Below are 138,994 nucleotides of genomic sequence, written 5' to 3' on the forward strand. Positions count from 1 at the left end.
CTGCAGCGCGGCCTGGACTTAGCGGGGCCGGGGCTTCCGAGGCTCATCTGATGATGCATGAAGGCAGAATGGTATCGGGACGGAGTGTGGGAACGTGCGGCTCTGAAGGGCTGAGGTCTGGGCCCAGCCCCCTCCTTGCTGCGTCCTGCCCCAGCTGACAGAGGCCCCTCGGCAGGGCCGTCCTGCGCCTGTTGGGCTGATCAGAAAGGCATGAACAGTGTCTGAGCACCTGCCCTTCAGGTATTTCTCAAACTGGCCGGAGAAGAACCTGCTGGGAGCTGATCAAGGCCGATTCCCAGGCCCTGGCCTGTTCAGCCTGTCTGGGGCCCCTGGAATATGTATTCTCCACTGGGGCTCGCGTGATGCGACGTGGCTGCCCCGGAGAAGAGTGCTCTCAGGAACGGGGACTAATCGTGTCCCAGAGAACCGCTCTCCTAAGTCGTCCCCCGCGGCGGTGGGGAGGCTGTCCCCACACGGAGGCGCCGAGGCCGGCCTGGGCCGCGCAGTGGGGGGGCCCGGCCTCAGCTGCTCCGAGCTTCTACCCGTGAGAGGCAGGCGAGGGCAGGTCTGCGAGCAAGGCTGCGCCGGAGCCTCGGAAGGGAGGCGGCCACGGCAGCCGTGTGCGCGCTCAGCCGTGATGCTCCCAGCACCGGCTCGAGTGATGGCCGGTCGCGCCCCCTCCCGGAGCCCACGTCCTCCTGTGAGGACGGCGATGGGGGAGGAGGGTAGAGGCTGTACCTCCAGGGCTGCTGCACGGGCAGCTGTATGACCCGCCTGGTGCCTGCCGGGACTCTGCCTGGGCCCCCCGCCTTCTCCCGTGCGCCCCCACACCCAGGGCCCGGCCCTCGGGGCTCCTCCTGCGCTCGCCGGTCATCCCTGTTGCGCCTTCGCCTTCTGTGGAGACCACGCGGCTCCAGACTCTGCAGGTCCTCGGGCTGCACGCTGCCCTCCTCCACGTTCTCCTGTTCCCTTTGCATCTGGGACCCGCCTCCGCCTCCCACCCTTCCTTCTGCGTCCTCGGGAGACAGAGGGCGGGTGCCCCGGCCAGCCGAGAGCTCTTGGCACCTGGCCTGCTGGCCCACGTAAACGAGTCACTGCTGACCCCTGGCGCCAGGAACGTCCACCTGCAGTGATTCCTAGTGCCAGGGTTTCCCCAGGGGTGGCCCAGGGTGCGCGGGGCTGCGGAGACCTGGACGAGGTTTGCACACGGGACTCTGGGGGGGCGACCCAATTAGGAGGAGATGGGGTTGGACGGTGGCCTTGAACGTGGACCGAGTGCTGTGCATGCCGTGTGTACAGTGTCACCTGATCAGAGCTGGCTTGGGGAGGTGCAATTGGCACAGCGTTGGGGGGGCGGCCGAAGGCAGGAGCCCAGCAGAGAATGGGATGGAGGAGGGAACCCAGGAGGTGGGCAGGCGGGGCTGGCTTTGCAGAGGGCTGTGACGACTGGAGCGTGGTGGGGGGCCTGACTGACCACGTGCCCCTCCCCGGGGCCGGGCCGTGGGCCAGGTGCCCAGGAGGCAGTGGTCAAGGCCGGCGAGGCCCGTGGGGCAGGGAGAAGGGGGTAAGAAAATGAAACCAGGTGACCCTGAGAGTGACCACCATGACGGGGAAATGAGCAGGGTGTTAGGATGGAGGGTCAGGGGAGGTCTCTAAACCGCGTGACGAGGGCAGCCCCTTGCGGGGAGCAGGTGGTGCCGAGACGCTGGAGCAGCATGAACAGGCCACGGGGCGACGACCAGGGCCTGGCGGCCACCTCTGTGCAGCAGGAGCCGCCGAAGGCCTGAAGCAGGGTGTGACACCACCTGGTCTCCCAGCCACCCGACCTGGCAGTGAAGAGTCGTGTTGGCAGGGGACAGTGCAGTCCATCGGGGGCGGCCGTCCCGGAGGCAGTGAGACGCGCTGAGAGGTTTGGAATTGGCGGCTGAGAGAGAAGCGAGGCGATCTTGTGGACCTGGGGGCCAGGATGGGCAGAGGCGGGTTTTGCGGAGTCACAGCTGCTCTGACACTGAGGTGTGAGGAGGTCAGGGTGCTGCTGTCACCAGCTCCGGGGGCAGAGGGTTGATGGCCACGTCTGCGCAGGTGTGGGGAGAAGACGCAGCAGGGAGAGCTCAGTCTTGGACGTGTCAGGGCCCTTGAGGGACATGTAGTGGGTGCACTGGTCTGGGCGGGGCGCATGGCCGGGCTAGAGAGATGTAGGGGCCCGGGAACCTGCGTGCCCGCCCAGGAGCGTAAGTGGAGTGAGCTTCGGGGATGGGGGCGGTGGCTCAGAGCCGTGATCCCCCACGGGCGGGGGGCTGGTCTGGGAGCATCAGGGCTCCCAGAGAGGTGGGGAGGAGGCCGAGCGCTGTCCCTGGGCTGCAGCTGGGACGGTGGCGGCAGGTTCTTGGGGAGAACGTGACGTGGCTTGAGAAGGAGGCAGGGTGTGGGAAACGGGGGTCCGAGGAGGGTGAAGGCGGGCTCTGGGCTGTGGGTGGAGAGCCTAGCACTGGGGACCTTAAGTGGGGCAAGCGCTGCAGGGTGCTGCCATGTGCCGGGGGGAGAGCAGGGGGCATGCGACCCAGGACCCAGCTGCAGGGCCCAGGACCTCCCTGGCACAAGGCTTGGCCTGGCCAGCAGTTCAGGCCTGGGGTGGGGGTCAGGGGTCGGGTGGGCGTGGACACTGAGGCCCTTTTCTGTGTGGCGCTGTCCTCCACTCACGCGGTGCAGGGGTGCGGGTGAGCACAGATGCTTCGCCTGCCTCCCCCATCCTTCCCCTTTGAGCATCTGTGCTCATCAGCACACAGGGACGTTCACCCTGTCTTAGGGTTAACGACACCTGCTTCATTTGGTGGCGGGACTCAGAGGCGGAGCCTCAGACTCTCCGGGGCGGAGCAATGAGGAGTAGAGTTGAGGGGTCTGGGAGCCTCCCTGCCCGAGTCCAGGAGGGCAGAGCCAGGAAGGCCTTCACAAGGCTGGGCATTTACCAGGAAAGCAGCTTGGCTCCCGGACCCCCGACTGTCCAGCAGCCCTGGTCACACCCTGGTACTCAGGGCCAGCTGGGGGCAAGCGGGAGGGGGCCGTGTCCCATGGACCTGTGGGCGAGGTGTGGGGACTGTTCTTGTCCGAACACAAACTCCTTAGCCTGTCACCCCTGAGGGCTGGGCGGGAGGAAAGCTGCCTCCAGCGAGCAGGAGAGTGAGTCTGGGTGGGTGGCAGGAAGCACATCTGATGTTTGGAGGCAGAGAAAGATGAGAGATCAGGTTTCACTTTCATCTGCAGTAGGCGGCCAGGTATATTGGAAAAGACATTGTGTACTGCAAACAGGGCCACCAGGCTTGAGGGTGCCCACAGCCCCCCAGATGCCAAGTGCCAAGACCACAGTTGGACTCCTCTTGCTTGGGTTTGGCCCAGGTCATGGTCAGCAGCAGCAGGGCAGACTGGGGGTGGTGTGGCCCCAGCCTCGTGCCCACCGCAGCCCCCAGGTCCCAGGGGTCGCTCGCTGTGGGCCCCAGTGCCTGTCAGCGGCTCACTTCCTTCTCCCCCCTCCATCAGCCTCGGCAGCCGCAGGGCTTCATCCTTCCCAACAGGCTCCCCTCCCTGGGTTCCTTGGTGGCCCGTGGCTGGACAGGTGACATCCAGGCCTCAGGACTGAGCAGGTGGAAGAGCTGTCCGCTGGCCAGGATTAAGCTCTTCCCTTTGGTGTCTGGTGACCAAACCAGAGCTTCTGGCTGGCTCCTGGAGGGCAGCAGCAGTGGACCTAGAAGGGCAGTGCCTGCTCTCCCCGTGCCCCAAGGGGGCCCAGAGCAGTGCCATCAGCCCCGGGTGCGGGGCGAGATGCAGCTGTTAAGGCCACTGTGTGACTCCGGCCTGCAGTGTCCTGCGTGTACTCGCAGGTGGTGCTGGCCCTGCCTGTGCCCTCCCCGCGGGGCCCCGCTGCTCAGAGAACTAGACTGCTCCACCACCGTGCTCAGCAAACTCAACTTCTTTATTAAGTGCCAAGGTCCAGGCGGGCGCTGCCCCCTGCAGCCTCTGACGAGGTCTGTGCCCGGAGCGTCCGGGTCCCCCTGCAGGGCAGCAGCGCCGGGCGCTCACTTCACGTGCTCGGCCGCGTGCGAGGAGCAGTAATACTTCTTGTGGGCGATGAACGTGGACAGGCTGCTGAACCTGATGTTGCAGAGACGGCAGTACCTGTGGTTGCCGTTGGCCACGGAGGCCGGCGTCCCCTGGCTGGGGGTCTGCACGCCCTTGTCCGAGTGGGAGGGGGGCGCCGGCACGGCCTCGGGGGACGTGGCCGGGGGCGGGCCGGGCCGGGGGCTGCCGGCGGGCGGCTCCCAGGGGTCCTGGCCGTTGAGGCCGTCGCGGGGGGCGGCGGGCGAGGGCGTCCGGGCCTCGGCGCCAGGGCCGGAGCCGGCCGGGGGCTTGCCCAGCAGCAGGCCGTGCGCCAGGCGGAAGTGCTCGATGAGGTCGCCGCGCACCACGCCGTTCGGGGGGCAGTAGGGGCAGACAACGGCGGGCGGGTCCTCGGGGGCGGCGCGCAGGCGGCGCGGGGCGGAGGGGCAGGAGAACTTCTTGTGCGCCAGGTACGCCTCGAGGCTATGGAAGCTCACGCGGCAGCCTGTGCACTCGTGGTAGTCGGCCAGGGCCGGCAGGCCAGGCGCAGGGCCAGGGGCGGCGGCGGGAGCCTGGCGCCGCGGCTTTTTGCTCAGGTCGATAGGGCCTTCCGCCGGGTCTGGGCCGCTTCCGCCTCCGCCTCCATTTCCGCTTCCGGGCCGCGGCGCCGGCGACGCAGGCGGCGTAGGGGCGTGGCCTGGCGCGACGGGCTGGGCAGGTCCGACCGGGGACGGGGCGGGTCCGACCGGGGACGAGGCGGGTCCGGCCACGTGCAGCTCATAGAGCTTGCGGCGCCTGCGCGTGCGCAAGGGCGGCGCAGCGGGCGCGGGGGTCCCGGAGGTCCCGGCGGTTGGGGGCCGGCGCGGCGGCGGGTCGTGGCGAGAGGCGCAGTAGTACCGCTTGTGCACCGTATAGGTCTCGTGGCGGCTGAAGCGGATGTTGCAGGCCTCGCACAGCGTCCGGCGGGGGTCGTCGTCCTCGTCTGCCCCGCTGCCCGGGCTCGGGCTGCCTTCACTGCCCCGGCCGCCCGCCTCGGTCTCGGCCTCCGCCTCGGGCGTAGCCGCGCCCCCCGCCTCGTCCTCGCGCACCCTGGGTCCCGGCGGCGAGCGCGGCTCGTCGGCCTCGGCGGGCGGCGGGGCGGGGGGCGCGCGCGGCGGGGCGGGGGCCGCCTTGGGCCGGCGGGCGGGGGGCGTGTCGTCGGGCGGGCGGCGGCCGGAGCAGTAGAGGCGCTTGTGCACATAGAAGTTGTTGACGTTGTTGAAGGTGATGTCGCAGTCGAAGCACGTGGCGCCCTTGGGGGCCCCCGTGAAGAGGCCAGCTGGCGCGCCCACCCCCGCGCCCGCCTGCAGCCGGCTGTGCACCAGCTCGGACATCTTGGCCAGGATCTCGGAGGCCGGCGGCGCCGCGGGCAGCTGCGGCAGGAAGAGCGCGCCGGGCCCTGGGCTGGAGCCGGGCGTGGGGCTGGACAGCTCCGCCTTCACGCGCACGGGGCTGGGGCCGGCGCTGGGCGGTGACGGCGTTCGCGACAGGACCGGGGGCCCTGGCTCCGCCTCGGGCTCCTCAGCCGCCTCCACCTTGATGCTCCTGGGGGTCGCCGGGGGCTCGCCGCCGCCCCCGTTCTGGGGGCCCGCTCTGGTCTCTCCGTTGGTGGCCTCTGCCAGGGCCTTCCTGTCCAGTCCTGGTGATGGGGCGGGCACCAGGCCCAGGTCTGAAGAGGCCAGAGGGCCGTGCAGCGCCGTGTGCTGCTGGAAGCCGGCCAGACTGTCTGCGGGGAGACCCCAGGGGCCACACTTAAGGGCTGGAGCAGGACCTGCCTGGGCCAGACCTGAAGCCGGGGAGGGCGGGAAGGGAGAGCTGGGCTGGGCGCAGAGGTGGCGGAGGGTCGAGGCCGAAACCGACACCCCCCCACCCCTCGTGGCCGGGCCTACCTCCCCCTTCCCAGTTCTCAGGGCCCCCAGGGGCTCACCTGCGGGGAGCTTGGCAGTGGGGTGCCCAGCCCCTGGTGAGTAGATCTCAACCTTAGAGCCCGGCTGGCAGACCATGTGGTTGGTCACCAGGTGGCTGTAGAGGATGTCCCTTGTGGTGGAGATGAAGCCGCAGCTGTGGCAGACACCTGCAGGTGGGCTGTGGTGTCAGAGCCCTGCCGGTGACTGCGCCCCACATACCCCGCCGCCCCCTTCCTGGCCCCGCTTACCCGTCAGCGTGTCTGTGTGCACCTTGAGGTGCCGCTCGCAGTTGGCCTTGGTGGTGAAGGCGGACAGGCAGATGAGACACACGAAGGGGCGCTCTCCTGGAACACGGGGCCCGGTAAGGGAGCCTGGCCGGCCGAGGACTATGGCATGGGCATGTGTGGAGGGCCCCTAAGCTCTGCCTCCTAGGACCCCAGCGGGGGCCCAGCCCCCAGCCGACCACCCAGCCGGTCGCAGGCGGGCCGCGTGGCCTGCGGCCCTGTGGGAGGCTGCTCGGCGTGGTGGGAGGACCACTCGGGCACGTCCATGGCAGCTGTGCAACCCCAGGATAAGTGCAGTGAGCATGCATGGCTTGGGTGGAGAGACACGCTGTTGGGGGCGGGGCTCACCGCTGTGGCTGCGCATGTGGATCTCCAGGGAGCTGGCGCTGGGGCAGCTTTTGCGGCACTGGGGGAAGGGGCAGACCCGCTCGTTGGGGTAAGTCTCCTTGGGCTTCTCGTCGGGGGCGGCCACGGCGGGGGAGCTGGTGCCCTGGCGGCTGGCGCAGTAGTAGAGCAGGTGGGCTTGTAGGTTCCGCTCGCTGCGGTACCAGATGCCGCAGTCCTTGCAGGGAAAGACGTCTTCTGCAGGTGGGAGAGGCGGGCGCAGCCTGAGCGGTGCCCCGGCAGCAGCGCCGGCCGCCTACCACCCGGGGCAGGCCGTGGGCCCTCTGCAACACGAGGGCTGTGCCCCGGCGTCCTCCAGCGTGGGGGGGGGGGTTTGTGACCTGGGCTGTCCCTCTTCATTGCTTTGCTTTCTCAGGTGTCCCTTGATAACTCTGTGTCCCCTCTCTACGGATCTCCAGGATGCCATGGGGACTTGCGGATGGGGTGTGAGTGATCCCCAGGATGGCCCCTTGGCTGCGTCCCGACAGTGAGCCCCATAAGGAGACACTGTGGTCTCTTGGGGGTGCCCACGGAAGGAGCGAGGCTGGGGTCCGTGACCTGATTGTGACTTGGCGGGGGCCGTGGGAGTTGTGGGCTGGTGTGGAGCTGGGTGCCCGTGGAGGAGGAGGAGACAGGTGTGTGCGTGTGAGCGGGTGCGTGGGCGGCTGGGTGCCTGAGCCCCAGGCACTGGGGCAGGAGGGCGAGAGGTGAGGGTGGCTCTGGGTGGGCAGGGGGCTGAGGCCAGGAGCTGTAGAGGACGAGGAGCCTCCTGGTGCACCGCCCTTCCCCCCACCCCCCAAACACCTGATGGCTCTTTGTGTTACTGGTCAGAACTTGCTGAATTCACCACATTGAACCCAAGTGGGTTGCCTCTACCTTTGCGGTTTATGGGGGTTTGGATGGCGGGGGTGGATTTGCCAGCTGGTGAGGATTCTCTGGTGGGTGCTTCAGCAGCCCTCTGGTTCTCAGCAGAATGATAAGGAATGTTCTGTTGTTTCTGTCCCTGCTCCTTGGCCGGCCACCCCTTGGCTGAACCGAGGGCAGGGGGGAGACATTGTTCTGGGTCTCGACCTTGACCTTCACATGGAATGGAGGGGCCTGGGACACCTTTTGGGGGTTTTAACTTCTGCAGGTTAGGATGTGTTTCTCAGCCCGTTGGTTGGCAGTTACTGAACAGGTGGTCTGCCTGCCCCCCCCCCCGGGGGCTGCCAGGTTTCCACCTTGTGCCTCTTTTAAGGAATTTAGTACCTGTCTGTCAAGTGAGGCGGGCACTCCTCATGCCCCTATGCCTGACGGTGTTTCCGGCTCAACTCTCCCTACTGTGTTGTTTATTTCTGGTTTTCAAGTTCCCTTTTATTTGGGGGTCTCAAGGCAGCTCTGTTCTCTATCAGCTGAGGCCTTGAGCTGGGATCTGGGTCTGAGGGGCCAGCGGTGGGCTTCTGTTGGTATCTGCAGGGCCAGTGCTGGGGACTGTCCCGCTGCTTGTGGCATAGGGAAGGGACAGGCAGCCTCGGAGGCCGGCGTGGGCCACAGCCGCAGCCCCACCAACCCAGGGCTGACCTCGGGCCAAGTCCCGGGTGGATGCAGCCCAGGCAACCTGCACAGACACCTCAAGACCAGCATTACCTTTACTGCTTCCACACATGAGAAAACTTTCTGAGGCCCAGAGTGATGGAGTCTCAAGAATTAAACCAGGTCTGATTGACTTTGGAGCTCGGGTTCTGAAAGCCCTTCTAGACCACCAGTAGGAGAGGCCCATGTGGGGTTGATACAAACGACGTCTAGCCCACCATGTCCTCACAGACGAAGTATCAGACCCAAGGGGAGGGAAACCGAGGCCCAGAGAGGCTGCTCCTGGGTGGGCTTGAGAGGAAGCCCTCCAGCACCCGGGGCTCCCTGCAGCCCCCCCACTCCCAAAAGAGACAGAGGCAGCCCCCCCGGGCGCCAGATGCCATTCCCTGCCCTGGTTGGGTGGCCGTCCTGGCCTCTGAGAGACCCTTCCATCCAGCACCCTTCTTTCCTGAAACCTCAACGTTCAGACAAGACCCCCGTTTGCTCACCACCACCCTCTCAGCCCCCCTGCAGGACCCCATTCTCCCTGGGACAGTGGCCTTGCCCTGTCCGGCCCAGTCCCTCCATGCAGGCTCTGGGGACGGGCCGCCCGCCTGTGCTTGTCCCCACCCCCTCTGGTGTCACCCTCCTCACTTGGCTGCCAGTGTTTGGGTCACGGTGACCTCCATGCTGCCTGCCCTTGGTCTCAACACAGCCGGGACACGGCGGACCATTGGCAGACGCCTCCCCTCACCCCTGGCTCTGGTGTCTGCAGGTCCTGTCTCCCCCTGGGGCCTCGTCCTGCCCAGAGCTCCCCAACTTTGACCGCACCCTGAGCCCCAGCACGTGTCCCCCAGTCGCCGCCTGGGCTCCACTTGGTGCCCAACAGGCGTCTCAGGTCAGGCTGCTCAGAACGGGCCCTCCACCCTGACTGCGATGGGACAGACAGTGTCCACCCCGCGGCCATGCTGAAGCCCCGGCCTCGCGCTGCCGCCTCCCCCCCGCCTCCCCCCCCCCCCCCCCGGCAGGCCCTGTTCACTCCAGTGCCCCTCTGGCCTCTGCCATGGTGCCTCCACCTGCTTAAAGCTGTCATCACGTTTGACCTGCTTAAAAAGGTCACTTTTCTCCCAATTTTACAACCCTACAGTCTCCCTCTAGCAGCCATGCAATTTTAGAAGTAAATGGGGTCATACCCTTTGCTGCCTGAAAGCCCCCTGCCGCGGTCGTTTCTCTGAGAAGGAACCCCAGCCCTGGTCCGGGGCCACCCTCGGAGTCTGGCTCTGGCCATGGTGGCCGTCTCGCTGGGCCCGGGCCGTCCGCTCAGCTGCCCTCCCCGGCACGCGGGTCTCCCGAGCACCCCAGCCACTGCCCCCGTCACCACTTGCCCTCCTTCGTGGATGTGCCTGTGGCCGCCTGACCCCCCTAGTAAGGCTGCCCCCGCCCCTGGAGTGGTGGCGCCCTCAGGGCGGGCAGCTGTCCCCACCTCGGTGACCCCAGTGCCTTGACCGCTTGGTTTGGTGTGGATGTTGAACAAGGATTTGAGAAACGAGCGAATCTCGTCGGTTCTCAGACCCTGATTCTCAGACCCTCCGCTGCTTGTGGGGAGGAGTGAGTGACAAACGTGGTCCCTCCACTCCAGCTCTCCTCACTGGCGGCTCTGCCCCAGGGGACACTTGGCCACGTCCTTCACAACTGGGAGGTGGGGATGGTACCAGCGTCTAGTGGGCGAGGGCAGGGCTGCTGCTGGGCACCCCACGGTGCATGTATCCAAGACTCCACCCCCCGCCCCGCGTGGCCTCTCCAGCTGGTGGTCTAGAAGGGCCCTTGGCACCCCGCGGAGCGTGTGCCAGAGGCGCCGTGGTGAGAAGCCCGCTCTGCTGCAGAGCCTCCGGGAAGGCCGTGGGCCCGCCTCCCCGTCAGCATCTGTGAGCTCAGCACGTGGCCCGCTGCACGCTGGAGCCCCTCCTGGAACCCCACTGCCAGGCCGCCGTGCACACCCCCGGGGCGCATGCCCTCCTCCGCTCAGGTGGCAGTGGTGGCGGGTCTTTGCAGATCCTGAGCTGGGCACCGCCTGCAGCCCTGAGCCTGGGGTGGGGGGCGGGCAGGCAGCGGGTTACTCACTGTTGACAACTGCGGTCGCGAGGATGGACGCCATGCCCGCCTGCTGGGGCAGGAGCTGGATGTCGGCGGCGGGGGAGGGGGCCAGGCCCTCGGGCTCGGCGGGCTCCTCCTTCGCAGGCTGGCGGGGGGCGCTGTGGGGCTCGGCCGCCAGGAGCACGCTGAGCCGCCCGCCCGCGGCCACCGGCCTGGTGAGCCTGCACCAGAGGGCGCCATCTGCGGGGGAGGGGCGTCTGTGACGGGGCGCCGGCAGCCCCAGGCCCCCACGGCCGCGCCTCCGCGCCGCCCCAGCTTAGGCACGGGGGTTCCGAAGCCGGCGTGGTGGCCGGGGAGAGGCCACACCCGGGTTCGCAGCTGTGGCCGGCTGGTTTCCGTGGCGCGCCTGCCTCCTCCGGGCGACTAGGTGTTGCCCCAGGTCTGCCTGCTCTTTGGGCCTCCCTGCCTGTGCCCGTCTGAGCGGGAGGGCCCTCTTCCGGGAGGGGGGAGCAGAGCGGCCGGGAGGGCCTGGGAGCCGCTCTCCCGCACCCTGGAAAGGCCTCCCAGCTCCTCGCGACTCAGCCAGCGCGGCTGTTGCCACGGTGGCCTGCGGGGGGCAGCCTTGGCCAACAGGACCCGGGCTGAGCTGCCCGCAGGTCCGGCCACCTCCAGCGTCCAGCGCAGAGGCGCAGGCCCCACGGGACCAGGCCACCTGGCTGGCATCAGCACCGCAGGGACCCTTGTGCTGCCTGCCTGGGCAGATGAACCCTGTTGACCAGGCGAGCAGGGGGGGCAGGCCAGGCACTGCCAACCGGGCCACGGCCCCGCCAGGTGTACGAACCCCCAGCTGGTCACCTGCTGCCAACCGGGGCCCGCCCGTGCTTCCCAGCTGCTCCCTGGGTCTTTAGAGCACCCCAAAGCGGGGAGGGTGGGCCGGGGTCCTCTCCCTCTACAGAGGGGGAAACAGGCACACGGGTGCTGTGCTAGCCAGGTCCTCGGGGTCAACGGCAGGGCAGATGGAACGCTCAGGTCCCCGGATGCTGACCTCAGCACCTGCTCTGACCCCTGCTGTGCCCTGGAGGCCCCCAGGTGGGGAGGGGCTGGGGGGGTGTTGGAGCAGCAGCCCAGCTTGCCCCTGCCCACCTCCAGTGGCCTTTGGCTCTGTTCTGAAACGAGGCTGCCCACAGGACATTTAGTCCAGTGTGCTCAGGAGGCGATGGTGAGGGCGACACCCCCAGAACATTCTACCAAAGCGGAGTCCCCCCCCCCCCAGAGGAAGGAGGTGGATTTCCCGTGGCCACGCTGTGGTGGATGGCTCTTGCTTGGCTGTAGAAGTTGTCACATGTCTATCCCCACATCCTCCCTGGGACCTGAGCTGCCTCATCTGTAATGGAGGGGGGGCGTCCCCCGCCCTCCCAGGGCCACTCCTGGAAGGTGCAGGGATGCAGGAGGGACGTGGGGCGCGGAGCTTTCCTCGGCTTCACAAAACAGAGGCCCCAGAAGGCGAGGGGACCTGTCCCAGGCCCCCCAGCTGGGTTTGGACATGGCCCTCCTGACCACTCCTGGAGGGAGCCAGGCTGCACAGGGCCCTGGTCCAGCGGGCACCCCCAGGTGCCCCTGTGGTCTCCCAGAGGCCCCGAGGGCAGTCCTGGCCTGGGCCCGCTCTCCCCAACCCCCGGGGCCGACACCTGTTCAGCCCTAGGCGAGCATTAACGGGGGAGCTGGGCGTGTGGTGGCAGCGGTGGCCAGCCCCTCGGCCCAGCCCAAGCAGGCTGGTTTCCCTTTAAGGGCCGGCCCAGGGGGAGCCGTGACCCCCACCCTCCGGAAGGCAGTGAGGGAAGCGCCAGGATACCAACCCTTCCTGTAGATCTCCGAGTTGGCTTCGGCCTCGGTCAGGGCCCGGGGCAGCGTCCTCAGCCAGCAGGCCTCGTCCTCCAGCAGCAGGGTCAGGGCCGGGCTCTGGGGGCGGGGAGGGGGGTCAGCAAGGACTCAGTCATGCCCTCGGACACAGTCAGCAGGAGAGAGGCTGGCCGGGGCGGCGGGGGGCTCCCTGTCCAGGCTGCGGGTCCTCGCCAAGCACTGTGCTGGCGACTGCCCTGGGTCAGGCGCTGGTTCCCCTTGGAAACTGAGGCCCAGAGAGGTGGAGCAACTTGCCTAAGGTCACACAGCCAGTGAGTGGCAGAGTGGGGAGGCACACCCGGACCTCCGTTCTTGCTGCCCCCTCCCTGGTGGGGCACTGGGCTGGGCGCAGGCTCCTCCCACACAGGCCCCCAGAGACCTGCAGAGTGCGCTGTGGGAGTGGCTGCACAGCACGCGGGCCCACCTCTGTCCCGTCCATCCCGGGGCCAGCAGACGTCTCGTCCCACCTGCCTGGGCCCAGCAGCCCCCTCAGGTCCCGGGCAGCAAGACGTCCCCCCCCCACCGAGGCTGGCTCAGCACCTGGCCTCCCTGCGGCTCGCAGACCGTGGTCAGCCCCTCGCCCAGCCACGCGCTCTCCGGCGGCCTGGTCTGCGAGCCGGGCCTCTGCAGCGCCCAGAGCGGAAGAGCACTCTGAGCTCGGTTCTCACGCGGGGCTGCCCGCGGCCCCCAGGGGGGTGGCCTGATTTCCGGCGCCCTCCCCCACCCTCCCCAGGCAGCCCTGCAAACATACGTCCCCTGTCCCAACATGGCCTGGTGCTGGGAGGGGGCTGGCCCTTGCCACACGGAGGCGATGAGGTATAGACCCTGGCCCTGCCTGGCCGCAGAAAGTTAGGGTGATGACCGCTGCCGCCCCACAGGCCCCAGCCCCAGGGCTGGATGGGTTCTGGACGGCTCCTCTCCTGGGAGGGGGGGGTCCCCAAGCTCCGCCACTGGGCGCTGTGTGGAAAGGCACAGCACATTCGTGTCGGGAGTATTTTCTTTGTTTTATGCAAATAAAAGCTTTTAAGTCAAACTGTGTATCAGAACCTCTAACTGAAGGACCAGTGTCACTTGCCGTCACCTGGATGGGGGCACCTGGCCAGGAAGCTACCGTGATGGGATGGCTGGAGCAAGTGACACATGGGAGGTCCCCTGACGTGTTCTGGGCACCTCCCCACCTGGTCCAAGCCCACGGCTTTACTGGGCTTTGCCTGCAGGGACCATGTGGGCTCCAGAGCTGGGCATCGGGTCCAGTCCAGACTCCCTGACTGTTCCCAATAGCCAGCACCGTGCCCGCCCTCCCTGGGCCCAGCACCTCTGCAAACGGCAATGCCCCAAGCCCGCGGGCTCCCTCGACCGTCCTTGTGCTGCCACCTGCTCTGGGGGTGGGTCACATCCCTCTTTGACTCAGTCTCCCCGGGGCCCTGGGAAGTCGAAGCCTGTGTGAAGCCCTCCTTTCAGACAGACAGTGCCCTCCTGGCACGTGACAAACACAGGACAAACAGGAGTCCCGCCACCCTTCCTTCTCCATTCCCTTTGGCCAGCAGGACACAGTGGGCAGAGGCTGTGCCTTCGGGCCTAGGAGGCTGATGTCCACTGGGGCAGCAGGCCAGCAACCGCCAGGTTATCAACTGGGGGCGAGTGTCTCCACCAAGGAGCATGCTTTAACGGACAGCTAGCTGCAGAGCTGGGGGTCCCCGTCACCCACAGCTGGGGGGCCAAAGCGGAACTGGCGGGCGGGGCTGGCACAGCAGCGACTGACCGGCGGCTCCCACGTCCCAGCTATCCTGGCCTGGGCCAGCAGAGAGGCGGAGGCCAGGGTCTCCCTCAGTCTCTAATGAATATTAATGAGTGGAGGAGGGAGAAAAAAATTAATCTGCCTGATCCTCCGATGGGTGCTGCGGTAACGATATGAAATCTAATTATTCGTCCCAATATTTCTAAACCCTCAAACTGAGACTGACAGCCTCCCGGTCGGTTTAATGCTTATCACTCCCGGGAGCGGCGTGTTCGCGGCATGATAAAAGCGCCCGCGCGCAGCTCTGCTGACGCTGCAGAACCCCTGAATTTTCCGCGTCGGTCCGAGTGGAGGGGAGACGGCAGCGCTGTGTTCCCGGCTCTGTGCCTCCTGCTGGGAGCGGCCCCTCGCCTGGTGGCTGCCCTGGGCGGGCTGGGTGCCTGTGAGGATGGGTGAGGGGCAGGGGACGGGGACGTGGGGAGGTGGGGACCTGGAGGGGGCTTGCATCCTGCGCCACGCGCCCGACTTGCAGGAGGAGAGGGGCCAGGAGATCCAGGCCGTACGACCACCAGGCCCTTCACCCTCGTTCCCTCAGCCCTTAACACTCTGGGGGGCCCTGGCCCCCATTTAAATGGGGCAGGCTGAGTCCACCATCTCCAGCCTCCCTGCCTGCGCATGCACCCCAGGGGTGCAGGAGCCGGGGCCCCACGGCTCCGGGGAGAGGAGCACGGCCCTGCCCAGTCTGCCCCTGTCCCCGTCCCTGCGGGGCGGCAACGTGCACTGTCCCGGGCAGTTGGACCCTGCCGTGCGCTAGGGCTACAGCTCGCCCCCCTGCCCCATTATTTATTTTCTCCCCCCAACTCCAAGCAGCCCTGGAACAGAAGCCCTTTTCTCTGGTGGTTGAAGGTACCGGGCCGAGGCAGGCTCCCTTCCTGGCCCTGCCCGTGGGCAGCGGGGTGCGAGCCTAAAACGATCAGAGATGTGTGTGCTGCCGGCCACCTCCCCTCCACCGGCGCCCCAGGCTCACTGCTGGGTCTGGGTCTGGGTCCAGCTCGCCCCAGACAGGCCGGGTGCGGTGCCTGCAAGAAGCTTAGCCCCCACCCTGCCTTAGCCCTGGGGGTCGCCCTGTCCCTCCCTCCTGACTCCAGGCCGCCCCACCCAGCCCCGGGACAGCGGGCAGCCACTTTAAATTCTCCGGGTGCATCTGAGAACCCTCCTTGTTCCCCCAACAAAGAGGTCAGTGTCTGGGTTCTGTGTCCGCTGATAACCATCAGAAACCCTATCTCTACCGCATCCGCTGTGACAGCTGTAATACCTGAGGCTGTTCCCAAACTCGCCGTGCAGCGCATGAAGTAGCGTCGAGGGGAGGTGAGGGCCTGCAGAAAGCCTCCCCAGGGCACTGCGGGCAGGTTCGCGGGAGGTCGGGGCTGGGGCAGGCCTGGGGTGGGCTCTGATTGGGGCCTGCACCCGTCTCTCTCTTTCAGCGCGTCCTGAGAAGCCCCCACCTGCGTCCCACTCACCATCGCCAGAGGCAATGGCTTTCCGCCCTTGGCACCAGACGTTTCACGAGGCAAGAGAAGCGCGACACGGGCGGCTCAAGGCATGGCCCCATCTGGCAAAGAAAGACCCATAATGCACCATGCCTGGGCTGAGCGCCTTCCCTTGGGAATTACTCCCTATCACAGCCAGAGGGAGAGGGGCCTCGCCAGGAGGGCACCGGGCTCGTGCACTGCAGCCCCATCACCCCCTGGCCCGGGATCGTCCTGCTGTGAGTTTGGCTCTGCCAGGCAATGACCGCTGACAACAGCCTTTGCAGGGAGGAGGGCCATGTGGAGGGCCGCTCAGAGCCCATCTGCGTGGGGTCAGCTGGCGGCTGGGCCTGGATGGTCCCACGTCAGCCTCACAGGCAGGGGCTTTCTGCTCAGACCCGCTGCCCTGCTTGCCATCCAGGGGGTACCTCCCAGCTCTCAGTGATGTCACAGTGGCCTCGTGGCTAAAGTGGGTGAGCCATGGGAGGACAACTGGACAGATGGATGGGCCGAGTGAGTGCGGGCCCATTTGTTCATTCATCCATCCATCCACCCATCCTTCCAACATCTATCCGTCCATTCACCATCTACTCCTCCATCTACCTTCTACCCATTCATCCACCATCCATTAATCCATCAACACATCCACTGACTCACCCATCTATCCACCATCCACCCGTCCGTCCACCTTCGACCCATCAATCCACTGTACACCCGTTCATTCACCTTTCACCTGTCCATCCATCCATCCAACCACCTATCCACCATCCACCCACCATCCACCATTCTTTATCCATGCACACATCCTCTCACCCATCTGTCCATCCCCCTGTCCACCCGCCATCCAGCCATCCATCCACCTTCTGACCATCCATCTAGCATTCAACCTTCCATCTACCATCTACCTGTCCATCCATCCATCCACCCAACTATCCACCTGCTACTCGGCCATCTACTGTCCACCCGTCCGCCCACCATCCACCTGTCCCTCTATCACCTATGTATCTACTATCTACCTGTCGATCTATCATCCATTTATCCATCCACACATCCATTCACCCACCCCTCCATCCACCATCCACCCGTCCATCCTCCTCCTACTGGTCCATCCACCATCCACCCGGCCATCCTCCATCTACCATCCACACGGCAATCCACTCTCCATTTATCCATCCACATCTCCACTCACCCATCCATCCACATCCACCCATCCATCCACCATCCATCCGTTTATTCATCCACACATCCACTAACCCACCCATCCGCCCATCCATCCATCTCTGCCCATCGTTCTACCTTCCACCCATCAGTATACCATCTACCTGTCCGTCCATCCACCATCTACCCATCCATCCATCCATGCATCCATCCAGCCTCCCATTCATCCACTCACCCACCCATGTATCCACCTTCTACCTGTCCATCCACCATTCACTACCTGCTACTCGTCCATCTACCATTGACCCATCCATCCACCATCTATGTGTCCATCCATCCATCCATCCATCCACCCACCCATCTATCCACCAACCTCCCGTCCATCCACCATCTACTCGTCCCTCCGCCATTCATGTATCTACCTACCCACCCATCCACCCACCCACCATCCACCTGCTACTTGTCCATCTATCATCCACCCATCCATCCACCATCAACATATCCACCCATCTATCCACCATCCATCCATCCATCCATCCATCCATCCACGTGTCTATCTACCATCCATGTGTCCATCCACCTTCTACCTGTCCATCCACCATCCCCCCTCCATCCACCAACTATCCATCCATCCACCATCAATTTATCCATCCAGTATCCACTCACCCTCCCATCCATCCACCATCCACCCGTCCATCCACCATCCATTATCCATTCAATATCCACTCAACCAATCCTCCACAACCATCCATCTGTCCATCTACCATCCCCTGCAATCCACCTTCCACCCGTCCATTTACCATCCATCCATCCACCTTCTAATTGTCCATTCACCATCCACACTTCCATCAACCATCCACCTAACCATCCACCTTCTACTCATCCATCCATCTACCTGTCCACACATCCATCTACCATCTACCTGTCCATCTCTCCATCCACCCATCTCTCCTCCATCTACATGTCCATCTACCATTCACCCATCCATCCATCTTCCACTGGTCCATCCACCTTCTACCCATCTATCCACCATCTACCTGTCCACACATCCACCATCCATCTTCCATGGTCCATCCACCATTTACCCTCTGTCCATCCACCATCACTCATGTATCCACTATCTTCCCGTCCATCCACCATCCATTTAACCAGCCACACACCCACTAACCAACCTATCCATCCACCATCCACTCGTCCATTCACCTCCATTTATCCATCCACACATCCACGCACCCACCATCCATCCACCATCCATTTATCCATCCATACCTCCACACACCCACCATCCATTCACCAATCCATCCACCATCCACCCACCTTTACCTATCCATCTACCATCACCCATCCACCTTCCATCTACCTGTCTATCCATCCATCCCTCCCTCCACCATCTACCCCTCCACACACAATCCATTTATCCATCTACACATCCACCCACCACCCATCCAGCCATCCTGAACATTTCTTCTGCATCTGAGTACAAGTTTTAGAACTGCTGCGCCTCCAAGCCCTGGGTTTCTGTGGTGGAACCACAGCTGGATCCTAGGGGACCTTGAGGTCCCACAGCAAGTTGGTGCCAGAACCAATTCTCGACTCCTGGCAGGCTCTGCGTGCTGTGTCCTTTCTGGGGTACCACCCCCGATGCCCAATGTGTGTGGGGACTCCTTGCCTCCCCTCCGGCCTGCAAGCAGCCTGGGCCTGAGGAGACCAGTGGGAAAGGGTTGCCACACCCCAGCGTCGCCCCTCTCCCACTTCCCTCTCCAAACAGCGACGACAAACTGCCTGGCGGGTGACAGGACGATCAGGGGCGGGAGGTACACGGGGGAGAGAACCGGGGCCCATCAGCTGAGCTCGATAAGGGGCCTGCTGAAATGTTAGCGAAAATATTTAGACAATAAATGAAGTATCGGAAAGGCACGCATATCTTTAAGAAATCAATCATCTTGTACGTGTGTCTGGACACTCGGCGCCAAGGCGGAGATAGCGCCTGCTGGGGAGATAAGGGTTAATCAAGGATTTAATTCTGCAGGAGATAAAGCTGCAGGGAAGAGCAGGCGGCTCCTTCCTCCCTGGGCCCCTCTGCACGAGCCTCAGAGGCCGGCTTCTCTGGCGCGCTCCCTGGATTATCTCTCCGCCTGGAGAGGGTTTCCAACCTCACGCCAAGTCTCCCCAGGCTGACCTGCGCCCTGGGCCCAAGGAGGACACAACCCCCGGAGAGGAGGCTGCAGGCGGGAGGGGAGGGCCTGGGGGTGGGGGTGCGGTGGGGATCCCAGGGCTGGTGTGGACATCTCCAGCCCCCCCATCCCCGTCCTGCAGGGGTCTCTGTGGTTAGAAAAATAGTGATTTCCCCTCTGCTATTTGGTCCTGGTGACTTTGGCAAGTTACCTAACCTCTTGGAGCCTCAGTTTCCTCATCTGGGAAATGGGAACAGCAGTACCCGCCTCATGGGGGGTGGAGAAAACGAGGGGCCGAGTATAAGGATGGGCGCACAGCAGTGTGTCTGGAACACGCACCTGTCCATCTTGGAAGGGGTTGACTGTCCCCAAGGAGGGAGCGGAGGAGAGGGGTGCAGGCCCTGCTCAGGACACACTGAGCTTCCCAGTCCTCAGCCGTCCCGCCTTTGTCCCATCACTGCTTACGGCTATTCTCTGAGAGTTCAGACACGAGAGTCACGGAGCTCCTATTAACTCCCCCCAGCGGCCTACCCTCCCTCGCAAGAGTCAACTGCTGCTTGTACACCTCCAGTGACGGGGAGCTCACTGCCTACAGGGACTCCTGTAAATACCACAGCCTTGGTCACACAGTGGAGCCAAAATGTGGCTCCTTCCAAGGAGCTGAAATCCATACTGGAGCTCCCACTGCTTCCTCCCCGCTTGGGGCCACGGGGCAAGAGGGTCATCCCTCCCGCAGGGCTGCTGGCCGTGCTGCCTGCCGAGCCACGCCCTGTGGTAGGCACCACGTGTGGATCACTGCGTTTAACCCGCCCGGCTGCCCCGGGAGGCCGCCACGTCACAGAGGAGCTGCTGCTCTGCCCACCCTCTCCTCTGCGGGGAGGTTGCAGGGTCCGCAGGCTCGGGCCTCAAGGACCCTTCAGGGCTCCCCTGTGTCCCCCCTGAGGTCCCAAAGGCTGAGGAGACAGAAGCTCAGAGAGGTGGGGGCCTGCCTGGGGGCACACGGCAAAATGGCCACAGGGTAGGAGACCCCAGGACCTGGACCCTGTGCCATGGGGATGGCCTGGCCTTAAAAGTGGGGGCCCTTGGTCCTGGGCCGCCTCCCACCCCCTCGCTGAGTGGCCTGGGTGAGCACCGCCCCTCTGAACCTGGCCACTCAGCTGGGACAGGCGGCGTGGGCAGCCCAGGGGCCTCAGCTGAGACGTCTCCAATCTCCCGAGGCCCGGGCCCCAGCTCTGAAGTTCTGAGGCAGCGTGACCCACAGCCCAGGCTTCACTGCACACGGGAGTGGGTGGGGGCTGTGAGCGGCAGTCCGAGGGTTGCAGCTGGGGATCCTGCCCACGGCTCTCTACCAGCCCTGCTGCAGGCCAAGTTCCTGGGGCCCTGGTTTCCTTGGCAGAGAGACGGGGGCTCTGCCGGGTTGGAGCTGGTCAGAGCTGTTAAGGCAGCATTTGGCCTCCAGGCGCAGGGCTAGGGGGAAGCCCCACACACACAGCCCCGCCACTGCCACTGAAGGCCCATCAGAGGCCCACGAGGCCCAGCATCACAGGGCACCTGCCAGCAGTGTGTACCCTGGATCCAGCCACACCTGAATGCCACATTAGGAATCAGAAGGGCCCAGGCCATGGCTGTGCCTGCACATTTGGGGCACCTGAGCCTGGGCCTGAGGGGACCAACCCGGGTGCTGCCCGGCCTCCCAGGCAAGCGTCACCATGGCTAGGAGATGCTTCCTGAACTCTCATCAAGCACGGGCCCCTCCCGGTTCCCACCACAACGTATGTGCCCATTCCACTGCCCCACACTTACTTGCTTCCCATACATCAACGCCCTTTCTTAACCGAAACGTATTTTAAAATGAGCATTTGCACCCTTTGCAAGAGAACGCCACACCGACTTGCCATAAACTGAAGGCAGCTCAGCAGTAGCCCTGAGACAAATGACAGCCCAGTGGTCATTAGCACGCGCTAGAGACACTCAGGCAGCGCCCTCTCCCTGTCACCTGGGGGCCCACAGGCACAGAAACGCAACGAATATCTCACCCTTGGTTGCAGCTGCCCCCAAGTATCCAGAAAACCACCTCGCTTACCACGAGGGGTGGCCCCACCCGTGAAGCCCAGTGCCGGAGCGCAGTCCCTGCCTGCTTCCCCAGCCACAGGCCACAGGCCAGGTCCAGTCCCACCACTTGGTTCCTTATTGCTTCCTTCCCTTGAACGCCCTTCTCTTTCTCTGCCTCGCCAACTTCTACTCATTCATTAAGGGCCTGCTGAAAGAACCCCTCCTCCAGGCAGCCCTCCCTGTGTCACCCCGAGGTCCCATAGGCCCTGCATCACCTCTTCCAGGCAGCCCTCCCTGTGTCACCCCAAGGTCCCTAGGCCCCGCATCACCTCCTCCAGGCAGCCCTCCCCGTGCTCCCAGGCAGTTAACTCCTCCCTGCTCCCAACACCTCATGGCTGCATCTCCTGACACGTTTCACGTGGAGTGGCAGTTGCTCCTGCACGAGAGTCTAGCCCGGGCCTGGCTCAGGGGGCTGAAGGGGGCTGTGCCCTGGGCCAGACACTGTCCTGGCCACTGCGGCCGGGGTCAGGGCTCCTTACCAGTTCCGCCTGCCCGGGGGATGAGGTTCTGGTCTGGATGCTACCGCGGAATGGGCCCCAGGACAGGCCCTCGGCGAGGCTGCACCGAGCCCGCACGCACCTCTGTCCGTCCTGCAGCAGCAGCTCCAGCTCATCTGCAGGGAGAGATGTCAGAGGTGTGAGGAGGTCCAGGTCGCAAGTCCAGTCCGTCCTGCGGCACCCGCCCCCCCAGGAGCAGTTGGGGGGCTGAGGGCAGAGGAGGGAGGGTGGCCCTGGCCCAGGTTAGGGGGATGGCGGCTGGTGCCGGGTCCTGGGGGCCAGGCCAGCCCCTGCAGTGAGACCTGTTCTGGGGGATGGCAGGCTGCAGAGACAGGACAGCGGGGGCGCCTGCAGCTGCACCTGAGCAGGCGGGCGCACCGCTCGGCGGGACCCTGGCTGCTGCGTTGGGACGCGTGTGCCTTGCACAGCCTAGGACGCACACACGGAGCCGGGTCACCCCTACTGCCTCACATGGGGGCAGGCACAGAGTGGCGGATGATGACGCCCATGAGACCACCTCCCGTCCCCTCCACATGGTCCTCCCAGCCCCTTCCCATCAGCTTGAGCCCCAGAATCCGCAGAGCACGCCTGTGTGGGCAGCTGTGAAACGCTGGGCCTTGGCTCCCGTCTCTGAGACAGGGACCCCGCACCTCCCACCCCCTGTGGCTGGGGTGAGGACTGAGCAAGTCAATCCTCTCAGCATCTCAGCACAGGGCCTGGCGGGGGAGCCAGGCCTGGAGCCAAGTGTTCCTCCCCTCCCCCACCCACTGCCGGCCGAGGCCCTCGGCACAGCCGGACCGCGCTCGGGTAGCGCCAGCATCACTCCCTGCAGGACCCCCGCCTGCTCTCTGGAAAGGTCTGGACCCAACTCCTGCCGAGGCCCTTGGTCGGCGGCTGCCTGTCCGAGCGGCCTGTCACCCGGCTGAGGGCCTAAGGCTCTCAGGCCGCGGCCACCTGTGCTGTGATCAGGGCCAAGCTCCCGGACTCTGCCAGCTTGCGTGGCCCGGGCTGTGGCTCCTGTGGCTCAGCTAGGGGAGCGGCATCTGTGGCCGGCCACCGGCAGGATTCGGTTCCATTGACGTGGACAGACCGGCCTCTGCCAGGAGCCCCGCCACAGACCTTCTCACGGGGAGGGACCTTGGGGTCGCACAGGGTCTGCAGGTGGGCTCCCAGGTTCAGTCCAGCCTCAGCGCACGACCCACGTGACCTTGTGGGGTGGGCTGGATGGCGGCCCCCGAAAGATACCTCCGCCCGCAACCTGGGAATGTTCCCTTATTCGGAAAAAGGGTCTTTGCAGATGTGACTGAGATCGGATCTCAAGGTGAGACCATCGGATTATCCGGTAGGCCCTACAGCCAATGACAAATGTCCTCATAAGAGACACACAGAAAAAAAAAGGCACAGGAAGAAGTCCACTTGAAGACAGGGCGGGCACTGGTGGGATACAGCTGGGGGGACACTGCATCTGGAGCCCCTGAGGGAACGCGGCCCTGCCCACGCCTTGATTTGGGACTTCTGGCTCCAGAGCTGTGAGAGAGTAGATCTCTGATGTTTCAAGGCACCAAGGTTGTGTGAATTTGCCCGGGCCGCCCTGGGAGATGCACACCTGGCACGTTACCTGCCATCTTGAGCCTTAGCGTCCCCACAGCCGAGGGGATGATGGTGGCCGTGCCCTCAGAGGGCGGTCCCTCCCCAGGCCACACGCCCTCTGCCCAGGAAGGCGGGGCCGCCTTGTGCCTCGGGTGCCACCTGGGCTGCCTGGGCCCACAGAGGCCTCACGTGGCCTGGCCTGGGCCCCGAGCAAGCGCTGCTGCGTTGGCCCTGCTTCCTGGATCCCCGATCGGGCGGGCTGTGGCCTTAATGGGCCCGATTATCAGATAACTGCCGGCCTAATGGCACAGATAACGTGTAAATACACCAGGAGGCCCGGCTACAATGTTCTAACTGGGTCCTTGTCTTCCCCAGGGCAGATAAGATGGCAGGGGACCAGGACGGGGCCAGGAGGCGGCGCCCTTTATCGGCCCCGCGGTGAGGGGGACAGAGGCCGGCCGTGTCACTCTGCAGCCCTCCCACGAGGGGCCGTGTCCTCTACCCGTGCACCCAGGATGCCAGGGTCCCAGCCAGGGCTCTGCCCATGGCGCCCCCCCTCCCCTGGGCCTGCAGGGTGCCAGCCGGCATGCGGTCACCCGTTCCTGCCCAAATGGCCCTATGACGTCGGCCCTCTCCTGGTCCCCACCACCCCCCAATACAGATGAGGAAACTGAGGCCCCGAGAGGCCACATAGCTGGCAGTGGGATGCCAGGATCTGAGCCCGGGCCGCTGCTGTCCTGGGTATATCTGGGTCTCTGGTCCCCCGCCCAGCTGGCCCCAGGGCCTGGGTGTGTGGGGAGAGGCTGTCTAAAGGCAGGTTTGCTGGGCACTCACTTGGCCATCCAAATGGTCTGGCCAGCCATCCGACGGGTCTACGCTCTCCTTCTGAGGCTGGCGGGGAGCCCACCGTGGGCTGAGCCGTGTACCACCTGCCCCCTCCCATCCCCCCCCCTCAGGACGGTGGGGTCAAGGCAGAATCATCCCGCTTCCCAACACCATGGCCGGTGCCCGTCCAGACAGCCAGACCTGCGCTAAGCCTCATGGGGTCGGCCCACACTTGGCCCTCCAGAGCGGGGAGGCCCACTCCCTCTCTGGACTTCAGTTCTGCCGCTGGGGCCACAGACGACAGTGACAGTGACAGTGACAGTGACCACGACTCCCTCTGTTGCCGTCACATATTTTCCTTTCAGTGTCCAGGGCCTGTTCCTGGCTTGTCAGGCCTGGGCCCCCAGTAGCAGACAATGCCGTCCATCTGAGGCCGGCACCCACCTTCCTGGGGGGAGGAGGAGCAGGGAATTCAGTTCAGTCTTCCCCAGTGTGGGCCAAGTCCCACACAGACTCAAGGACACGGCAGGGTCGGAGGTGGCTGGCCCAGGTCACCCCGTGGGCGAGAGGGGGCGGGGTGCAGCCCCAGGCCCCCAGTCTGCCCCTGGCTCGCTGCACCTGTGGGGTCCTGAGGCCCCTTTCTCAGAGCCCTGGCCCTAGCTCATCCCCAGTCCTGGTAGCCCCCCAGAGGAAGGGGCAGAGCCAGTGAGCCCCTGCACCCGCCCACGCTGCACCACAGACAAACTGCCGTGGCCCCTAATCGCGCCCCAGGGCTGGCGGCCCCAGCTCCCAGATAACAGCGTGGCTGGTGCTTCCCGTGGCAGCCACTCCATCTCCTGGGTATCACGCACCACCAGAGGGAGGACGGCTCCTGATAAAGGCGGCCGTTCTGCACGACGGGGCAGAACCCACCACTCAGGGCTTGCTGGGGGATGGTCGAGGCCTGGGAAAGGCTGGCAGGCCAGGGATCTGAGGGATGTGGGCTGAGGATCGGGCAGTGGTCGCCATTGGAAGCCCCCTCCCTGGTCCAGGGGAGGCCGTCCCTGAGAGGCTGGGCATTAGAAAGGGTACCCCATGTGGGTGGATGCAGGGCCATAGCAGATGCCTGGCTCCACGACGGGAACATGGCTGGATCTCAGCCCCAGCTCATTCAGTGCCCTTGTGCAGTGCACAACCTGTGCAACTGTCCATGGTGGCCCTGGTGATGTTCAACATCCATCCACTCAGATAACCTATTTCCAGCTCCCAGTTCCTGCCCAACCCCTTGCACAGTCAAGCAGGTGTTAAAGCCCAGTTAGCACCTATCAGAGACCCTCTCCCAACCAGAAATAAAACTGTATCCCAAAGAACGGGGGTCAGGAGAGGCAAGGCCACCTACTCCTCGCAGACTGGGTACCTGGTGAGGGCTCAGTTCAAGGCTGAGAATGAATGAAAGTATGAATGAGTGAGGAAGGGGCTGGGGGCAGGAGATGCTGAGCTCGGGAGAGGAGCTGGCTGGGAGAGTGACAGACAGGAAGACTCAGCTATTTTTAAACAGCCTCTGAAAGAGCTGGAGGATCTAGACAGTGGTGGCCATGGAAATGGTCAGCTCCCAACCATACTGACAGGAAACTTGGGGCCCAGGGAGGCCTAGGGGTGCTCAAGCCACACTGCGAGCCCGGGCCAGAGGTGGGGCCAGAACCCAGTCTCTGGACTCACAAAACCCCACGTGGGTACCTGGGGCAGAGCTGAGGGAGGCATGGCCTCTGCCCTCAGGGCTCCCAGGAAACATGGGCGGCAGCATCTCCAATGGTGGGCCAGTCAGGGTGGACTTTCAGGTGGAGGTGTCCTCTGCCCTGGTAGCCTCCTGTGACCCATGTCTCTGTTTCCTCCTCCCAGCTCCAGAGCGGGGCACAGAGGACTCCAACTCCGGTGAGGTCCTGGCCGAGTCCTCCCTGACCTCTGTACCATGGCCTCCGTCCCCACAGCTGGACAGCAGGGGTGATGCCATTTGCCCTGGGAACTCCCAGTCCTAACACAATTCCTGGCTTCTGTTTATCGAGCCTTAGTCAAGCGCTTGGCATAATTCACAGGGACTCCTCCCAGCCATGCCGAAGTTATTCCCCCCGGTGTACAGAGGGAGAGACTGAGGTTCAGAGAGGTTAAGCAACTGGCCCAAGGTACACAGCTGGCAGGTAGGATTTGAACCAGAGCCCCAGCAGGCTCATGGCCAGGGCCTTGACACCCTTTTCTGGGTCTTTCTGGTCATAGGCAGGAAGCAACAGAGAAGAGGGCGGGGAGAGGCTGCTGGAGGGGAGGGGAGGGGTGGCAGGCGAGCCCCCACTCTCCCGTTGCGGGGCTGACTCTCCCTGCTCTGCCCTCACTTTCCCCATCCGCAGCCTGGTCTCCTCTGGAAGAGGGGGCAGGCCCTGCACTGCCTGGGTGGACCTCCCCACGGGGGTCGGGCCGTCACTACAGGCACAGCGTTGGGACAAAGACTAATTTATTCTGTCATACAACCCCACACACATTATTTCCAGAGCAAATATGCCGCGCTGGGATTCAATTTCACCCCCAAGCATTTGTGAGGATCCAGACGAGAAAATTCAGCCTTTGCATATTTATGTGATTTAAACACCTGTTTAGGTCTTAAAACCCTTCGATGGCGTCCCGAGGGGTCAGGGAAAGGAGGCAGGACTGGGCATCGCCGCCCCAGGCCAGGCTTAGGACCCCATCCTGGGAGCCCAGCAGATGGGGTGGCAGCTGGGAGAAATGGGGTCTGCAGTCAACAAGCGGGCTGAGTCCTGCCTCTGCCCGGCTCTCGCTGAGCCTCAGTTCACCTGCTGGGCTGGCGGCTGCAAGAGTCGAGACAGCCTGTCGGTCGGCGCGGCTGGCCCCGCGCTTCCTCTCCCCCGGCGCCCGGGTGTCCCGAGGCCTACGGCCCCCGCCAGGGCTGCATGGAGCTGCCCTCAGACTTGGCTCTGCCCCACGCCCTGGAGCCCTCCTTCAATAACATGCAAAACGAGCCGTGAGGAGGTTCCGATCTGCCCGTCCCCTCCCACAGGGGCGGCCCAGAGAGCTTGCGAGACCTGCTCCAGGCTGCGCAGCAAGGGCTGCACTCACCCCACCGGCCCCGAGCTCCTTTCTGACAGAATCTAGGGCTCCAACCCGGACCACGTGGCTCTGAGGCCCACCAAGCCCAGCCACCCTAGGCCCCAGGCCCACTGAGCCATGGCCCCGCAGGCGGGCTGGCAGCGCTGACCGGGTAGCCCTGCTGTTTGCAGGAGTGTTGGTGAGCTCAGGGAGGCCTCCTGCGCCCTGCCGGCTGGCCCCTCCTTCCAGGGGCCAGGCTCTGTGCTAATGGCCATTGGCCTCCAGGGTACAAAGGCCAGCCGCCTGGCAGCCCCCGCCCCCGGACAGTGGGCTCTGGGATCGGCGTGTGGGCGCCCACCCTGGGGTCACTACCAGCACCCACTTATCTAATCGGCCTCATCAATCCCGCCCGGCCCCACCCTGCAGCTCCCGGGGGCCAGCTGGCCCTGGCTTTGTCGGGAGTGGCCCTATCTCAGGATCACGCTGTTTGCCTTTGATAAAAGTCACAAAAAAGGGAGAGAAAAAGGAGAGAGGGAAAGAAAACCCCAGGGGTGAGCAGGCCCCGCCCCGGCAGGGTTCTAGAAGTCTCCAAGGGCCTGGGCCCAGAGCAGGGTGGGCTGGGAGGCTGTGGGCCCCGAGGGGTTCCGCCAACTTGGAACCAGGCCCAGAGAGGGCGAGCGCCTCACTCAAGGTCACGCAGCAGACCAGGCAGCGGGGTCAGTGGGGGTCTGCGGGGTGGGGCGAGCCACCCCCCTGTCCCCTTGGCCTGCTTACTCATATGCTGGCTCAGCCCCTCCCACTGCAGACGCAGCTCACCGGGCCCCCCACGGTCCGGAACCGAGGGTGGTGGGACCTGCCCATGGTCACCAGCTCTCAAGTCCAGTCGTTTTCCTGCCCCCAACTTGACCCTCCTGACTGGGTGGTAGCTGAGGCCCTAGGAAGACAGAGAGATAAGGGGACAGGGGGTGGAGGTGGTGTCTGTCCTGCAGCTCTCAGCAACAGGACTGTCCCTGCCCTCTGGGACTGAGATGCCTGGCGGGGGGAGGGAGCTCCTAGTAACCCAGCTGCCAGGGGATGAGGCCTGACCCCCGTCATCCCCGAGGCTCCAGGACCTGGGTCAGTACCAGGGCATGTCCCTTCCTGCCCGTGGCTTCCTCTTGTGTGAAGTGAAGTGGGGGATGAGGGTGCCCACCTCCCAGGCCGTTGCAAGGTCACATGACACAACAGGTGCAGGGCCGAAGGGCAGGGCCCGGCAGGGTGGATGCTCAGTGAGCACGGGAAGCTGGCAGGGGTCCGGCTGGGCTGGGCTGCAGTCCCTGCACGACCCTGACCAGGCTCTCAGCCCCTCTGGGCCTGGGGGGACCCATCCCCCAAACAGACGACACCAGTGCCTGCTCTCAGCGGTGACGGGGCTTCCTGCAGCCCAGGTGCGGTGCCGCGTGACCACCGTCCTCGCCTCCACGGCAAGTGCCGCGGCAGCGGGACACAGCTGCAGCCACCAGCAGCCGCCCGCCTGGGTGTCCCGGCCCCGGTACGCTGTGGGGTTCGCTGCCCATGGCGGGGCAGAGCCCTAATCACGTGGATACACCGAACAGGGCTCCCGGGCAGGCACAGGAGACCACCTCCTGGGTGGTATGAGAGGCGAGAGCCCGACCATGTGGGGTGGGCACCACCGAGGCTGTGGGGGCCCGTCTGGACACTCAAGGCCCGGGGCTGCCCACCCTCCCTTCTGCTCTGTGGTCATGGAACCTCTGGGCTGGGAGGGGAGGGTTCGTCTGCGTGGATGCCGAGGCCCTGCTCGCGTGTGACCCTCCCGTGATCTGGCGGGAGGGGGCAAATGGGGCCTGGAGAGAAACGGCCAGCAGACAGCAAATTCCCATCAGCTCCCCGGAACACCCCCACTTCTGGGCCCCACCCTATTGGCCCGTTTCTGATTCCTGTTTACAGATGGGGCAACAAGGCCCCGAGGAGGGGGGACTGGGGACAGGCGAGGAGGGAGACCTGGGCCCTGGGGCATGGGGAGGGCTGTGGGACTGTGCACGGTGGGCAGCCAGATGCTCTGCAGGAGGCCCACACATCCGCTGTAGCTGTGCAGCTTCTCCCATCTGGGCTGGTTTCCCAGGCCCAGGCCATGGCGAGACTCCCACCCTGGCTGCTGACAGGCTTTTCTCTGAGCTGTCCCGCCTTTCAGGGCAGGAAGAAGGCAGACAGGCCCACGCAGCCTGGGGCTCCAGGACCAGGAGACCCAGGGCCATGGGGCACCGGCCTGTCCCCTGGATCAGGCCACACCTGAATGCCACATCAGGAAACAAAAAGGGGCGGAGCTTGATCCTAACCCTCGGTGTCACCAGTGACCACGGCGCCTTTGGAAAGACTCAGGCTCCCATCTGTGACTCATGGGGACAAAGTGTCAAGGGGACATGGTTAAAAAAGCTTGGGGTAAAAATGGGTGTGGTCCGTTTCCTCTGCTCTCTTCCAGTTGAGGAAAGCAATTGGAGAGGTCAAGGGATTGTCTGAGGTCACACGGCCAGCAAGTAGCACAGGAGAGTGAAGCCCAGATCCCTCTGACCCCAAAGCCACGACCCCAGTGCAGGCGGTGTGCCCTCACTCACAGCAAATCTGGCACATCAAGGGGCCGGACGCTCCGGACCCCAAGCACAATCCTGTCCCCATTTCACAGGTGGCAGCAACGGAGCTAAGCGGGGCAGGAAACACTCCCGACGCCAGCCCTGCACACAGGCCCGGCCCCAGGACCCCGGCCCCAAGGCAGGCAGTACAGCCTAGATGGAAGGAACAAGCTGACGTGCGCCCTCCAGGGAAGACGGGCCGAGGGAGCCTAGGGCGCACATGAGCGCTGGCTCAGGAGCAAAGCCACTTGAGCTGCTAATCCTCCAAGTGCTCTCCGGGGCTGGGTGAGGGTTTCCACCAGCCTGGGCGTCCCCACAGAGCCCCTCGGAGGGCCTGGACCCTGGCAGGAGGGACCGGAATTGGGAGAGGAAGCTGGAGGGGCCGGGGAGCTATGAGCTGAGGGCACACATGAAAATGGGGACTGGCCGTTGCAGGTTAAATACCAGATGTCACGTATGGCCTGGGATCTCTGGCCTCGTGGGGGGGAAGCGGACACCATGGCCGAGCCAGGCTCTGGTTCCCGCAGAGCCACGACCTGCTGGAGCCCAGCGCCGGCTGCCGCCCTCGGACAGTGAACGCCTCTCCCAGCCTCCCAGCCCCATCTCCCGGCTGAGATGCCGCCCCAGCCCGCGCCCGTCCTGCGGCCAAGCTCCCCGCATCACTGCTGTGTTGTTTATGTTACTGAGGGCCCGGCTCTGGAGCTGTGACCGTGACCAAGATGGATGGATGCCCATTTCCCTGACAGTGAACATTAGAGGAGAGGACGCTCCTGGGAGCTGCCCCCAGCGGCCCCTGGACGTCCCCGGTCCTACCGCCGCCTGGGGAAGTCTGACGCCTCTCCGCTGGCCCTGGTGCCCTCTGCCGGCACCCAGCCCCCCGAGTTCCGGGCCGGGCAGACTGTGCAGAGCCTGAGCCTCCCTGGACGGGGCGGCCTTCTCTTTCCAGGCCAGAGGTTTTCAAAGGGCTTCGAGCCCAGAACGTCCTTCCTAAGAAGTTGCCCACAGACCCTGCACTCACAGTGGCCGGTGGCAGGGGCTGGCCTGGAGAGGGTTCCAGAGCTCAGACCCGAGAGAGCCTCTCAAGGCCCTCCCGCGGGGTGGGACACACCTGCCCCCAACACCTGCTGCCTGTCAGCCTCCCCTCTCCTGCCAGGCTCTGCCCGGTGGCTGCGTCACACGGGGCAGCCCGAGCGTGGGGTGGAGCCGGCAGGCAGGCGAGGTTCCTGGAGCTGACGGCAGAGGGGGCTGGCAGGGCGGCACTGCAGCCGGTCCAACGTGGGCCAATGGGCGCCAGGCACGGTGCCTGTCACAGGGCCCGGGCTGGGAAGGGCCCTCCGGGGGCACGCGCTGGCTGGGGACATGTGTTCCCGAGTCCCCTCACGTGTGCACTGGGGGCGACGCCATCGGCTGCCGGCCCATCCCCACCTCTGCTGGCTTGCTGTGCCCTGAGCTGCTACCACGTCCAGCACCATGGCGTCTACGTGTGTATTTTACTGACTCCCAGTCTCTCCGCTAGAATGTCAGCCCCTTGGGCCAGGGTCACTGTCAGCTGGCTGTGTCCTAAAAGCGCCTGGGCCCAGTGGACCCCCGCGAGCACCTGAGTCTGGAGGACAGCGGCCAGAGGCGGCACTGGGGCTGGACGCCCGGGCCCTGCTGACGAGCCACAGGCCTGGGAGAAGGGGCATCTGGTCCTGCTGGGCCGGGCGGGGGGGCGGGCGGGGGCAGTCCTCCTCCTCTCTGCTCTCACCTCCCCTGACCCCGGGATGCACAGAGGCCCAGAGCCTCACCTTGGGCTCCAGCTTCCCATCTGCAAAGAGGTGGCATGGGGGGTGGGCGAGGAGGAGGACATGCCGCCCCCTGGGCCTGGAGTCCACTGTGGATCGGCCCCACCAGACAGCTGGGTAATGGCCGGGCAGGGCGGGTGGCCCCCAGGTTCTGGAGCCCTGGCCCTGCCCACCCCCCCTCCGCCCCCGCCAGCTGGTGCTGTGAACTTCTCCTCCTATCGCTGGGACATCGCTGGGGATTATTGATTTTTTGACACAGAACAACAGCCTGTCTTTATCGGGCTGAACCCTGGCCCCAGCTAATGGTGGAGCTGGGACTGCCTGGGGATAGCCAGCAGCGCAGCATGGGGCCCAGCCCCACACCAGGTTTCTGACGGCCCCTTCACCATCCCCACCTGGGTCAGAGCCTTGCCCCCCGTCCCACGGAGCCTGAGCCCCACGGCTCCCCGGGCGCCTCAAAATGGGAGGTCTCGAGATCTCTCCAGCCTTCTCAAAAAGCTTAAAAAACAAAAAGCGCCCTGGGTCTCTGGGCCTTAGCCTTCCCACCTGTGAAGCGGGCGGAGGGCCCCACCAGCCCCTGGCCCTGGCCCTGGCCCTTTGGGTCTTGGGAGACCCTTCGGACTGAGAACAGGGATGGGTGGGGGCCCCTGGCTCTCCCCAGCCCAGCCTGGTCCTGGAGGGTGGGCTGGAAGCAGGACCGGTGAGATAAGGTAAAGAAAACACCTCCTGTGCAAGTAGCTTATCAGGCTCCTATCAGCCTGGGCCTCCCGGACCCTGCCCTGTTTTTCCAGGAGCCAACGCCACCGAGGGCCCTTCCTTCCGGTCAGCCTCCAGCTCACCGCCTCTCAGCGGGCCGGCAGGCCCACCCTGCTCCCTGTGTCCCCAGGCCCCACCCTCCCGTCCCTCGGAGCCCTGTCTCTCTGCTGCGAATGGGCAGGAGGGGTGGGCATGTGGGCAAGCGAGGGTCTGGGCAGAGGCTGGGTGGTCAAGGGGGTAAAGAGAGGGTGCCCCGCCCTGCCACTGCCAGGACCTCGGCGCTGCCCCCAGCCTCGGGCCAGTCTCGTCCTACCCCAGCCTGACAGGCGCCCACCCCCGCCCGAGGGGCAGCGGCGGGCACTGAGGTTGGCCAACACCATCGAGAATGTCCTGACACTGCACCACCCCGCAGGACCAGCCCTTTAGGGAATAAGAAGCTCCTTCCAGAGATGGTGACGGGCCCTGAACTCCTGTGGATCCTTTATGAGCACCCTGGCTGCTCCGCCCACAAAGGAGGCTGAGCCCGGGGAGGGCTATGTCTTGCCCAAGGTGCCATGGCTCTAACTGGCGCACTGGGCCCCAGGGTCCCTGAGGATGACCAGCGTGAGGCCAGTCCCCGGGAACTGCTAAAGCCCCTCTCATAAGCTGTGCGCGCTCACTGCACCGTGTGGAACCAGCAGACACCTGCTGTCAGGGCACTGATGACTCCGTCCTCAAATCACCACGTGCCCTAAGGGGTGGTTGTTCTCCCCCTTCACAGACGAGGAGACCGAGGGTCAGAGGGGACCTGGCCACACAGTGCGACGGGGTGACTGAGTTCAAGCCCAGGCCCCCGACCCCTGTCCAGTGCTCTGTCCTTCTCCCTGCCCCTTCAGGGGCAGACAGGGAGGAATAATGCTTGGGCAGGGGCAGGGGCCTGGAAACAGGAGGCTTGGAGGACAGAGCGGGCCCAGGCTGGTCCCCACCCCAGACACAGCTCCCTCCCGCCCAGGAACCCCAGGGCTCCCCAACTGGGCCCTCGACCGAGCACTGTGCCGCCACAGCCGGGCTCCACCGGGGTCTCTGCCTCGGGAGCCGGTGCTCTCTCTCACCCGCCAAGGTGACTGCTCCTGCCCTCTGAGACCCAGCAAGGTCCCAGGCCTTCAGGGGCCGGGGCGGCAGAATTTTGGCTGAATTAGCAAGGGCCCAGGAACCAGGGAAGGTGGTGGGCGGCGGTGGGGCTGCACCAACGTCAGCCCCAGATCTGGGTGTTTGTGGGAAGACGCACGCACGGGCAAAGCAGCACGGGTATCTGCGTGCAATTTGCTTCTTTGAGAATCATTTCTCCCCTTTCTTGGAGAAATTGTGCCGACCAGAGCAGAAATGAAAAAATAAATGGCTTGCTATCTTCCACATGGCTGCGATGACTATCCTCCCCAGCCTATGCCTGTCCACGCTGAGATTATTTTTCGGGGGTAAATTCCTAGAAGCTGAACTGCTGAGTCAAGGCAGGGGCATCTCGGCACCCTGAGGGGCTCGGGCAGCCTGGGGCGGGGGCAGCTCCAGCCTGAGCACCTGGACGTGTGTGAGCGCTCGCGGGGCTGGGGGTGGACGGCCTGGTGCCCCCTGCACCCAGCAGCCCCCAGCCCCACAGAGACCACGGGTGGACCTGGGACAGCCGGATGGATGCCAGGGCCATCTGCCCGAGGGATGGGGGCTGGGGCGTGCTGTGGGGGGACGGGGCCGAGGACGGGTGGCCACAGAGGCTCTGCCTGCAGGGGGAGGGGGTGGCCAAGGAGGCAGGACCCCTCCCCATCAACACACAATAAGCCCCCGATAGCATCGCTCATTTCAGGCCCCGCTCGGCCCTTTCGGGCAGGATATGACCAGCCCTCAAGCCGATGGCGGCCCCTTTGTCCCATCTCCAGGGACCGATCTTATCGGCTGCATCCACCGCCGCCGTAATGGAAACATGCGGTGAGGAAATAAGAAGTTACGTGCGGAGATAGAGGCCTAATAACAAATAAATAAATAAATGAGGAGCCCAGCGCCGCATGGGGTGGGGGCTCAGGGGACAGCGTCAGATCAGGGGCCGGCCCGGGCGGCTCCCATCCTGGGTCTGGGAGACACTCTCAGCTCGCCCAGCCTCAGTCTCCTCACCTGTCAGGTGGGCCCGGCAGAGCCGCCCGCGCCCTGGGCTGCGGGGAGATCCCGTGACAGACGGAGCCCAACACCCGGGCGGTGGGCCCCGGACCCCAATACGCCCCAGCTGGGGCTGCGGGACCCCGCGCGTGCTTGGAGGGGGCCACCGCGTCGCACGTGCTGCCACCCCCTCCCCCCCCGCTGCCCTGCCCATCCGCCCTCGCGGTTCCTCCAGACAGCCTGAATGTCCTGTCCCCGTCCCACAGAAGAGCAGCCCGAGCCCAGAGAGGGGCGCCGTGGCCCCTAGGACCCCAGAGGCAGAGGTGACAGCTAGAAGCCAGGTCTGCCCTGGCGCCAGTGGCGGGGGCCCTGCCAGCCCGGAGAAGCGGGACGGTAACAGTGCTGGTGACGGTAACAGGGGCAAGGGTGACCGTACTGGCCCCAGTAACCGTGACCGCACAAGCCCTGCGGACAGCACCAGCAGCAGTGCTGCCCTGGTCCTGGGAAGAGAACCCGCCCGCACTAGCAACGGCACCGACAAAGGCGACAGAGCAGAGTGGCCGTGACCACCTGCCGTGAAGGCCAGCCTGTCATCCCAGGTCCCCCCCACGTGTGCGTCCGTGGGCTCTCTACCAGGGAGGCAACGGTAGGGAGGGCAGCTGACGTGCCCCAGGCCGCACGGCTGGGCCACGGTGAGTCTGAGCTTGGGCCCAGGAGGACGACTGGGAAGGAAACTTCCAGAAGGGGCGGCCATCTCCAGAGGCTCCCAGGTGGGGCTGGGCAGACCTGCACACCCTGATGTCTGGGAGGCCCTGGTGGGGCAAAGGCGGACGCTCAGACGCCCAGCCTGGGCGGGGCGGGGGGGGGGGCGGCCGGGGCAGGAAGCCGGTGGAGGGCGGAGGAGGAAGCCGGCTCGATTAGCGCCCACGGCCGCAGATAGCCACTCCCGGAAGGCGGTGAGGTCAGCGGGCAGCGCGGGGCAGGAGGCCAGGCATCGGCCCCCAGCCACCGCCAGGACAGTGGGGACCCGGGCCGCGCTCTCCGCAGGGCAGCCCGCTCCCGCTCAGCCTCGGCCGGCGCAGACTCCAGGCCCGCCGAGGGGGGCCCGGGAGAACCCCATGGGGCTGGGCTGGGAGGCGGGACTGTGGGCTCCAGCCCTGCTCACTCGCCCCGAACCTCTCTGGGCCTCAGTGTTCACATCCGAAATGCGGTGAGCACAGCACCGGCTGCCACATTTCCGTCTCAGCCTTTTCACGGGTCCCGTGTCCACCCTTGAGCCCCTACAGTCCACTCACCATGTAGCCAGCAGCCCTCCCGCTGCCCCCAGGTCACCCCCCATGGTCTCACCACCGGGCCTTTGCGCTGGCCGTGCAGGCAGTTTTCGTAGGTGTCCGCAGGGCTGGCACCCCCGCCCGCTGAGCTCTCGGTGCAAATCCCCGAGGGTGAGGGGCTCGCCACCCCCTGCACTTCTCAGTGCTTAGCCTCTGTGCCCCTGCTGATCGTTCTCTGCTTGGGCCGCGGCTCCAGGAGGGCAGCGGCTGGCTGCATCCCCAGGGTCTATGACAGGGACCGGCACACAGTAGGTGCTCAATAAATGAAAACGCAAGTGAACGAGCAGACAGGCTCCACGGCAGGGGAGTCTGGTGGGATGGCGGGTGAGTCTCGCTAAAGGGCGGCCCACTGACACCTGCCCCTCTCATGGGTTCCGGCCCCCACCTGACCCCGAGGCCCAGGCCTTTGTCAGGGATGGAGGCTGAAGTCAGAACTGGGCCAAAGGGTGGCTGCCCGCTGGCCAGGCTGATGGTGCCGGGCGGTCAGCACCTCCAGGGTGAAGAACTGCTAACCACAGCGAGGGGACTGCCCAGGGCTGAGGGGTCAGCAGCCCGACCACGGGGGAGGCCATGGCCTCAGCAACCCCTCAGGGTAGAGGGAGCGGAGGCCCCTCTGCTCAGGGCCTTTTTGGGGTGCCGTGTGTGGCCTGGTGCCCGGGCCCCTGGTGCCCACTGGGCAGCGGAGGACATGGCATCTGTGCAGGCCAGGCCAGCCGCGAAGGAGAGGCCGCGGGCTCTCGGTCCCCACCTCGGCCCCGGCATGGGAGCTCTGCCCCAAAGGGCCCTGCTCGGAGAGGTGGGCAGCTCTGAGCTTTGGTGGTGGATGCTGGCCAGGGGTTTGGGCCCCTACCCTGGCCTGGGGACTGATGCTCTGGGGAGGGGCTGGAGAGGGTGTCATGGAAGAGCTCAGGGCCCGGGGGACAGCGGGCAGCCGAGGTATCCGTCGGTCACCCTCGGCCACGCTGGCCAAAGCCTGTAACCCCCGAACCCACTTCCAAGACAACCACCTACAGAATGGGATCCTCCCCTCTCTGAGCCCACCTCCTCCCTCCTCACCCCTGCATGCGTCCAGACCCAGCTGGGGCCACCCTGGCCTCAGGGCTCTCGCCTTTGCTGTGCCCTCCGCCTGGTACACTGTCCCCAGGCGGCAGCTGGCTCCCCTCCCTCTTCTGGTCTTTGCCCAAATGTGGCTCAGGACACCCTACTCAGAACTGCCCCTTCCTTTATTCCGAGCCTCACCTCCTCGGACATGGGACATGTTTACTTCTTTATTATTTAGTCTCCGTCTCCCTGATGAGAACAACATCTCTCTGGAGGCCTGGACTCTGCTGGCACCGAGCAGGCACTTAAAACACAAGTGTTTATTGAGTGAATAAACGACCTCCTTCTCTTGCCCGCTCCTGGGCTGTACATCCCACACTCCTTTGTTTCAACGGCCCGTGTCACCACACAACACACCTGCCACTTCTGCCAGCACCTGGTAGGTGCTCAGTAAACACCTGGGAAGGAAGGCCGACTGCGGGCACACACGACCCCTCCTTAGGGCCCCCTCAGCTCCTGGAGTCTTGGTCTGCTCAGCTGTCGGGGTGGGGTGTCAGGACGGGCGGAGGGCCCACTGCGGGTTTTCAGGGAACATGGCCCTCGGGGGGGCCCCCGAGGAAGGGCTGGACCCCCTTCCCTGGGATACCGAGAAGAGGTGGCTCCTGACACAGCTGCTGGGTCTGGCCTCTGGAGCTGACCCCAGGCTGAACCCTGCCATCCACCATCGCCCCCTCCTGTGCCCCTCACCGCCCCCGCCCGCTAATCTAAGATAAATAGGCCTATCGGGCCGCAATGCCAGGCCCGGTGATAACACAAAATAGCTGAAATGATTTTTCCCACCCACACATGCTGAGCTGGCGGGAGGGGACGTGCGGCCAAGCCATATCGGCCCATCTCCCCAGCTGTCCATCAGGACAGGCCGTCCTGCCTCAGCTGCCCGCCCACCGCCCGATAACAAACCTTGAGGTTTGCATAGAAACTCCAGGCGGTGAGATTAGTCAACCGAGTGCAGCCCAGATAGCCAGCCCATCGCCCTTGCTCACGTTCCCGGCGTGAGGATTCCCAGCCTCCAGCAGGCCCTCGGAACCCCGGCGCGGGGGTGGGAGTGGGGGGTGGGGGGTGGAGCGGGCTCCAGTCCCCAGGCAGGAAACGGCACAGATGCATCCTCTGGCCCCTCCCACCAGCTGCCCCCCTCCCCGTGCTCCTGGAGGTGCTCGCCCACTAACTCTCTCTCCGCACGGCAGCTGACCGAACGTCCCACTTAACACCCCACCCCCCATTTTACAGCCAAGAAAACGGAGGCGTCTCCCTATGGTCTATGGCATTGAGCCCAAACCCTGACCCATTTGTGCCCTGTCCCATCTCTCCTCAACCCTGTTCCAGCCTCTAATGCTCCAGCCACGCCCATGCCGTCCAAACCTCAGGGTCTTTGCACGTGCCAGCTCCTTGCCTGAACACCCTCTGCCCACTCCAATTTATCCTTGGGGATGGGGAGGCCCACCTATGGTGCTGTCCTGGCCCGACCACCTGGCTGTCCCCTCTGCTGACGTGCAGTGAGTGGGGACATGGCCAGCCTTCCCATCTCTGCCTCTAGGGCCTGGGATGAAGCTGAGGGCAAAAAAAGGTGACACCTAGGGCTTCCCTGGTGGTGCACTGGTTAAGAATCCGCCGGCCAATGCGGGGGACACGGGTTCGAGCCCTGGTCTGGGAAGATCCCACATGCTGTGGAGCAACTAAGCCCGTGCGCCGCAACTACTGAGCCTGCGCTCTAGAGCCCGTGAGCCACAACTACTGAGACCGCGTGCTACAACTACTGAAGCCCACGTGCCTAGAGCCCGTGCTCAACAAGAGAAGCCACCGCAATGAGAAGCCCACACACCGCAACGAAGAGTAGCCCCCGCTTGCCGCAACTAGAGAAAGCCCGCGTGCAGCAACGAAGACCCAACACAGCCAAAAATAAATAAATAAAATTAATAAATAAAATTTAAAAAAAAAAAGGTGACACCTGATGTTCAGTCAGTTGTTCTGTAAACAGTGGTCACCAGGAAAGAGTTCCAGGCCCTGAGACACTTACAGGTGAAGGGGACCCCGGTCCTGGGGCTCTGATCACACAGCCAGGTCACAGGACTGGCCACCCCCTTCTTTCTTGGACCCGTGGAGCCCAGGCCACTTGACTAGCCCCCAGAGCTGGTGGGGAGCCCCTGTGGGCCCCCTGGGTTCATCACCTTGCTCCCCAGCTACGCTCGGCACCCCCAGTGGACAGCCCTGAACTCAGGATGTCTGAACCAGGTTGCCTCCCAGACAAGCTGTCAGAGAACTGGGTGGACATGTGCTCGCTCTCACCTCCCCTGTGCGGGACACAGTGTGGGGGGTGGGGAGGGCAGAGGAGTGACACCTGCTTGGTCCACCCCAGGCAAGTCCCTGGGTGGAGGGGACCCCCCACGAGGTCTGGCTGCAGAGGAGGCTCCCGGACCCCTGGGGCCCCAAACCCAGGCCCAGCGCCCACTCACTGCCCTCCCTCCGTTTTCTCATGACCTGGCCAGGAGCCTGAGGTCATGGTGACTGCCACTGGACAGAGGCTCCGAAGGGGGTCATGAGGTAGGTGACAGGCTCAGGACCCCACAGTTGCAAGGGACCCTCAGGGCTCTCAGCCCTTGTGGGGGCTGCCTGTCTGCCCGACCCTCTGCTTTTTCTGGATGTTAAGTGTGGAGACAGAGGGGGCAGCGGGTCACTGGGGGCCGTGCGCCCTGATGGGCAGAGGGCACCAGGGACCACAGAGCTAAGGCAGTGGCAGCTACCCTCCCAGATGCGCTTTGGGGATTTCAGATTATAGCTCTCAGCCATCTGCATATCAGAATTTTAAACAGCCAGCCCCTCGAGCGAACAAGGTCATTTCAAAGATAAAAATACCCAGCTCTCCGGGTCCCTGCTGCCCAACCCCTCTCCCTTCACACTCCAGCCAGCGGCTCAAGGGAAGATGAGGGCAGGGCCGGGTAGGGCCGGGCAGGGCCAGGCAGGGCCAGGCAGGGCAGCCCCCTGCCCACGGCGGGCTGTAACTGTCCCCCACAGACCCTCAGCCGGGGGTGGGTCCCCTGCTCTTCTCTCATCCACTTTCCCTGAGGCAACCCCAAGGGACCCCCATCTCCCTTGGGACCAGACCCCCCGCCCACCTGGCACCTTGCTCAGTCCCCCAGGAGCCTGGTGTGGGCTGTGCCTCTGCCTGGCACTCTCCGCTCCCACGTCCACACGGACCTCCTGACCTCAGCGCCTTCGTGCCCTCAGGCCCCTCAGGGTCACCTTTCTGTCTAGGACCCCTGCCTTCCCACCCAGACCACGGTTGGCTCGCTGGTGGCGTTTGGGCTCCATGAGGACGCAGGACGCCCCGGCCTCTCACGAGTCAGCGGGCGTTTACCCTGCACCACGCAGCGTGGCCTCTGCTCCAGCCTCACGACGGCTGCTGCCCCCCCTGCTCAGAGGAGGGAGGTGACATCTCCGAGGCCAAGCGGTCTCAGACCCAGCCTGGATTCTGGGTTCCTGACGGTCAGTGGGGACCCCTGGGCCGAGGTGCCCATCACCAGTAGGGGCACGAGAGGCGGCTCCCCCCTTCCCTGCTCCATGGCCACGTGCTCGGCTGGCCGAGGGGTTGCGGTGCCTTTCTGCGCGACCGTGGAATTCTGGTCTCAGAGAGCAGCTTCTCCCTGGAACCTGCCTACACGTCCCCTCCCCTACCCAGAGGCACCCGGGCCACCAGGGCGAGATGACGGCATTGAGTGGGGAGCTGCTCTGCTCTGCGTCCCATTTGTACAGATGAGGAAACTGAGGCCCAGAGAGATCGAGTAACCAGCCCACAGTCGCTCAGCAAAGCTGGACCCCGGCCCAGGCAGGCAGGCTCCGGCCTCTCAGCACTGCGGGGGTGGGGGTGGTCCCCACTTGAAGCAGCCACACTTGAGAACTAGCTGCCGGCAGCTAGTGACCTGATGACGGTCACAACATCCGAAAGTGAACACGACACTCTGACCACATCCCAGCCTGGGTCTGGAGCTCTGGGGTCGCCGGGTCACAGGTGGGAGGAGGGAGCTAGCGTGGGGACACTAACAAGGCCAGGAGAGAACAGGCCCCTTGCACACCTGCACTCTCGTGTTTACAAAGCTCTCAAGGGTCCAGGACCTCGCTGTGTCTGCAGCGCGTGTCGAGAGCCCCCTGGGAGGACGGGGCTGGGAGGCCTCCCTCCTGCCTGGTGCCGTGTGGTATCTCCTGGGGGTCTCTGTGGCCACCTGCTCGGGGCCTTGACTGCTGCAGGCAGGGCGGCCGCGCTGCACCCACCATGCAGCTGGAGAGAGGCACTGAGACCCAGCCTCTCTGCCAGGCTGATGTCACCTGCCTTGGGACACTGCAGTCTCAGCGCCCTCCCTGGGCGATGGGTCTGACCCACAAGCCAAGTCTTGGCCAGCAGACAGTGGCCAGAAAGGCGAGATGGCGGCGACCACCTGCATGGGCCGCACCAGGTGTGTGCGAGCCCCAGCCTCCAGGGCCCACCCTCACGCAGCTTACATGGGAAACCGAGGCTTGGGGCCCGGTCACTCCTCAAAGCCAGACAGCACAGGGTGCGCTGCGGTCCAGACCAGCTCGCCATCCCAGAGGGAAAGGCGGGGGTGCCCCCAGGCACAAGCCGGGTCCCCAGGGCTGCACTTTTCCCCACGGGGGACGGGGCAGGAGGGGCAACTGGAGATCTAAAGACAGACTCAGATGGCGGGGTGGGGGGAGACACGAAGGGGCGGGGCTCAGAGGGACAGCGAGGGGAGAGGGGCCGGGGAACCTCGCAGGGCACCGGGACCTGCAGCGAAGGCCCCGCTGGACACCCCTGTCCCCCGGCCGGTCCCTGGGCTGGGCACTGCCCTTGGGGACAGCGACCCAGGCAAGCCTGCCACCCCATCGCCAGCACGGCGGCCCCTGTGAGATAAGAGCCCACGGGGCCTCTCTGGCTTCCCGGCCGGGCGATAAGCGTGGCCTGTTCGGGGTCTGATAGGGGGCGGCCACCACGGCGGTTGGCCGGAGGCCGCTTATCGGCCCATCGCTGCCCACTGCACAGAAATTCCTATCTGTGGGGGCCGATAGGGAGCCCCCCAGCCCCCGAGGATGCAAATAGCGCAGGAAGCTCCCGGGTGCACCCACCCAAGCCACGGCCCCCACGGCCACCCCGGGACCAGGTTCCAATCTCCAGGGGCCTCTGCCTTCCCGTCTGTAAAACGGGGATGGTGATACTAAGTCCGCAGGGTGGGCGGGGACCGACCGGAGGACAGCTGAGGCTGGCGTCTACACACTTGCTGCCCGAGCTCCGGACCCAGGCGGTGGGTCTGCATCCTGGCTGTGCCACCTCCCCGGTGGTGACGTGGACAGGCCCCTTAGTTGCTCTGTGCCTGGATCTCTCCGTAAAGGGGAGGGTCGCCTCACCCCTGCCTCGAGGGGCTGGTGTGAGGACCGCCTCGCACATTCCGCCCCACGGTCACCCTGTCCAGCAGCTGCTCTCTCAGCCCCCCGCCTGCCCAGTGGCCGATCAGGGCCCACAGGCACCCAGGCGGTCCCTAGAATGTGCGAGCCATGGGCCGAGGCAGTGCTGAGCCAGCGTCTCTGGGTGCTTCGTTGTTACCCTGTCCTAGAGCTGGGGAAACTGAGGCGGCAGAGTGGTCTGACCGCGGGCCCCAGCCCCACAGCACTGTCCCCTGTGCGTGCCAACGGCCCAGCCCTGGCAGGTGGGTATCTGGTTCAGCTGTGCCCGACCGGGCTGTGAGGGCCTCGTACACACATGACCTGTCCCTGGCCAGGTGCTCCTTGTGAGGAGAGGACATCCCTGCCAGGGCCCTTGGGGCCCCTCCCCTGCCTGTCACTGAGTCACTGAAGTAGGGTGGGGGGGCGGCCGAGTCCATCCGGAAGGGCAGCGGTGTCCCTGTGCTAAGCCCCATTCCCATCCTGGGGCAGCAGAGGGGACCCCCCAGCCTGTCTGACCCAGGATGCTCCACTCCCAGGCAGCACCATGGCCCATCCAGGTGGGAGACGCTGGCAGTAGATTGTTTCCCTGTGGTCCGGGGTCACCATCTCAGTTGTGCCCACCAGGCCCATCCCTCCCTCTCTGGGCCTCAGACACCTACCTACTGTAGGAAGAGGTGTGTTAAATCAGCAGGGGAACCAGAAGGCACACGTGCCACCTCGTCTACTTGGTGCCATGCAGACATCACTAATCGATCCCAGCACTCTTTCCTTGACACCTTGGGATCCCGATGAAGGGTCCACATGGCCACTCGAATTGAACCTGGCAGACCATCTCTGACACCCCTGGGAGACCATGGGGGTCCTCTCTGCCCTGGTGAGGTCTCCCTGACCCCCACAAGATGAGGCCCTTACCATGTGCCTCCTCTCCACTGGCCACTGACTGCACTTGTGTCATCCCAGCTCTCTGAGGACCCTGTTTGCTCAGAGCTGTACGTCGGGTATACAGCAGGTGCTCGATATGTGCTTGCTACGTGCACGTGCGCCTGGCCCGAGTGTGCAACCTCCGTTCTCTCCCTCTGTTCCCGAGGACCAGGCCCTCCCTCCTTCACCCAGCAGCTCCCAGGACCCCTCCGAGCTGCCCCGGTTCCCCTGAGCCGCGTCAGTTGCACTTAGGAATCACGGCAACAGCCGACACGCCCAGCCTGCCCTATACTCATACATCGGTGGAAGTGGGGAGCCACGGGCGGAACACATCTGGTGGGCCCTCCGAGGTCAGAATTCCAGCTACAAGTGGGGGTGGGGCAGTGCTGGGAGCACGAAACCGCCTTCAAAGACACTTCTGATCCAGGACCCGGAGGCTTGGAACGGCCTCCTGCCCCCTGCTGCAGCCACCCCAGGGGTGGGTCCTCTCCACCCACACAGACCTGAGCCCCTAGCTGGGCTGGGAAGGCCCAGGCACTCGGGCCGCTCCAGACTCGCATTTCCACCTCCAGGGAAGCCTCAGAGGCTGATCTGCTGCTAGGGGCCTGGGGTTTAGCCCTGAGCGTCGGCAGAGCCTGGCGCCCACCTCCAGGGAAGCCGCTGGCCCACAGGCTGACTGGACTTTGCAACAGGACAGACCTGGGCCTGGTGCTTCACCACCCATCTCCTTGGCCAGTGGGCCGGGCCTGTCGCACCCGTGCTGTCAGGGTGGCCAGCTCCCAGGACCCCCAGAAGGCTGGGCCCCAGGGCTGCCCTGGAGAGACAATGCCGCCAGACCTCGGTCACAGGCGCGCTTACCTGGCCCGCTCCAGGGGCTGCTGGCCTCCTCCTCCTCCAGCCTCGTCTCTGGCTCCGGACCCTCCATCTCCTCGGAGCCTCCTGGGGACGTGGGGGGTGGTGGTAGCGGTGGGGGTGGAGGAGTAGCATCTGCAGGAAGGAAAACACCAGAAGGTTCTACTGAGCCTCAGGGCACCGAGTTGCCTGTCCACCCCAGCCTGTGGCCGGTAGGGATACTGAGGCCCAGGTGGGTGAGCACGTGCACAGTTCCCGCCACCACCCTCCCCCCACCAGCTTGTTCTCAGGGGGCGCCGTCAGACATCTCAGTTTCTCCCCCTTCATTTTTGGCCTTTAAAACCCCTCAGCCCCTTATTAATTGCGGCAGCAACAGCTGCCCTCCCAGCTGCTGTTAATGATTAGAGCGTGGATGGCCTACCAGCACGCCCAGGCCAGCGGGCACACGCGTGGCCCGGCTCCCTGGTCTCCTCGGCCGGCAGCTGGGGGCTCCTCCGCCAGGCCCCGCACCCAATTCCAGCCCAAAGGGCATATTTGCCTTCCCTGCTGGGCCCGATAACCACCGCGGCCCCCAATCGATGAGCGCCCATAAAAGCCCCCCCTTGGTGACGTCACGCGCCCGGCAGATTATTAATACCCGCGATAAGGGCCGTGATTAACATCGAATAAATCAATCACACGGTATAAAAGTCCTATTATTTTTGGCTATAAATCAACACGGCTGGCATCCGAGCTCCAGCCACTGCGCGGGAGCCGCACTGGGCCTGCCCGACAGGCAGACATTGCTCCTGCTGTCTTATCGCGCCCATCAGCACGTTATCACTGAGGCCTGTGCCAGGTGCAACCCCGGCTGTTTTTTTCCAGCTCCTCCCCAGTCCCGCCCCCGCCCCCGCCCCCACCCCCACCCCGTGCAGCCCGGCTCCCAGATCAGATAAGGGGCCCGGCTCCCCGGGGCAAAGTCCACCAGTAACCAGCCGCTAGCCCTTTGGAGAGCGTGGCCCCCATTAGCACGCAGCACCTGATGGTGATGGGGGGCCCCTTGCCACTCCCTGGGCCCTCGGAGGGGCTGGCGCCCAGTTACAGATGCAGAAACCAAGGCTCAGAAAGGGCAGGAGCCCGGGCCGGGATAGGCTGGGGTGAGCGCTGGCCGCAGCACTAAACAACTGATGGTGATGGTGAAGGCAGAGACAGTAACAGCCGTGAACGAGAGCGCCAGAGCCCAGGCCCTGAGCCTCCACCCCGCCCGCTGCCCCAGGGGAGCCGCGGGTGACGGGAGCCCCTGCCCTGGTTTCAAGTCCTGCTGGCCTAGCCTCCTTCTCACTGCACAGCCCCAGTGACCCCAATGGGTTGCCGCTGGGGAAAGGGACACAGGCCGGCAGGTCTCAGAGGATGAGGCTTATTGGGGGCTTGTGGTCATCCGGGGGAGACTCTGACACTGGCACATTCTGGGGATGGGGGTCCACAGTGAGAAGGAGACCCCACTGTCTGTCTAGGATCTCCACCCCCCAGTCCCAGCCCTGCAGGGCTCTCCTCCTGTCCCCTCTCTGTCCCACCACAGGGCCTTTGCACGTGCAGGTGTGTGTAACACGGGCAACTCCACGCGTCCTGCAGGTTTCTGCTCACTGCCACACCCACCCCATCTCGCCTTCCTTCCCAGTCACAACACCCACTTACCACCCTCTAAAATGGCCCAATTTATGGCTATGTCTCTCCCATGGGACTATGGTCTGGGGGTAACTCAGCCTCTGTGCACAGGGCTTCGTGGTACGGAACGTGGATGTGAGTGAGATTGCTGTCCACAGCCGGCAGGGTGGAGGGGGGCGCGGGGAGCGGGGCTCAGAGCAGGGGACAGGGCAGAGCCCACCCCCCAATCCTCTCTCCGCTAACCCCCAGCCTCAGCTCCCTCTTCTGGAAAATAGGGGTGAGGGCACTGACCTCCCCCAGGGCCTCCACTGCAGTGAGGCCCATCCTCTTGGGGGTCTTTGGGGGTCTCTGAGGGCACAGCTGGCCTGAGAGGATGGCCCGGCTTTGAGGCCCCTCCAGGGACCCGGACAGAGGAGGCCTCCTAGTGTCAGTGTCACCCCTGGGTGTGTGTGTGTCCGAGTCTCTCCTTCCGAGTCCTGTTCTCAGCTTCAGAAAAGTGGCCCCCAAACCCTGGGGAAACTGCCAGGAGGGCCCCAGGAGAGGTTCCAGGTGCCCAGGGTGGGGCGGGGTGGGGTGCAGGCAGAGGGGACAGGGAGAACCAACCTGAATCCAGACTGAGGGTCGGATCCTGCTCAGGTGCTCACAGGCTGTGGGACCCTGGGCAAGTCACTTAACCTCTCTGGGCCTCATTCCCCCGTCTGTAAAATGGGGTGATTTGCCTGAACAGGAGAACCTGCTCGGTACCGATCCCCACGTGTGCTGAGGCAGGCAACCCCGTTTCATCGAGGGTACACGGAGGCCGGGAGGGGGTGTGGCTTTCCCCAGGTCACTCAGTGCCCATATGACCCCCTGCCTCACCCTGGACTAGACCTTCCCCACTGGGGCCTTGCTCTGCCCATCTCTGCCACGAGGGCTGGGCTTTCCAGACCCTCTGCAGGTGTGTGCATCTCCTCTCCCCGGGCCAGCCCCTCCACACCTGCCTCTCCCAGCCCCAGCGGGCACGGGCAGCCCACAGACACCGCTCGGTGCAACGCCCATTTCCCAGGTGTGAGAACTTGAGTCCTCAGTGGGAACTGGCTCCTGTGAATTCGCAGCGAGGATGGGGACGTGGGGAAGGGCGCGAGGATGCCAGGGCCCAGCCTGCCACGTCCACCGCCCGACTCACCTGGGCTGGAAGGGCTCGGGGGCTCGGGCTCCAGTGCTGTGGCCTCCTGCTCCGGGAGGCTGGTGTCCGCGGCCTGGGCCTCTTCTCTGGCCTCCATGTCTCTGAGGGAACCTGCAGACACACCCCCAGGGGAGTCATGAGGCGCTGCCCCCCACGGTGCCCACAACCGGCGTCCTGACCCCCCCAGCAGAGGCACAGCCCCAGGGCCGGGCGCAGCGGGGTCCGAGCAGGGTCTCGGCCCCCCAGGCGGTCAGAGGCCTCGAGGGAGCGACCGTCAGCACGGGGGCTCCCCCAGGCCCCCATGATTGGATGTGCGAACCCCACCCTTGTACCCACCCCAAGCCTGGCACCAATGCCTGGGGGCCACCTGGCCTCCTCACCTCGCCTGCGCTGCAGCCTCTGCCGACCCCACAGGCCACTCTTGCCGGGACGCTGGCCCCAGGCAGCCCGACCCCTCCCCTCCCCTCTGCTCCAGGCGTGAGCGAGCCGGCGCAGCGCAGCGCTGGCGTCTTCTGGGCGGGGCCTCTGGGGGCTGCCGAAATGCAGGCGCATGAAATGCAGGCGCATGAAATGCAGGTGCACGCTCTGCGGCGTCCCAGGGTCCTGGTGCACATCCACAACCCCCGAAGGTAAACATCTCCTGGGGCTCTGCGCACCTGCCCCCTGTGCCTGGGACCCCTCCTCCAGGAAGCCCCCACACTCAGGTTCTGAGGTCTGGGAATGTGCAGAGGGCGGGCCCCAGTGCCTGGCACACAGGAAGTGTTCGTCAACCTGATTAAGGGGGTAAATGGCTGATGGGACACAGGTGGGTGCACAGGCGTCTGCAGTCCAGCCTCCGGGGCCCACCAATCCTCCCTCAAGCCTCACGCAGGGGGTGCCCCACGGAGCCCTCCGTACAGGTGGGAAGGCAGACTGAGTCCCCAGACCACCTACGAGGGTGGCGAAGCCAGACCCACCAGCATGTCCCCGAGTGCAGGCCAGGGTGGCAACCTGTGCCCCCGAGGTCAAAGGAGTAGTGCCAGTGCAGTGGGCAGAGAGAACAGCGGAGAACAGCTGTCCCTCTTCACCCTGCTCTGTGAATCTCCCACAGGCCCCCTCCAGCCCGTCTCAGCTGGGCCCTGGGGCGAGACCGGTGCCCGGGCAGCGCTGCCCCCTGCCCCATCACCTTCCCCAGCTCCTCCTCTGCAGACACCTGCCCGCCCCGCCCCCCCCCCCACTGCCCAGCTGCACCCTCTGGATTCTAGCTCCGGCCCCACAGACCCACAGGCCCCGGGCTCCCCGGGACCCCTCAGAGCTGTAACGATAGCAGGCGGGCAGGCGCTCACCTCCCATCGCTTCCCGTGGCCAAGGCCGGGCTCAGACCACACAGAACCAGCCCTGGGCTAAGCCTCACGGTCTCTCATCAACGCACCCACACGGTGGGCTCCGTGGCGGGCTGGGCACACCCCAGACTCGTGCCTCTGGGACAGGTGGGAGGCCTGACCCCCCGTGACCTCCCCTGGCAGACGCCGGGGCAGAAAAGCAGAGGCTCCCCGGCCCGTGGGGTTGGCCCCCAGGCTGCACTGCTGGTTGCCCTAGCGGGCAGCTCGCAGGCCTGCTTGCCTAACTCTTTCTAGAAGCCCAGGTGCTTCTGCAGCTCATTCAGAGCTGGAGATGGTGCCCCAGAGCTGTGGTCCCTCCTTCCGACGCTGTGGGACTTCAGGGCCTCAGTGGCCAGCTCTGGAGAATGGGTGTGAAGCCCCTGCTTTCAGGGACTGCAGGGACCAGAGCCCTGCGGCCGGGCGATGCCGGGCACACGCCTCTCCCCATGACTCTCCCGCCCAGGTGGGCCTCAGCCACCCAGGGAGGCCCTGAGCTCCTGGCGGCTCCATTTATGGGAGAACAAAGGCACCCGCTCCGCACAAAGCGTGACAGGAGCGTGAAGAAAGAGGCTGCCGGCTGCAGCAATTTATCCTAATGCCGCTAATTCATTCCAGCACAATTAACACTCTGATAACACAGGAGAAAATCGCCAACCAGCAAATGGCTCCAGGCCCACGGTGGGATGTGACGGCATGTGATGCTGCGAATCCTGCCCCAGTCCTGCCCCACGTCTGCCTCGGAGCCACTGCTGGAACCCCCCGACACCCCCGGGGCCACCTGTGCACCTGGGTCCCCACTCCACCTGGGAGGAAGCTTTCTCCACTGGCTGGGGTGAGACGCTGCTGCTTCCCGGGGTGCCCTGGGCTAGGAAGGACCCTGCTCGACCCCTGTAGGGCCCTTTATGGTCAGACACCCCAACTGCTGAGCCAGGCCGACCCGCGGCCAGGCAGGCGGTGTCCTTGCTGTGTGACTTCAGGCAAGTCACTCCACCTCCCTGTGCTCGGAAAGCACAACAGCTCTGGCCCCGCAGGACGAAACTCGGTCTCACCTGTGTGGAGCCTTGGTCAGCGCCTGGCACGTAGTAAGCGTGCAGGAAACGCCACCCGTCACCAGCATCAGTTGCTTCCACCCAGCACCCAGCAGGGCGCTGCTATTATTAAGCACCGCCTGTATGTGAGCCCTGTGCTCAGCATCCTACAAATGTCTTCCCTTAAGCCCCCTGCCCATCTCGTAGCCCAGGGGTGGAGGGCAGTGGGGCAGGTGTGCGCAGGGAGGGGCCAGCAAGAGGCAGGCCCTGATGCCAGGCATGATGGGCGAGTGCCTGGGAGCCTTCCGACACCCCAGAGGTGAGGCTGAGTCATGCCCACTTCGCAGATTAGTCAACGGAGGCCCAGCAAGGTGGACTGACCTGCCTGTGGCCCTTGGCAGGAGCCCGACTCCCCAAACACACCACCCACGTGGACGCTGCTGAGGCCACAGCCCTTCTCTGCTCCAGGCGCGACCCCATGCCTCCCCTGCCCTGCCGATGACCTGGGGTGAGGGTGACACTGGCCCCGCTGCCCGGCAGGATGGGGAAGCCTGGGCCCAAGGCCGAGCACCTGTCTGGGGGCGTCCACGGGTGATGACGGTGGTCACCAGCACTGGGCACGGCCCCCGCTGCCCGAAGCCCCTCAGTTATCACGGCGAGCAGACGCCCCGCAAGCCGATCTGTCTCCTGCTCATTAAGCCGGACGCCAAAATGGAAATGAAAACATAATAGCTATTTGATTGGGGGTGAGATATTTTGCATATTGGCTTGGCGCTGATAGCGGAATTTCATCAACTCCCTTTTTTCATGCTTTAAAACTGAATTACGGAGACAGGCTCTGTGCAGCGGGATGATCCCAACTCCCTTCCGAGGCCCAGGCTGCCGATGATTGATGGCCCTCCCGGCTTTGATGTGGAGGCAGCTGGGGGTCCTTTTGATGAGGGGTCCTTTTGATGACTGCCCCAAAGAAAGCCGGAGCTGGCAGCTGAGGAGGACAAAATCGTCCGATGTGGCCCTGGGGTGAGCCTGTCAAGTGGGGTGCAGAGCGGGGTGGCTCAGAGCACTGGACAGGGAGTCTGGAGGCCCCGGCCGAACCCGCGCTGGCCCCTGTAGACTGTGCCCGCCCCCCAGGCCACTGGAAACATTATGAGAAACAACCAGAGCAAAGCCCCATGAGCCTCCACCTGGACTCCGCGCTTGGCCTCAGGCGTGGGTCTTTTCTGAGGCCCCGCTATGTGGCTGCCATTACACAGCCATTTATGCCTCTGTGGGGAGATCCTTTGTGTTCCCAACGCACAGAGGAGGAAGGAGAGGTGGGGGCACCTGCCAGGCCTCCTTCTGTGTCAGGGCCGGAGCATGAACGCAGGCCCGATGGCCTGGGGGTGGGGTGGACACTGGTGGGCACGCGGCCCTGCTCGTCCCCCGACATCCCCACCTGCACAGCCTGGGGTGCGGTGGACCTGAGCGCCCACGGCCTCCTTCTCAACTGCCGTTCACTCCTGCGTTCTTCGTTCACTCATGAAACCTCCCCCGAGTCCATCTACCCGCACAAGGTCCTGGGGACCCTGCAGCAGCCAACACGTACCCCCCAGGAAAGAAACATGAAAAATGCAAGTGTGGCCATTGCCACCAAGGAGAGGTGGAGTGACAGTCAGGGAAGGCTTCCTGGAGGAGGTGACGAGTGAGTGGAGATCTGGGATGGGACAGGAGGCTGCCTGTGGGCGGGGCTGGGGAAGAGCACTCCAGGCAGAGGGAAGAGCGGGACGCTGGGGCCTGTGGCCTTGTGCAGGCCACGTCTCCCCGAGCCCAGCTTTCTCACGGAAAGCTGTAGGTTACAGCAGCCTCGAGTCATGGGCTGGGGTCAGGGTTCAGCAATGTGGTGCTAGTGGGTGCCGAGCACAGACTTGGGGTTATTATTACAACTGTTGTTATTGTTCCAACTCTCCAGGGAGGTGCCACACCTGCCCCTCTGGGGGTGGGATGGGGGCGGGGCATGGGGACCAAGGGGCACGGCTGGAGGGAGGGGAATGAGGGGCTGGGGCCTGGGGAGGGCAGTGTGGGTGGAAGAGAAAGACCTCCCCCTAGGCCGGTGGAAGGCCCAGCCTCCTGTCCCGCTGGCCCTGGTCAGCGGTGGGCGGGAGGGGGCATGGCACTGCCAGGGAGAGACCCTGGCCTCTGGGCGGCACACAGCAGCCAGATAAGGGCCTGATAACTGAGAGAAAATAGCAACAGATTCAGACTTTCCCACCGCCGGGCAGTGGGGCAGCTTGGGCCACAGCAGGGACAGGAGGCGGTGGGGACAGCCCCATTCTCCCCGAGGGCGGCTGTGCTGTGTCCCGGGGGCTTGGGCCCCTCCAGCCAGGACGGGCTCTGGTCCAGCTGGTGCTGGAGGATGAGGAAACAGAGGCCCTGAGCACACAGGCGGCCCCAGCCCCTCGGGACCATGTGACTTGTTCTTTACCCTCAGTTCTAACAAGGAGCTGGGCTGATTTCCAGGCTGAGCTGGATGGAGAGAAGCGAGTGAGAAGGGGAGCCCCCAGCAGGGACGGGGGAGCAAGGGGAGACCAGCGTACGGGGCTTTGGTGACGGGCAGGGGTGTCCCGCACCTCAGAGCCCAGGGCTGGCAGGAAAGGGGCACAGGGGGGAGGCGGGCAGACAGGGGCATGTTCTCGGCCCCAGGGAAGGTCACCAGGGCCTAGAAAGGGTCCCATTTAACCAGAACTTCGTAAAACTTTTGCCAACACTTAGAAGGAAGGTGGGTCCCGGCCCATGGTCCCTGAGAAGCTCGCACAGCACAGGGGTGCAGGCATCGTGGGGGAAGGCTGGCGATCTGGGAGGCCCCCTGGGTGCCTGTGGGTCCTCTCATGCCCACCCTCCCGCCAGGGTACCAAGGCCCAGCACGGATGCTGGGCACCCTCGGTGGGTCCACCTCATGTCCACCCCCCAAACGTGGCTGGAAGCTGTCCACTGCTCTCCGGGCCGCTCTGGCAGGAGGTCCAGGCCCATTAGCACAGGGCCGTCCTGGCTCCCAGCTCCTCCCCGCTCCCTCCACCCTCACCCCCTGGATGACAGCCAAACTGCTTCCGCTGTCCACGCCCCTCCAGGCATGGGCCCTTAGCCCACGCAGTCCCTCTGCCAGGACAGCTCCCCCTGCCCGGTTGAGGCCTCCTCCTCCCTCCATGAAATCTCTCCCCACACTCGGGTCATCCCTGGAGCCTTACATTTGTCCGCAATTGTCCCCTGGGGTGTTGCTCTGATGCTCTGTTGCCCTCCCCCAGTGCCCAGCAGGAGGACGGAGGGAAACCCCGCCCCGCAGCCCACTCCATGGAAGGTGCTGCCAGCGTCGCCCCTAGCGGGCTGTACCCTACGATAAAGGTGCACCCATGGCCGCAAAGACGAGCTGCGGGACCCCCCGCGGAGCGCAGAGGGGGGGCCTCTCGTCCTCGGGAAGCTCAGGCTGGGAGGGGCCCACAGGCCTCCACTGTGACCCGCCAGCGGCCCTCATCAACCCAGGATCAGTTCCTGCTGACAGCAAGGGCGACCACAAAGGATGTTGGCAAGATAATCTTGGCTTATTCGAGTGGGCAGCCTGCCCCGCGGAGGGGAGGGCGAGGGTCTGAACCTCTGTGTGCGCTGGGGGCCTGGGTCCAGATGCCCTCTGGTCCTGCCCCCCACCCCGATACCCGGTGGCAGGCGTGGCCCTGGGACAGAGGAGACGGGAGGGCGTTGGGGGGGCAGCCTGACTCCCCGCCAAGGGTCAGCTGGATGGCGCTCGGGTGCACCCTGCAGCAGGGGGCTCACTTCTCCTTCCAGAGGAGCAGACATGAGTCCAGACCCTCGGCCTCTCAGGCTTGGTCCCCGCCTTGGGTGGGCAGGCCCCCAACACGGCTGTGGCTGAGTGACGGTGGATTCACCTGCCTTTGCTGCCAGGCTGTGAGCTGGACCTGAGGCGCGCAGCCTCCTAGCCCCATGTGCACCCAGGCCATGCCCGGGAGGTGCTGGTGGCATGCTGTCCCGAGTAAGCCAGGCCGAGGAGAGTGGCCAGCCGCTGTCACAACACACTCTGGGCCACGGGAGGGCAAGGAGAGCCCTCGGCATCGAGGAAGAACTTGGGTGCCCAGAGCGGAGGCCAGCGGAGGCCCCATGCTCTCCGGGAACAGGGACCCCGTACTCTAAGGAACAAGAGTGCTGCGACCTACTTCAGCTTTTAACGTATTAAAATATCATAGGGAGATATCATTTGCATACAATAAAATTCATCCTTTTAAGTGTCATTCATCTTTTGGAGGCGTGTTCACTGAAAGATGAGCAGGACAGTCCTAGGTAACCCAAACAAAACCCAGAGCCCCCTGTAGCCCAGGCTCAACAAAGAGACACTTCAGCAGCCCAAATCCCCACCCGCTTCTCTCCAAAGCTTTGCAGGGGTCAGTCAGGATCTTAGACTGCCTTTCCCAGTCACTTCTCCACACCCCCGGCTGACCCAGCGCCTGGCACCCCTGCTTGGCTGTGCACTGTCCTGGCTTCCCTGTCCCTCCCCCAGACCCCTACTGTTCTCACCTGTGCTCTGACTTCCTCTCGGGAGGTCTGGCAACTGGGCTGCAAGGGTGTGGAGGGGAGACCTGGGTGCCAAGGAGACGGTGGGCGGGTGCAGGGGTGAGGCCAGCAAGCAGGCTCCTGGGGATCTGCTGTCCCCAAGTCCCCAGGCCCAGAAACAGGAGCCCTGCTGTCCTCCTGTGTAGCTGCTGAGCCAGGACAACCACTCCCAGGGCCTCAGGCACCCCTCAGCCCGCGGCGGCCCTCTCTTCCCCCAGGCCTCCCCGCCCTGGCCACGGCCAGTCAGCTCCCCCAGCCCTTTCCCTTGGGGCTGTCAGCACAGATTCTGAAGACTCACTGCTGCCTGAGTGACTGTCTACACCCGTCTCCCCTGCTGCACTTGGCTTCCTGGTGATACTCACCCAGAACTCCTCCTCGGCTCAAGTGCACCTCGGTTCTCCGTCTCTGAAGCCCTGACCGTGGGCCGCGGCCCACCCCGACCCACGCCAGTGCCCGCCCTCCCCTGGCTCTGGCGAGGCCGTCCTGGCCTGAACTGTCCCGGCCCAGAACCGCCCGCCTTCTCGCTGCACACTTACTCCATCACTGCCTTCTCCGTCTCTGTACCCGGAGACTGGGGCACCCCCAGCTCCGGTGCACAGTGGGTGCTCCGGAAACTCTGGTGACTGCGGGACAGGTGGGGGAGGGGAACAGGTGGGCTCAGAGCCGGGCGTGGCTGGGGGCCACCCGGGTCCACAGTGGTGGCGGTGGGGGAGTCTGGCATGGCCCCAGAGGGGAGCCTGGGGGCTGAGCCTGCTTGTTGGGGGCGTGTGACCAGGGACTCAGCCCCGGGGGCCCTGAGCGGGCCACCTGCCCCCACTGGTGGAAGATAAGCCGGCCGGCCCTGCCTGGGGCTCTGAGGCCTGGGTGAGTATGGGGGCTCCACAGGATGCGGGTAGATGGGGCGCTGACACCCGGGGGTCTGCACCGCATCCCACCCCCAACCACCACCACTTCCTCCTGTGGCCAGCCTGCAACCAACGGGCGAACTTGGGGGGCTTAAGTGCCCCGGCCCCAGGGCCATGCCCGGATCCCCGGCACGCATCACCCCTCGAGGCCGCGCTGGGCCTGTCCCAGGCAGGAGTAATGCCACCATCACCATCACCATGACGACGGTAGCAGCTCAGGTGCTCGGGCCGCCTCTGCGGCAGGTCGGGCTCTAGACTCACCCACAGGGGACTTCTGATCCTTGTAACGACCCTGACTTAGTGTCACCCCCATCGTCCAGGTGGGGAAACCGAGGCACAGAGAGGTAAAGAAACTTGCCCAAGGCCTTACAGCTAGGGGAGCGACAGGCTGCCACCTGCTCTCCCCTCCCGAGCCCTGCGTTCTCCCCGAGGCCCACCCCCCCAAACCCGCCGTCCCTGTTTGTAGAGATGGGGGCCCGCTCGCGGGGCATTTGGACCCAGGTCTGTGTGGCTCCCAGGCCTCCTCTCCCCTCACTGAGCCTCAGTGTCCCTTCCGGGCTCTGCTCCACACACAGCCTGAGCCTCGGAGAAGGCCTCCCTCCCCTGTGGGCAGCCCCCCTCCCTGGTCTGTGGACTGCTGTCTGCCCCCCTGACTGTTCCCTGAGGCAACGGGGGGGGGTGCCCATCTGCTCCCCTGGCTGTGGTAGGGGGTCAGCAGGGGTGTGAAGCAGCTGGCACCCAGGGCCCCTCCCTCCAGGAGCTATGGCTCCCTCTGGCTCAGACCCCGAGACAAGTGCGCACAGCCCTCGACAGTTTATGAAGCTCTGCCAGGACCTGCATCGGCACCAGCCTGTGGGGAAACCGGCTCCACAGCGCAAAGAGGGAAACTGGGGCAAGGAGCAGCCACCCTTAGAGAGCAGGACCTTGGGCCACACGGCTCTTCAGGACCAGGCAGAACCGAGACTGTGCTGGGCTCCGGGGCGTGTGGCTCTGTGCCCGGGGAACCTGCCCAGGCCTTGGTTTACCCATATGGGAAATGGGTATCAACCCACCGACCTCACAGGGCCGTTGTCAGTGTGGACAGGGAAGGGCTTTGCAGGAGACAAAGATGCCCCCAGATGGGGGTCCTTCCCAGGAGCACCGTGATTCCTTCCACCAGGCTTTCCATGTGCTGGGTCAACCGTGAGCAACAGGTCCAGATGGGGGTGAACAGTCTGGGCGGGGGGTGAACACACACCTTGGATATCATGGAGGGCCAGGATGGGTACAGGATAAAGAATGGTGGGTGGGTGTGGGAGTGGTCACTGAGGGCTCCTTGGAGGAGGCGATATTTAAGCTGTGACTGTGAATGGGGAACTCTAGACAGAAGGAACTGCCAGTGCAAAGTCCCTTAATCGGGAAAGAGTTTGGTGGGTTTGGGTGCTGCGGCTGAGGAAAGAGCGCCAAGGCTGAGAGGCAGAGAAGCCGGAGCAGCAGGGTGGCCGGCCGGGGTTTATTCTCGGCACCGTGGGAAACTAAGCGGAAGAATGTGGATGCTGGATTGCAGGAAGGACTCCAGCGTGCAGCTGCTGAGTCCCGGCCACCGCCTCCAGGCAGTCCCCAGTTCTCTGCCACCTCCTTGGTCTGGCTCCGCATCCTCCCCTGCCCAGAGCCTGTCCCGTCTCTCGGGCCAGGGCCAGCGGGCTGGTCCCCCACCTCGGTCCCTGGGGGCAGGGGCCCAGGCGGGCGAGGCGGAGAGAAAGGGGAGCAGAGGAGGCGGGAAGAAAGAGCGGGGCCTGAGAAAGCCCAGAAAGCCCAGCCCGGCTGATAGGGGAGAGATTGGTTTCAGCCGGAGCCGCAGGGCTGCCAAGTCCACATCCTATCGGCGGCCTGCACTTACTCAACATTCATCACTGCTGAACTCGGAAACTTTATCAACGCTAGAGGTTGGCGCCATCTCCGGGCCTGGCCACTCCCGGCCCTCCGATGGGCCCGATAGCCGCTGATAGATTACACGAGATTGTTTCACTCTGGAGAACCGATTACGAATGCTCCTCGGGGGAGGGGTGCAGACCACGTGGCCTGGGTGGGGCGGGGAGGGCCCGAGGCCACTTGTGGGCCGTGGCAGTTGTCAAGAACACACTTGGAGCATGTGGCAGAGACCCCACGTGTGTGACTGGTGGGGAGGGGGAGGGGGCTACGCCACAGCATGGGGCGGGAGCGGTGGTCAAGGCCACGGCACGTGGCAGGGTGGCCGAGGCCACGGCATAGAGCCGTGAGTATGAAGGAGGCCCGGGGAGGAGGAGACGGGAGTCGTGCCCCAGAACAGGGGCCGCAGGCTCTAGAGTGGTTCTCTCCAGATGGGCCGGTAAGGACTGACAGACGGGAGTAGGGCCGCAGCTCATGGAGCCGTCCCGCGTGGCCTGCCGTCAGATGGACAGAGGCAGACGGCTTCCTGGAAGGGGATGGGGCTCCGGTGTGACAGGGCCCTGCCATCTGATAGGCGGGGCGGGAGACCCCGAGGGGGATGGGCCAGGCGCCGAGCCCTCCTCAGCTCTCACCCCTGGGGCTGCAGCCCCTCGGGGCCCGTGGCCAGGTACTAGGAGGGCAGGCCTGCCCGGGCTTGTCTGCAGACCCAGCCCTCGGGCACGACTGCCCCGGGTCCCACACTAGGGCCCCCGTGAGAGGGTCCTCTCGTCACAGGGACTCCTGCGCCCACTCGGGCTCTGGGTTTCATTCACACCACGGTGCCACGGCCCTGGGGGGTGGCTAGCTCCTCTTCCTCCAGGCAGGCCCTCCTGATGCTCTGCAGATCAGGAGCGGGATGTACACCGGGTCTGGGAGACTCTAGTGTCCAGACTTGGGGCCACACTACCCCAGGTGTCTCTCCAGCGCCCCGGGGATGGCATGCAGCAAGGAAGGAAGAAGCAGGGTCCTTTGGGCGGGCCTGTTTCCCTGCTGGGTGCGCCTGGGTCATAGGCAGCCAATCTACTCTGCTCCCACTGCACAGATGGGGAAACTGAGGTCCCGAGGTGCTTCCTGGGCCCACGGGGAGTTGGTGGCTGTGCAGGCCTGGACCCCAGACCTCCTGGCCCAGTGCATCCCTCATCTCCATGGGGCCCAGAGCCACAGTGTCCAGGAAGCTGGGGGCGGCGGTGCACCTGGGCTTAAATCCCACCGGCAGGCCCCTCACCGCCCTGAGCCCGTTTCCTCAACTGAAACATTGGGAGTTAAAACATCAGCTTCAAATTCATAGATAAAAGTGGAAGAGAGGTTGCCCGGGGCTGGAAGGAAGAGGGAGTCAGTGTTCCATGGGGACAGAGCTTCTGTTGGGAAGATGGCAAATTTCTGGAAATGGATAGTGTTGATGGTTGCACAGCCTCATGAATGCACTTACTGCCACTAAGGTACACACTTGAAATGGCTAAATGGTAAGTTGTGTTATCTGTACTTTACCACACACACACACAGAGTCTGCCGCCCAGTGCCGTGGAGCACACAGCAGGTGCTCCCTGAGTGCCTGTTCCCTTCCTTAGGGATTCAGAGACACACAGCCCTCCACAGCGACGCGTCTGCCCCACCACGCTGCCCCAGGCCACTGCTGAGCGCAGAGACAGGCCAGGGCTTGCCGGGGTCTGGTCCTGTGTCCACGGATCGGGGCTGGAGATGCTGGGGAGCATGTCCATGAGGGAGGTCAGATGAGCTGACCGGTCCCGTGAACGGTCCCAGGCAAACCTCTGCAGCTGGTCATGGCCCAGCTCTGCTGGTCTCCCACGGAGGGGGCCAAGGCTTCCCTGGCCCGGCTCCAACCCCTGCAGCCCTGTGCCTCCGCCCCCCCACGCCCCCATCCAGGAATACCCAGTGAGCCCAGACCAAGCAACAGGCCTGTGCCAGCTGCTGTCCTCTCCCCCCAGCCGTCATGCCTCTTTCCCCGTTAGGGCTCTTGCCTCTGCTGTTCCCTCTGCCAGGAACGCTCTTCCCCCCACACGTCATCTGCCTCTGCCTAGTCTCTTGTCCACCCCTGTTCCCAGGCAGCCAGCCAGCCCCGAAGCAGCAAGCCTCGGCTCCGCCCATGACCCACGTGGCCACGACCCACGTGGCCACGACCCACGACAGCACTCCCTTGCAGGGGCTGTTTTTCTTCCAGTTCCCTCTGTTCCTTGGGTTTGTTTTGCTCCCCTGGGACAGGGCCCAGGGTGGGGAGCAGATTTAGAACCCAGTCGAGGGAGTATTTATGGAGCACCTGCTGTATGCCCTGCGCTGTCCTGGGGAAGGCAGAGCTGCCCCGCCGCGGTCACACAGAGGCGGTCTGGTTCTGGTCTGATGGCCCCCTCCCCGTTTCCTTCCCCTTGATCTCAGCCCAAACTCCTTCCCTCCTCACCCCTCTGCTATTTTCCACTTATGCATTTTTGAAAAACGCCCACGCCTGTGGCTGGGTTTCAGGTCACAGAGCCCTGTGGGTGCCGTGGGAGCTGGGGGGGGTCTCTGGCTGGACTCTGGGCCCCATCTTGACAACAAGACATCCCAGGGGTGCAAAGTGCCTTTGAACATCGTGAGAATCCCCCAAAGTTTCTTGAATGCTTCCTATGGACATGGTCTCTTGTCATATAAATTTCTAAAATGGGAGCTGTGGAGAACCCCGTTTCCAGAATACACCACAGCCACAGATAGAGGAGGACGCCCCGGAGAACCTCCTGTGTGAGCCCTCACTGTGTGGATGGGGACACAGGCCCAGGGAGCACACAGAAACCCTGGAGGCAGACAGGCCAGACCCTCCCGTTGTACAGACAGCGAGGCAGGTGTGGCAAATGGGCTGGACCGGGACTCCTTAGGATGGTGCCGAGGCCCCGCCCCCAGCCTGGTGCTACACGGGGCCCGGCAGAGGGAGGGTCCAGATGAAAAGCCCAGCGGGGGAGGGCAGAGGGAGAGGGGACAGCACACACAGGGGCTGGAGGTGCCCCAGACACGTGGAGTGGGAGGGGGAGCTGGCCGGCCTTGACCTCTTGAACTCGGTGTTCCCATCTGGGAGTGTGAGCTGGCCGCACTGATCTCGGGAATGCCCAAGTCCTGGCCCCCCAACTCAGGCTGTGGGGGTCTCGGCTCTGCAGGTCAGCAGGAGGTCATCCAAAGCCCCGCCTGTCCATCCCCCTGTGCCCAGTTTTCCATCACTGGGGCAAGGTCCTGCCCAGGACAGTGTCTCCCCACATTAAGGGCGCCCCTGCAGGAGGCCCCGCCCACTCTGAGGAGGCCCGCCCCCCGCACAGTGCTTAGCCAATCCCTGGGCCTCATTCCTGCTCATTTGCATGCCCATTTTCATTGGCTGAGGACACACAGGTTAGGCCCTGGGTTCCCTGGCTGTGGGGGTGGGGCGTGGGGGAGACCATGCTGGGTGGGATGGGGGGGTGGCACTGGGCTCTGAGGGCCCTGGGCTGGCTCTGGGGAGACTGACTCTGCTGGGCCATTCCGGGGAGCCTGAGGGCTAAGGGGCTCTGGTGGGAGGACCAGGTTCTGGGGGGTGGGTTCTAGGGGTGCCAGGCTCAGGGTGACCCGTCTTAGCCCCGGGTCTGGGTCATAAAGGGCCACCTGCTGCTCGGGGAGAACTCTGGTCAGAGTGCAGGCACTTCCTTAAATCCTCCCCCCTCCCCGCCACTATGAATGACTCAGAGCAGGAAAGATACTGACCCAAGGTCACACAGCCAGGACGCAGCAGCACAGCTGGGACCTCACTTCCCCAGTCCTGGCTCCCCACCCCAAGCCTGGGTCCTTCCCTCCAGGGAGGCCCTGTAGGGCCACTTCTTATTTTTCGCTGCCTCGTCTCAGGGAGGGCTATTTTTCCGCTTCCTTTGCAAAGTGATGGCGACATTGATGATGATTTTACGAGAACCCGGTCCCCCTGCTTTCACCTTAGATCTAGTGGCACCATTTTTGCGGCTCTGAGTTGCAGGGCGGTGGGCTCGCGGGTGTGTGAGTGTGTGTGAGCACGTGTGCACAGGCTTTGTTCCTGGCATTTTGGTGGGTGAGATAAGAGGAAACAACAGAACCGCTCAGAGCGGCAGGCAGATAGATAACAGCGATAGGGCTGCTCCACCACCAGGCCTATCTGCGCTTTATCGCAGTTCCCTTTTCTTTCTTTCTGGTTCGGGGGGAGGGCGGAACACACCCCCCAGCCCGCCCCCACCCTCAACCCCACACCCGGGACCCGAGCCGAGGGGCCTCCCTCTCAGGCTCCCGCCCTCTGTGTCTAACACACCCAGTGCCCAGGCCCGGAGCTCCTGGCTGGAAAGGGCAGAGGTCCCGAGGGTCGGTGTCACCACTGAGATGGGTGACAGGGCAGCGGCGGCAGGGGAGCATCCGCCCCCGAGAGAGAACCCAGATCCCTCTCATCAGCCCCGCAAAAGGGCCCTGAGGAGGGCTGACTCCCGTTTTAGGACGAGGGCAGGGAGGCCCAGAGAGGTGACACAGCAAGGCTGTGCGGGGCCTGGGATTTGAACCTGGGCCTCCCTGGCCTTGAGGGTGGTGGTCTGCAGAGCGGGTACTGAGCTCCTTCCTTGAGAAGTCCTGTGCACCCCCTGAGGGCACGGCTGGGTGGGGACAGGGAGGCCCCAGGGGAGATGACCAGAGGGGCCACTGACTCCCGGGCCACTGACTCCCAGCCCGGCGCCCGTGGGGCAGGTCTTAGTGTCTTCAGCCCCGTTTTACAGATGTGGAAACCGAGGCTCAGAACAGGGACGTGCCTGTGAGCCACAGTGATGGGGGCAGGCTGAACCCCCTAGCCTCCCTCTGCACTGTCTCTGGCCCTGGTGAAAGCAGAGGGTCCAAGGAGAGGGCTCCCAGAGCCACAGGACAGATGTTCCAGAACCACCCAGGTCACTGTGTGAGAGCACAGGGGCCTGGGCCTCTGCAACCTGGAGCCATTTGCCACAAACAGCCCAGGAAGAATGCTGGTGGGATTCGAGGAGGAGGTGCAGCAGGCACCCCCGCAGGTGCCCTGAGAGAACCCCACGTCCCCAAAGCATGTGTCCTGGGATGCTCTCCCTGCTTCTCTCCCGTCTCCTCCCTCAAAGGCCGAGGAGGCCGGAAGTGCAGTCACGCCCACGGCACAGGTGAGGAAACTGTAAGTCACTTGCCCAGGTGCCCTGCCCAGGCGGCAGGATTCAAACCCAGTCACCCCACCCTATGCTGGTTCCCCCTCCGCCATATATGCACCCATTTTACTGGAAATAGCTGACTTCCTTTAGAATACTGAAACAAAATAAAACCCCAAAGACAGAAAGAAACCAACTTTATCACCAAAGGGGCCCATTTTCTGAGAACAGATGAAATGACCTCCAGATGCAAGCAGGAGCAGTCGCCCCATCATCCATCGCTCTTGGACAGGGCTGTGTGGCCCTGAGCAGTCACTCACCCTCTCTGTGCCTGGGCATTTCCCCCCAAAACAGAGAGGGCAGTCCTCTTAGGGCAGGTGGAAGCTCATGGCCGCCAACATCCCCAGAGCCCGCAGCCAAGATGGAGACCCAGACCTTGACCAGGCCTCTAAGTCAGGTCTCTACGGCTTTCTCCCATGCTGCGTGACCTTGGGTGGGTTACTCAACCTCTCTGAGCCTTGAGTCCTCCGAGGAGAAATGAGGTCAGAGGTGTCCCTCCCAGGATGCTGGGAGGACTCTAAAGGATAACACAGGTCACGCCCAGGCCTGGCATATAGCAAGCGCTGCTCGGGGAAGGCAGCTATCAGCTAACAATGGCTCCATTCGGATTTTAAGTGTGGAGTCCCAGAGCCACCCAGAAATGTCACTGACTGTCCAGTCAGGCCTCCTGTCTCTGGGACCACAGAGAATCTCGTTTCTCAAGAGTTGCTTAAAAAATAAATGCAGAAAGCAGGGAAAATGGCCAGCTGCCCTGCGCCTGCCGGGAGCCCCAGGCAGCTCCTCTGCCGGGCTTTCTGCGTCGAGGGGGCACGGACGCCTAGTTTCCCCTCTGCAGCGTCCCCTCCCCCATGGCTGCCGCACCTGTCCCTCAGCGGGGAGGATTAGTCCCACGGTGGCCCTAATCGCACCATCAGCGCCGGATCTCGGATCAGCTGAAGGAGGCAGCTTTACCCAGACAGACGCGGAGATGGCACCTCAGTCCCATCAGGGCGCCAGCCGTCACACGTGGCAGCCGGGCGGGCCTCCGAAGGCAGGGTGGCTGCGGACTGGGCGGGGAGAGAGAGCTGGGAGCCCCTCCCTTTCTCCAACTAACTGGCAAGTGGGGCTCCGCCGGGTTCCTTGACATTTACCGGGCACCTACTGTGTATAACCAGGCACTGCTTGTTCTAGGGGTCAGGGAGAGAGAGGAGAGACCCAAGCCTGGGCCCATTTGACACATGAGGACACCGAGGCCCAGAGATACGTCCCAGGAGATAGAGGCAAGGCAGCTGGGTCCAGACACCCAGCTCCGGTGAGGAGCTGGTGAGATTTAAGTCCCCCACGAGGGCTCAGCCCTTGGCCCCCATTCCCTCCAACACGGTTCCTCCTGATGCGGCCGCCTTTCCCAGCAGAGGCCTCTACCTTCCCTCCCCGGCCCGGCCCGGGGACACTGTCTTTGTGCAGAGGCCTGGGAGGTGCAGGCTGGACGTGCCAAGGTTGATGGCCGACCCAGGGGGACAGGACAGGCCGGGAGAGACGGCCCCCACCCTGCCCACCCTCCTCCCTACCTTCTTTTTCAAAAACATAATTTATCTGTGTATTATCAAGAAATCCAGACACTTTAATCAGTGAGCTATGAAGTCAGAATTTCCATTCTTATCTGCGGGAGGAGTGGAAATGGAGGAGATAGCGCGAGGGATCGCTGGTGGGGAATGTTAATGGGTGGAGAGGCTGGGCCATTGGCCACGGAGACGCCGTATCTTCCCCATTATCAAGGCCGTATCTTGCCAACCATCTCGGCGCGGTAATGGGGCCAGTTCAACTTTCCGAGTTATCACGGGAGCTGAAACCTGCGCCCGCCAGAGGCCTGGACCGGGAGACAGTTCGGGCGGACCAGGCCCTGGTGGGCAAAGCCAGGATGGAGAGGAGGACCTGGCTGGGGCCCATGAGGGCCTGGGCGCCCGCTGACCATCAAGGCCACGGCAGTGAGAGTGGGGGGGGCGGGGTCCCTCTGCTCTCCGGGAAAATGTCTGGTTTTGGCAGAGCTGGGTGTGTGCATATTGTGCAGGAGGGGAAACCGAGGCAGGAGGCCACCTCAGGGTCCCAGTGGGGCTGGGGTGGTCCCAGGCCCTCCCGAGCCGTGCCAGGCCCATGAAGTGGAAAGGGTGGGTGGTGTGGGGGCATGGTGGGGGGACCGGGGTGCGAGCAGCCTTCCCTCCTGCCCTGTGGCCCGCAGGGTCCCCTATCACCTCTGCTGGAAACCTCTTCCAGGCCCCAAGCCCCAGGAGCGGGAAACATGAGCAACAAAACCAGCAGGGTGGGGACATCCTGGTGGGCTCTGCCCCTGCAGGTCCCAACCTGAGGCTCGGGGTACACTCAGCGCGGCCCTAAAATGCTGGGGCTTCCTGCCTGCCCTCAGGGCCCCGGCATGGGATGCCCCAGGGGATGGGGCACCCAGGGCCCATAAACGGAACACCTCTGCCCATTCAGAGGAAAGGGCCTCCAAATCCACTCACTCCCTGGGAGCACTGCAGCTGAGGTGCAGAGCAAGAGTCTCACCCGAGGACCCCCCCTCCCCCGCTGCCTAGAAGGTCCCACGTGACCAGGAACTGCCCCAGGCGGGCCTGGCCTTCGTGTGCCAGTTCAGCTGTGGCTCTGGTCTCTCTCCTGCAGCTGGAAGGCTGGGCAGCGGCCACTTTGGCGCAAGAGGGGAAGGCACTTGCCCAAGGTCACACAGCCACCAAGGAGACCAGAGCTGGACGCTGTCTGGAACGGCAGGAAGGCCTCAGTTTTCTGGACGTAAACATGGGTGGCACCAAGCCCGGCAGGGAGAGCTCTGGCCCTGGACACCACAACTGTCGCCATCCTCTCCTCGCTCCCAGGGTGGGGAGCTCGAGCCACGGTCCTGAGTCTGACCTTTAAACCCTCTAAGCCTCAGTTTCCCCTCCATGCACCGGGCTAACCGCTGAGCCCCCCTCAAAGGTTGTGAGGGGAGGACGTGAGCTCACGGCTGTAAGTGCTGGGCACCCAGCAGGGGCTTAGTGAATGTTCAGCTAACGCCTGCTCTAACGACCAATGACCATGAGCTGGGGTTGGTGTCGGGATGAGCTTGGGGCCCCAGTAAACTCGGGTCAGATGGGGGAAGCCTCAGCTTTCTCTCTCGTTGCAAGGGGCTGAGTGCCCGATGCCAGAGCAGCCCGAAGAGCAGAGAGGGGCTGCCCCAGGCCCGCCAAGCCCTCCCTGGGGGCTGAGGGTCCAGCAGTGCAGGACAGGCCCGCTGTTCTAGGGGAGGGCTCTCTGGCAGCTCTTCCCCACTGCCCACCGCAGGAAGGAGCCGAGACCCCTGGCCCTGTGGCCCCCTGCCCTCCTGCTCCCTAGGTCTGACTTGCAGGGTGGAGAAAAGGGAAATGAAGGCAGGAGGCTGTGGCAGGTGCAAGTGGCCAGGGCAGATCGGGAAAGCTGGAGGGCTTGAAGCGAGACATCAAGAAGAACTGGCAGGAAGCAGTGCAAGGGTGATGGGGGAGGGGAGAGGTGCCCCCTTCCTCTTCATTTTAACTTCGACAAACGACAGACGACGCAGAGGCTCTGGCCCAGGCTGGACCTCTGCTGTTAGGTCTCACCAGCCTCGCTGCCTGCGAGCTCAGCATCACAGTTGTACTTTGTAGGGGAACCAAGGCTCAGGGGGGCCAACTGACTTGCACCCAGCCTGGTGTCCCCAAGATATCCCCATCCTGCAGAGGTGGAGACTGAGGCTCAGGAAGGCAAGGTGAGCCTCCCGGCAGAGCCTAAGAGCTCCACCGCAGGGAAGCTCCGGCAGCCACCCGATTGCAGAGCCCCCTCCTCCCAAGAAGCAGCCCGCCCGCCAGTTCTGGGGGTGCCTGGGAGCTGGCGCAGGGTTGCACAGATCACCCTATCGATCCCATCTCCACATCGATCCCATCTCCACATCGTTCGAGTGCTGTGTGACCCTGGCACAACCACCCACCCTCTCTGATCCTCTTTTTGGGGTGCAAAATGGTTTGAGAACCCCAACCTCAGTGGGTGTATGGAGACTCACAGGAGGGGATGCCGGTGAAGTGCTTACAGGGGGGAGGCTCTGAGGCTGAATGGCTGGGTCTCTGTCCCCACTCCGCTCCAGCCCTGGGGTGGGGACCGTGGGGACCAGGAGCACTGGGGCCGGAGCCAAGCTCGCACCATGCCGGGGCTCACGGAAGCTGCACACCAGTGCCCCATCACCTCTTTTACGGGAGGGGAAACCACGGCTCCACAGCCGGCAGGCCCAGGGGAGGCAGATGGAGGGACAGGAGGTAGAGGGGAGGGGCCTATCTGTGCCCCAGCTCTGGCCCAAGGTCAGCCACCACATTCCTGCCCCAGCGGGCGCTGCCTTCTCCCAAACAGGAGACTGGGGGGAGGGAGGAGGGAGGGGAGGCGGGGAGGAGCTGGGCCCAAAAGGCCCTGGGAGGACACAGGATGACTCAGGAGGGCAGGACAGGTGACTGGGGGGCTGAGTAGGCACTGCCCAGAGAAACCTTGGCCCTCCTCTGGGGTCCACAGACCCAGCTCCTGGATCACAAGTTCTCGAGCATGTTACTGTCTCCCAGGGCCTCAGTTTTCTTGCCTGTAAAATGGGGCAGTCAACAACAATGATGATCGTAACAGCAGGTAAGACCCTTGGGCAGGAAAGGGACTGATGGGGCCTGGGCCCGCCCCACCTAAGGTGCAGTCAGGGCACCCGGCCCACGACTCCCTCCCTCTTCAAAAACTAACACATGAAGGGGAGGAGGGTGGGAGGCAGGCCTCTGTGTGAAGCGTCCAGCCCTTGGGGCTTCTGGCAAAATGTCAGTAGTGCAACCAGCAGCTCCCAGGGCTGCCACGTCCACCAAGGACGTGACTGCGGGACAGCACTTTACAGTTTGTATCTGGGAATCTCACGGACCCCACATACAGGCCCCAGGAGGGAGGTGCTCTTGTTAAGCTTCTGCTTCAAAAGCAGAAACCGAGGCAAGAGAGAGGCCACCTGCCCACAGGGTCACAGCAAGGCCAGGACTCGAGGCCACGTGGCAGCCCCCCGCTGCAGCGGCCTCCCACTCCGGAGACGAGGGCTGGCCTGCAGCCCGGAGCCCTCGGAGGACGGTGCGGGCCTGGATCTCAGAGCTCCCACTCCCTGCTGTGGGGCACCGGGTGGGGATGGAACCCCCGGGGCCCGGAGGGAAAGGTCCCTGTCCTCAGCCCGCCCAGTGGTCCCAGGGACAGCTGGGGTGGGTGGGAGCGACATGCCACCCATCAACCAACAGCCCAGCCCCTATCTCACCTGGGATCCCAGGTGTGCCCTGCTCATCACCTTCTGTGTCCCAGCCCTGCAGGAGCACCGGACACAGCCTCTGGGGTAGATGCCGTGTCACGTGTCACCCCCGTTCGACAGATGAGAAAATAGGAGACGCTCCCTGAGGCCACTCAGCTGGGGGCTGTGGTGCTGGAGTTGAAAGTTGGGGGGCAGAGGGGGAGGGCAGGCCTCTCTCAGACCCAGACCGCCCTCATCGCCTCCTTGCCTGGAGGCAGGACTCTAGTGCCAGCCTCCTGATGTCTTCAAAACCTCATTTGCAAAATGGGGCACTGGACTGGGATGTGCCCATTGAACGAGTGGTCAAACTGAGGCAGAGAGGGGCCGCCCACACTGATGCTGCCTGGGGACCCTCGGCAAGCCACCGTTCCTTTCCAGGCCTCCAGCTCCTCCTCTGTGAAATGGGCACAGGAACACAGGAGGTCCTGGGGTCCTCTCACTGGGCTGCCCGACCCCACAGCCCCTCAACTCTGGGCTGCCTTGGTCCAAACCCATCCAGAGCTCAGGCGGAGAGGTGAGAGGTGGGTGGGGGACAGAGGAACATCACTGACAGCTCCCCAGTGCAGCCCCTCCTCTCTGACGAGGAAACCGCAGCCCGGAGAGGGCAGGCAACGCACACAGTGTGCACAGCCCGGGCAGCTGCCTGGCAAGTTGTAGCTGGAATGGCTGGAGGCGAAGGCCAGCCACGCAGAGGAGTGACGGGAGGGGGTAGGTTGCGGGGCCCACTTCCTAGGCAGGGTCCTTGCATGTGTTTTACTCTCTGGGGACAGCTTGGGAAAAGGGATTTGTCCATCACAGATAAGCTGGAAACCACAGATCTAACTTGACCGATGGACCACAAAGATATTGTTGAGGAGGAGGAGGAGGAGGAGGAGGAGGAGGATGGGGATGCTGGCAGCTGTCTGAGAAGATGTGTATTTCCCGTCTGTGCTCACAGCTGTGCTCAGGGACCACCAGTGCCAGCATCCCCATTCTGCAGATGGGAAAACCGAGGCAAAGGCACTGAGGCTGGAAGGGGCTGAAAGAAGCCAGAGAGAAATCCTCCAAGTCTCGGCTTGAACCCAGGCCCTGGTGAGGGGGCAGCCCTGACGGGAGCCTGCTCTCCCCTCCTCACAGGGACACATGCACTGCAGCCTGAAGGCGGCTGAGCCCTTACCCACGGGGCCATCCGCCTCCTGCTGCCAAAGCCGAGGACATGGAGGCACTGGGCCGACTCTGCAGGTGTTGCTGCCCCCTCTCCTGCAACCCTCTCGGTCCAGGCCACTCCTGCCTGGGTAGGGAACAGCAGGCGAGGTCCAGAGAGTGAACATGTGATGGCGGCCTCAGTCTCCCCGTCTGTGAAATGGGGACAGGGGCCATGGGGCAGCGCCAGGAAGATCCAAGGGTATGGGGGCCGGTGGCAGGAGCCCAGCCAGGCACCCGGGCCCGGGGCTACGGGGTTGGCGACAGCGGCTGGCGACGCAACAGCTGCCTCCAGGAGAGGGCCTGTCGATGGCAGATAGTCCGCCTGGGAGTGTTATTCCCGAGCCCGGCAAGCCCCAGGAACGTCTGGTTGGCATAGAAACAGGAGATAAGGGGTACAATTAATGGCATCGTGTTCCCTCCTCCTTTCTTCCCCAACTGACCCATTTAAATCCCTGGCGGTGCTGGTGCCATGCTGGGCTCCCAGTGACCTCTGGGGAAGGGCTGGCTAGGTGGGCGGGATGAGACTGGGGCTCAGGGCCCTGGCAGGGCTGGATGAAGCCTCCTGGGACCCCACCCTCCTACCCTGCGCAGAAACATCTCAGGAAGGAGGTCACAGGAGACTTGGCAAGGGCAGGGCTGGGGAAAGACCCCTGGGCACCTGTGCTCCCAGAGGCCCATTTCACAGGTGTGGAGACTGAGGCCGGGGAAGCCCAGAGGCAGACAAAGGCAAGAGACTGTGGGAAAGCAGCGTGATGTTCACAGCGGGGCCAGACTGCCTGCCTTCCAACTCTGGCTGTCACTTTCTTGGGTGAGAAACTTAACCTCTCTGTGCTTCGGTTTCCCCAAGATGTAAACGGTAAGAACAGGACCTGCCTTAAGATAACACATGGCCTGGCACAGAGTAAGCCCCGTGAGTATTAGCTACTATTGATATCATTATTACTATCTAACGAGCAAATGAGCCGTCTGTCTTCCCTCAGGCCCAGGAATGCAGGAAAACCAGCGTGAAGGCCCAGCCTCAGGGCCTGGGAGCTCGGGGCCCCAGCCGCTGCCCACCAGAGCTCTGCTCAAGGCCAGGTTCAGGGAATGGGGGCTGGGAGCCAGTCTCTGCGTCTCTAAGGCCCTGGGCCCTGGCTCACTGTAGCTTGGCCCCCATGCCCCCAGGGCTCTGAGGAGGGGGCGGAGGCCAGCTGAGGGCAGCCACAGTGCCCGTCCACCCCCCGGTTGGCAGGCAAGGTCACACTTGATTTCCAGAGAAGGGAAACTGAGGCTGTGGAAGGCACAGCCACCTGCTCACGGGGCTCGAGTTACAGGCAGCCGGGTTGCCAAAGCCCCATCTTTCCTTACTTCTCTGCCATCACAGTGGGGTGGTGGGTACTGCAAGGTGACCCCTGGGAACCAGGCAGATTCCCAGGAGCCTCCCACACCTGGAAGGGGGAGGCGCATCGCTCTGTGCAGATAATCCCTCTCAAGTTCATAAAAACTCAGAGACCACCTCATGCCCCTTCCGGCCCAACCCAGTCTCTCTCCGGAACTGGCCCTCACCAGACGGCACTGTCGGCCTCCAGGGGGGCGTCCGGCTGCTGGGGAGAGCGGGCAGGTGGCTTAAAGCTCGGAGTGAATGAGTCATCCTGTGGCCACCAATAATTTGCTTAATCAAGCTCTGAGAACGTGTGAAAAACACCTCCATCTGCAATGGAGCAGCTGCTAGGGCTGGGACTTCTTCCGGGAGCCCCTTGCCTGGCTGGCCTCGATTTCCACTTGGCATCTGGAGCCATGGTCCCCAGGGGCCCTCCCACTGCAAAAGGGCTCTGTGGTCCCCTCAGCATCCTCAGTCTGACCTGGGGGCTTGTTCCTGCCCCCACTGTCCAGAGTTGGAAACTGAGGCTAGCCCACTGTCCCTGGAGGCACCCCCAACAGCTGGCCTCTTCCTGACCCCCGCTGGAGGTCCCCCCTTGCAGGCAGTGCCCCACCTGCCCCCACCCGCCCCCACCTCCCCGTTTTCCGCACTGCTCTCAGCCGGCCCCTGGTCAGCTCACCCGTCCCCTGGCTCCCCAGGGCAGTGGCTAAGGCCCAGTACTTGCATTCAGCAAGTGCTCAGTGAAGACCTGCTGAGTGAATCAAGACAGGTCTGAGCAGACTTTCCCTTCTGATTTGGGGGACCTGCTCAAAAAGATGCCAGCACACTGTGTTCCCCCCAACCTCAGCTCAGCAGCAGAAGCCACTTTGATTCTTTTCTCAAGAAAACTCCAAGCAGCTTACACTTACCACTTGCCAGGAAGAACACCAACCCCAACTTGATTCAAGGGGGAAAACACCCTCTCTCCTTCTGGAGGTGACAACCCTGACTCTGGCTATCTCACACCATCTAATAGGAATCAGGGCTGGGTGTCCTCCCTCCCCTCCTCCCCGCTCCTGGCCGGTGCAAAGTCAGTTTTCTTTCATTTTGACGGACTGTACCACCCGCAGGGGGAGGATCAACTTCCTGGCAATGAAGTGTGTTTGGGATGAAAACTCGCCCAAACGGACCCAGGCACGCACGCCGCTCCACCCCTCCCCGGCAGGTCGGAGGCCCCCCACTCGCCCCAGCCGCGACGCCCCCACGCTGTTGTTGCCTCGAACCCGGCGGGGCCTGGTGGCCATAGATAAGGGCTCTTATCGCTTTGGGAGATCGCCATCCGGCCGACCGGCCCGGCGCTTATCTGAGCTCACATCGACCCGGGCGGGAGGAAACCTCGGCGGGCCAGGGCGCCGGGGGTCCCGAGCTGCGCTCCGCCCCCCGCTCCCCGCCAGCACGGCCCGGCCTATCGTCGCAGCCATCTGGCCGGCCAAGGCCGCGCTCCCGCCTCGCCCTCCCCCGCTCCCACGTTTGAAGTTAATAAATGGGAGCGCCTATCGCCGCCGCCATCGGTTGTGCGCCTTATCAGCGCGGCACATCTATCTCTGCGCAGAACAAAAGGCGCACAGAGGCGCGGGCAGCTGCGCCCCGGCTTTGGTGGGGGCCCGGGGTGGGTGGCGGCCCCAAGCGCTCGGGCCCCTCCCCTCCACACCCGCGGCCTGGTCGCAGGTGAGGCCAGCGCGACGGGCACACAGCCGCCAGGGCCCTACGCACAGCCGCGGGCAGAGGGCGGGCGTGCGGGCGCCGCCGCTTGGTGACAATCAGCGCTCGCATCTTAACGCGCCAAGATCTGCCAGGGGGAGGAGGCGCCCGGGGCCGCGGGCTGAAGGGAGGGTGCCCCGGCCCCGCCTCCCAGGGCCGGCCCCCTCCCAGCCCGGTTCCCGGGCGCGCTGAAGGTGGACAGCGGGGGCTCGCCCTCGCGCCCGCTTTGGTCCCTGTCCCCAACATGCACCGCTCGGTCGACCCAGCTGAGCCCGGGCGCTCACTCCGCTTTGGGCCTTATCGGCTCTGGCGATCGGCTTCCAACCTGCGATCTCCCTGCCCGCGCTATCTGCATTTCTCATCACGATGAAACACATACACACGCACACACGAGAACAGACCGAACAGAGGCGCACAGGGGAGGAGGGGAAAAAGAAACCAGAGAACCAGCGCAGATCGGGACCTGTGGGTGGTTTTAATACTTGAGTTGACTTGATAGAAGGCGACTTTCGGAAAACAGGTCCCGCTTGCACATTGAGGAGTCGGGTTACGGGAACCCGGATTCATGCTTGCCTTCCCCCTCTCTGGGACCTCGGGAGTAGACACTCCCCCAAGAGCATGCACACAGGGTTCTGGTGGCAATGGTCATGTGGACAGAAGAGGCAGTGCGGGGGAACATGGGGCTGGGCAGTGGTCTGGCCCCCTCTTCGCCTCCTGGGCAGCCCCAGCGACCTGCTGGTCTGGCTGGGGAGATGTGGCCCCGCACTCTGGCCCTGGCAGCAGAGGCGCGAAGTTATTATTGGCGTGGGGTGGGGAGCCGTGCTTCCTGTGCACTGCCCTCTCTCTCCCTGCTCAGGCAGCCGAGTGGCCCGAAGAGTACGGGGCGCTCTTATCTCGGGGGGGCATCATCAGTGTGGACACAGCAGCTGCCTGCCCCCCCTCCCCCACCGGGGGAGTGGCCTGCGGGCCAGACGGGTGAGACACTTGGACGCGTGCGGAGGCGACCCTGGCCCAGGACTGAGTCCCAGGAGACCCCTCCCCGACTAGGAGCAGCCCCTCGGCTAGAGGGTGTGTGTGACCGCAAGCCACCCAGTGCACAGCGCCCCTGCAGTCCTGGTTGGGACACAGGGAGGGGAGGACCTCCAGGAGGCTGTCCCCGGGCAGGGAAGGCTCGAGTTCGAGACCCAGAGACAGGGCTGGAGCCCAGCGCGTGGGCTGCGGTAGCTACACCTCCACCCCCCAAGCCAGGCGGCTCTGCAAGACAGCGGGAGTGGGGGTGGGCGCCGGCGGGTCTCCGCCACTTGGCCGTGCACTTCCACGCGCCCCGGGTGCCCCCTCTCCCTCCCAGGTCTCTCTCTTTCTCCCTCTAGATACAAAGCCTGGGAGAGTCAACCGCGCGAGATAAGATCACAATTTCAGCCCGTCCCGACAGAGCGATCTTATCAGGATAGGACTTGCAGAATGGAATATTTTAAACTTTATCTGAGCCCAGATCGGGCCGCCTTATCGCCGCACCATCTCGGGGGATGCGGGGGAGGGGCAGGCCTCGGGGGCAACCCCGTTCCGGCCCTCTGGGCGGACACCCCCACCAGGCGGGACCCCCGGTGCCGGTGACGAGACGTGGGGGACCGGCCCGCCAGCGGAGATTAGATTACGGCGCGCTTGGCACACAGCGCGGGGGGCGCGGCGCGGGGTGAAGGTCGCGGGCGCCGCGGGCAGAGCGGGGCGGACCGGGGGCGGACCGGCGGGGGTCGGGGCCGGCGGGCAAAGTTTGACTCACGCTTGATCTGCCGGGGGTTGCTCTGTTTCCTCCTGGACATGTCTCCGGCGCCGCGCGCCCTCGTGGCGGCCGCCTCTAGCCCCTGGCGGGCGGCGGCGGGCGGCGAGGGCGCGGCGGGGCCGCGGGGCGGCTCATGCCCCCGGCCCCTGGGCTCCGCGGCCGCCCCGGCCCGCGCCCCCAGCCCGCCGCGTCCGGCCCGGCGCCGCTGCGCAGGCCGGAGGCTCGGCCCTGCTGTGCGGCCGCGCGGACCGCCGGGGCCGGCGGGCGGCGGGCTGTTGCCGGCTCCTCCGCCTCAGCGCAGACGCCGCCGCCGCTCGGCTCTTCTCAATGGAACCTGCGGGCAGCGCGCGGCGAACCGGGCGGCCTCGGCCCGGGAGCTCGGGGCGTGCGGGCGGGGCGTTCGCGTCACGGCGCCGCGCCTCCGGGCCCGCCCCCACCGCTGGCCCCGCCCCCAGCGCCGCGGCCTCGCCCCGCCTGCACAGAGTTGGCCCGCCCCCGGGCGGATCTTGTTACCTCGCGGCCCTGGCCCCGCCCCGCCCCACCGCCCTGGCCCGCCCCTGGACTGGCCCTGCTTCCTCGCCGCAATGGCCCCGCCCCGCCTGCTGGCCCCGCCCCCAGAGAGCTGAACCCGCCCCCGGCCCTGGGTAGACCTGTGGCCTCCTCGACTACTCCTTCGGCCCTGCCGCTTTGTCCCCTGACCCGGCTCAGACTCGGCGACCCAAGGCATCCCGCCGCCCCGCGTCCGGCCGGGCTCCAGACCTCTCTGGACCCGCCCCCACCGGCGCAGCTGCAGCTCCGCCCCCCAGCCTGACCTGACCTGGTTCGGTCCCTGACACCAAAGCCCCGCCCAGACCACGCCCCAAAGCCATGGCTCCGACCTCCACCGCCCATGACCCCGCCCCTCGCTCTGTAACTCCGCCTCCAGGGCCTCGGTCCCGCCCAGAACCTCTGGGCTCTGCGACCACCCTCCTCGGCCCGCGGGATGGGGGACAGTGAGGGCCGGGTCAGGAAGCCCGAGGCCTTGACGCCCCACATTGCCTTGGACCAGATTTGGGGTTTGGAGCCGGCTCTGGCAGGGTGGGGCTTCTGCCCAAGACTGTGGTGGAAGCGGCATCCCTGGGGTTCGCCACCTCTGGTGGCTGCAGCCCCAAGTGGAGAGTGGGGGCCTTCGGGTCCTCCTCCCTTGGGCTCAGATATGGCTGGAAATCGGGGGGAGGGGTGGCGTAGAAGCCAGAGGCCTGTGCCTGCTCCCCCCGCAGCAGCCCCCAGGCGTTGCCCCTCTGGGCCTCTCCTCCCCCACCCCCGGCCGTGCCTCTTCAGGGCGCCCCTGCTGGAGGCCCAGGAAGAAGGCCCTTCCGAGGGCTGAGCGAACCCCCAAGCCCCCTCCCCGCCTGGAACAGTCAGAAGGGAGCGAGGTCAGTATGCCTGTTCCAGCCATGGCCATGGAGACCGAGCCTTCTGTTCTTTGGGATATGTTCATGGGATCCCAGAGGCCCCCCATTTTCCAGGGAGGCTCAAAGTCATACAGCATTAGAGTTGTCCCTGGGGGCTCAAGTGTATTCTTTTAACATTCTTGGCCTGCATTTGGTGCCTGCCCCCACCCCCCATATTCACAAGAAATAGGAAGTTAGCAGGGCCCAGGGGCTAATGGGAAGACCTTTGCAAACAGGACACCTGGATGCCTGTCCAGAAAGCTGGGCCCACCCACCTGATGGCAGATAATCATCACAACTGTCACATGTGGAGGCTGGCTAGGTACTGAGTACTCTGCCTGTGAGACCCCCCTCATTCTGACTCCTGTTACCTTTGCCCCTGCCCCACGGAAGAGGAAAAGGTTGCCCCCAGAACCTGGGCACTCTCCCCTGCCCTACTGCTGCTCCCAGGAGGGCAGGAGATTGGCAGGCAGGGCAGAAGGTTGAGGTCTACCCCAGGACCAGCCACTGCCACTGGACAGACAAGAACACTAGGGCCGGGAGGCCAAGAGACCTGTCCGGGGTCATGTGGTCACCAGCTCTTCCCACCCCCTGTCCAGGGCCAAGGGGTACAGCCTTCCTAGAGTTACCCGGTGCTGCACCCCTCCTCTGGGGAGCATGGGGCCCATGGATGGCTGGTTCACTCGGCCCAGGGCTCCCACATGTTTGTCAACTGGACAAGGGGCCCCACCTGTCTGGGTTTCTCATTGGGCCTGCTGCCTTCCCAAAAGGGGGGCCTCTTTACAGGATGGGAACCTCACAGTCAGGCAGTCAGGGGGATTCCTGGAGGAGGCGGCCACGGGCTGGACCTGTGCTGGGTTTGAGGCTCCATGCATAGCAAGTGATGCCCAGGTTGGTGCTGCTGGAATGCCTGGAGGTCTGTGTTGAGGAGGGTTCTGAGGGTCAGCAGGTGAAGGAGAACCACGATCAGTGAGTGATGTCTGTCTAGGGTGCAGGAGGAAAAGAGTGGCAGGACTTTGGCCACTTCAGGCTCTGAGAGGAGAGACACACCCCAGTTGCCCAGGGACTTAGAGGCAGAGGCAGGTCCTGCTGACCAGGATCCACTAAATCATTCTCAGGGCTCAGCGGAAAATGAAAATGTGGGGCCCCTTGTTCAAAAATTAAGAATTTCCAGGCAGCAACAGAAGAGCCTTAAACCAAGTGCAGGGCTCTGTGCACCTGCGCGGGTCAAGTGCCCATCAAACGCCATGACAGGGGACTTCCCTGGTGGTGCAGTGGTTAAGAATCCGCCTGCAAATGCAGGGGACACGGGTTCGAGCCCTGGTCTGGGAAGATCCCACATGCTGCGGAGCAACTAAGCCCGTGTGCCACAACTCCTGAGCCCGCGAGCCGCAACTACTGAAGCCTGCGCGCCTAGAGCCCATGCTCCGCAACAAAAGAAGCCACCGCAATGAGAAGGCCGCGCAACGCAACGAAGAGTAGACCCCGCTCTCCGCAACCAGAGAAGCCCTGCGCGCAGCAACGGAGACCCAACGCACCCAAAATTAAAAATAAATAAATTTATAAAAAACAAACAAACAAAAAAACACGCCATGACAGCCCTGACCCAGGCCCGTGCTGTTTCTGGGGCACTTTGCTTCCATGCTTTGCCCCCTCTGTCTGCCCTGCACGGGGATATTATTACCGCCACCGTACAGATGAGGAAACTCCAGCTTGCTCGTGACCGATGGCGGTGTCACAGGACCTCGCTCACACAGGTCACTACACCCTCAGGGGAGGTCTGTTGATAAGGACGATAAACTGAGGAAAGAGGAGCAAGAAATGCTGTGGAAAGGCAGGCCCGGCTCAGCCCAGAGCGGGAGCGACTGCCTCTGCCTGGGGAAATCAAGGAAGGCTAACTGGAGGAGGTGTCATCTCCATGGGGTTTTGCAGGGGTCCCTGCTCAGATGGGAGAGGGTTCCATCCGGCCACCTGCATCCCCTGTGGGACTGCCAAGATTCACATCCAAACATCACTGGTGGAGAAAACAGAAATGCATTCAGTCCACTTGGGGGTTGGCAACACCCACTATGGAGCTGAGAAGGGCTTGGCGTGGAGCTGGGCTGCCCTGACCACGGCCTGGATGTTTCCTGCTTTGCTGAATTTCAAGGTCTAATAGTCTGGAGGCCTCTCGGGAAGGCTCCAAGGTTGTCTGGGCCTAGGGAAGTCTCCTGGGGATGGCTCTAGGGGCGATGTCATTATCGGCACCACCAGCCTTTTCCGAGCCCTTCTTTTGGGCTGGTTCATGGTCTCTCATGATGTCCTTGTGCAACCCTCTGGTGGTCACCCGGGCAGAAAGTGGCAGAGCTGGGCCTAGGACACAGCTTCCAAGGCTGTCGTGGTGGTGATGAAGACTCTGAGGTTCAGAGTGGCCCTACAGCTCAGAAGTGGTGGCACTTCCTGTGACCCCAGGCAGTCGCACTCCAGAGCCCGGGTTCTTAACCCTGGCTGGGCCCCAGGAGAACTGGATTTGAATCTTGGCTCTGCCACATTGGAGGCTGTGACCCTGAGCAAGTCCTTAAGCAATTAGGTCCTTGGCTTCCTCATCTGTAAGTGGGGGCGGGGGGCATGACCCTCAGGGCTCCTCTAGCCTTGATGCCACTGTGGCTCTGGGCTCACGTCTGCTCCACCGCTGCCCTCTGCCCTGTGGGTTGGAACCGTGGGCCTGGCTCTGCTGATGGGCATGCTCCCTGCTGCCCCGACCCAGGAGGACTGCCCGGGGCCGGGCAGTGGCTGCTGGTGGGGAGGGGGCTGATTGTGGTGCCTCCCACGTCCCAGGCTCTGCACTGGTTGCTAGGTGATGACCAAGGGAACCACAGAACGTTCTAGACACTTCAGCTGGACACTGAAGGATGAAGACTGTTCAGGAGAGAGTGGTGGCAGAAGGGCGTTCTCAGCTGAGGGAGGGGCAGGTGCAAAGGCTGGGGGGGCTGGACAGACTGTGGAGAGCGCGTCCCGATCCCAGGTCAGGTGAGGGGCCTCTGACGGCCAGGCCACACCGTGAGCCCTCTTTCTGCTTCACTGTGCCCCCAGTGTCCCTGACTTCACCTCCTTATAGCTCTGAGAGGCCCTGTGGGGACACTGTTGTCAGCCCAACCCCCGCTCCAAGCTTCCCTTACCTACCACCCTGACCGCTGCCGGATCCCCACAGCCACTCCTGGCCCCACTACAGGCTGAAGCCAGCGGGGCCTTCCACTCAGCGAATGTGATAACCTCAGGCCCTGCCCTGCCCCACTCTTACCTTCTCCTCTGAACCTCCCTGAATGTGGGGCCCGGTGGCCTGTGGCCACAGGGCCTTTGCACAAGCTATTCCTGCCACCCGGTGCAGCCTTCCCTCCCACTGCCTGGCCCCCTCACCCTTCCTCAGGGAGGTCCTGACTGCTTCCAGACCACATTAGGCCGCTCCTCTCTGGTCCAGCTTGCAGGGCCCAGGTGCCTTTTCTGTGGTACTCAGCACGCTGTTACCTTACGCTTGCAGTGGTATGAGTGAGCTGTGGACGGTTCCTCAGTGCCAGGGCCCGTGCTGAGCACCGACTGCTCACAACAGCTCTCTGAAGAAGGGACGGTTAGAATTCCCATTTGCCAGACGAGGAAACTGAGGCTCAGAGAAGTGAAGTCACTCCCCAAAGGCCGCACAGCAGGCGAGCAGCAGAGCTGGAGACTCCCTAGGAAATCCGCGCCTGCTGCCAAGTGGGCCCTGGTGGCTGCGCTGGGGGGAAGGGGGCCCAGGCCTTGCTCCCCCCGCTGCTGGTCAGCCCAAGGCCCTGGAGCCGCTGGGCAGCTGTGCCAGGGGCCCTCACCGATGCTTGTCAACACCGGCTCTGTGAAGGGTTTAATTAACTTCCTGTTTCAAGGGGGTATAATGAGTTCTAAGCACCACGTGACTCCATAGGGAGGTCAAATGGCAGCGAGGCTGTCAAAATAAATTAAGTGAGGGATCAGAGGCGGCCTGCAGGAGGGGCAGGGGAGAAGTCGGGCGATGCCAGTGACAACTAGATGCCGCCTGGGCCACCCTGCGGGGAGGGGAGGGTGTACGGGGGGCTGGGCTGCTGCCCGGGCTGCCCCCGTGGTGGCTGGGACTGGCTCTGGCCTGGGAGATGGGCTCAGGTGGTTCCCTGTCTGATCTCCACTGCCCACCCCTCAGACATCTTGGGGGAGCAGAGAGGCGGGGAATGAGGCTGGACTCCTCCGGGCTCAGCGGTCCTCTCTGAAACCAGCATCTCTAACAAGCTGCACCCTCTGAGACCCCGGGACACAAAGGTTCTTGCCTGGAAACTGTCCTCAGGTATTAGTGAGATCCACCCCTTCATGCAGCTGCCCAGGTGTGGCCCATTTACCAGCCAGGCGCAGACAGGAAATATTATCTGGACATTTCCCAACAAAGAGAGTCGGGGTCACGTGGGTTACATCACCAGATAGGAAGCGCACACTTCCTCGTTCGCCCTCCTTCCTTCCTTCCCCCTCCCCCCCTCCCCCCCTCCCCCCCCCCCCACAGACGTGGATTGCGCTCCCACACTAGGCACTGGAGGTACAACTGTGAACAGCCCACAGGACGCGTCACTCAGGGTCCCGCGGCAGGACAGCAGCCGGGACTAAGGAGTGGGCCGCGGGGCACATCAGGGCAAAGGTGCTGTAAATACAGCAGGCTGGGGCCTGGGGCAACGGGGGTGCAGCTGCCATCTTAGCAGGTGGTTAGGGAGGCTACAGAGAAGAGGTGCCATCTGAGCAAAGACCTCAAGGAGGGGAGGGGAGGGAGGGAGCCCAGTGGACAGCGAGGGGACAGGGTCCGGACAAAGCCAGTGAGCCCCAGCACTTAGCCCTCGGAGGGAGCCCCGAGTGTCAGGGCTGGAAGGGTTTTTGGTGATTGTCGGGCCCATTTAAATAGGCAGGAAGGGACTTCCCTGGTGGCGCAGTGGTTAAGAATCTGCCTGCCAATGCAGGGGACACGGGTTCAAGCCCTAGTCCGGGAAGATCCCACATGCCACAGAGCAACTAGGCCCGTGCGCCACATCTACTGAGCCTGCGCTCTAGAGCCCGCGAGCCACAACTACTGAGCCCGCGTGCCACAACTACTGAAGCCCGCGCGCCTAGAGCCCATGCTCCGCAACAAGAGAAGCCACCACAATGAGAAGCCCACGCACCGCAACGAAGAGTAGCCCCCGCGCAGCAACTAGAGAAAGCCTGCGCGCAGCAACGAAGACCCAACGCAGCCAAAAATAAATAAATAAGTTTATAAAAAAAAAAAAATAGGCCCCAGAGGGGCTGGTGATGGGCCTGATGTCTCTGGCCCCTGGTGGTCACCCTCCTGCCTGGGCCCCAGCAACGGTCCTGGGTCTCTCGGCAGCTGAGACCGAGGTGCGGTGTGTTCAGGCCCAGCTAAACCCTGGGCCCCGGGAGGGCCATCTGCATCCTCTCTCTGCCTGGGGCTCCGGGGAGGAGGCCGGTGGCCTTAAGTTGCAGCCCACAAGGCCATGCCAGCCGGTCAGCAAGGTAGACATTACCCTGTGGGAAGGGGCTGTGGCCTTGAGCTCCCAGGAGGGCGGAAAGTAGCAATGCCCCAAAGGCTCGGCATGGCCACATTAGCGGGACCTCAGGCCAACTGCCCACCCACCAGACAGGCAGAGACATGGGGTCTCGGGAGACGCAGCCTCAGGCTCAATTCTAGAGCCCACCCGCAGCACGTTCGCAGGTGACGTGGACAGGACCCATGGCCTCCAACTCCTGTCCCCGCACGGGAGGTGCTTGGATGGACCCTGGTGACGAGGATCCAGCCCTTCCCTGGAGGCCCTTCGCACCTGTGGGACCCTGGACATGCGGATTCTTCTGCCTGCGTGAGCGTGGCCGGCTACACACTCTCCCTGGGAGACCGGATTCTCTGAGCCTAGCAAAGCCCACTTTAATGACATTCTCCAGCAGGTTCCTGGCGGATGTGCCCTCTAGCCACGCGGGCAAGCCTCCCCCTTTATGGGGCCTGGGGATGGAGCCCGGCCTGCCCGCTCTACCACCAGCCCTCTCCCTCCTGCTGCCCTGTCCACCGAGTTCTGGCAGACACTCACCCGCTCCCCCCCTCCCGTCCCCTCCACCTGGCCCTCCTTACCTGGTCCCAGGCACCATCTTCTCTCCTGCCCCGTCTCCAGGCTGGGGGCCGAGGGGTCGTCGGGGTCAGGCTTTGGGACCTGGGGGGGTGCAGTTGTACGATACAGCGTTCATGTGACCTTGCTGCTGACCCTCAGTCTCCCCTGCCCCCTGCCCAGTGCAGGGCAGCCCCGGGGGACCCTGCAGTCTCAGGGTGAGGGGCACTCTGGCCTCCTAGATGGGGGAGCCCGGCCCAGGGGTCTCTGCCCGAGGCCAGCGAGGGCAGTGGGGTCTGGGCTCCGCTTCTCAGCTTTCTCAGGGGATCAGGGAGCCGTGGCCCCTGAACAGGGCTATACCCACCTGGACCCTCTCCCACCCTGTCCGGCCCACTCCCTCGGCTCACATGGGGCCCTTCGGGATGCCCACCCCGGACGCCTCGAGGGTTGGGTCCCACAGATGTGCCCAGAGTCACTCACGTGGTTGCGTGTGTGTGTGTGTGTGTGAAGCCGTGGAGGAGTGCACCCCCGTGTGCCGTGAGTGTGTGTCTCTGGGCCCGTCGGTGAGGACGGGGGTGCCCAGTATACCTGTGATGTGTGCGTGTGGGGCTCGGAGGCCGGTGCCCACGGAGGCCCGGCAGCCGACCTGCCCGTCCCCGCCGAGCCGGCGAATGCTGCCACCTGCTGGCCAGGTTGGCGCTGTCCATGCCACGGGGCTCGTGGCTGCGGGGTGGGATCAGGGTCCAGGAGGGTGGGTTTCGCTCACGTCCAGCCCTGAGAAGACTAGAGCTGCGGGGGGGGTCCCCGACGTGGTGAGCTTTGGCGCCCGAGGGCGCGGAGCAACCGGCTCGCCCCAGCCCCGGATTCACAGTCTGGGGCAGGGCCTGGATGCCCCGTCACGTTTCCGGGGATGCGGACGCCGGCCCCAGGCCGCCCGAGGCGTGGTGAGCCGATGGGGGGCACCCAGTGCCGTGGACCCAGCCGGCTCACGGGCGTCCACCACCACGTCCCCAGATAGCCTTTCCCCAACGCAGCTCCAGCTCCACCCACCGAAAGCGCAACTCCCAGCCCACACCACTTCGTAAGCCGCTGGCTTGTTCCCGGCCCACGGTAGGGGTGGAAATGGAGGCAGCCAACCTGGGCGGGGGGACTCGGTGGGAGCGGCTGAGACCGAGAGAGAGGACAGGGCAGGGCGTCCCTGGCGGAGGGAATGGCAGGGTCGGGGCCTGGCAGGACAGGGGGAGTGCGTAGGGCGGTGGGGGGGCCGTGGGCTCGGCAGTCTCGGGTCACGTGCAGGATCCCTCCCTGTGGAAGGGCTTGGTGAGGCTCCCCCCCACCCACGGCGCCCGGCATGTGTTGTTTGGGGTCTGCTCTGAGAGACCCCGTGAGGAGGCAGCTGTCAGGGGCAGGATGGGATCAGGGTTGGTGCCCGACTCTGGACGGGCCCTGCCTGCCATCCGGGCGCTTGTCCCAGACACGGGGGTCTTCAGGACACGTGGGCCCCAGGGGTCTGGGCCTGCGGTGGGAGTGTGATCCCTCCTGCTGCCTTTGCTGCCCTCTGGGTCCCCTAATCCAGCTGTGCTAGTTCCTTCCTGAGAGGGTCCCGCCCAGCGCTAAGGTACTGTCTGCACCGTGTTAACAAGTCTGGGGGCTGGTGGGACCACTCTATGGCTGGGGCAGCTCTGCAGGGCCAGGTGGCCCTGGGACGGGACGGACGAAGCGGCGGCTCGAGGGGGCAGGCAGGGTGGGGCTGGCGGGAGGACAGAGGCCACAGAGGAGGTGCCCTGTGAAAATAGTGGACATATATTTGACAGCATGGATGCGCTAAGATTTTACAACCTCAGAGCCCCCGGGTTTATTCATCAGCACTAAAGAGGCACTCTGAGTGGCACACATACCTTCTACAAAGGCAGTATGGGCCTGATTTGGTTTCTTTCGAAATATCAAAATTAAAACTTTTGACATACACATTGCACCCAAGGCTAAAATGAAGAAACAGAACAAAACAAACCACAAACCTCAGAGACACCTAAGAACAGAAGGAAGCCTCTCCCTGCCTCCTGCCCCCGTGAAGACACGATTCTGTAGAAAGGACGTGCTAGCCAGCCCCTGGGTCGTGTCAGTGCATGAGCTGCCCCTGACTGGCTGCTCTGACCTGCCCGTGGGGCTGGAGCCTCCCAGCGGCGGCCGGGAGCCAGCGAAGGGCTTCTTAGGCCACTGGTGCCTTGGGCCGCCCGTGTGGCACACTGCGCCTCCTGGTCCGACCCCACCCCCCAGGTAAAACAAATCAAGGAAGCCTGTATTCACATTACAACATGAAAATAGCACCAGGATCGTCAGAGTAAAATTGCTGATACGTGCAGCAGAGAGCTCCGTGTAGAAGGAAGGCTCTAGAGAGGGCAACTGCGGAGGCTGGGCTGGGGGTAGTGCGGGTGGGGAGGGAGGACCAGGGGTCAAGGTGCACTGGAGATCGGCTCTTCCGTCAGTGGCACGGACAGTGGCCGGCACGACCCTGCGGTCAGAGAAGGCCTGTTGTGCTCGGCGGGGGCGGGGGGGTGGTGCGGGGGGCGCCGGGCAGCTCACAGATGGCTCTTCTGCCCCCATCTGATTTCTAGGGTCGCTTTGGAATTCCAGCAACAGCAGCAACGACACTAAGACGGAGGCTGCCACCATACGACTGGTGGCTGCCTCAACTTACTTCCTGCTAGATGACACAGGTGGGGCACCCTGTGCAAACCTTTAAAGCGAGGGGTTCTCTGGCGTACCGGGCCTTGGCTGTGGGGCACACGGGGCTGGGGTGGGGGTGAGCGGCTCTCTCTTTAACGTCTTGGTACTGAGAAAACAGCTGCATGGTCTCAAAGAGGCTGCAGCTGGCCCGCCCCTCACCCTCACCTTCCAGCTAGAAAGGGATTGCTGTCCACCCCCGGCCCTGTTCAAGGCATCAGAGCCGCAGGTCTAACACCAAAGTCTGAGTATCTGCACGCTATGGCAGGTGGATTAAGATGTGGCCACCAGGCAAACTCTTGGAGGACTGGAGCTCCTCAGCATAGACCAGGGTCCCCCATTTGCCAGTTCGTCCCCAGCCCCACTCCCAGGCACGTGCTGGCTCCTATAAGTTACTCAGAAGCATCCTTTTTTAAAGGGATCTTGAAGCTGGTTAGTCTCTGCCCAAAAAGCTGGCTGAGGAGGTGGCTCTGGGACTCGGCTGTCCGGCAGGCCCGGGGGTTGGGGGGTTCAGCACCGAGGACAGCCCCGCCCCTCCTGGGGGGCCTATGCAGGGGTCTGGCCTGGGGGAGGGCCTTGCCCAGCCCCTCCTTGCCGCGCCTGATGTTCCCTTGGGCATGGCCGGGCTCCCCCTTCCGCGGCTCTGAAGGCTGGGGCGGTGTTGTGCCGTTCTGGCTACTGGGTTTGGGCTTGGCAGGGAGCACGCGGCTGGGAGTCGCCTGCTTTCGCGGGGCCCGGGGGGGTTTGTCAGGGACCGAGGGGCCTCTCCCTAGGCTCCCCACAGCTTCACTCCTGGTTGGCCCCGGCGCCCGGCCCTTTCTCTTCTTCTCACTGCTGTCCCCGTCCTCCCTGGGGCCCAGGCTCCCTCGCGGCCCCTGGTCACCAGCTTCCCTTGGTCCCTTGGGGTAGCCCTTGGCTGGGGCTCGAGGGGGGGCCTTGTCTGGGGCGGGGCCCTGGCCTGGGCCGTTGGGCTTGGCTGGGGTGGTGGCTGTCTCACTTTGGAGCTGCCCGCTGGCCGGCTGGGGCTGGCTGCCGCCCGCTGCCTTGGTGCCCTGCCGGGGGCCTCCAGCGCCCTGGGAGCCGGGGTCCGGCTTGACTTTGAGGGTGGTGGGCTTTGGCCTGTCCTCAGTGCCATGGGGGAGCTCTCTGGGCATTGGGCTGGGCACCGCCTTCTTCAGTTGTACTGGGAACTTGGGTGCTTTGCTGGGGGTGGACGAGGCTGACCTGTCCTTGGACGAGCTCTGGCAGCCCCCGGGCTTGTTGGCACTGCCTCTGTGGGAGGGGCCTCCTGCGCCCCCGGCAGGCGCCACGTGACACGTGGACACCTGCTTCTCCTTCCAGAGCAGAGAGGGGGCTTCTGGGTGATGGTCAGGGGCACATTTGCCAGGGGCACTTGGGGTCCTGTGTTTCCCTGAGAGCGGGCCAGCTGCCCTCTTTTCCTCTGTGTCTTGGCCTCCGGCCCCCGGCTGGGGCAGAGAGCCCCCCAAGGGGAGAGCCTGCTGGAGGAAGCGCCCAGGGCTGCCTGGGGAAGCCTCGTCCTCAGAGCTCTCCAGGGCCTGGTCCGGCTCGTGGCCATCTTTGCCATCAGCCGAGGCCGCCGGGAAAGGAGACAGAGACAGGGGCAGGAGCTCCTGGAGGGCAGAGGGCAGATCGCCGCCGCCGACCGGGTGGCCCATGGGGCCTGTGGGCCTCTCTGGGGTCCCGGGCTGCCCTGCTGTGGTGCTGGGAGCCGCCTCCGGGCAGGGCTGGGGCAGGGCTGGGAGGGACCGCTCGCTCAGGGTGGGGCCGCTGTCCCGGGACAGAGGCCCGTCCACGCCGGATCCGGGGGCGCCGCTGGACGCGGCCACCCTGCGCCGTTTGCTGGGCAGCGAGCCCTCTCGGGCCAAGGCCTTCTGCCCGGGGGCGCCGGGCCGCCGCACGCCGCGGAAGGTGAAGGGCTGCTGCCCCCTCCTGCGGTGCTTGTCCATGTGCCGGTCGAACTGCTCCTTTTTGGCAAAGGTGTAGTTGCAGGAGCTGCAGACAAAGGACCTCTTGCTGATGTGCGTGACGTTGGCGCAAAGCTCGCAGGCGTACAGCGGGGTGTGCTGCAGCTCCAGCTCCCCGCTCAGCCCGTGCTCGCCGCCCAGGTGCACGCGCAGCTCCTGGTGCTCGGGGTACACCCGGGGGCACTGGGGGCACAGGTAGACGCGCTGCGGGCTGTGCACCGCCAGGTGGCGCTGCAGCTTGAACGGCTTGGGGAACCGCTTCCCGCAGTGGTGGCAGTCGCGGGCGGGGTCCTTGCAGTCCTGGTGCACGGGGACGGCTGGGAGGGGGGACTCGCCGTGCGAACGGCCGTCGGGGGACAAGCCGCAGGCTGACGGGCTGCCCTGGGCCGAGGCGCTGTCCGGGTCTGAGCCGTTGGCGCGGGCCTTGGGTCTTGGCCTCTCCCTCGGGAATTCCTTCCCAGCTCCCACATCCGCCCCCGACGCCTCCGCGGGGCCCCCGCCTGCCTTGCCGATGGAGCGCTTGCCCCGGTGGGGTTTGGAGACCTGTTCCACGATGCCGCTCAGGAAGCGCGTGACCACGCCGTCCCCCTCCCAACATCCGGGCAGGTCCCCCAGGGACCTCCGCGCCTGCCCTTTGCGGGCGAAGCGCACGGCGTGCTCACGCAGGTGCTCATTGTACATCCAGACGTCGGCGACCTCCCGCCGGCACATGCCGCAGGCCCACAGCCCTGCCTTGCTCTGCACGTGCTTCTCCTGCAGGTGCTCCCTCAGCAGCTCGCGGGAGCCGAACCTGCGCTCCACGCACATGTAACAGGTCGGGGGCGGCGAGGGGCTGTGGGCCAGCTTGTGGAGGTCCAGCTCTCCCAGGCCGTGGAAGCGCTGAAAGCACACCCTGCACTTGTAGGGCGCCCTCCTGGCCTTGGTGGGCTGGCCTCCGCCTGGGGCCCTTCTTGCCCCGGCCACCCCCTCTGTCCTGCTCTGTGGGCCCGGGGAACTGGCCGTGGCCTTGAAGTCCAAGAGGCTGGCGCCGGGGGGACCTGCAGGGTCTTCGCAGGGTCCTAGGAAGCACAGGCCCTGCATCTGCAGATCCACGGCGCTCCCGGGGACACCACACTCGTAGTGCTCTCGCTCCAGGTTGGGGGGCTCGGGGCTCGCGTCTCCCGGAGAAGAGGTGGCCTCGTCGGCGGGGGCCTGCAGCTCCAGGCCTCGCCAAGCTGCCGGGACCATGTGCAGCTCAGGGATGTTTTCTGACGGGTGGTCCTCAGCGCAGCAGGGGTCCGCCTCCGCGTGGGGCTCCAGGGCCCACAGGCTGGGGCCCATGGCCCAGGGGTCGATGCCGGGCACCTTGCTGCTGAGGAAGCCCTCCAGGAGGAAGGACTCCGGCAGACCCGCAGCCTCGTCACCCCACGGGTCCTCGTGGGACAGGCAGAGCGATCCAGAGTCACTGAGGTCTGTGGGCAAGCGGAAGGGGGACAGAGCGACGCTGCCCCCCGCCTGGCTGCTGGGCTCGGGCCGGGGAGGTGGCTCCGACTTTTTACAGCGCTTCCCGTAGACACGGGGGTTCTTCTTCCGAACCAAGCGGTCCCCCAGGGGGAAGAGCTGGGAAAAGGAGGCCTCATCATCAAACAAGCTCAGAGGGTCTCCGAGATGCGGGCTGGGGGCTTCGGGAGCAGTGCCCTCCTGCTCCCGGACCGCCTCTCCTGGACTGTGCAGGGGGTCCTGGAGGCAACTGCTGACGGTGCTGCCTGCTTCAGAACCACGAGTCTCGGGAGGGCCCTGGGGGTCCCAGGGGGGCTCGTGCCCCTCCCAGACACCTTGCCCTGATCTGCTCTCGGCCACTCTGCTGTCCCCTGCAGGTTTACCCCCAGCTGCCCTCGACGGCTCTTTGCAGATGCCAGACATCCCGGTCTCTCGGGGTCCCCCGCACCCTCTTGCCGAGGCTGCTTTCCGCCCCACTGGCCCTTCTGGCGCAGGAGGTGCCCCCTCCACCATCCCTGGACAGGCCACCCGATCCCCAGGAGACTTCCGTGCAGGCGTCTGCTCCAGGTCCGTGGCGACGAGAGGCGGCTGCGTGGACTCAGTCTCCTGCTCTGCCTCTGGTGAGAGGTGGCGGCTCGGGAGAGCCGGGCAGTTGGCAATGGCCGTTGATGGATTCCAGCCTCTTCTCCCTGAAATCACATCTGCAGGGCCCTGGAGACCGCTCTCCTCCCGGAACCTTCTCCCTCTTGGCTTTCTCGCCCTCTTGCTGGCTTTCCCCTCTGACTCGCTGGGGAAGTCTGCGGGCGGCCTGCCCCGCCTCTGGCCCCCGGCTTTCTTTGTCTGTTTGGAACGGGGCTCATCCCTCTCCAGCTGGTCCTGTTTCCTGGGCTCTGCAGGCCTCACGTCCACCTCTTGCTTGACCACGTCTGGGGGATGTGGTTCCCAGCTGGGGGGACAGCCCGGTGCTCCCAGAAGGCGGAGCCCCCGCCTAAGCCCCTTGGACATCTCGGGACCCAGGGCATCCTCAGGAGCCACAGAGCCGCGAACAGGGGTTAGCCTACCGGCCTGGCTGGGGTCTCCCACCAGGCGCCTCGGTTTCTCCTTCCCCGGCGCCCTGCGGCTCTTCTTCCCCGGTGGGTGGCATGTCTGGGGAGCAGGTGGGGCCGCTGGGCTTGGCTGGGAGGCAGAACCCCTGTGCAGCCCATGCTTCCTGGCTCTGTGGCGGCTCAGGCCCGGCCCAGAGCGGAAGGAGGCCGAGCAGACCTCACAGGTCACGGGCTGCCCGCTGGGGGCTCCGCCCCTCCAGTGTCCGTTCTCAGTGAACACAGGCTTCTTTTTAAAGCCACGAGGCTTCTGTCTGGGGTCCTGGGGGCTGAGGGGATCCCCCTGGGGTCTCTGGTGGAGGCCGTCCCCGAGGCTTCGGGGGGCGTGGGGTCTGGAGTCGCTGGCTGTGCCGCTCGGAGCTGCGGTTCTGCCTGGGTGGAGCTCTGTGGAGGGGCAGGTGACCCTCAGACCCCTGGTGCCAGCTTCGGATGCTTCTGTAATGGCAGGGCGCCCAGCCCTGGGCATCTCTAGGCCCTCCTGTTCCTGGAGGCTGGCCTCTGCCTCACCTTCCTGGCAGGTGTGGGGATCTGGCCCCATGGCCCCCCGTGTGGAAGGGTCAGTGGGCACAGCAGTGACACCCTGGCTTTCCCTGTTGCCTGGGGGTTCTGAGGAGGGGCCCTTGGGCACCCCATTGGGGTGGGTGCTGGACAGGGCTCCCCTGGGGTCTAGCCACTCGGCCCTGGGGCCTCTGACTGCCCCCAGGCCACCAGTGGTAGGGATGCCGGACAGGGCAGCGGCCTTGATGGTCACTCTCGGGGAGGTGGCCCTCGCTGGGTGGGGTGGGGTGACAGAGGCAGGAGCTTCCCTTGGTCTCTCTTTTCTGGAACCCTCTAGGGTTCTTGCCATGCGACCTCCAGGGCAGTCCCCTCCATGGGCGGGAGTGAAGACACCGACGAAGCTGGGCTCCTTGGGAGGGTCTTCCAGGGGGCCACAGTCCCCCCGGAGAGGGCGGCGAGCTGGGCCTTCCTTGGGGCCGCAGGGATCGGGGGTGGCTGCAGAAGCGGGCGAGGGGGTGCGGCTGGCCAGGTCCCTGGTGGGGGGCACTGGGCTTTCGCCAACGAACAGCAGATGCTTCTGAAGGCCTGGGCCAGCTACTGCCTCTGGAGTCTGGTCCTCAGGCCCATCTTCTGTGTCGGTTGCTGCCAAGGCTGGGACTGAAGATTCTGCCTCAGAGTAGGTGGGGTCTGGGGTGGCCCATGCCCCGTTCCAAAGGCCCACGGCTGCCCTGCTTCTCTGGAGCTGCCCGGCTAGCTGGTCCGGCCGCCGCGGCCTCCCCCGGTCATCTGGCTGCCGTTGGCTGGCTCCGACTTGACCCTTGGGCTTCTTGGCCTGGCCGTGTGAGCCCGGATGTCCAGCTCCCTCTGGCCCCAGCTGGCGTCCGGCCATAGCAGGGACGGCTGTCATCTGCACAGCCCCCGGGAAGCCCCAGGCAGGGCTGCAGGCCATTTTCCCACCTTCCACACTCTCCTTTCCCGGATCTGAGGGGTCGCTGTGCTGAGGACTCTGGGTGTCATCAGGTGGGGGCCCCTCGGAGCCCCGGGTGTCATCTTCTCTCTCAGCCGCTCTGGCCACCAGGAGCTGGAGCTGATGAAGGGGGCTCGAGGCTGGGTCCTGGGGCCTCCTGCCGGGGCTGCGGTCGGGCACGGAGGCACGACTTGGGGAGGCCCCCGCTGGTACAAACTCCTCGTTACCCTCAGGGCCAGGGCCCCCTGCTCCTCCTGGCCCACGTGTGCTGCTCACAGAGTGTCCCTTGGGGGCACTGTTGTGACTGACACCAGAATGTGGGGTGGCACCCGGGGGCAGAAGATCGGCCCTCCGAAATGCCAAGCCAGGTGCCGGAGGGGCAACAGGGCTGCCGAACGCTTCCAGCTCTGAGGGGTCTCGGCAGGGCCCAGGTGCCTTGTGGGATCCCGGGGAAAGCCCCCCTCTCCGTGGGCAGGGAAAGAGCAGTGGCAGGTCTTGGCTGTGCTGTGTTCTGGTGGCCCTGTTACCCTTAGGAAGTGAAGCCTCAGGGTTTGGGCTGCACTTCGCTAAACTCCCCATGTCCCATGGGGGGTCCGGTAAACAGACTTCCAGGTGGGCCCCGAGGCCCCCTTCGGCCCTGGGGAGCCCCGTCTTGGAGACCCCGGCTTTCTGCAATGGCCGGAAACTGAGGCTGGCCCCAGTGGGCCTGAAAGGACCCCCAGGAACCACGTCCTTGTGGGTGCCGGGGGCCAGGGCTGCTTCTCCAGGGTGGAACGAGGGCCACTCCTCCTGGGGGCTCCCTAGAGCACCCCCCGTGGTGGCCACAGTTGTTTCGGCCCCCTCCAGGTGTGGACGCAGTTCCCCAGGACTGGTGGCGCTGGCTCTGCACGGCTCTCCCAGGGCCTCCTGTGCGCCTTTGCTTTGCAGCTGACTCTCCAATTCGGTGACCAGCCTTTTGATCTCGAGCTCCTCCTCAGACAGGTCACCGCTACAAGCGGTGCTACATTCGATGACCTTGCCGGGCAAAGCGGGGAGGCTGGTGGCCACAGTCCCTTCACTGGGACATCTCTGACTGAATGCCTTTTCCCCTGAGAGGCCGGGAAAAGGGCCCAGATGGCCAGGCGGCATGGGGGACACTTCCTCCAGCAGGGACCAGCCCTTCTTGGGCAGAAACGAGAGGAACGGTGGGTCTTGCTGAGGTCTCCTCGGGGGAGGGGCGGCACACACACGTGGCACCTGGGTGTCCCCATTCCCAGAGAGACTGCCATAGACTGGCGGGTGGAAGCTGTCCCCAGGCAGCCCCGAGAAGAGGGCCGTGCGCTCCAAGGCCGGCGGCGATTCGGCTTTGCCTGGGCCCGTGACGACTGTGTAGGGTGTGTTCCTGGGCGGCTTGGGCTCTTGGGAACTGGCATCCTTGCCATCCTGGCAGAGGCCTGCCCTGATGGCCGGCGGGCTGTCTGGGGCTGAGGACTGGGAGCCCAGGTCTTCGTGGCAACAGCCAGCCAGGTCTTTGGGTCCGAGGAACAATCCGCTGGGAGGGCTGCTGTAGGGCTGAGGCCCCTTTTTGGCAGCTAGAAGCCCCACGGAGTCTCCAAGACCAGGGGTCTTCAAACAGAGGGTCCTGGGTTCGGGGTGGGCCGCGTCGGCTGCGTTAGCCACGGGCACCAGTGATTCTCCTGGCGGGGAGGCAGGGGGCTCCTCTCCGTCCTGGGAGACGGCAGGCTCCGAGCACCGGGGGGCACCCAGCGCGGGTGAGCTCGTGCGGGGCAGCACTGCGTCCTCCTGGCAGAGCTGTGGTCGCTCTGGGGTTGGGGGGCCGGGGCCTCCTCCCCCACAGGTGGCTGGAGGGGAGCTCAGAGCCTCTCTGTGAAGTCCTGCGGCATCAGGGGGAAGGTCTTCAGCAATTTCAGGGCTCTCGGCGTCTTGGGGGAAGTCCAGAGAGGGATGGCTTTCCTCTGGGGTCTCGGCGCCCGTGAGACCCTGCAGGAGACGCTGGCGGCCTCTCTGCTCAGGGCCCACTCCAGCCTCTGGGCCGTGCGACGGGCCCTGGGCCTCAGCACTCTTGACGGGACCTGGCCACGGCCCGCCCGGCTCCTCTGGGCCCGGGGAGCCCCCAGGCCTCATGGCCTCCTGCCTCACGGCCTTCCTGGGCTTCTGCTGCTGTCCGCCCTCTCTGGGACCCGGGGCCAAGTCCACTTCCTTCCTCTTCTCGCCCTGGCGCCATCGCCGGCCGCTGGGGCGGGGCCGGCCTCTGAAGCGTGAGCCTCGCAGCCGCGGGCCATCCTCCTCCTCAGACTCGGAGGCGCCGTCGCAGTCCTGGGGTCCGCCGTCCACGGCGCCCGGGGCTGGGCCGCGCTTGCCCGCCCGGTTCTTCTGCTGCACGATCTTGTGGATGAGCTCCTTGCTCCAGGTGCCGCCCCGCGCCCGCCTCCGCCTGCACTCCTGGCCGGGGGACAGTCGGAGGCGCCTGGAGCTCCGGGTCTCCACCAGGAGGGCCCGTCCCCCTGGGTCTGCGTGGCTCTTGCAGGCCTGGGTTCTGAGGTCCCGCGGGCGGGACAGGGCCGGCTCAGCCCGGCCTTTCCTCCTCGGCCTCAGGCGGCTGGCCCTGGAGCCCCTGCCCGGCCTCTTGGCGGTGCTGACCGTGTCCAGCTCTTTCTGGAACAACTTAAACCGCTTTCCTCTTCTCTGCTGGCCGGCCAGGCTGGCCCCATCTGCCTCTGAGGGCGCTGGGCCCAGGGAGCGGGTTTTGGGCCTGGGGCCGGCCGCGTAGGCCCCGTCGCCGGGCCGGGGCGGCTGGGGCTGCAGCGGGGCAGCCACCGCCGGGAGCGGGAGCTGGGCTTTGTTCTCTGGCGTTGCCCCCAGCCTCGTCTTGGGGGGCTGCCCAGTGGCGGGGCCCCTGGGGCCGGAAGGCTCCTCGTCGGTGAAGACGTCGATGAAGCTGCTGTCGATCTCAGGGTTGTCTGACTGGTACTCCAGGCCGTTGAGGGCCTCCGTGATGAGGCTGTCCAGCTTGGCGGCGTCCTCCAGGTCCAGGTCCCCTGCAGGCAGTGGGAAGGGGGCGGCGGCCGGGCTGGGCAGGAAGCTCATCCTCAGGGGGTCGTCTCTGCCGTCGGGCCGGATGTCCCCACCCAGCAGGAAGGGCGCCGTCCTGGTGTGGCTGAGTGGGCTCGGGGTCCCACTGGCCAGTGTTTTGGGGGCAGCCAGTGCAGAGGGGGTGACGGGGGGCGTGGGGAACCCGGGGGGCTGCTGGTGGCCGTCCTTGGCCCTGGCCGGCAGCAGGCTGCAGAACTGCCGGTGCCCCAGGAAGGCGGCTAGGCTGCTGTAGTTGCGGTCACACTGCCTACAGGTGAGCAGCACGTCCAGCTGGTCCAGGCTGGCGCTGCTGAGGGGGAAGTGGTGGGCGGAGTAGGGGGGCGGCTCCTGCGGGAAGCCCTCCAGGCCCACGCTGCCCACCCCGAGCCCCGAGCTGGGGAACGGGGTCTCCTCCAGCCCCTCTGTGGGGAAAGGGAAGGCCTTGAGTGGCTCCGGCTGGTAGTGGATGGGGAGGGCGCGCGAGGGCTCGGGGGACGGGAAGGGGCTGCCGGTCTCCTGGGGGTGGGGGGGTGGGTGGAAGAAGGCGGAGGGCCCGAGCGGCCCGGGGAGCTGGCTCTCGTCCGAGCTGGGGTTGGCTGGGCTGCTGGACAGAGGGGACAGCGACGAACAGGTGCTGCTGGCCGTGTGGGTGGCTGGCGAGGGCAGGGGGGACTCGCTGGGGGAGGCTCCCACCACCCTGGGCGGGGGCGGGCCGGGGGGGCCCCGGGGGGAGGCCTGAGGCTGGGCCGCGCCGAAGAACGGGGGCTGGGCTCCAGGGTCCTTCAGCCCGTTGTAGGTGAACAGCCCAGGGGAGCCGCCGCTGTGCTGGCCCGGGCTGTTTCTCAGGACCGCCAGCTTCTCGCCCGGCCCGGGCGTCTTGCCTGCGGCAGCAGCCAGGGCTCCCTGGCTGCCCCCCTGCCACTCGGGGACTTCGGAGGGGAAAGACAGCTGGTTCATCATCTCCATCTGGTGGGGGCTGGGGCCGGCGGCCGGGAGCACCTGGGGCCAGGGCAGCGGGGGGCTCTGGGGGAGGCTGAGCTGCTGGCCTGGGCTGGGCTGGGCTTCGAAGAATGCGCTCCTGGTGGTGGCCAGGGGACCCAGGGGAGGCGTGGGGTAAGGGGCTGGGGCGGGGTCCCAGAGCGGGGGCAGTCTGGCAGCGGGGGGCCCTGAGGCAGTCAGCTCCGTGTCCCGAGGCCCTGGGCTGGTGCCCACCCCGCCGGCTCCGGGGCTTCCATACGCCTGCCCCGGAAACTGCCTCTGGGCCAGTGAGTTTGGGGGCCCCCTGGGGCTCCCCAGCCCATCGTGAGCCGAAGGCGGCCTCTCAGGGAGCACTTTGGTCATGCTCTCGTGCAAACTGTCCCGGAAGGTGGCCGTGCTCTCCGAGAAGGGGCTGGGGGCCGGGCGAGCCGCACCAGGGGGAGGGAGCACACCGCCAAGGTCGCTGGGGGTGTTGAGGCCGCCGGGCCGGCCGGGGTAGCAGGGCGGGGCTGGGGGGCCCGAGCGGGCGGGCAGGGGGTAGGCTGGGCCCGTGCCCACCGGCTCCTCGGGCCACACTCCCCGAGGCTGGTGGAAGGCGAACACCAGTGCCCTCTCGGCGTACTCGGGCCCGGCTGCGTCCTCGGGGAAGGGTTTCGGGCCGGCTCCGTGCAGCTCTGGGAAGGGGTACTGGAAGGCAACCACCCCGGGGCTGCCGCCTTCGGGAAAGGGCTCCGGCTCAGCGGGCGGCACCCCGAAACTAGCACCTGGGAAGCTGTTCTCAGCCGTGGGAGGCCAGGCATCGGCCCTGCTGGCCTGGAATTCCACGTAGGAGGCCGGCCGACAGGGGCTGGCGCCGCTGCTCTGGGGGGCCCTGAGGGGTGGGGGCCCAGGGGTGGTGCTCGGTGAGGTATAGTTGGTGGAGGTAAAGCTGGAGGGGGTCTCCTGGAAGCACTTTTGGAAGCTGAGCTCTTCCGGGCCAGGTGAAGCCTCGGCCCTGGCGGGGCCAGGCCTGAGACGGGCTCTGGTTCCTTGGCCCCGGGGGGCCTCGGCCTCTGGGGGCCGGGGGGCCTCTTGCTGCGGGCCCTCAGGGGTCTTCTCGTCCAGGGCGGGTTTGGGCCTTGAGCTGGCGATGCTCAGACCGTAGAGCTGCTGGGGGCTGCTGTCCAGCCTGCTCGCCCGCCGTGCGCGAGCCTGCACCAGGTTCCTCCCTGCTGGGGCCTGGGGGCTGCTTCCCTTCCCAGGGGCGCTGCTCAGGGACTGGGTTCTGGGCAGCGGGGCCTTGGGCCCCACCTTCCCAGCCTGCCGCACCTGGGTCTCAGGGCTGTCCATGGCTTGGGCCCCGCTGCCCGTGGCCTTGGTGGTCCTGTTGGCTGGGGCACTGACCTCACTGGGAGGTTGCAGGGGGCCCCCCGTGCCACTGGCCGCTGGGCAGGGCTGCAGGTCTCCGGTCATGGTTGGGGGTGGTGCTCCGAGGGGCTGCTCCCCAGGCATGGCCCCTCCGTCCTGGGTGCTAGGAGGATGCTGTGGTCCGAGGCGGGCCGCGGAAAGCGGGCTGGGCGGACATCCTCGCCCCTCGAGGGGCCCTGGAGGGGCCTGCTCTCATGGTCCCGAGTGGAGCCTGCAAGGAAAGGACAGAGTGGGTCGGGGACCGTGGGGCTTCGTGGCTCCCACCGTGGCGCGGCAGGCTGGGAGCGGAAGCAGCGGGCACGTAACCTGTACTTTTAGGGGAGGGGGCTTGGCTCCGTCGGCACCTTGAGAGATGAGAGGGGAAAAGAGTTGCTGCCAGACTGAGAAAGGGCTTACTGGGGGGGCGGATTGGGGTTGGGGAGGAAAAGGAAGGAAAAAGAGAGAAAATACTGTTGGGGCCTGAGATCTGAGAAGACCCCTGGCCACCCCCAAGCAGCCCTGCTAGGCACCAGCCAGGCCCTGAGCAGGAAAGTCCCATGTGGCATGTGGCTCCCAGACCTGCAGTGGCCCTGTGGTGGGGTGACGGGCACCTGATGGCCAGGGCAGAGAGCCCAGGAAGGACGGAGGGGGCGTCTGGCTGAGGCTCCCACCTGGTCCTTCACCCGCCCCATCCCCTGCCCCTGGAATCACACAGGACGGCCTCAAGGCCCTCGCCCTGCGGACCCCTGGTCTCCGGAAGGTTCCGGCTCCTTTCTTGGGCCCCTGAGCTGAGCTCCTGTTTTGGGGCACACGTATCTGGCCTGTGCCTGTGACCCTAGCCCAGAGCACAGCCCCGTGGGCCTCTGGAGAAAAGCCCTACCCAGAACACTGAGCTTTTGGAGTGTTGGGTGAGGGGAGCCCCCGGGGGCACGGCCCTCACCCCTCCCTTCTGTCTCCATGACCCCACTCCCATCCCCCTAGCGGCTCTGGGGGTCTCGTCCACAGAGCAATCCCGGGGCTGGCTGTCAGCGTCACTGATTTTCTTGGCTCTCCCCAGACAGTCCCTGGAGCTCAGCCCCGTGCTAAGGCCACCAGCTCTGAGGTCGTGGCAGAGGCTTCCTGACCCAGCTTGGGTGTGGTACCGGTGCCGGCCAGCAGTGGTGCCACGTCGCCCCACCGCCGCCCCCTCCTCTGCCAGGCCAGCCCCGCCATTGGATCCTCCCCATCCCATCAGCCTGGGGGCGCCCTCCCTCCTAGGTAGAGACCTCCCCCCTCCTCTGGGCTCCACTGCCCAGGGCAAGTCCTCAGCTTTCCTTTCCATATGTGGACTGAGAGCCCTTGGGGCAGGGCTCGTGGGTGGAGTTTGTTGAATGAATAAATGATGGCGGCAGCAGTAGCACGAGCTCCCTCTGGGCCCCCCCCGTGGGCCAGGACACTCCTCTGGGCCCTCCCCGTGGGCCAGGACGCCCCCTCCGGGCCCTCCCCGTGGGCCAGGACGCTCCCTCTGGGCCCTCCCCGTGGGCCAGGATACCGAGCGCTTCCCAACCACTCCCCTGGTCCTCACAGTGGCTCGAGAGGTCAGGAGCGCTATTGTCATCGCTGATCTACAGGTGAGATTATGGAGCACAGGGAGGTGGGTAACTCGCCCAAGACCTCACAGCTAGTGAAGGACACTGGGGGTTCCTGCGGGGCCTCCTCCCAGCCCCACACGGCCCTGTCTCCGGGCTCGCCCGGGCCACACGTGGTCCGGACACCTGCTCAGGGCCGGGCTGTGCCCGGTGTAGGGGCAGCAGCAGCCAGGGCCCCCAGGACGGCCCCCGCACGAGAGAGCTGTGGGGGCCAAGGGGAGGGCGGGCCCCTTGTGACGCCGCTGGGGCAAGTCCCTTAGTCGCTGTGTGCCTGGGAAATGGGTATCCCAGTGGAGCCCCCGGGTGGGGCTGTTGCAGAGATGACCCTCTGCCAACTCTGGATCAGCCCCTCGTGGGACGTGTGCTGTCGTGGGGGGGTTGCCGACTCGCTCTGTTGCCGCCCGAGCCTGGGCCCTGCGGGCGAGTCTGCATCTGCTCCTCTGCCCGCACCCGTGGCCTGGAGTCTGGCGCACGGTAGGCGCCCAGGGCTCGGGAAAGTGGGTTTGCACGTCCTCGGAGTAGTGATGGTAACAGCCTCCCTCGCAGGGCCGTCCTGAGGTTCAACAATGCACAGAGCCTGGCCGGCCGCTGGCACGCAGGGGCTCCCCCGGACGCCAGCGCCTCCCGGGCCTCCGTGTCCCCGTCTGTGCACGGGCTGCTGAGCTGCTTCTCCCTCGCACTGCTTGAAGCCACATGAGAGTCGGGGTCTGTCGGGGTCACCTGGGCTGTCCCGCGTGAGTTTTTAAGGAGGAGCGGAAGCCCTGAGCCCAGGCGCCCCTCCCCTGCTCTCAGGCACCCGGGGCCTCGGGCCCGCACGCTCATCACTCTGAATGCCAGAAGCCCGGGCTCTGCCCAGAGGGCTCCCCATTGGGCTCAAGGCGGGAGACTGCATCGTGACCCAAGAGTCCGCTGTGCCCTGTGGAAGGATTGTCTGTGTGTCCTGCTGCAAGCAGGACAGGCCACATGGCTCCTTCTGGCCGCTGAGCTGCAAGCAGCAGTGGCTCATGCTTCTTTCAGGCAGAGACGTTCAGAGCCAGGACTCGGGGATCGCCTTGCTGCCTTTCAAGGGCTGAGGTCACAGACTGTGGTGGGCTAGCTGCCTGGCTGCCAGGAGCACTGCCCACCTCCTGGCTCCCTTTCTCCATCGGCGGAGGGGGATGGTCGGACCTGCTGGTGTGAAGGGTCCTTTCAGTTCCAGCAGCTGTGAGTTAGCTGCTCCTGGTGGAAAGGCCCCATATGGGGGCTGACCCCTTGTTCTCAAGTTCAGGTTCACATGGCGCTTCTGGACATCTGCCCCATGCCCAGCGTCCAGGGGAGCAGACACAGCACAGCTGTGGAGACCTGACCCTGGCTCAGAGCCCCTGGACGACCCAAAGAGGCTGGGCATGGGGGGCAGTGGGCAGGGAGCACCTACTGCATGCTAGGTGGGACTTAACTCAGGGCCTGGAGGGTCAGAGGAGGGGGCTCCTGTGTGGTAGGCATCAGGGGCTCTGAACCCACTTGGGGCTGGTGTCCGCCCCTCCCTAGGAGCAAGGAAAGAGCAAGGAAGGAGCAAGGGCGGGCTCTGGTCTGTGGGGCCTCTGCTCCTGAATTGGCCAGGTAGTGAAGCCCAGGGGCCAGGTGGGCGGATGTGCAAGGGTCCCTGACCTCGAGGGGCCTTCCTCACCACCCCTACGCACACTGCCCCGGCGCTGGTGTGAGGAGTGGGGAGGGCCCAGGGCTTGGCCTCCCCACAGCTTCTGGAGCTTTCTGGGGGTGGCCGGTCACGCCCAAGTAGCTGTCAGACACCATGGAGGCCCCACAGGTCCAGGCTCCGAACTGTGCCCCTTGAGAGGGATGGGTGGGCGGGGCTCGGGCCTGGGAGGCCGAAGGCCCTGGTCCTGATCCCCCGGCCCCTCCCCCGCCTCCGTTGGGCTCGGGGTCTCCACCCACGCCCCGGGACTGATGCTGGCCCCTAGAGAGTGCAGTGGACAAGCTCCTCACGGGGTGTTTAGCAGACGGTGGGGGGGGGGGAACCGACGTATTTCCCCGTTAATACCGTAACCGCTAGGTCCCGTCACCCCCCGAGTCCTGTTCTGCTCATGGGCACAAGGCAGATGTAGGGCGGCTTGTGCGGAAGGCTGGGCAGGGTCTGAAAACAGGAATGAGAGGCTCATTTGCTGGTTTGAATCAGCTGTGCTGCAGGCCCCTCAGGAAAGGAGGGGTCTGGCCCGAGTGGCCTGATGAGCTGGCCAGGGGACAGAGCGTCAGGTGACAAGCCCGGCCCAGGGCTGCGGTTAGGAGCCAAGTGCCGGCCCTGACACTCGGCTCCGGAGGTGGCTCCGGGGAGGCAGCTTGGAGCCCCCGTTACTGCCTGAGCGAGCGAGACGGAAGGAGACACGGGTGGCGGGGCGGGGACAGGGCAGCTCCGGCCGCATGCGGCCCGCCAGCCTCCACTCCAGCGGTCCCCTCTACGTACCTGGGAGTCAGCCCTCAGCTGGGTCGCTGTGCAGCTTCCACGGGGATGGGGATTTCTTGGCTGCAAAGAAAATGGGAAGCATGTCAGCATCAATCTGGTGCTTGGCCGCGAGCCCCGGGGGGGCGGGGCCCGGAGAGAACATGGAGCCTGCGGAGCCCCAGGAAGCCGACGCAGGCTGCGGGGAGGTAGGTGACCGCAGGAGGCCCGCGGGCAGCTCAGCCCGGCCCGGCGGGTGGGGGAGCCCTGCAGGGGTGGGGTCAGCTGGTCGCCTTCCCGCTGGGTTGATGGTGATCTTACGTTTCTTGTCGTGGTATTTCGTGTGCATAGATCATACGTTCCTGTGGCTGAAGTTCTGCAGTGAGAGGTCTCCCCCCTCCCGGCTCCCCCGGCCCATGGACCCTCTTCCGCTGCCCTGCTGGGTCAGCACACGGGGCAGCTTCTTGTGTTTCCTTCCAGAGTTTCTTGATGCAAATACCAGAAAATATGAATAAATATTCCCATTCCCCCCTTTCTTCAATAAAAGATAGTCTACTACACGCACTGTACTTTCTGCATTAAACGGTGAATCTTAGAGGTAATCCCACAGGACCTCATAAAGCGACGCCTGGCTGACGTCTGCCTGTCCACTGCTCCACCCACACGCAGCTACGGAATGCTCTGCGGAACGGCTACTCGCATACCCAGATCCCTCCGGACGGGTGGATGCTAGCTTGTCCTATTTGGGCCTTTACAAATAGCAGAGCAACGAATACGCGTAAGTGAGACCAGCAGGATAAACCCAAAGAAGAACTGGCACCGTCAAGGGCAAATGCGTTTGTGATTTGGAGAGAGATGGTCAAATTAAGCACTATTGCGGTTTTAACATTTGGCCACAAATTCTTTCATCCTCCTCCCTCCAAAAGGTGGAGCCCAAATCCCTCCCCTTGAACGGGGGCTGGACGTGGCGACTCGCGGCTAACGCGCACAGAATACCTGCCCAAATTCCGAACCCACGGAAACAGTATATAACGGTTCATTGTTTCAAGCTGCTATGTGTCACACAGCCTTACGGAACTATTGGGACAACTCTTGGGGGTTGTACTGACTTGCATCCCTCCTGACAATGTGGAGACTCCAAGGCTTTAAAGTGAGTCCCGGCGTCACAGGGCGGGAAGCGTGCCCTTAGCCGGAGGTGGGCAGGCCGAGGCCTGGGGAGGGCTCTGCCTTCCCTGCAGCTTCCCATTTACTCATTCATTCATTCATTCATTGACTCATTCATTCATTCACTCACTCACTCACTCATTCAGGGATCTCCACGTTTCTGCTGGATGATGGGCCAGGCGTTGGCCACACAGTGGTGAGCGACTGATTCTGCCTCTGCTGTGAAAAATCAACAGGAACTATGGATGAGGAAATGAAGGCTCAGAGAGGTTGTGTGACTTGTCCAAGTCACACAGCATGTAGTGAACACCTAGGGGTGTGAGGCAGGCCCCTGGGGACCACGCTTGCCCCGTGTAGGACAAAGTGGCTCTGCACCTCAGTCCCTGCCTCGGGGCCCCTCTCCTCCCTGGGGCGGCCCTGCCTCCACGTGCTGACCTGTGGGCAGAGCTCAGCCACTCCATCAGCCTCTTTCCTCTGTCCCAGGATGGTGGGCCTGACGTTCTCTGCCTGCAGCACCCCATGCTGGCTGCCCCTCCGGGGGCACAAGGGCCCATCTTGGGTGCTCAGACTGTGGGGCAGGTTGGGGACAGCGTGTGCCCGGGTCTCGGGTTCCCACCCCTGCCCAGGCTCTTGGCAAAGCCCCTTGGTGCTGGCTGGTGTGGGTTTCAGCAGGCCTGGGGCCCCTTTGAAGTGGGGAGATCCAATCCCCCAGATCCCGGCCTGCCCCCAGGAACCCCACGAGTTCAGGTGTCTCCTTTTCGCTGGGAAACACCACCTGGCCCCAGCCTCTGGGTAACTCAAGCCCGCGGTGGTGCTGGCTGGCTCCAGCTGGAGTGTGGGCGGCAGCTCCTGGTGAGGGGCGTCCCGCCATGGGCCTTGGGCCCTGCCCTCCGGTGTTCCCTCCCCATGGACCCCAGGCCCTGGACAGTGTCCGGCCTCTGCTCCTGACCCTCTGCCCTCACCTCCCCTTTCAACCTGCCCCGTTTCAGCTGGGGCCTCTCCGTGCCCTCCTCTTCCACCTTCCCGATTCTCACCCACTTCCAGGAAGACCGTGAGGGAGGTGGGGGGTGTCAGCTGGGCCCAGGCTTGAATCCTGGCTCTGGCACCTCCCGGCTGCAAAATGGGGTGATCACAGCTCTGGTGTCAAAGGGCTGTGGCCAGGGGTTTGGATGGAACAGCAAATCATTCACGCGGTCCTCCACGCACTGAGCCTGCAGATGTTAGCTCCGAATGTGGTCACTCCTCCTCCAGCCTCCTCTCCAGCCCACCTCTTCCAAGAAGCCCTCCCAGTTCTGTGTGTGTCCACCTGCGAAGTAGGTATGATCTCGGGAGCCCTCGGGGGTGGCACTTTCCCCCCACACCAGGGGACTGGGCAGCTCAGCACACAGATGGCCCTGTCTGGTCAGAGCTCTGGGCCCCGACCCCACATGCACCCCTGGGCCCCCCGGCCTTAGTTTCCCCAGCTCTAGACGAGGGGCTCGAGCTGATTACCCCTCAGGCCGCCCTGGCCCCCATCTTCCATGACCCGGTGACACTGCCGCTTGGGGGCCCGGCCAGCACCGGACCTCGCTCTCGCCCTGCGGCCTCCTCAGCCTCCCTGCTGCTGACGTGCCCAGACGTGAGAGGGTTTAATTTTCCTGTTATGATGCTTTCTCAGCAGGGTGGGACTGTACCTTCTTAACCGGCAGGGGCCCGGCCTTCCGTTTCCCATCCTGCCAGAGAATGAGGCCACACGGCCCAGTGGGGTAGAGGCGTCTGCCCTTTCGTCCCCTCGTCCTGTCCTGGCTTTGTCCCAAATGTGTGCTGAAGCCCTAGCCCCCAGTGCCCTTGGAGGTGCTCAGGGTTGGATGAAGTCGTGAGGGTGGGCTGTGTACCTGCTCTATCCCAGCCTCAGCCCGGCAGCGCCCATGTGTGGCGTGGCGCTGGGTGACAGGACGGGTGTGCAGAGGAGGGCACGGGTAGGGGCAGGCCCAGGCTGCTGTCCCCTCTCCTTCACCAGCCGTCCCTCCCCGAGGAGCTCACAGCTTTAGGGGACGGCGCCGAGGCAACAGCAAGGACCACAGAGGACAGTGTGGACACCGCCTCGACCTCATGGCCTCCCTGCAAGGTCAGCGCTCACCCCCGCTACAGCTGGGAACAGAGGCTTGGAGAGGGGAGGTCGGGCCCCAGAGGGGTGTGGGCAGGCACAGGCATCGTGACACCCGTTAGGACGGAGCTCGCAGCAGCCGGTCGTGAACGGGGCAAAGGGAGCGAAAGGGGTCTGGCCGAGGGGGTCGGGGACATGGGGTCGGAGAGGCCCCTGTGAGGAGGTGACCCTCAGTGATGCGTGGCCGGGCCTCGGGTGAGGTCCCTCTGGCACAGCGTCGGGGACGGGTATCCCGGGTGGGAGGCTCAGTGAGGCTGGGGCGGTGAGTGCACGGTGCTGGCGAGGGGGTGGGCCAGCTCGGGTTTTACTGGCGGGTCAGGGGTGCCATGGACACACACCCACCCCAGGCCCCCGCCCCCCGTCCCGGACGCCCATCAGGAAGCAAGACGTAGGCGCTGTTGGGTGGGACCAGGCTGTGACGGGCTACTAGGCTCCAGCCTGACCGGGTGCAGATGGGGAAACCGAGGCTCCCAGGGGACTCCAGCCTGTCCGAAGAAGAGCCTGGAGCAAGGCCCTGCCTTCCCCACCACAGCGGGAGCCACCAGCCCGGCCCACTGCGCTGATGCCCCATCCTGGCCGAGTCTCCTGAGCTGCGCCTCCCTGGGCGCTGGCCTGTGGCTTGGTCCAGCCTCCCCCGCCGGCCCGCTCCCCGATGGGCGCCCTGCATGCCAGCTCTGCCAGGCAGGGGCCTCCGCTCCCGGTCAGCCGTGACTAGCGCAGCTGGAAAAGCGTGAGGGGCGCAGCCGTGGGCACTGGCCCTCGCGGCTGCACCCATAGCCTCCCCCGCTGGCCCACTCTCTCGGTACCCCGAGCCCATCCCTTGAGCCCATCCCTGCCCCTTTCCTGGCCAGCCCAGTGATGGCCCCAAATCCTGGGCAGCGAGCGGAGCGGTGCAGCCGAGGACGACGCGGGGTCTCCGTTGGCTGACCCTGAGCTGAGGGGCTGTGATGGCGGCTCGTTCTGACATTTATTTTACAAATATTCCCTTTTCCTTTCGCTTCAAAAGCTGCCGCTTTGCTTAAAAAACTATCTGTTACCCGAGCGCTCAGATAAACCTCTGCAGGTAAAATTATATCTGAGATATGGCCCGAGGGTCTGTTTAAGAATGCTGGGCAAATTATCAGCTGCATTTATCTTAATTACTTTGGGGGAAAGTGGAGGCTGGCGTTGCACGGGGCCGGGAAGCAGGGGTGCGTTCCGCCTTATCGGGGTGCATATTTGAGATCCTTTAACAGGAGGGAGATAAGAGGAGCACGTGGGGAGAAAACGATGTCTTCGAAATTGACAGGGAGGCGGCCGCGGGGGTGGCCGGGATTCGTGCTTAAAGGCAGGACCCGTCGCCCGCGGAAGCCGCCGAGGGCTGGCGCCGGGTACCGGCCACTCGCCTCCGTCCTAGTGTTCCTCTGAGACCAACATTTGGAGGGTGTGAAAAGGCTCCCGACTCACATCTTGGCCGAGTCCTCCTAGAACAAACCCCACCACCTGCCGACACCACACGCCCTCACTCTGGACACGACGCAGAACCAGGGCCTTAACTCTGAGGGTGCTGGGAGCCCTGGAATTTCAAGCAGGGCCTGGAGGGTCCGGCGGACGCTGCACAGGATGGAACCGGGGGTGCAGAACGGTCTGGGGCAGAGTGGACATGGGAGGAGACGGGGCTGGCTGTCCACGCCTGGGCTCTGCCCGAGAAGCCGCTCCCTGACCTCAGCCCCCAGGTGGCGGCGGCTCGCCTGGCGCGTCCCAAAGGCCCACGTGGATCCGGAACGCGCTTGCTGGCGCTGCTGACCGCCGGCTGGCATCAGGAGGGCTGCCAGGAATCAGAGGCAGGATCCCCGCCTGGCCACCACTCCCGCGAGGCACCGTCCCCGACACCTGTGCTGGCCGGCGCTCTCTGAACCCCTGGACACCAGCAGCTCTCCGGTCCCCTGGACACCAGCAGCTCTCCAGGGGCCTCGGTGCCGGAACTGCAGGATGGGAGTGACCACACTGGCCCACACAGGCTGAGCAGGCACGGGCCAAGGAGTGAGACCGGAGACTTCAGAGGAAGAAAGGTGCACAGTCTGCGGAGGTCAAGACGCCGGGGACGCACGCTTGCCTGGGGCCGCGGGGAATCCTGCGCCCTCGTCCCTGAGCGCCTGCTTCACTGCCCACCTGCGAGAGGTCTACGCCTGGGCTGCCTGGGCCCTCCCACCCCGCTGCCCTCTGCCCTCACCTGCCGCCACTCTCCCGGGCACCTGCTCGCCTCTGCCACCCTCCGTGTTGCCGCGGGCCAGGCGTGCTCCTGCCCAGGCACCTGCACGGGCCGGGCCCTCCCTGGATGCCTCCTTCCCTCCTCCCCGGGGCAGCCCCAATGCTGCCTGCGTCTGGAAGCCTCCCCGAGCTGGGGGCTGGCACAGCCTCTGCCACGAGGCCCGTCTGTCAGTCGCTTGGGGGATGTCCTTTTTTGCTCTCTGCCTACTGCCGCACCGTGCCCCCTCCGCACAGCTGCCGCTCGAGGTGGGCCCAGGCTGCAGTGCCTCAGGCCCCACTCTCTGCCCCTTCCCGCCCAGGGTCCGGCCCAGGCTGGAGAGGGGCCGGGTCTGCCCAGCCCTGCTGCCGACCTCACCGGGCGCCTCGGGAAGCACTGCGGCCTCTGTCGGTAAGGGGGCACGCCCCGACCCCTCAACACAATGCCACAGAACAGGACGAAACACGCATCGGGGAGCCTGGGGCCCAGCCCTCAAGGAGGAGGATCCTCTTCAAACCTGGGGCTCCAGGTCTAGGGGGCCAGCAGGGGTGGTGTGCAGGGTGGGGTCAGTTCCCCCTCAGCACACACAGCTGCACACACGTGTGCCCACAGGCACGCGCGTCCACAAACATGCGGACGCACGCCCAAACACGCTGATTTGCACACGTGCACGCACGCACACACACGAACACGCACATTCACACGCACACACATGCCCTACACCCGCACACCCCTCCCGGGGCCGTGCAGGGGCTGCCCGCTCTCTGCCTCTGGCTCTCGCTTCTAAATGAGGCCTCGGGGATGCTCCACACACAGCAGCCAGCAGGCGGGGGGCTGCCAGGGCAGGCAGGCATGGAGGTACAGAGACCGTGCCCTGGGGCTCCCCATCTCTCCACGTAGCGCCCGAGTCCAGGAACGTGTGCTGGCAAGGCGTTCTGGGAACACGTCTCACACCCTTGAGGGTAGCAGTGTACCAAGCTCAGCCTAGCGCACTCCGGCTGCCCCTCACCTGGCCCTTGGAGGGTCCTTCTCCCCTGCTTAGAGGGACCACCGGGGTCCCGTGTGCAGGGAGCACACTGGGACTCAGCAGCCCCGGGAAACCCCCAGCCGAGTCCGGGGTGAACGAAGCCGACTGTCCCAAAGCCAAGAGGCGGCTCGTCCGGGGCAGGCCGGTCAGGGCGTGGAGGGCAGCGGGGCTGTGAGGACCTGGGACGGTGGCTTCATGGAAGCCACTTGCAAAGCCATAGTGGACGGGGCGTTTTCTTCAGGTTTACCCAGTGGGCAGTTTGGCCTCGGAACTCCAGTACAAGGACCTCTGGGGGCACCTCGTCCAGTGTGCTCACTTCACAGATGAGGAGTGGCAGCTCAGAAAAGGCACTGGCTTGCCCAAGGGCACACAGTGGCAGAGCCAGGCCAGGGCAGCGGCCCAGCGATGCTCAGATCAGCCGACAGCAGAAGCTGGGGTGTCGGTGGGACCAGCCCCGGCCTCCCGGAGAGGGGAAGGGAGACACCACTCTGAATGCCGAGTAGCGGTTCTGGAAAAGCACCAACAGCGCCCAGGCCTGCCCTTGTCTCGGAGCTCCAGCTACACAAGCCCCCATCCCGTCCGCAGAGGAGGAAAGGGCAGGTGAGAGGGAGGGGTTCTGAGGGCCCCGGAGGGGACGTTGGAGGGTGGAGGTGGCTCGGGCCCTAGGTTGGAGCCGGCCCCCAATACGGCTGCAGACCCAGGCCTTGGGCTCTGTCCGGAGCAGACGTCTCCTCTTGGAGACCTGAACCCCTGCTGTCTGTAACTACCCTCCCCCCACCCAAGGGCCCCAGCAGAAAGGCAGGAAGCCCAGCACCCCAGCCTCAGCGGGCCCTGGACCTCGGGCTCAGGGTCATGCTGGGAACACCCTGGAGGGTGAACGGTGTTGAAGGCTCCATGCTATTTTGATTTTGTGGGAAAGGCTGCCCCGTCCTTTCCCCCAAACGACCCACACTCGACTGTTGATTATAAACATCGAAGTTGTCCTCCATCACTTTAACCGTTCAACACGGAGTCCTGCAGGCACCGTCGTGACGGCGCTGGCATCTGGAGTGGCTCTGTCCGTGGCCCTCTCCGGCTCCACCACCCTTGGGTGAGAGAGGGACCTCCAGACCTTTGCTGCCCAGGGTAGGCCAAGGACCAGTGCCCAGAGGCCGAGTCTGGGTCTGAAGCCTGAGTCTGAAGCCTGGGCTGGGGTCAGAGTGTGCGGGGAAGTTTACACGCTGTCACCCTGTGACCCTGACGTGTGACAGAGAAGAGCTGGGATCCAGGCGGGAGGAGGGAGAGGTGGGGACGCTGCAGAGCGGGGCTGGGGAGCCCGGAACGCATCGGGCTTCCCCGCGTGCTCTGCGGGCTTATCTGGGGCCGGGCTTGCTTCCGGCTCCTCCAGGCCTCAGGACAGGGTGTCCCGGGCAGTCCTCTCACCTGCCTGCCAGCCCGGGGTGCACATCAGACCCATTTTACAGGAGAGGAAGCTGAGGCTGCGGCAGGTAAATGAATTGGGACACGGCGGTGGGATTCCCAGCCTGCGCCCACAGACTCCCAGATGGGGTTTGGAAACTTCCTGGCTTTTGGAAGCGGCCCATCTCGCCCCGAGCAGACCTCCACATGAGAAATGGGGGCCCACGTAGAGGTCACTGTGCTCGGCGGGGACCCGGGGATGGCGGGCTTTAACGAGCTATCTCCTGAGTGACAAGATTAATGAGCTTCCTTGCCTGCGTTAATTACTATCCCGTCAGGTTCAGAATCCTATCAGCCTCTTTTCTCAATTAAAAGTGATTATGATTTCACATCCTCAGGACCAGAGATCAGTGAATCCCCCCACTCGGGGTTCTGAGTTGGGGGCTTGGGGGAGGGCCGTGTGCCAGGCAAGGCATCGCGGGCAATCGGTCCGACGAGGCGCCTGCCGCCTGCCGCACTCAGGGCTGTACCCCCGGGAAGCAGGCAGGCACTCAGCCCCGGTTACAGATGAGGAAACCGAGGCTCAGCGTGCAGGGGCCGGGCTCCTCTGTGCTGGGCTGGGATGGGCGCCCCGCTCTGGCCACTCTCCTGCTGCCTCGTCCTCCACGGACAAGCCGGGCCCGCGTCCTGAGAGGGACACAGGGGCTGGAATCCTGCTGTGGGTCCCGGACGCTGCAGGGGCGCCCTTGGCTGCAAGGGGCGTCTGCCATCACCCCAGTGCCCAGACGGGGCACCGAGGCTCTGGGAGGGGACGTGATCCGTCCACAGCCACACAACCGGAAGTGGCCCTGGACAGGACTGTCCCCCGGTGTTTCCTGCGAGGCTGTCCTCTGGCAGTGCAGCCTCAGCCAGTCTCTGGGCAGCTGGGCTCTGAGGGCCTGGCTCAGCTCTCCACGGGCCTGCCTGATCCAGCTGACCGAGTCCCCCCGTGAAGCACCCCGAGGGCGCCCTTGCTGTGGGCGGGTGACCCGGGCTTGGGAGGGGCCGAGCTGGGTGGTGGTGGACCTCTGGCTGCAGCGGCCTGGCTCCGAAGAGCCCCAGATCCCAGGAGCGGGGGTGGCTGCCCTCCTTGGGGCGTCCTCCAGGCTTCGCTGTTCCAGAGGGCGGGAGGCCACAGGGCAGGAGGGTGGAGGTGCGTCCGCGGTCAGGCCGCCCTCCCCCTGCAGCCTGGCGGCCTTCTCTCCTGCTCCATCACAGCCCTGACCCACCTGAGGGCCTCGCCCCTGCTGCCGTGCCCCTCCCGTGCCTCCTGGCCGGTTCGCTCCCACCTGGCTCTGGACCCCGGCTCTGTGGCCCTAGCAGCCTCGCGGGGCCTCCAGGGGCTCCTCTGGCTGGAGCGGGGGAGGAGCGCGTGTTTCCCTCCCACTGTTCCTTGCCAGGCTGTCCAACAGGCCAGGCCGGCCACCTTTGGCCACATTGATTCCTAGTTCCTGAGGCCCAGTAGGTGCTCACGTCTAGGGAGCCCTCAGCTTGTTGGGGTGAAGCCTGTGGGTAGTGGGGGGCATGCAGGCCAGGGGGAGGAGGCCAGGCGGGGCAGCCCCTTCCTTCCTCCTGGAGACGCTTGGGACTTCGGGCCCGAGGGACATGAGGTGTGACAAAGTGCAGGGAGCCAGAGGCCCCACCCGTGGCCTCCAGCCCATTTCCTGGCTGCAGGGCCAGCTTGCCTCACTGTCTAACCCCAGCCCTCACAGTCGCTCTGCCAGAGCTCAGTGTCACTGGCTCACCAAGGCCCCTCCGGCATCCTCCCTGCCGCTTCCTCCCCTGACGGCGCCTGTCACCTCCCCTCCTAGAACACAAAGTGGCGGGGGGGGGGGGGGGGCTGGACTGGGCCCGCTGTCCCCAGAGCTCACCCAGGGCCCGGCTGCAGGGGGCACCACTGTCCACAGATGGGAAAGCCAATGCCGAGGCCACAGGGCCAGGGGCAGCGTGGGGACGGAGCCACGCCTGTGCTAAGCCACCCACCCCTGCCTCGGCAACCTCACCCCAGGCCCGGGCGGGGAGCCCCCCCATCACGGCACCCACCAGCTCTGCGTGGAAGGGGAAACCAAGACCTGGAGGGTGAACGCAGAGCCAGCGGGTCGTGGAGCGGGGCTGCAGGCCGACGGGGCGGGCGCTCACCCACGCAGCCCGGTGCTGGAGACAACAGGGCCGCTGGGCCTCCAGGGCAGCGAGGGCTCTTCCCGGAGGCCGCCCCGTCCCAGCCTCTCGTCTACCGTCTGTTCACTTGCTCAGCGCCCTGCTGTCCCGTCCGCCCTCCTCTGGGGCTGTAGGAAGGAAGGAGGGCTTCAGAGCGAGACCTCCAGGTCTGTGCCGCTGCTCCTGCCTTGCCACCACCCTCCCCCCCCTCCCCCCCCCCCCCCCCCCCCCCCCCCGGGTGGGGCAGCCTCCCTGGTCTCACCCGGCCCCACCCTCTCGGACACGCCTATTCGGCCGCTTCTCCCCATGGACAGAGCTTTTCATTAGTTTTATGTGTTTCTGTGTCCCCCAGTGCCAGGGACCCTGCCCGGATCAGCACGTGTTTCTTCAGGGAGGGGGAGGGGGCCAGACTGCTGGCACCCGCCCGCCACTCTTCTTCCCGCTGACGGGTTCACGGCTGCATGAGCGCCTGGCGCCCACCCCGCCTGCCGGGCAGCTGCTCGAGCCAGGAAATCCAGCACAGAGGCAGCTCTCTGATTTTTCAGGAAAAGCCAGAAATCTAGGTTTTAAAGTGAAATCTCCCCATTTTGAAACTCTGGCAACAAATTCATATAAGACAAAATAAGGACTGTGGGCCGAAGCGCCTGGGGCGACGGGCCTGTGGCTGGTCTCGTGTGACGTTTCTTGGGGCGGGGTCCCTCCCAGACTGGGCCCACGGTGGGGGGTGGGGGGGCCGGGTTCACCCATCCGCTCATTCACTCGTTCACGTGGTGGCCAGGCTCCCCTCCAGGCGCTGGGACAGGACCGTGGACAGAACAGGATGGACACGGACCCCACCCCACGAGGCCCAGTTTAGGGGAATCAGGATGTGAGCTCAGGTCTCCCGACACCACGGCTGGTGAAGGCCTGCGGTATCCTGGAAAGTTCTAGGATTCCCGGAACCCCTACTGGAGTGGGAAAATCCTTCACTATGGGTCAGAGACGTTACTCCACGTGCCCCAGGTCACACAGCAGGCTGCATGGGCTGCAGAGAGGGCCGGCTGGGGGAGGCTAAGCAGACGGGGGGCCAGCTGAGCACTGTGGCCTTGAGCCAGGCCCCCACGCAGGCATGTTCCTGGCCTGAGGCTGGCCTGGGTTCCAGCAGGGACAGAAGCATTCAGGCTCTCCTCCCGGATGGCAGATGCCAGCGGCTGCCTGTCATTGCCCGTCACCTGACCACCCACAACGAGCAGGTGGGCCTTGCCCTTTCCAGATCCACTGCCAGCCGCCCGCCTGGTAAGGGTGGGGTCCCTCCCTGGGGAGGGCAGGGCTGGCTGGTGGCGCAGCCTGCTAGATCCCCAGGACACTGGAAGGGGGGACGGGGTCCCTTCCAGTGTGTGACAAGCAGGAGAACTTCATCCTCACTCTGCAGATAAGCCCAGAGGGGTTGAGACAGTTGCCCATGAACACACAGCCGACAAGCTGCAGGGCCCAGAGACCTGGGTTGGCCTCTGTCTGGCTGCATCCCTGGTGCCCCTCTCTCGCTGGACCAGGCCACCATCTCCTGCCAGGTGACTGTGATGCCCCATCCCTGGTTTCCCTGGTGGCTCCTGCACTTCACTCTCCCCAGAGCAGCCAGGGGGTCTCTCCAAGCACAGATGGGGCCATATCCCCCTCTGTAAATGCTCCACAGCATCACTGGTATTGGAATCAAGTCCCACCCTGGCCCATAAGCCCCTGCACCATCGGGGTCTTGCCTCCTGGGCCTTCTAGAAAGCCTCGAGCTCACGCACACATCGGGGCCTTTGCTTTGAGGTTCCCTGTGCCTGGAACGTTCCTCTTAGACCTTCCGTGTTGGCTGCCTGGGCTCTGGACCCCTCAGCTCAATGCACCTCCTTGGAGAGTCCGAACATTCACCTTCAAGTCTGTGTCTCGTTGCCTGTGGCTCCTCCACCCCCTGAGTCCGTCTTTGCCCAGGCAGTGTGAGGGGCGGGGGACAGGGGTGCTGTGGGCTGAACTGTGTCCCCCGCCAAAGATATCACCAAGTCCCAACCCCTGGCACTTGTGAATGCAGCCTTATTTGGAAATAGGGTCTTTGTAGAGGTGATTGATTTAAGATGAGGTCATCCTAGGTTAGGGTGGCCCTAAATCCAGTGACGCCGTCCTTATAAGAGACAGGAAAGGAGAGACACAGACACGGAAGAGAGACCATGTGAAGATGGAGGCAGAGACTGGAGGGGTGTGGCCACAAGCCAAGGACGCCTGGAGCCCCAGGAGCTGGAAGAGGCAGGAGGAACCCTCCCCCAGAGCCTCCAGAGGGAGCGCGGCTTGACCAACTGTCCACTTCTCTGTGAACAGTCCACTCTGGCCAAAACGCTTGGGGTCATGCTGTCCCCCTCCTCTCCACCCCGACATCCAATCCATCAGCAGCTCCCGTCGGCTCCACCTTCAACCACATCCAGGGTCTGACCTCCTCCTGGCACCTGCACCTCGGTGGCCCTGCTCCCACCTGCTGGACCACTGTGGTCACCTTCCTGCACCCATCACCACCTCCCCATTGCCTTCTCCCAGCAGCTGCCAGAGCAGGACCCCTGCCCGGAGTCCTCGCACACCTGACCCACGGCCTTCACCTCGGCCTCCTCTGCCCAGAGCCGGGCTCCCCAGACAGCCACGGATGGCTCGTCTCTGGCCACAGGCTGGCCGCTCAGCGGGCACCTCTGACCACCGGGTCCACCTCAACACCTTGTCCCCACGATTTGCTATCTCCTCGCCCTGCTTTATCCAGTTTTAATTTAAATTTCAGGGACTTCCATGACTCCGCGCTCCCAATGCAGGGGGCCTGGGTTCAATCCCTGGTCAGGGAACTAGATCCCACCACATGCCGCAACTAAGAGCCCGCATGCCGCAACTAAGAGCCCCCATGGCGCAACGAAGATCTCGCACGTGGCAATGAAGATACCGCATGCCGCAACTAAGACCCGGCGCAGCCAGATAAATAAATAAATAAGTAAATAAATATTTAAAAAATTTCATCATGAAGTGTATCATACGTAAAAAAGCACATATTTACATATATTCATAGAGCATACACGTGTATACAGCATATACGTGCGCATACGTATGTGTACACACACACACACGCACACACAGCACGTAAGAGAGAGCACGCTGCCCTGAAGACCCCTGTGTCCCCACTGCCCCTGCGGGGCTTCCCCACGCGGCAGGCCGCCAGCCTCCATCACAGACGCCAGTTTTGCCCGGGTGAGTTCAGACTCCACGGTCTCGCGTTCCCCTCCTCTGTCCCCCACTCTGTTTGCCAGCATCCTGCCATTTCACAGCTAGCTCTGCGGCGTCCCCCAGGGCGCTGACATCGCACCTGCAGAGCTGCAGGGGGGGTGGGTGGGACTGAGCCACAGTGAGGTCGGGGACGTCCTTTCCCCGCACACTGACCTGAGCTCAGGGTTCCTGGGGGGACCTCCATGGACCGCACTCTGGGGGTCTCTGGAGGCACGACCCACGCTGTGGTCCTGGAAGGCGAAGCCCCCGTCCCCTCGCCTCCTTGCAGAGGGGCCCGAAGCAGAGGGCTGGCTAGGGAGGGGCCCTGGCCCCACGGGGTGCAGCCCGAATAACGCGGATATTCATCCCAGACAAGCCCTGGCTCTGTTGGCCTCCGAGGGCGGCGCTGGCGGAGACCCGAGGAACGTCCCTCCCTCCCCAGCCCTCTGGCTGTTTTTCTTTCATCAGTTGGAGAGAAGGAGGGAAGAAAGGAAGAAAGTGGAATACTTTGCAGGGACCGAAAAGGCACTGTGACCATGTGTTTCCTTGATGGCCACGGGGTGCCCGACCCGGGAAGTCCTCTCCCTCTGGCCTTAGAGATTGTGGTGGAGGCGGGCCGGCCTTGAGCCAGCAAGGGTCTGCGGGGACTGGAGGGGACAAGGCCCGTCCAGGAAGCCTGTGTGAGCCAAACCCTGGGACCGGAAGGGGACCTGGGAGAGACACGGAGGAGCGAGAAGATTCCGGAAGGGCAGTGCTGTGCATACAGCTGGTGCTAAATGAGCATCTGCTGGAATGACTTCTGGGTGGCTGGCAAAGCCGTTCTGAGCCCCCTGGAGTCTGTGACCCTGACCTCTCTTTAGGCCTGTCCCCTCACACCGGCCTGATGGCAACAGGCCTCTCCCTCTCTGTCCTCAAGCTTTAACTCCCCTTTGTTTCCGTAAAGCTTGTACTGCGGCTCCAAAAACGGACTAAAGGGGGCTTAGGAAAAATGATGCCTACACCACAGGTGGTCAAGACAGAAACCAAAAGCCAAAAACCACATAGGAGGTTCAAAGTAAGCTCCGCGCTTCCGGGCCACTAAGGCAAAAAGGGAACAAAGCACGGTGCGCTTCTCTCTTGCGTTGTCTGACCAGAGGGGAGCACACATCATAAACGGTTTGCCTGCCACCCTGCTAATCAATCCCTACCTCCCAGCATTGTGGTGAGATTAAAAGAGATGCCAAGTATCATACGCCTGGCCCATGGCGTTTGCTCAGCGGCTGTAAATTCCCTCCTCTGTGTTACAGGTGAGGAAGCTGAGGCTCAGAAAGGCACATGGCTTTCGAGGTCACTGTACAGCGAGTGAGTACAGGAGGCCAGGTGCTGAGACTGGCAGCCAGGGCTTGTCCTCCACTTTCCCTTCTTTGGGGGGAGGGGAGTCTCGGCCCAGGTGTTGCCTGTGTCTGATCGCGTGCCCAGCCGAGGTCTTGGAGCTGCCATGAGCCTGGAGGGGCAAATCACCAGGGCCAGTCTCTCCCCAAAGCATGCGTGGCAGCTCTGGGGGCCGTGGGCACAGGGACCTGCCACGCGTGGTCTGCCCTCCTAAGCCGCTGGGGGCTTCTCATCTCGCTAGGAGGGACCACTGGAGACCCAGATTGTTAGAGGGTCTTGAGTGGGGAGAACATAGAGTAGGGAAGGACGGGGCAGTGCATGCCTTTTGGCAGGAAGGTGACCCTCCAGGGGTGATGCCGACCCGGGGGTGGCTATGACCTGGGGTAACCCTGACCTGGGAGTGCTCTGGGATGAGGGGACCAGAGCCTCAGGGGCTGAAGGACATGCCTGCCATGGGCTCCAGCTGACGGGAGAGGAAGGGGAGGCAATGTGCTGTCCCACTCCCTGCCCAGTTGGCGTGTCCCCATGGTCCCCTGGCTGTCTCCCAGGCAGCGGGAGTGAGCCCCACTGCACGCACTAGAAAGCCAGACCCTGCCCTTGACCTGGGGGCTCTGTAGCCTCCCCAATATGGGACCAGGGACCCCGCCCTGGCCATTGTCCGTAGGGGCAAGTGGTGTGAGCGGCAGCCCGAGGCAGGTGGACCCCAGAGAGAAGGGTCCTGGCCCCGCTCACGAGCTGGGGGCCCAGGCCAGTCAGCTCCCTCTCAGGAGAGTGGGACCGAGGCCGTGTGGTGTCGTGGTCAGAGCACATGCACCACCATTTCCTTGCTCTGTGACTTCAGGCAACTGACCTAACCTCTCCGAGCCCCATTCAGCCACCTGTCAATGGGTCTGACAATTGTCCCTACCTCACAGGGTCTGTGGGGTTACATCAGACAGTGTATGTAAAGCACTGAGCTCATTATATGCTTCAGTGAATGTAAACTATTATTTCGTTATTATTATTTTTGTACTAATTCACCTCTCCCATTGCCTGGAGGATGCACAGACAGGCCTGGATGTAAGAGATGAATTTAGATATTTTAAAAGTGATGTTAGGAAAACATCTCTCTGGGACCCCATTTCCCCATCAGAAAAATGGGTATGACACCACCAGCCCTGCCCACCCCCGGGGCTCTGCTGGGAGGGTGGTGTCTCGGCTGAACTGGTTCTCGGAGGCCTGGTGACTCCCTCCCAGTCTGTGCCCCTCCCCTGCCCCAAGTGTCCAGCAGATCGTGCCTGTCACAAGGTTCCTGCCCAGGCAGGCTCTGAGGCAGGCAGTGTGCACGCGTGCATCTGTGTGCACACGCACGTGGGGAACTCTGGTGTGCACACATATGTTCAGGCACATGCACTGGCATACACACACCGGCAGCTCTGGGCCAGCCGCTTCTGCCCAGGGACACCGGCCCCCCAGGCCCTGCCACCTGCCCGGCCGAGGCTGGCCGCTGGCTCCCGTCGGGGTCACAGAGGCTGGAGAGCGAAGGCTGGGCGCCATCCCGACAGGCTGGCCTCGGGCACCTGCAGGGGACGACTGATAGATGCCACCACCTCCAAGCCTGCAGGCACAGCCTGTTGATCTTTTTTATCCCTAAAACAATGTGTTTATGCTACTTTTAAGAAAAAGATTGGAGGAAATAATAGAAAAGCAACCTGGCAGCCCAAAATGCCATCCATAGGACCCGGTCACCGTGTCACAGCCCCCAGGGGCCCTGGGGAGCCGTCTTGGAGATTAACGGGGAGCCAGTGGGCTGCGGCTGAGACGCCCACCCTGTGCGGCCCCAACAAAGAAGCGAGGTACCAACGGCGCACGTGGTGTAATCTGTCTCATAAAAAGCAAACAGAAGCCGTCTAGGCACCGGACCCGTGCACACGGAGAGGATTCTGGAAGTTTGCGGAGGGGATTGGAGGGGACTGACAGGGCCTCGCCTGCTCACTTTTTAAACATCTGTGCCTGAGTTTCTGACACAGACCAGAAATTGCTTTGATGATGAACAGGGTCCAAGAGGCATCTTCTGAGGAAGCCCGTCCCCCTCTGCTGAGCGCGAGATGCGGGTCCCCGGCCGTGGGGGATAGGGGATGTGGGATGTGGGGTGCTCCTCTGGGGGAGGGGGGGCTGCACCCCAGAGGCTCTGCAGGGCACCTTCAGGGAGGGGCAGGACCGCCCCCCCCCCGCAGGCCCGGAGGTGAGCAGCCATGCCGGCCCCTCCCCCCCACGCCACCCGAACACCCTACCCCCCCCCCCCCCCCCCCCCCGCTGAAACGCAGCTCTGGGCTCCACGCATGCGCAGTTTCCTGGCTGGTGTGTCCTCTGGCCAGGCCGGGCTGTCGCGGGGCCTGGCTGGGCACCATGGCTGGCGGTGGCAGTGAGCCAGCTCCGAAGCCCCGTGGAAAGTTGTCCCTGGCTCCTGCCACCTTCCAGCTTTTCACATCTCAGCTGCTTTTAATTAGTTTCCTTCAAAGTCCCCAACAGCAATTCAGCCACGTTAGCGCTCGCCAGCTGCCAAGATGTGTGTGTGCGCGCGCGCGCGCGCACCCGCGCATCAGCCTTTGGCGGGGCGCGGGTGGGCGGGAGAAGAATGCAGGAACCATCTTGAGTTGTTAAAGTGCAGGGGCTTTTCTGCTTCTGGGGCCAAGAGCTGCGGGCTGGAGGGCGTTTGGGGCCTGGGCCGTGGGGCGGGCCGGCAGGGCTTGGATGGGCTGTCGACAGCCAGGACACTGTGGACACGCTGGGGCGGCTGGTCTTCACTGTCCGACACTCCAAACCTTGTCTGCATTTCCTGGGGGCCTGTAGGGCCCCCCACACACTCTGCTCTGCTCCTGTTCATGCTACCGGGCTGGGGACCCAGGCCCACCCTCTCTCAGCCTCTCCCACCCAAGATCCCCTCCAGGCCCTGAGATGCAGATGCAAATGCCCAAAGGGGCGGGGCGAGAACACAGGTGAGGTGGGTGCGCTGGGGGTGGGCAATAGGGAATGCCGGGGACCGTGGCCAGCGGGGGCTTCAGGCCCAGCTGACTGTTTCCTGGCGGCATGATGGGCCCAGTGTGGATGCTTCTCTTGCGTTTCCACCAGAAGCTTGGATATCCTTGTGGAGTTCTATGGTTTTAAAAACAGCTGGGGCCAACTAAATACACAAGGTGGATCTGACCCGGGGCTGCCAGTCTGCAATCCCTATCCTGCTTGTGGCCGCACCCGAGGTTTAGGACTTGACCCTTCTTGTTCTGCCTTATTTCTACTCCTGGACCCTTCCTGCACCTGCAGATGTTCCCTCTGTGGGTTTCCTCTGGGAAACCACCCTCCCCTCCACTGTGAGCGTGTGGTTCTGGTGGGGCTGACCCTCCCCTGTTCTATTAAACTGAATTCTGATGCCACTATTTAAGCACCTGGATCCAGCTATCCCTGAAGCTTGCCCTGCATAACCCAGTTATGTGAGCCAACAGAGTCTCCTTTTTACTTAACCTATTTTGAGTTGAGTTCTAGTCCCCTGTGGCTGAAAAGCATCCTGACCAATATAACCTCATAGGGGTGGGGGTGGGGCGGTCACAGGTGACCCTGCTGGGTGTCAGTTTTGTTTTGGGTCAGCCGCTGGCTCTCTGGAGGGGCCCGACGCGCCCAGTGATCTGCTCGTTTCCTCTCTCCTCACTCGGCCACCCGGCCTCGCCTCTCTCCCCGTGGTCTGAGCCTCCTTCCCACTGTCCCCCACCTGCCAGCTGAGAAGAAACGAACCACCCCTGAGTGCATTTGTTCACACACTGGCACATGCCTCCTGCCCCCCGTGGGCTGCGAAGCAGCATCCTGCACCAGAGATTTCCAAACTGTTCTTGTCCACACTCCCGGAGCCCCATAGCTTCTGGGGCCCAGCCCTCCTTCTCTCCGCTGAGAGGGCCTAAGGGGATGAGACCGTAAGGGGATAGAGCGACAGGACGACCTCTGATTCGTTCTCATTTAGGTTAAAAAGGCAAATAACCCTTCACACCGGAAACTCACTAACAGACCATTTGAAACGCCCCTGCTGCTGAGCGCCAGTTTGTCTGGCCTCTGAAGGGCTGACTGCTCTTCTTGAAGTCTTCACAGGCGAAATGACGCGGCATCTGGCATTTGCTTTAGAAAATGCAGCAAGAATAAGCATGGGGGCAGGTCACCAGGTGTTAGTAACCATCGCAGCGGGTGATGGGCAAGAGCTCGGGATGCCTTTCTTGCTACCTTTGTTTATATTTTAAAAAGTCCACCATAAAAACATGAAAACAGTTATCCTATAAAACAACTACCACCACAAAAATTCCAACTGTTTTTCTAAGGATCCCAGAATTGCCAGGGAGCTTTGGGCCACCTGACAGCATGTGGACACTGCGCTGTCAGCTCCAGGAGAAAAGCTTTCTGGAGGGAGGGTCCCTCAGCACGGTGAGGGCAGTGGGCGGTCCCTTCTGGGCCTCTACGCAGACCAAGAGAATGTACGGTCCAAACTGGGCACCTGTGAGAGTGCAAGGGTAGTAAAAGAATCCAAGCTATTAATTCATAATAATTGCAAAATAGAAAGGGTCCCCGATCAAGATGATAAATAAGCAAGTAGAGATTCACACAGTAAAGAAGTGGGATGCACTCGTGGGGCACCTGTGCCTTGTTCTGGGGGCTGCTCCCCAACCCCAGTGTGCCCTCCACAGGCAGCTTGCAAGCTCCCTGACCCCCATCCGCCCCTCCCCTCCCTGCGTCTGGACCTTGTAAAAGTTGAGTGTCCTGATCTCTACATATCTTCCACATATTTGAGCTCTGGTATGTATGGCTGGTGTTGGCATTTATGGTCTTATCTTCCTAGGGTGAACTGGTCTTTTTATGGGGTCTTTCTGTTCCCCTCGGGTTGGTCAGACGAGACAATCAGCAGAGCCCGGGGAAGCTTAACTGGCCATGTGACACTGGGCGCATCCCGCCCCACCCCCCGCCCAGCTTGTTTCCCCACCTGGAAAATAACCCGGCGAGGGTGACGAATGGCCGGCGGGCCTGCACGGACTAAGGGCCCCAGAGACAGCAGAGTGAGGCCATGAGGGCAGGCGTGCCCCCCCCCCCACCCCCCGCACGCCCTGCTCCTGGCAGAGCCGTGAGGGCTCAGAGAAAGCGGTGAACACTGGAGGCCTGGGGCACAGGTGTGGACCCAGGTGGACAGTGGATGAGTCAGACTGGGACTGGGGGCCAGGCCCCACTGGGATGCCATATGTCTGTCTCCACGGGAACCTTCGAACATTACATGTCCACACGGCATTCTCATCCCAGCACACTGTGCTTCGGAGAGTTTACCATCCTGCCGCGGGGCAGCATCTACTCCTGGTGCCCGGAGTCCTCCATCCACCTCTCCAGCTGGGTTACTCAGCCTCCTGAGCTGGATGGGAAGCTCCTGGAGGACACGGCCTAGTCTGAAGGGTTCACTCTTGTGTCTGTTGCTCGGCACAATGCCTGGCAAACGCAGTCATCCATCTACCCACCCATCCACCCACCATCTACCCACCCACCATCCACCCATCCACCCATTCATCCACCCATCCATCCACCATCCATCCATCCACCCATCCATCCATCCACCCACCCATCCATCCACCCATCCATCCATCCATCCATCCACCCATCCATCCATCCATCCACCCATCCATCCATCCACCCACCCATCATCCATGCATCCACCCATCCATCCACCATCCATCCATCCACCCATCCATCCACCCATCCATCCACCATCCATCCATCCACCCATCCATCCATCCATCCACCATCCATCCATCCACCCATCCATCCACCCATCCATCCATCCACCCATCCATCCATCCATCCACCATCCATCCATCCACCCATCCATCCATCCATCCATCCACCATCCATCCGTCATCCACCCATCCACCCACCCATCATCCATGCATCCATCCATCCATCCGCCATCCATCCATCCACCCATCCACCCACCCATCATCCATGCATCCACCCATCCATCCACCATCCATCCATCCACCCATCCATCCACCCACCCATCCATCCATCCATCCACCCACCCATCATCCATGCATCCACCCATCCATCCACCATCCATCCATCCACCCATCCATCCACCCACCCATCCATCCACCCATCCATCCACCATCCATCCATCCACCCATCCATCCATCCATCTATCCGCCCACCCATCCATCCACCCATCCATCCATCCACCCATCCATCTATCCATCCATCCACCCATCCACCCATCGTCCATTCATCCATCCACTCACCATCCATCCACTCACCATCCATCCGTCCACCATCCATCCATCCATGCACCCATCACCATCTACCCACCATCCATCCATCACCAGGACTAGAATTCTAGTCTTGGGGCCCTGAGTGCTGTACTTTACTTCCCAGCTCAAAGTAGGGCTGACAGTGCTGCGATGCTTTGGAGTAAGCAACTGCCCCCCTCCCCCACCAGGTGAACCCCCTCCCCCGAGAGAGGACCTGACATGATTGGCACTGGATGGCATGGGTGCCCGCAGCACAGACACCATCTCTGACACCGACAGCTCTGTTCCAAGGCTGGGAAGGGGACACGCCCTCCTTCTCCCCAGTGCTCACTCCTGGTCAGCTCTGTGATCCCATGGGGGGAGGGACCTTATGCAGCCACCTGGGGACTGGGTCCATTTTCTCCTTGAGCCTATGGAGGGTCCCAGGGCCTCGTGGGCCAAAGAGCCGGCAAGGGGCTGTGGGTGGGGGAGCCAGACCAGATCCAGGACATGGTCCGTCCCTCTCCTCAGAGAGACGCTCCTGCATCTCCCAGAGGGAGACACTACCTTGCTGGCTCCGGGCCCCTTCCCATCCCCGTCCCATCCCTAGGCACCTTCCCTGGGCTGGTGCAGCCCCCGGCCGCAGTAACCCGCTGTGCTGGGGGTCCTTGAAGACCCTCCCGTGCCACCTGGAGAGCAGGGTACCTCTGCCTGTTATCAAGATGCCAAGAGGCACAGACGGAGCCAGGGTGCGATACCAGCTCACCCTCAGCCTCTGACTGGGGTCCCTGCACTGTGGCCCCTAGCTGACCCACAGCCGAGCCAGCCCCCCTGTTGCCTCTGCTTTGTTTTCACAGCTGAGAGGAGGGACTGATTGGAGAGGCTGGGTCCCAGGCCCCGAGGAGGCCGCTGGGTGCGGAGGTTCCAGAAAGCAGGCATCAGCGAAGTGCTTCCAGGAACCACAGTGACCGCGGAACTGTGCTCCTTCCCGGCCAGCCAGGGTAGAGTGCTCCTAGGAGAGCAGGAGTCACCCTCAAAGGCCTAAGTGTGGGCCCCTCGGCCAGCAGGTGGGGCCTCAGTTCCCCCATCTGGAGAATGGAGCCAATTTTCGAGCTGCCAGACCCTGGCGGAAGCTGGGGTCACGAGGATGCTGAGGTTCAAAGGCTGCCGCAGGCTGGGGCAGCACCCAGGCTTGGGTGTGCGGACCCTGGAGGTCAGGCTCGTCCACTGGTGCCCCCGTCCCCTCCCACGAGGGCCAATGGCTCCGGGCTCCCCAGCGATGGCCACGACGGCAGGCGCTGACGGGAGCGGCTCACCTGGACCCTCCATTCACCCCAAGCTGCCACCTCCATCGCCTGGGCGGATTCTCACACTGATCTGTGAGCAGGCACGATGACGTAACCCCCAGCTCCTCACTGAGGAATCGAGGTCCAGAGAGGTGGGGAGCACTGTCTGGGGCCACCCTATGCTTGTGTCACGCAGAGCCTAGCAGGGATGTGGCTCCCACCTCCTGGGTGCCCTGCCCCTGTGGTCCCAGTGCTCCTGCTGGCCTGTGGGCACGGTCCAGCCCTCCCACTCAGGTGGCCCTGGGCCCAGCCCTGGGGAAGGAACACCCGTGAGACAGGGCTGCCTGGCTGGGGTGTTCTGCGCTGGCCTCTGCCCAAACCACCAACCACCAGCCACATGAGCACAGCCAGCTGGGACCAGCCGGCCTTCCGCCAACCCAGTGCTGCCCCCTGAGGGGCCGGGGCAGGACCAGCAGAAGCAATGCTGCCAACCTGCAGAATCATGAAAAGTGATAAACTGCAGTTGTGTGAATCCCCTAGGCTGGGGCTGCTTGTTACACAGCAGTGGGTAGCTGTAGTCCTCAAAATCTCTCAGCTTTAGCTTTCTTCTCTAAGTGGGGGGTTGAGTGGATTAAACAGGATGGTGCAACTCAAGCTCTCAGCACAGTAAGTGCAGACCAGTGACGGCTGTTGTAAATTTATCACCATCAGCTGTGTCCCAGGACCCATGAAAATGACTGTTTTCCTGTGGGAAAGCAACTTGGATCCCGCCTGACCGTCTGCTCACAACCCCTGTCCCAGACGCTCCAAGCTACTGCCAAGGATGCAGATCCAAGTTCATGTGCAGAACTCCTGTCTCCCTTCCTTGGGGTGCCGGCCAGCCCATCCTCCTCCCCAACGAACGCATCTTTGCACCCAGATGTGTCCTGAGCAGGGGGACCTCGGTGAGAAGTGAGGGGAGGGCCCCGTGCCCCTCTCGCTCCCCGCCACGGTCACTGTAGGAGCCCCTCGGACTCCGCAGCGGGAGGGGCAGGGATCAAAGGCCTCATCCGAGGGAGGGGACACTCATTTCCTCCAGCACTGTCTTTATTTGCTGATAGAAAGCGCTTTCTGAGGACTTTGTTTTGTTTTCTCTGACTCAGCTTTGTCCAGTGTGCTGATGGAAGCGGCGCCGTCTGCCATGTGCCAACCCGGCCAGGACAGAGATGCCTCTGACCTATGCCCCAGGGTCCAGGAGCCCTAACACCCAGGGGCCTGCGCCCCAAACGGGAGGCTCGGGGGTGAGGGCCAGGTTCCTCTCTCGACTGTCACTCCCAGATGCCAGGATGCCGGGACGTCTGGAACAAGGGGTCTGAGGTCGTCTTAGCCTGGGGGTTTCCAACTTCTGTAGCCACTGAAACCTTGGTTCACGTCTACAAGAAATCTCACAGAGAGAATCTATCTATCTATCCATCCATCCGTCATCTATCTGTCTCACACATACATACAGGATACCTATATAAATAAATATTCGGACTCATATTTACTGACTTAGGAAGACGCACAGCCTTGCCCTCCCCCCCTCCTGAGAACCCTGAAATCTGCCCACCTCCCTCTGTCCTCACCCTCCCTTCCCCAACAGCCGGGAGAGGGGCGGGCAGACCCTGTGATGAGGGACGGAGGATGGGGGGAGGGAAAGGCCCAGGCTATGAGACTGGGAGGGCCGCTCCCACCTCAGGTCCGGGGGTGGGTGCACAACACAGACCTGCCCGAGGGCATCCTCAGGCCATGGAGACCGGGGAGTCTCCGGGAGTCACGAATCCACCAAGGAGAGGCTTCCCAGGACCTTTTGCTGGGCTGGCGGGTGGGACAGAGGCCTGAGCCATGGGGGTCTCTCTGCCCCCCTCAGGAGGGTCTCCTGTGAGGCCAGTGCAGCAAAGGTAGAGCCAAGCAGCTGAGAGGCTGACTCGCAGGCATCGCCCGGGAACCTGACCATCCCAGGGCCCTCTCAACCCCACATGCCAATCAGGAATTGTTCTGTCACTTGTACTCAAGAGAATCAATGCTTAAGAATGCGGTCAAGCTAAAAGTGGGGTGACAAGGAGAAAGGACCCAGAGTGGGGTGTAAGACGGGAACGGAAAATGAGCGAACGGACAGCAGACGTCCCTGCGGGTGACTCCGCCTGTGCGGGGGCCTGGGTGGAGGGGCCTCGGCCGGCAGCGAGATGACCAGCGTGGGCTGAGGCGGCAGAGTCCGCCTGGGACAGCCCAGGGCCGTGGCCTTCGGGGACAGGTGTCCGGAGGGGAGGGACAGTCTCAAGGCAGTGAGTGCTCTTGGTGGTGGGGGCCATATGGTGGGACGGACAGATGGCCTCCTGGAACCGACATCGGGGTTCCAACCCCTACCCCTTGCTGGGTGTGTGACCTCGGACGAGTCCCTGCAGCCTCAGAGCCTCAAGTGGGAATTATAGTGTCTTAATATTACCTGCCCGGAGGGGTACAGTGAGAGGAACACCAATCACCTGGGCAAAATCCTAGCACGGTGCCTGGCACGTGGTACATGGAATGGCACAGGATCCCAGTAACCCAAATGTGCAACTTATATAACATTACGTATATACTTACACACAATTAAATATTCAGTGTGATACACTGTATACAACACTATATAATATAGTGTTATACATGTAACAATATATCATGTACAATAACCTGTGTACCTATGTGTCGTCTATGTGTCTACCCACCCACCTCCAGAGCTTCCTAACTGGCTGGCTGTAGTCACAGAGAAACTTCCTCCTTTCCGAAACTTCCTGAGGACCTGCCTGCAGAGTTTGTCCCAGGTAGAGGGGTCCCAGGGCTGATCCAGTCCTGTGGGGACCGCCTGAGCCAGCCTGAGGCTGCCCGGGCCGAGGTGCCATCCAGGGGAGTAGGGAGGGGCTGGGCGGGAGCAGGTGCAAGGCAGGCCGAGAGGTTTGGGTGCCTGGGGTGGACACGGCTGTCCGTGAGGACGGAGACCCCATGGAAACCACGACGCTGGGAGTCCCCGAGCCCTGAGTCCCCGAGGACACCGTGAGTCTCCTTCACTCACCCACTGGAACCTGCATGTCCCCTGGCCTCCGGGGCCATGAACCCACCAGGCACAGCCGGGCTCCAGGACACGCCAGGCATGACCCGAGGGAGCTGGGATGGGAGCGCGACCCCCTCCCCCCGCCCCCAGGCTGCCCTGACTGCACGCAGCAACGCTCCCCTTCGCCCCCCACACCCGGCCTTCGAAGATGAGCCCAGAAGAATGTGAAATGGCTCTCTGGTTACTTTTACAGACGACACATTGAGATGCTCGCTAGATAAAACACATCACGAAAGTTCATGCCACCTGCTTCTTTTCCTCGGGCAGCCACCAGAAAATCAGAAGCGGTCCCTGTGGCTTGCACCCCATTTCCCTCGATGGCACTGCTTTCTTGAGGTCCCATCGCTGCTCTACACTTCGGGGCCTGACAACCTCTCCTGAAGGCACATGCCCGAGACGCCTGGTTGCCAGATGGCGTCCACTCCACCTTCTGGGGGAACAATGTCCGCTGCCGCACACCGGGCCTGGCCCGTGGCTGGCAAAGCCCCTGCAGACCGATTGCCGGCCATACAGGTCTGCACCCCTGTGCCAGGAGGCACAGCTGTGCCGCGGGGCGAGTGGGGAGACTGAGGGCCCAGGAGGGGACACACTGAGGACCCCAGCCTGGCTGACCCTTCCCGAGACCCTCGTCCTGCCCGACACGACGGGGTCCCCTGGGCCCTGCGGGGCTCAGCTCACAGCCACCTGAACACCAGCCTCAAGCTCTTGCTCAACAGGTCCCGGGCAACACGGCACAGGAGGCTTCGGGCCTGCACACACAGATTCAGCACCTACGAACAGCAGGCAGGCCCTTCCGGAGCCTCTGAGGCTTTAATTATTCCCCAGGCACCAGCCCGGCATAAACACAGCCTAGACATCCAAGAAAAGCACGCTGCCGGCACGGGGAGCCTTTCTCAGAGCTAGACGCAGCCTGGGCACTGGCCTGCCGGTGAGCTTGTTCAGATAACAATGGGATTCGGGGGCCCTGAGCTGACCCTGGAGCGGGCACGCTCCCGCTCGCCAGGAGCGACCACCCCGGCCAGGCCTGGAGGGCCGCCGGCTGCCTTTCTTCCGCTGGGAGGGCACTCCGGGGTGGGGAGCAGGAATGCATGTGGGCTGGTCCGAGTTTAGAATGTATTTATAGACGGCTGCCAGCCGAGTGGTACCCTCGAGGTCAGCTTCCTGCCAGGCCCTGTGTGGCCAGATGTTTACTGAGATTGCAGAGACCGACCCACCCACGCACGCCCGGATTCATTCCACATCCATGCTCAGAGGCCGCTCCATGCTGGGGCCTGGCCAGACTCCGGGAGCTCAGAGAGGAGCTGGCACCGGGTGCCAGCACACCAGGGACTTGAGACATGGAACCATTGTGCGCAGGGCAGAATTAAGAAGGAGCAACGGAGGGGAGGGGACTCATGCTCCCTTGGAAGGGAAGCCTTCTCAGAGGAAAGGCAGGGCAATGTTAGAGGTGGGTTTTGAAGGATGAATAGAAGTTTTCCATACATCCCAAAGAGAGAAAAATAGCATGTGTAAGGATATGGTGGTGAGCAAGGAAGTGGTGTGCGTGGGCACAGCTGCTGTCCAGCGTACCTAGAACATGGCATCTAGGGACAAAAAGATAAGGGCTTAAGAGGGTCTTGAACTTCAACGTGGGTAAAGCCTTAAAGTCACCAGGGGAGCTTATGAAGATGCAGACCCCAGGCCCTCCTCTAGCAGTTCTGATTCAGCAGACCTCGGTGAGACGGGAGTCTGCTCAAGGGTCACAAACCCCACCTTGAGAGACTGAGGCCCAGAGAAGGAAGTGCAGTCTGGAGAGGCTTCCTGGAGGAAGCAGGTGAGAAGGGTGAGGAGGGCTTGGATGGGGGAGGGGCCCTGTGCTAGGGGTGGGTGTCAGGGGTTCCACAGCTGAAGGGCACCTGGAGACCAGCATTGCACGGCGGCCACGACCACACGCCGGACCTCAAGAACCTAAACTGCCTCACTGATTTTGTATTGATCCCATGTTGGAGTGACGGCCTTTTGGACATATTGTATTAATATAATTAATTTCACCCATTTCTTTTCTTGTTTTTAAATGTAGTTTCTAGAGCATTTAAACTTACCTGTGTAGTCTGGTTATATCGTATTATATGTGTACATGCAATACTCATGACACAATGTCATGCACGCACACAACACTCACATATGTGCACACAGGCACACACGTGTGCATACCCACACGCATACAAGTGCACTCACATGTACCCACACGCGTGACACACTCGTGTGCATGCTCACCCAACACGTGCACACCCCACAATACACACAGGCACACGCTCACAGACACGCCCCCACACATGCACACCCCTGCCCCGACGGCTGCACACAGCCACAAGCTGCGACGAGGGCAGGCCCCGGTCTCGGGCTCCCTCGATCTGAAGGCAGCCCCGCACGGCAGGGGCGCAGGCAGCGAAGCTCTGGCCTCTCATGGGTTCTACAGGCCAGGAGGTGGGCCGGATGCGCTGGCGGCCTGACCTGCCCCTTGGCCGGGCCCAGGCCCTCGGGGTCCTGATGCCGGGGCCTGGCCCTTCCCTCTGTGCCTCAGCTCCCCCGCCTGTAAAACGGCACCAGTGGGCCCGCTTCCCGGGGGACGGGGACCCGGCACTGGCCGCCGCCCCGGCACCTGCCAAGTGCCCACCTTCCCATCGTGGTGCAGACCAGCCCGACAACTGAGTGGCGGTGTGACTGCTGGAGGGGGGCCCCGCACCCTGCAGCCCTGGCCGGGGCCCCACGAGGGCGTCCCCCTCCCCGCGGCCTCTCTCGCGTCGGTCCCCGGGCCCCTGGGACAAAGAAGGCTGCGGTAAGAACCAGGGCGGGTTCGCATCCCCGCTCTGACTCTGAGCTGTGTGAGGGAGGCGGCCGCTTCACCTCGCCTTTTTCTCCCCAAGGCGGGGGCTGGCCGGGCCCGTGCTGCCTCCCGGCCTCCCCTGGTCCTGCTCTCCTCTTTCTAGGATCGGCCCCTGGAACACCTTCTTCCTCACGGCCTCCCCTGATCCCGCCCAGACGCCCCCTTCACACCCTTCCTGGAGTCGCTGCCCCCAGGAGGACTGAGGGGGTGGCCCGGTCACAGCGGCCCAGGCCTGGAGCACAGCCTGGCCCGGGCAGTCCCGCGCAGATGACTGATTGCTAGACGCAGGCACGAAGCACAGAGGGAGCCCAGCACGCAGCAGTGTCGCGCTGCGGCCGCTGGGGAGGACCCCACCTCTTCCCAGTCTCCGCGTGTCACAGCTAAGGAAAAGCCAGCCTGCTGGGTCGGGGCACTGAGCCCCAGCGCCTCGCCCCCTGTGCTGTGCCCAAGCGTGACGTGCCGGGCGAGAGCCAGACTGGGCGTGCCCGGGGCAGGGCACGACCCTGGACGGAGCTGGAGGGCACACCTGGCCGCAGCCCTCGACCCCTCTGACTGCTCTCTGCTGGGTGGGCTTTGGGCAAGTGTTGTAACCTCTCTGGGGTGAGAACCGCGGACCCTGCTAGTTACTGGGCTTGTCTTTTCTGATCGTGTGCTCTGGAACCACGGAAATCATCACGGAACAGGTTAGGGGGCCCACTTTGGGACGGACCTGAGCTAACACTCCATAGGTCACCTGACCTCAGCAAGCGATGTTGGGATCTCCTGGGAATAGTGTCCGTTCAGAGCCAGTGTCCCTGAGTGATGTGCTTGGTCCCTCTCGGAGGGCACAGTCACCCTGGGAAGAAACCTCTCGGGAAGGCTGGGGGAAGGGCAAGCAACCATACATTTTTAGCAGAGCAGTGGGGTCTGGCCTCAAGGGGACCTGGCCTCCCTTTCATTTAGGGGAGATGCCTCTGGGAAGGGCAGGGGCCAGAGGACAGAGCCTCCTGCAAGACTGTCCTTAAAGACATGGTCTCGGGGTCATGACAGCCACTCTTTGCCTCCGTCTCCCCTTTGCGTCCAGGCAGAGGTTGAATCCGGGCCCCTCTTCCTGGCAAGTGACCCCAAGCCAGCGCCTCTGCCTCCCTGCCCCAGTTTCCTTGTCCACAGAAACTGGGTAAGGTCCCCATCCCCTTACCCACTAGCGGGAACGGGAAACGGTGCAGCTGGAGTGCGGAACGGTCCGGCGGCTCCTGGACAGGTTAGAGTGACCACGTGACTCCACGCATGTCTACCCACGAGAAACGAAAACACACGTCCACACAAACGCCTGTGCACGCACGTTCACAGCAGACTCATCCACGCAGCTCGAGGGTGAAAGTGCCCAAGGGTCCATCGCGGATGATGGATACACACAGTGTGGTCGTCCACACGCTGGAATACTATTCAGCCTTAAAAAGGAACAAAGTTTCAATCCCGGCTGCAATGTAGATGAACCCGGCGAACGCCACGCCAAGTGAAGAGAGTCATGGAAAGAAAAACACTGTGGTTTCGCTCATGTGAAACGTCCAGAATGGGCAAATCCATAGAGAAAGAAAGTAGCTTAGCGGTTGCCAAGGCTGGGGGAGGGGCAGGAGTGCCTGCCAGTGGGTACCAGGTTTCTTTCTGGGGTAATGAGAATGCTCTAGAACACGACGGTGGTGACGGTTGCACAACCTTGTGAACACACTAAAAACCGCTGGCGGCGTGTACACTTTAAACGGGTGACTTTTATGATACATGAACTATATATATATTTTTAAAAACAAGGTTCCTGCTGAGTAGGGCTGATGTAGGACACGAGACGCCCACCAGCCCGCAGCACCGCAGCCTCCGCCAATGGGGCCACCTCCTCCAGTACCAGGACCTGGTCCTGGCTCCCTCGCCCCGTCCAGCCACGGCCGTGGCAATTCCCCACTGACCACCCCCTGGCCCCGCCCCTAGCCAGGAACCCAGCGAGACCCTGTTCTGCAGCGTCCCCAGAGGGCAGCGCCCGGCCGGCCACATGCGGGGCCCGGAGAAGCAGTCCCCGTTTACACACGGCCACCTTGGCCCGGCCACCCCGGAGGAATTCAGAAAATGCAATGGTCACATTCTGCAGGGCGGCGGGCCGGGCCTTCGGAAAGACTCAAGGGCCGCTCATGAATGTGGATTCTGTTTAGCTGCTGGCTGGGACACAGGCCTGCGAGCAGCCCAGAGTCAGGACAGAGGCTGTTAGCAGACAGCCGGCTGCTGGCTCCCGCCTGCCTGCCCGCTAGGGGGCTGAAGACGGCGGAGGAGGCTCTGCTCCCGGGGCCCTGTCCCACCTGCTCTCACCTGTGTGGTCCCTCGCTCCTCCCTCCTCCACGAGCTGCTGACTCTGGGTACAGGTGGGTGGCCAAGCCCAGGCCAGGCAGCTGCCTGACAGCACCTTGAAGGCCACCTCCCCTGGCCCTCTCTGTGATGCAAACTGGGCCCCCCAGGGGGCCACTGTCTAGTCACAGCCTCTGGGGAGGCTGAGCGGGCCTTGACCCAGGGCTCTGAGTTCCCCCCAAACCCATTTTTCACTCGAGTGACCCCCACCCCTACGTGGGAGGGTGAGAGCTGTGGGTGTGAGGACCCCTCTGGGGGAGGCAAGGACAGCTGTACTGCCAGCTCCTGGGCGGCGGGCCGTGGTGCCCTCTTGCTTCTAGCGCTGGGTGATGGGGAAGACGGGGCGCGGAGGGGGCCTGGGACGACGGTGTCGGGATGTGGCAGGTAAGCCCCCAGGGTCCCCCAGGCTAGCCTCGCATTCTAACCTCCATCCTCAGGCTCTCCCCACGGTCATAAAGGGAGCTTATATTTGGAACTGTCCTTCAAAAAGCCAGCTTTATTTAGACAAGGATGTAATTCTAAGAGACCACTTCAATCCTCACAAGAACTGGGGTGCGTAATGAGCAGGAAACCTATAGTTTGACACCGGGGTCACGGCCCCCAAAGTCCTGCCAGGGCAGTCACCGATCTCACTTTCTGCCCACCGGGAGCCAGGCCGGGCGACCGCAGGCCGGCCGTGCGCAGGGGCGGGGCCGCGGGCGCGAAAGACCATCTGGAGGCAGGAACTCGCAGTGCAGGCCACAGCCAGGCCCGGCCCCCGCCTGCCACCCTGCCTCCTACCCTTCCCCAAGTTGGCCTGGCAGACCCAGTCCAAGGGGGCATCTGCAGGAGTGACGTGAACCCATAAGAAGGCTTAGGGGCCGAAGCGCTGGATAGCACCCGAGGAGGAAGGAGGGAATCCCAAGTCAGACATGACAGAGGCCTCAGCCCTGCTGGAGGGCAGCTTCCAGGGTGCACGCGCGACGGCACTGTGTACGCAGTCCTCACGAGCAAAGAAAGCAGCCCGTGCAGGGCATACACGGCTACAGTGGGGCCGCCACTCACGCTTCCAGGACCTTTGGGTGTGTAGGACAAGGCACCCCCGGGATGGACGCAGCCTGGGTGTGCGGAGGGAGGCCTGCTGAGCAGAGAACAGGCTCGGCGCCCCTGTGCACCGAACAACCTGCCCAACCATACAGGCTTCCTTTTCTTTCCACCCAGGGAAATGGTGGGGCTGAGTGACGTACAAGATTGCAATCAGTCCCTGAGGACAGCGTCCGCCACCCCAGCCATGGCCACCAGGTGAAAGGTGAGGATAAACTAGCCCCAGGCAATTGCAAGGATGTCTCACAGAGCTCACCCTGCCCCCACCCTCCTCCCTCCACCAGGCTCAGTTCAGCCCCCGATTCCATCAGAGAATGAGGTTGGCAATAGAATCCTGAAAGTCCCCCCAGCCAGGGGTGCTGAGTGCACGGCACGGCTTGGCGGGGACAGAGCTCTGAGCACGGCATCATCTTCCTGTTCATGGGGGACAGGCTAGCGGGGGATGGGCAGGCCCACAGGTGATGGCAGGTGGGGTGCCAGAAGGACTGCGGGCGGAACAGAGGAAGGGGTGTCCTGATGGGGAAGGTCGGACGGTGGAGATGGGGGACAGAACACCAGATGTCCAGGCCGCGAGGTGGGAAGCAGGAGCCAGCATCCTGGATGCTGAATGGACCAGGAGGGCTGTCCAGGAGAGGACGGGTTGGACCGTGGCTGTCTTTGAATGCTGGGCTCCAGCTCTAGCTCTGTCTGCAGCGGGCAGGAGAGTGGGCTGGTCATGCACTTTCCCGGCTCTCTTCCCCACCACGTATCTACAATGAACCAAAGCCAAGGTGGGCAGGCCAGCCGGGGTGGGCTGGGGAGGCGGGCCCACCGGGACCCAGGCTGCGTCCTGCCTTGGCTGCACGACGGTTCCCTACAACCTCCCTCTGTCCTGGACTTGCAGCTGGCACCTCGCACCCTTTCAAGTATTTTGCATCTTCCACACCTCTCCCACAGACCCCTCGGAGTCTCCGTGACCCCGAGGGCAGTAACCACGCAGCATCTGCCCACTCGGCATGCTTGCCTGTGCCCCGGCGCTCTGTCCCTCCGCCTGTCCCATGATGCCCTGAGAAGTCCCCCACTGTCCTGGTGACTTGCCCACACAGCCCGTGGACAGCTGTTTCTGGAGCCTGCGCTCTTGATCTGCACTGCCTTCCCCCTCACTCTCAGCCCCTCCTTGTGGATGAGGAAGCAGAGGGTAACTGAATTCTTACAGTCAAAACCAACAGGGATGGGGTGGGGCTTGGCTCGGAAGTCTCAGGGCTCTGGAGGACGCAGAAGTGTGAGCCGATGCCCAGGAGCACATGTGTCTTTGGCACCATCAACGGTTGCAAGGTTCCAGAAGAAAGGAGGTGAGGGCAGGTCTCTGTTTCCCGGCCACCCTGGTGCTCACAAATGTGAAGCCAGGTGGAGACCCGCTGACCTTCTCCCAGGGAGGGAGGCAGGAAGGTGCCTGGCCTGGAAGTTAAGTTGGAAAAGGCGCAGGCCCTGAGAAGAGGAGGCTAACGGGGGACATAATCTCTCTATTAACATTCTGCAGAGGCAACCGCGTGTGAGAGTTAACCCAAGTGCGCTGCCCCCGGATGACAGGACTGGAGCTGACAGAAACCACAGGTAGGAGGCTTTCTGCTCTACTTGCAGCGGAGCTTTCTTGGAACCCTTCGGCGGATTTCAGGGGTGGGACCTGGCTGCTGGGACAGGAGTGAGTTCCCCGTCGCCGGGGGTATTCAAGCAGAGTCGGTGACCCAGAGGCAGGGTCTGGTGGAGACCGAAGCCCGGATGAGGGGGTTGAAGTTCATGACCTCTAAGTTCCCTCTGACCCTGAAATCCTGGGACTTGCTGCTTCCACACTGCCCGGGGTGGCAGCCAGCCAGGGGTTCAGGTGCGGGGCCACACATCCTTCACCAGGCTGAGACGCTGTGCTTCCCAGGCTGAGACGCTGTACGGGCCACGGTCCCCCTCGAGATGGCCTGGCCTTCCTATTTTCTTCAAACAGGATTCCCCCCTTCCTCCTCACAGGGAGGCTCCTGGCAGGCTCTGCCCCGTGGTTCCGGACCTGCCAGGCCGGGCACAAGGTACACGAGGGCATGCCCTCCCAGGCCACTTTCTCAGAGGTGGCCCTGGCTGTCCTTCCTTAAACTGTAACTCCGCCCCCCCCCCCACCAGCTCCCTGTCTGATACTGTCCCCAGCATTTTGCCTGTTACCTTGCCTGTTATCAGGAAGGCAGTGGTCTTTGCTGGGTCAGGGGATGCCTGGGACATTGTGGGACACTGAGAGGGCTCAATGCACATTTCCTCAACCAAGAGGCAGACGTGGAGTCCACCTGATGGAATGGAGAGGGGATATCAGCCACTGCTGCTCACTAGCTGTGCTGCGCTGGCCCAGTTACCTAACCTCTCTGGCCCTCAGTTTCTTCATCTAGAATATGGGGCACCACCTAGCTCATGATATGAGGATCAACGCAGTAACACGTGGCACAGTCCCTACACAGCAAATAGTGTCCGCTCAAGCACCAATCCGGAAAGGGTTAAAAGCCTCAGCAGCTGCCACGGCGCAGGAGCCCCCCACCGCCGCCGCTGCACCCAGAGGCCTGTCCCTCCGACCCCGTTGCCCTCACCCCACCCCCGGGCGGACGGTGCAGGGGCAGGGTCTGGTGGCCGCGGGAAGTCCCCGCGAGCCCGGCTGGCCTTCCCTTCCGGCCGCCGCCGTGCGGCGCCGCGTCCCCACGGGTCCCTCTGGCCCGGTTCCCTCGGCGCGCCAAGCCAGCCAGGGGCGCGGGCCGGGTTGGGGCGCCGCGTGGCCTCCCCCCGCAGGAGCACAGCGGCGCGGAGCCGCCCGGTCGGAAAGACCCCACCCCGCTCCGCGCGCTGCCTCCGCCGCAGTGTCCGGGTGCCACGGGGCCAGCACGCCCGGGGGCGACCCAGAGGAGGCAGCGGCCCGGCTCGGGGACCAACTGCTGCGATCCGAAATGAATGGCCGGCCCACGGCCGCTCGCGCCCCCCTCCCGGCCCCCGCTCCCCGCAGTCCGGCCCGGCGGCTCCCAGCTCCCCGGAACCCACCGCTCGGCGGCCACTTGGGCTGCACTTTGCAAAGTGTCCCGCGGAGCTGGCCCAAGCTCTGTCAAGGGCGCCGGACAGGGCTGAGGCCAGGCGGCACGGCCGCGGCCCCCGCCGAGCCCCCGGCGCGCCCTGGCGTCTGCGGCGCTGCACGTCCCGGGCCGGGAGCGAGGTCGGGGCAGCCGGGCCGCGGAGCAGCGAGGGCCGGGAGGGTCCGTCCGGCCCCGCCGGGGCGCGCCACCGAGGGCGCGGGGACGCGGCGGGGAGCGGGCAGCCAGGTGACCCCGGGGTCCAAGCCCCGAGTCCCTCCGGAGCCGCCCGAGCTAGTGCCGCTGCCCGGGAGCCGCGGGCGGCGCGGGGCGCGGCGCGTCCACACTCACCTCCCACTCCGAGGGCCCCGCGCCGCTCGCCGCGCTGGCGGATGCGAACGAGCTCCCAGAACGGCAGCGGCGGCTGCCGGCGCCCGGCCCGCGCGCAGCGCTCTGCGGCGCGGAGGCGCAGTCCTCATCCCTGACCGCAGGCCCGCCCGGGCCGCGCAGCGCTCTGCCCCTCCGGGGCGGGGTGGGGAAAGGAGGAAAGCAACCTCCACCCGCTTCCCAGGTCGGGCCGCGCGGGCCAAGTCCTCTCCAAACAAGCTCCCGCCAGCCGGCTGGGTGCTCCGGAGGGCCGCGGGGTCTGCCCCCAGGCAACCGCGGCGGCTTCAGTTACAAACTTTGCTCCCCCCCCGCCCCCCCCCCCGCTATTTTTAAGCACCGCTCTTCCTAGGTATTTGTTTCAGGGGGATCCACCCTAGTGATGGGGGTCCTGATGGGAAAGGTACATAAGCCAGCAAACCCTGCCCACGCCCCCTGCCAGCCCACCCCAAAACTGGCAGGGCTTGCTGCTGCTCGGAGGCAAAGGCTGGATTTAGCACGACTTCCCAAACTGGTGGCGTGAGTGTACCCATGTGGTTTCCAATCGCTCCCCTATCTCCATCCCCGCCGGGCCTCCTCTCCAGCCCTCACCTGGTACCTGCCCGGTAAACATTTCCCCCTGTGCCTCTGGCAGGGAGGATGAGTGGTGGTGGTGGGGGGGGGCAGTGACACCACTGTCACTTTGCACCTGCTTCGGGAACTTCAGCTGGAGGTCTCTCCACGCCTCGAAGGTGGGAGTTGATGGTCCCTAAAATCATAGTGCCTTGGCTCTGGGCACCCCCATCCAGCCTCTGGCCTGTCCCAGACTGGAACACAGATGGTGGGGAGCTGGAACCATGCAGGTCCCTAGAGCCGGAGGGACCCTAACAGGTCAGCTGCTCAGTGGTTCATTCACAAATGAGGACATCCAGGCCCAGAGAAGGCAAGGGATCTGCCCAAAGCCACACAGCCCAGTGTGCGTGACACAGGCTATCCTGGGGCAAGCAGGAGGGAGAGGCTGTTCCCTGGTGTGGACATGTGGGTCCTTCAAGGTCAGGGGCCAGCCCTCACGGGAGGCGTCCACCAACAGATGCAGCCCCTCCCCACTTTAGACAAACCAAGGCACAGGCTTACGGCACTTCTGAGAAGTGAAATTGAGGGGAATTCTTCACTTTACAGAAAGGCATCCTTTCAGAACTAGTCGTTTGAACCACGTTCCCCCTGAGAGTATTTCCAGCACTGCTCCGACTACAAAGTTCAAGTTTCACACCCTCTTAGGAACACCTTTATTATGTAAAGCAAGGTATAGGTAACACAGGGCCTTTGGCCCAGAATCCTGCACACAGGTGTGGAAGTGAGTGAATGGGTCGCCCGGTCCGCCTGTGGCCTATGGTTTTACATCAGTGGTCGAGTGCTGAGCTCTGCACGTACAATTCATAACCAGCTAAAACACACGGCGAATCAAAGCTGATTTTCCTATGGCTGCTCATTACAGCGTCTGAGGAGGTTCCAGAAATTCCTGCCAGTTCTCTTGAAAACTTGAATTGAGCAAGGGGCTAGGGGCTCAGAGGCCCCGCCTCCTGGCCCTGCTGGCGCTCAGGGGCTCTGAGCCTCAGCTCACATTTCCGTGGCATCATTCTGGGCCTCAGGGTCCTGGGATCGCCCTCTCCATGGAAAGCGGCACAGGAAGGGGCTAAGAAACCCCCTCCAGTTAATCGGTATTTCAATCAGTTGGTTTCCTAAAGTTTCTAATGCCGGGGGTCCCCTGGCTCAGACAAAGTTCCCAGAAGGTATTTCCTTCCTGATCCTTCCTAATGGGTCTATTCTTGTTTCTAAGAAAGGCCACAGTTTCAGAGCTCACCCGTGTGTGTGTGTGTGTGTGTGTGTCCAGCGTGGTACACCCGCGCACCCCTCGTGTGAGAAGCTCTCTCTCTCACGAGTGTGCCGAAGCAACAGAGACCCTCGCTCTGTGCCGCCGCTGTGACCGCAGTCCTAAGAGCTGATGCACAGGTGCTGCACGAGTGAATGAATCTGACTACCCTAGGAGGTAGCCTACTACCCTCCCCATCTCACAGGGGAGCTTAGAACACGCCCAAGGCCACGCGGCACGCCTCTCCTGCTCCAGGGCCACCATCCCACACAGCTGGGAGCCCAGCCCTCCAGGTTGGCGACTCTGGACAGCCCCCAAGCCCCCGCCCCAATCCTCCAAGCGCACCTGCTTGGGCGTGAAATGCAGCGCTTCTCAGTCGGGGGGCTGCTATGACAACCATCAGGCAGACACCAGAGATGTTACTGAACCTCCTGCGCAGCTCAGGTTGGCCCCAAAACGAAGGATTACTGGGTAGTACCGAGGGTGAAAACCCTGGGGCCAGCGGCTTCCAGGCGGTCGGTGATCTAGGCCTCTGGGTCCCAGAGCGTTCTCTTCCTCCTCAATTCCCCCTCAGCTGGACGTGGAGCTGCAGCCCCCTGCCCAGGAAGAGCTGCCCGACAGGACACCCCCGTGGGGCTCTGTGGAGGGGGCGTGGCCGGCAGGGTCTCCTCCATGGGAGGCCCAGCTTCTGCCTTGAGAAGCGGCAGAGCTGGAAGGTTCCTAGCTGTACTACGCCTCCACTCTCCAAGAGGAGACAGCCTCGCAGGGGTGCTGACCCGACTTGCCCAAAGTCACAGACACGGAGCCCGGCTCTCCCACTGCCCGTCTGTCCCCTCGCTGCCTGCCACTGGCCACCCCCAAGGGGCAGAGGCTCCCTGGGCCCCCCGCGTGTGCTGGGAGAGCCAGTCAGCTCCTGAGTCATCCCCTAACTTCTGCCTGATGTCAAAATGAAACCGCGGACCCAAAGCCAGAGCAGGGGCGGGAGGAGTGAAACCTCCAGCAAATTCCAGGGGTTAGTGTCACATGGCCGTTCCAGCTTGACACTGACGGTGCCTGGCATGTGGACACCCATCCGTCCAGGCAGCCTCCCACCTCGAAAGTGATGCCCACCCCTGCCCTGAGGGTGGGTCCTCTCCAGTGGGGTCCCCAAGGACGAGACCCTCGTCCCTGGGAGATGAGACCTCAGACCTCGGACCAGGCCTGTGGCTGTGACATGCCGGGTCGGGTGTTTCAACCCTCCTGGAGTTTTCCCAGCAAGTGTCACCTGCCATCTTGGGCTCCTTAGCCCCCTTTGCTGGATGGGGAGACTGAAGCTGGAGGAAGCAGGGGGCCCACCTAAGGACGCAGGAGTTCGTGGTAGAGCCTGTCCCATCGCTGACTGCCTCTGCCTGTCGCTGGCCTCCTGGCCGAGTCCAGGGTGAGGGCATGGCGGCAGGCGGCTGCCTGAGCCCTGGGAGCCCGCTGCCAGCCTCACAGAGATGCCTTCTGGGCGCCCCTCACTTCTTCAGGGGTCCTGCTGGTTAATGGGGGAGTGTGGATTTGGTGGCTCTTGGGCCCCGTCCCATGAAGAGCCTCTTCAGCACGGACGCAGCAAACATCGACGTATATGGAACCCAAGACCTGCCCAGGAAGGTGTGCCCTGTGCGCCGTCCCTGTGGGCTCCAAGGAACCCACGTTAGGGACATGATGTTGGCAGAATTTGCCAAATAGTCCATGAACTCAGAGAGGCTGGCACAGGCAGGCCTGGCCTCTGTGCCCTGCTGCGCCCTGCCAGCTGTGTGTCCTTGCGCAAGTCAGCAACCTCTCTGAGTTTCTGCCTCCTGGTCTGGGAGGTGGCAACAGTGATGCCCACCACTCAGGGAGGATTCGAGAGGCTGGGAGGGCAAAGCAGGACCCGTGGGGTGGCGGGGCAGCCCCAGCTCCTGCAGACAGTGGCCGGGGGTCGCTGAGCTGTTGGACATAGTAGCGGTGTCCAAGGGAGGAGGAGCAAGTGGTCCCAGGACATGAGGGACCCTGATGACCCCTCTGGCCCTTCAGGCACCCGGGGGCAGGGCCTACCTACAAGTCTCCTTCCTGACATCAGGGAAAAAAAAATCCAGGGTCTAGGGGACATTAAGGAAAGTACAAAATGGAAATGAATCAGTCTTTATCTATAAAGCATGGCGTGAGCTTTACTGCCCGAGTGCAGCTCAGGTCCCCAACAGGCATGCGTAAAAGCTGCTTTGATGAGCTGTCTGGGGCCTTTGCGGGGTCTGCTGTGATGGGGGTGGGTCCCCCAGGGAAGGCTGGGGGGGGGGAGGGAGGGGGAGGGTGGGAGGCCTGAGCGGTGGCCGCGTGGGTGGGGCCAGAGCAGAGGCAGCCGCTTTCCAAGGAGACATTCCAGACTGACGGTGGCGTGACTCAGACACCCGCCTGGAGCGCGATTGTTTCTGCCTGTCTTCCTGTCTTCCCAGTGGCCCCGTTTGTGAGCAAAGAGAGGGAGAGGAGAGGGTGCTCTTCCCGAGGAGGGTGTCACACGCAGACACAGGCACACCCTCCCGCCACATGCCACGCACAGCCCCGCGCTCTCCCACGTGGGGGCTGCACGCCCCTGGGCCCGGTGGGGGTCCAGCCCAGGCCGAGGGACCCAGGACTCGGCGGAGGGTTGGGCCTGCAGGACTTCCCGAGGCAGACTCTCCCCGGGCCTGACAGCTCTCCTAATCCCCTCCTCGCAGCACCAGCCCCACCGCCTTCAGAAAGACCTCCGTGCCCTGCCCACCGGCTCAGGACTCCCATCTTTCCCGGGCTCCTCCCAGCAGGGCAGCAGGCAGCTGGTGGCCCAGGTCCAAACCCCAACCCCGCCATCTGCCAGCCACGTGGCCCGAGCCTCAGTTTCCCCATCCGCCGCCGTAAGTCCGACTCATTCATGGAGGTGCTGGGCCCCGCAGGCGGCTCTTCAGCACCCGGCATTCTCAGCCGGAGCATCCTGAATTCAGCCTCTCGCAGGCCTTCAATACGGGAATCCTTCTAATGAAAAGAAAACAGAGGTGGCGGAGACCAGCCGGCCGGCCGAGGTA

At 64.0% G+C, this 138,994-nt stretch overlaps 2 protein-coding genes across 2 annotated transcripts; both read right to left on the minus strand.

Moving 5' to 3' along the window:
• Nucleotides 1-3,948: 3,948 nt before the first annotated feature.
• On the minus strand, nucleotides 3,949-73,797 carry ZFPM1 (zinc finger protein, FOG family member 1). The gene is given in 10 exon segments (XM_061173003.1): nucleotides 3,949-5,857; nucleotides 6,059-6,205; nucleotides 6,287-6,382; nucleotides 6,671-6,904; nucleotides 10,379-10,591; nucleotides 12,208-12,310; nucleotides 21,441-21,574; nucleotides 43,872-44,000; nucleotides 46,675-46,785; nucleotides 73,071-73,797. Coding segments are annotated over 10 exon segments (3,681 nt in total). The 3' UTR covers nucleotides 3,949-4,070.
• Nucleotides 73,798-83,724: 9,927 nt separating this feature from the next.
• On the minus strand, nucleotides 83,725-94,910 carry ZNF469 (zinc finger protein 469). The gene has a single exon (XM_061172717.1). It carries the CDS (start codon nucleotides 94,908-94,910, stop codon nucleotides 83,730-83,732), a length of 11,181 nt encoding a protein of 3,726 aa, XP_061028700.1. The 3' UTR covers nucleotides 83,725-83,729.
• Nucleotides 94,911-138,994: the final 44,084 nt, after the last annotated feature.

This window comes from Eubalaena glacialis, chromosome 18 (assembly GCF_028564815.1).
Source record: "Eubalaena glacialis isolate mEubGla1 chromosome 18, mEubGla1.1.hap2.+ XY, whole genome shotgun sequence".
In the NCBI taxonomy this organism is placed as follows: domain Eukaryota; kingdom Metazoa; phylum Chordata; class Mammalia; order Artiodactyla; family Balaenidae; genus Eubalaena; species Eubalaena glacialis.

Excerpts from the sequence above, each read along its gene's own strand:
- ZNF469 (XM_061172717.1), bottom strand. The coding sequence starts at position 94,910 with ATGCCTGGGGAGCAGCCCCTCGGAGCACCACCCCCAACCATGACCGGA.